Consider the following 144,179-nt stretch of genomic DNA (forward strand, 5'->3'; position numbering starts at 1 on the left):
AGATATAAATACATCATGTTTTTAACTATCGTTTTCAAGGGAGTCCTTTTGTTAAAGAGGACCTTTTATGCTTTTTCCGTCTTTTCTGATCTATGAATGTAGTTATAATGTTTTATAGTCATGTTTAATTATACCAAAGTTTCTAATAATGAAGTACTTGCATTTAGGCGTGAGTCCTGCTGACCGTCTGGGTTTGATATGCTAGGGTAACGCTCGCTATTAGAGATTTCTCTGAAATCTGAAGTATATAGTATATTATAGTAAGTATATCCTGACTTTCCTATTGGCCATGCTGCTACACACAGGCTAAAAGTCGGTCTGAGGGAGGTTTTGGCCTGCCTCAATTTAAATCCTATTATTTGGCTGCACATTTAAATATCTTCTCGTATTGGTTGGAGTGTTTACCAGGCAATAATCTGGAGGAGATGCCTGCATGGTTACAAATTGAACACCTCTCCTGTCAGCACACCTCTTTACCAGCACTCATTAATAGCCTAATAGAGATTAAGAAGTACTTGTATAATGATAAACAAATAATTTATAATTCTTTAAACATATGGAAACAGGTAATAACAACTCTGAAAACACCCAAAGTTTATTTTGATACTCCTATTTGCTGTAACTATGCATTTAAACCTGCACTGGATGATGTGGGTTTTCTCAAATTGGAGAGAGAAAGGTATTATCACATTGAGAAATGTTTATATTGAGGGCCATTTGGCTTCCTTTCAACTGTTACAGCGGGCATTCCAGCTTCCAATTTTTTCCGTTACCTACAGTTGAGACATTTCGTGAGAACTCAAGTTCCACAATAGGAACAACCTCAGCACGTACCATTAGACAGTTTTTTTCAAATCAAACCACATACTAGAGGTGCAACATCTAAACTCTTTGGAATAATACAGAATGTGAATAACACATTGTCACAGTGTGGGAGAGAATTGGATAGGGAATTTTCAGATGAGAAATGGGAGAATTGTATCAAGAATATCCATGGTAGCTCAATCAATGCAAGACATAATTTGATACAAATCAAGGTAGTATATAGACTACACTATTCTCCCTCCAGGTTGCAGAAAATATTTCTGGATGCGTCATCCCAATGTATTAAGTGTTGAAGTGAAGAATGGACACTATCTCACTTATTCCTGTCATTTCATAAGCTCCAATCACTCTGGGGCGACTTTTTTGAGTTCTTCACTAAGGCCTTTAATCATCCAGGTAATCCAGACCCATTCACTGTGTTGTCCGGGTTGTCCAATCCAGACTATTTCCCCCCCAAATTGTTAGCCAGAAAGCTAATTTTACAGTCCAGAAAATCTGAAAGGGCTCCTACATTTGATATGTGGTGGAGAGAACTTGTCCTATTTGTCTCGTGTCGAGAAAACTCTGTCGGAGAAAACCCCCCAGAAGGGGAAGGCTCTAGAGAACCCCTTTCAAAACACATCCGTGTGTGTAGTAATCCGGCTTTGCTAGAAGGTGACAGAAGGCAAAGGTTTCCGTGCTTGCATCCTATTGGTTTGTGCAACATCCCACGTGCTCCTGCACATGGCTGCTGACAGTCTGGTTGCAGGGAGATGAACTCAGGTCGTGTGGTGTCAGGCATTTCTGAAAAAGCACACAACTCCTCATTTTGGTCTCAAGTACAGGGTCATAGCTGACCATGTTTCGATCAGGACGGTGGGCCAGGGGGCAAGGTTCATGATGATTCCTGACGACACAGGATTGGTGAAAGTTACCTTTGTTCCATGGTCTCAGAGGCGTCCAGCAGCCACAGCACCACAGGCAGTGCTGTCCTTTTCATGGGGGAGCTGGGAACACACCTACCACTTGTTTGTCACGGCTCTGCACCCGTCAGTCCTGTCCCATCCGCGCCTCTCACTCCACTCACTTATGGGAAAAATCTGTGGTTTTATTCTGAAAGCATTTTCTGCAGAAAAGGACTGCGCTCTAACGCACACAAACACAGGGTGCTAGAAGGACAGACCAAGAGCTAAGGGCAGTTCTTATTTTATAGAAAACATGAATACATAATCAGCCTTTAGATGGGTGACGGACAAGGTAAGGCGCATGTGATTTCTCAGTGGCATACGAACAGGCAAAAGCCTTTGTCATACTTGTATTACTAGATAGGAAGTTATCCCCAAAGCAATTTCAGTCAAAAGCAACTGGACTTGGTAATTTGTCTAGGAAGTTATTTGTCACCTCTCATCCAAGAGGCTTCATCAGTTCATGTACGCATCTGACCAGGTTGGGACTGGTCCAACTATCTGGTGTGGAGATCCAGGTATTTAACCTTACTCAAGGTCGATGACGTCACTTGAACCCTTTGTGCTCCAAGTGCCAACAACTGCCGTTAGAGTGACAGTCGTTGGTGGGAAGTAGGTTTCGATTTTGGTAGTGCCCTTGTGGGTCATAACGACAAGTCAAGAAAGTGTCTCACAACATACACAGAGCTAAACATTGTATGCTCAGATGAACTTGTCCTGTGTTTTACATGTAAACTGTAATTTCGGTCACACCACAACGTTTTTTAAAACACTCAGTGTCTTCCTCATCTCCTTTAAAACGGCGGTGGTGAAGCTCCTTCTGAAGAAGAGGGATTTTTACCCCAATGGTTTAAATAACTAGCGGCCTGTATCCAACTCACCATTTTTAAGTACAATTTTAGAAAAACTTAATTTCTTAAACTCAAATCATATTTTAGAGACCATTCAGTCTGGTTTTAGGAGGAACCACAGTACAGAGGCTGCACTTTTAAACATTTTAAATGACATCAGGTGTCATTTAGATAATCATAAACTCACAGTCTTGGTACTACTGGATCTAACCGGCGCCTTTGATACAGTAGACATCAAATTTTATTAAATAGGCTGAGGAACCTAGTCAGCCCCTCTGGTACTGTTTTTAACTGGTTCATTACTGATCAAAGTTTATTTATAAGTTAAAAATCTACTCTTCGTTTCTTTCCAAGAAAATGGAAGACTTCCCCTCAGAGACTTGAGACTGGTCCCAATCTAAATCCATAGGAACCGTTAGCGCAGCAGAAAAGATTTTGTAACCTCGGCCTGATCTATGCCTCCAAGCAAACGGTCTTATTTCTTATGGCCATGTGATATTTCAGTTTTTGTTCTTTAATAGATTTGCAAACACCTCTACAATTCTGTGTTTTCCTGTCAAAATGGGCTGCTGTGTTTACATTTAACCAGGGGAAAAAAGTCAACTGAAGTGATTTTAGCAAATGGCTGCAAATTAACAAGGAGTGAAAAAGGGGGTCTGAATACGTTCTGTACTCACTGTATATATAAATATTTATCATGAATGATGCCATCACTGACAAATTACATTTCCCTGAACAAAGGCGTTCTATTGCGCAAAACCATCTGCAATTTATGCAGGCTAAAAAATGGTAGTTATTTTCATCCACATCATACAGTCCTAATACCTTTTAAATTTTATTCATTTACTTTTTTTATTTGTGTTTGTTGATTCATATTTGTGGGAGGAAACTGGAGCACCCGGAGTAAACCACAAAGTTCACACAGAAAAGTTCTGGCCAACCAGAACGTGCCTGTGAGGCATTAGTGCTCATCACTAATGATGTCCAGAAAAAAGACAAAAGAGAAGAAGAAGAAGAAGAAGAAGAAGAAGACATTCACATGCGGAGAGAGAGGAAAAGAGGGAAAAAGAGAAAGAATGTAGAGGAGTGACGTGTCTACATTGTAGGTCGGCCATCAAGGCCTCCTGGGCAGCAGCTTGACGCGCTCCTGGCGATGTTTGATCTGCCTGGTGTGTGCGGTGCCATATTTGGGCGATGATTCACCTGTCTCAACCTTACTGGTCTCTTTGTAAGGGAGCTGCAGCTTGTTGCGGTCCAAGCACTGCTTGGTTGCCCAGGTTTGAGCAGTGCTGTGTCTTGGCAATGATTCACCTGTACCTTTAACATTGCATCGTCCTGTGAGTCCTTCCGTCGTGGAAATGGGTGGGAGTCGAACCCGCTGCAGATCAACCTTACTGGTCTCTTTGTAAGGGAGCTGCAGCTTGTTGCGGTCCAAGTACTGCTTGGTTGCCCGGGTTTGAGCAGTGCTGTATCTTGGCAATGATTCCCCTGTAACTTTAGCATGGTAGTGGGATTCCCTTGCCCCCTCTCCAACAGGGATACAGCATCGTCCTGGAGGTGCTATCGGTGGGAGGCTGGTCAGCTGCAGATCACCCTTACTGTTCTCCTCATAAGTTAGCTGCAGCTTGTTGCGTTCCAAGTACTGCTTGGTTGCCCGGGTTTGAGCAGTACTGTATCTCGGCAATGATTCCCCTGTACCTTTAGCATGGTAGTGGGATTCCCTTGCACCCTCTCCAACAGGGATACAGCATCGTCCTGGAGGTGCTAAAGGTGGGAGGCGGGTCTGCTTCAGATCGACCTTACTGTTGTCCTTGTAAGTTAGCTGCAGCTTGTTGCGTTCCAAGTGCTTCTTGATGGCCCTTGTTTGAGCTGTGCTGTATTTGGATGGGACAATGGGTGGAAGGTAGGTTGACTCCAGATCAATCTTACTGGTTTCCTTGTGGCTCAGCTGCACCTCGTTGAAATTCTTGGCTCTTCTGGAAAGGGATGGCAGATGGGCAGGCTTCATATCAGCCATGCTTAGCTGCAGGCTGTTGCGTTCCAGATATCGTTTCATGAAACGGGTCTGGTCAGTGGCAAATCTGGGCATTGCTTCATCAGTGTTTTTACAATAGACACCAGGCTCCTCCATGTCCAAAATGACACCACGCCTTCCTGCTAAAAGAGGCTTAACATTTCTTTGACTGTCTGCAGCCTTGTGAAGTTCATGCTGAACATACTCCTTGAGTTGGTTGTCCCTCTCAACGATCAGTTCTGCATTTTTCTCCAAAAAATCCTGTTCCTCCCTCTTCAGCTGTTCAAGATGCGCCTGTCTTTCAGCAATCCGGTTGACATTGACATTCCTGCACTTGTTTTGATTGTCTCTACTCTTCTTAGCTTTTCGTTGTTTCTCTTCTAGATACAACCTGTCAGACTCTTTTTGGGTGTGCAACCAGTCCTGAGTGCTCTGTTGCTCTGCTTTCTCCTTCTGCTCTTTCTCTTGTAACTTTTTTTCTCTGTGAGCAGAAATAGACTTGAGCACAGCAGCCCTCTTCTCCTCCTTGTTCTTCTTGTGCTTTGCCACTTCAGCATCTTGCTCGGCCACTTCCTTGGATATTTTCGCTTCTTCTCTCAGACTCATTGTGGCAGCCTGCTTCTTCTTACTGACTGCCAATCTGTCCGTCACAATTTCTTTTGGTATCTGTGACTTAATGAACTTTTCTTTTTGATCATTTTTTCTTGCTTGCTCCTTTCTGTCTATTTCAAACTGAACAAGTTTTCTTTCTTTCTCCTGCTTATCCAGTTTCTGTGCCTCCTTTTCTCTGTGGAGGTTTCTACTGGAGATTTCACATTTTCGATTTTTGAAATTGCTTTTCTTTGACTTCAGGTGTTGTTCTTCCTGATGTCTTATCTCCTGGACATGCAATACAGCAAGACCCCGCAGTCCATCTCTCTCTTCTTTCTCCTGACGTCTCTCTTCCTCTCTCAGCTTTTTCTTTTCTTTAATTTGCTCAATCTGATAGTCTGCCAGAGACTGGTTGTGCAGCTGTCTCTGGTAAGCTTTCTCCCGCTCTTGTCTCTGAGCTTCTTTCAGTCTACACCTCACCTCCCCTTCATTCTGTCTTTTTTGTTCAGCAGCAGTCCTCTGTTTTTCTAATTTAAATGCTATCCGTGCCTCATTCTCCTTCTGCACATGTGACTTAAGGACTGCACTGTTAAATTTTCTGACAGAGTCGGTCTGGTGAAATCTCTGAGCATTTGATTTGTTAATTGCTTGCTGTCGGTCCTGTTCCTTCAATTCTACCTCCTCTGCAGCAGAACTATTCAAAGAGTCCTCCCTTGCTTGGTCTCTACATTTTTTTGCTGCCAGCATCTTTTTCAGTCGGGCAGTCTGGAGTTTATCCTCTCGTCTCCTCACCTGATTCTCAACATTGGCCTCTATCACTTCCTGCCTGCGGTATGTTTTGACCTTGGGCTGGTTTAGTCCTGACTTGATTCTTTCCCATTCAGCCCTTGACAAAAATACTTCTTCTTTTGAAGCCATTCCACTTTGCTGTTTGTTATAAAGCGGTTTGGATTGTGGCATGTCGAGTGATTAGTCTATCCTCTTGGTTGAAACACACTCAGTCTTATTAATAACACCTCAGAAAAGTCAGATGTTGCTGCACCAGTTGCCTTATCAGACACAAATGTGAACTCTGTGGAATGGGGAAGTCCAATGAGTAGCACAAGATCAAAGCCAGCTGATGACATCATGACATGTGACACTGAACCCCAACATTCCACAGCCCCCCTTCTCCCCCGCCCCCCATGGTTACTGTTGCTAAGCCACTCAAATGATTTGTACCCTGTGATTAATACTTTTAAACGTAAACATTCAGATGTGTCCCACTTGTATACTGTATCATGTAAACAAACTGAACTGTAATCCCATTTTACAGTCTGTTTAAGATTCAAACTCAGGAGGACGGTAAAAGGTTGTATTTATTTCAATGTTAAATCCCAAATAAATTGTTGAAATTTCGATGGTGTTAAAGTTTGGTTTTGTTAACAATGGTTGTGTGTCCTGTTTGCGAGCTGTAATAGCCCAAGGTTAATCTGAAATCTAAAATGTGGCGTTATTTTTCAGCCAATAACTAAAAATGCTATGTGGACATCCTGCAAGATCTAGTCACCTCCTACAACATGAGTTATCACCGTAGTATTAAAATGATGAGATCCAGGTATTTAACCTTTCACAAGGCTGATGACGTCACTGGAACCCTTCGTGCTCCCAGTGCCAACGACCACCGTTGGAGTGACAGTCGTTGGTGGGAAGTAGGTTTCGACTTCGTTAGTGCTGTACTGGCGGTGGTGAAGCCCCTTCTGCAGAAGAGGGATTTTTACCCCAATCTTTTAAAAAACTAGCGGCCTGTATCAAGCTCACCATTTTTAAGTACATCTTTAGAAAAACTTGATTTCTTAAACTCAAATCATATTTTAGAGACCCATTAGTTTGGTTTTAGGAGGAACCACAAAACAGAGGCCCCACTTTTAAACATTTTAAATGACATCAGGTGTGCCATATTTGGGCGATGATTCACCTGTCTCAACCTTACTGGTCTCTTTGTAAGGGAGCTGCAGCTTGTTGCGGTCCAAGCACTGCTTGGTAGCCCAGGTTTGAGCAGTGCTGTATCTTGGCAATGATTCACCTGTAACTTTAACATTGCATCGTCCTGTGAGTCCTTCCTTTGTGGAAATGGGTGGGAGTCGAACCCGCTGCAGATCAACCTTACTGGTCTCTTTGTAAGGGAGCTGCAGCTTGTTGCGCTCCAAGCACTGCTTGGTAGCCCAGGTTTGAGCAGTGCTGTATCTTGGCAATGATTCCCCTGTAACTTTAGCATGGTAGTGGGATTCCCTTGCACCCTCTCCAACAGGAATACAGCATCGTCCTGGAGGTGCTAACGGTGGGAGGCGTGTCTGCTTCAGATTGACCTTACTGTTGTCCTTGTAAGTTAGCTGCAGCTTGTTGCGTTCCAAGTGCTGCTTGATGGCCCTTGTTTGAGCTGTGCTGTATTTGGAGAATGATTTGGATGGGACAATGGTTGGAAGGTAGGTTGGCTCCAGATCAATCTTACTGGTTTCCTTGTGGCTCAGCTGCACCTCGTTGAAATTCTTGGCTCTTCTGGAAAGGGATGGCAGATGGGCAGCCTTCATATCAGCCAAGCTTAGCTGCAAGCTGTTGCGTTCCAGATATCGTTTCATGAAACGGGTCTGGTCAGTGGCAAATCTTGGCATTGGTTCATCAGTGTTTTTACAATAGACACCAGTCTCCTCCATGTCCAAATTGACACCACGGCTTCCTGTGCTTGCAGCTAAAAGAGGCTTTACATTTCTTTGACTGTCTGCAGCCTGGTGTAGTTCATGCTGAACATACTCCTTGAGTTGGTTGTCCCTCTCAACGTTCAGTTCAGCATTTGTTTTTATAAAAAAGGGGTTCAAGACTCACCCCTATTTTTTTTAAACGTTTTTTTAGTATTCTATATATATTTTTTTTTAAGTTTATCCTGTTTTATTTTTCGTTGTTTTATTTATCGTGGTCTATTTTATACATTTTACTGTTTTTATTCCCTCAGGTGTGCCATATTTGGGCGATGATTCACCTGTCTCAACCTAACTGGTCTCTTTGTAAGGGAGCTGCGGCTTGTTGCGGTCCAAGCACTGCTTGGTAGCCCAGGTTTGAGCAGTGCTGTATCTTGGCAATGATTCACCTGTAACTTTAACATTGCATCGTCCTGTGAGTCCTTCCTTTGTGGAAATGGGTGGGAGTCGAACCCGCTGCAGATCAACCTTACTGGTCTCTTAGTAAGGGAGCTGCAGCTTGTTGCACTCCAAGCACTGCTTGGTAGCCCGGGTTTGAGCAGTGCTGTATCTTGGCAATGATTCCCTTGTAACTTTAGCATGGTAGTGAGATTCCCTTGCACCCTCTCCAACAGGGAGACAGCATCGTCCTGGAGGTGCTAACGGTGGGAGGCGGGTCTGCTTCAGATCGACCTTACTGTTGTCCTTGTAAGTTAGCTGCAGCTTGTTGCGTTCCAAGTGCTGCTTGATGGCCCTTGTTTGAGCTGTGCTGTATTTGGAGAATGATTTGGATGGGACAATGGGTGGAAGGTAGGTTGGCTTCAGATCAATCTTACTGGTTTCCTTGTGGCTCAGCTGCAGATCGTTGAAATTCTTGGCTCTTCTGGAAAGGGGTGGCAGACGGGCAGGCTTCATATCAGCCATGCTTAGCTGCAGGCTGTTGCGTTCCAGATATCGTTTCATGAAACGGGTCTGGTCAGTGGCAAATCTGGGTCTCGGTTCATCAGTGTTTTTACAATAGACACCAGGCTCCTCCATGTCCAAAATGACACCATGCCTTCCTGTGCTTGCAGCTAAAAGAGGCTTTACATTTCTTTGACTGTCTGCAGCCTTGTGTAGTTCATGCTGAACATACTCCTTGAGTTGGTTGTCCCACTCAACAATCAGTTCAGCATTTGTTTTTATAAAAAAGGGGTTCAAGACTCACCCCTATTTTTTTAAACGTTTTTTTAGTATTCTTTATATATCTTTTTTTAAGTTTATCCTGTTTTATTTTTCGTTGTTTTATTAATCGTGGTCTATTTTATACATTTTACTGTTTTTATTCCCTCAGTTTTTAGCTTCTATACCTTTAATATTATTTTACTGTTTTAGCCCCTTCAGTTTTCCAGCGTTTCCTCCTGGGGGCCTACCACACCGGGAGGTTTTCTGGTCCACCGATGGGGGTGCAGTCCTGTGGACGGCCCTGGCCCGGCTGGCTAGAGAGCTCTACACCTTAGTGTGGAGCCTCCTGTCTGCCCTGGACTGGTTTGGTCCCTGTGGCTCCGCCCCCTGCAGTCATGGCCCATGATTCCTCTTGGTGTGCACAGCCTACAAAGGTAGCTTCTTCCTCACCTCATATCTTGGTGCACAGCCATGTCTCCTCAGGAACAACTAGTTTACCTGGATGCGTATTTGTGTGTGCGTGTGTCTGTGTATGGGTGTGTTTGTGCGTATAGCTATTTATGTGCGTGAGCGTGTATGTCTTTGTGTATCTCTGTGTGTATTTGTGGGGGTGGGGGGTGTAGATAGTGTGTTGGTATACTGAGGTTTTAAGGTACAAGTAATAGTAGTAGTAAATACCGTGCACTATTCTGCCGTGTGCGAGTGGGGCCGTTTTTTTTTCTATCGTCAAAAGGAACATCCTTTTTTATTATTATTATCACTGTTATTTTCATCCACATCATACAGTCCTAATACCTTTTAAATTGTATTTATTTGCTTTTTTTATTTGTGTTTGTTGATTCATATTTGTGGGAGGAAACCGGAGCGCCCGGAATAAACCACAAAGTTCATACAGAAAAGTTCTGGCCAACCAGAACGTGCCTGTGAGGCATTAGTGCTCAGCACTAATGATGTCCAGAAAAACGACACAAAAGAAGAAGAAGAAGAAGAAGAAGAAGACATTCACATGCGCAGAGAGAGGAAAAGAGGGAAAAAGAGAAAGAATGTAGAGGAGTGACATGTCTACATTGTAGGTCGGCCATCAAGGCCTCCTGGGCAGCAGCTTGACGCGCTCCTGGCGATGTTTGATCTGCCTGGTGTGTGCGGTGCCATATTTGGGCGATGATTCACCTGTCTCAACCTTACTGGTCTCTTTGTAAGGGAGCTGCAGCTTGTTGCGGTCCAAGCACTGCTTGGTTGCCCAGGTTTGAGCAGTGCTGTGTCTTGGCAATGATTCACCTGTACCTTTAACATTGCATCGTCCTGTGAGTCCTTCCGTCGTGGAAATGGGTGGGAGTCGAACCCGCTGCAGATCAACCTTACTGGTCTCTTTGTAAGGGAGCTGCAGCTTGTTGCGGTCCAAGTACTGCTTGGTTGCCCGGGTTTGAGCAGTGCTGTATCTTGGCAATGATTCCCCTGTAACTTTAGCATGGTAGTGGGATTCCCTTGCCCCCTCTCCAACAGGGATACAGCATCGTCCTGGAGGTGCTATCGGTGGGAGGCTGGTCAGCTGCAGATCGCCCTTACTGTTCTCCTCATAAGTTAGCTGCAGCTTGTTGCGTTCCAAGTACTGCTTGGTTGCCCGGGTTTGAGCAGTACTGTATCTCGGCAATGACTCCCCTGTACCTTTAGCATGGTAGTGGGATTCCTTTGCCCCCTCTCCAACAGGGATACAGCATCGTCCTGGAGGTGCTAACGGTGGGAGGCGGGTCTGCTTCAGATTGACCTTACTGTTGTCCTTGTAAGTTAGCTGCAGCTTGTTGCGTTCCAAGTGCTGCTTGATGGCCCTTGTTTGAGCTGTGCTGTATTTGGAGAATGATTTGGATGGGACAATGGGTGGAAGGTAGGTTGGCTCCAGATCAATCTTACTGGTTTCCTTGTGGCTCAGCTGCACCTCGTTGAAATTCTTGGCTCTTCTGGAAAGGGGTGGCAGACGGGCAGGCTTCATATCAGCCATGCTTAGCTGCAGGCTGTTGCGTTCCAGATATCGTTTCATGAAACGGGTCTGGTCAGTGGCAAATCTGGGCATCGGTTCATCAGTGTTTTTACAATAGACACCAGGCTCCTCCATGTCCAAAATGACACCACGCCTTCCTGCTAAAAGAGGCTTAACATTTCTTTGACTGTCTGCAGCCTTGTGAAGTTCATGCTGAACATAGTCCTTGAGTTGGTTGTCCCTCTCAACGATCAGTTCTGCATTTTTCTCCAAAAAATCCTGTTCCTCCCTCTTCAGCTGTTCAAGATGCGCCTGTCTTTCAGCAATCCGGTTGACATTGACATTCCTGCACTTGTTTTGATTGTCTCTACTCTTCTTAGCTTTTCGTTGTTTCTCTTCTAGATACAACCTGTCAGACTCTTTTTGGGTCTGCAACCAGTCCTGAGTGCTCTGTTGCTCTGCTTTCTCCTTCTGCTCTTTCTCTTGTAACTTTTTTTCTCTGTGAGCAGAAATAGACTTGATCACAGCAGCCCTCTTCTCCTCCTTGTTCTTCTTGTGCTTTGCCACTTCAGCATCTTGCTCGGCCACTTCCTTAGATATTTTCGCTTCTTCTCTCAGACTCATTGTGGCAGCCTGCTTCTTCTTACTGACTGCCAATCTGTCCGTCACAATTTCTTTTGGTATCTGTGATTTAATGAACTTTTCTTTTTGATCATTTTTTCTTTCTTGCTCCTTTCTGTCTATTTCAAACTGAACAAGTTTTCTTTCTTTCTCCTGCTTATCCAGTTTCTGTGCCTCCTTTTCTCTGTGGAGGTTTCTACTGGAGATTTCACATTGTCGATTTTTGAAATTGCTTTTCTTTGACTTCAGGTGTTGTTCTTCCTGATGTCTTATCTCCTGGACATGCAATACAGCAAGACCCCGCAGTCCATCTCTCTCTTCTTTCTCCTGACGTCTCTCTTCCTCTCTCAGCTTTTTCTTCTCTTTAATTTGCTCAATCTGATAGTCGGCCAGAGCCTGGTTGTGCAGCTGTCTCTGGTAAGCTTTCTCCCGCTCTTGTCTCTTAGCTTCTTTCAGTCTACACCTCACCTCCCCTTCATTCTGTCTTTTTTGTTCAGCAGCAGTCCTCTGTTTTTCTAATTTAAATGCTATCCGTGCCTCATTCTCCTTCTGCACATGTGACTTAAGGACTGCACTGTTAAATTTTCTGACAGAGTCGGTCTGGTGAAATCTCTGAGCAATTGATTTGTTAATTGCTTGCTGTCGGTCCTGTTCCTTCAATTCTACCTCCTCTGCAGCAGAACTATTCAAATAGTCCTCCCTTGCTTGGTCTCTACATTTTTTTGCTGCCAGCATCTTTTTCAGTCGGGCAGTCTGGAGTTTATCCTCTCGTCTCCTCACCTGATTCTCAACATTGGCCTCTATCACTTCCTGCCTGCTGTATGTTTTGACCTTGGGTTGGTTTAGTCCTGACTTGATTCTTTCCCAGTCAGCCCTTGACAAAAATACTTCTTCTTTTGAAGCCATTCCACTTTGCTGTTTGTTATAAAGCGGTTTGGATTGTGCCATGTCGAGTGATTAGTCTATCCTCTTGGTTGAAACACACTCAGTCTTATTAATAACACCTCAGAAAAGTCAGATGTTGCTGCACCAGTTGCCTTATCAAACACAAATGTGAACTCTGTGGAATGGGGAAGTCCAATGAGTAGCACAAGATCAAAGCCAGCTGATGACATCATGACATGTGACACTGAACCCCAACATTCCACAGCCCCCCTTCTCCCCCGCCCCCATGGTTACTGTTGCTAAGCCACTCAAATGATTTGTACCCTGTGATTAATACTTTTAAACGTAAACATTCGAATGTGTCCCACTTGTATACTGTATCTTGTAAACAAACAGAACTGTAATCCCATTTTACAGTCTGTTTAAGATACAAACTCAGGAGGACGGTAAAAGGTTGTATTTATTTCAATGTTAAATCCCGAATAAATTGTTGAAATTTCGATGGTGTTAAAGTTTGGTTTTGTTAACAATGGTTGTGTGTCCTGTTTGCGAGCTGTAATAGCCCAAGGTTAATCTGAAATCTAAAATGTGGCGTTATTTTTCAGCCAATAACTAAAAATGCTATGTGGACATCCTGCAAGATCTAGTCAGCTCCTACAACATGAGTTATCACCGTAGTATTAAAATGATGAGATCCAGGTATTTAACCTTTCACAAGGCTGATGATGTCACTGGAACCCTTTGTGCTCCCAGTGCCAACGACCACCGTTGGAGTGACAGTCGTTGGTGGGAAGTAGGTTTCGCCTTCGTTAGTGCTGTACTGACGGTGGTGAAGCCCCTTCTGCAGAAGAGGGATTTTTACCCCAATCTTTTAAAAAACTAGCGGCCTGTATCCAACTCACCATTTTTAAGTACATCTTTAGAAAAACTTGATTTCTTAAACTCAAATCATATCTTAGAGACCCATTAGTTTGGTTTTAGGAGGAACCACAAAACAGAGGCCCCACTTTTAAACATTTTAAATGACATCAGGTGTGCCATATTTGGGCAATGATTCACCTGTCTCAACCTTACTGGTCTCTTTGTAAGGGAGCTGCAGCTTGTTGCGGTCCAAGCACTGCTTGGTAGCCCAGGTTTGAGCAGTGCTGTATCTTGGCAATGATTCACCTGTAACTTTAACATTGCATCGTCCTGTGAGTCCTTCCTTTGCGGAAATGGGTGGGAGTCGAACCCGCTGCAGATTAACCTTACTGGTCTCTTTGTAAGGGAGCTGCAGCTTGTTGCGCTCCAAGCACTGCTTGGTAGCCCAGGTTTGATCAGTGCTGTATCTTGGCAAAGATTCCCTTGTAACTTTAGCATGGTAGTGGGATTCCCTTGCACCCTCTCCAACAGGGATACAGCATCGTCCTGGAGGTGCTATCGGTGGGAGGCTGGTCAGCTGCAGATCACCCTTACTGTTCTCATAAGGTAGCTGCAGCATGTTGCGCTCCAAGTACTGCTTGGTTGCCCAGGTTTGAGCAGTACTGTATCTCGGCAATGATTCCCCTGTACCTTTAGCATGGTAGTGGGATTCCCTTGCACCCTCTCCAACAGGGAGATAGCATCATCCTGGAGGTGCTATCGGTAGGAGGCTGGTCAGCTGCAGATCACCCTTACTGTTCTCCTCATAAGGTAGCTGCAGCTTGTTGCGCTCCAAGTACTGCTTGGTTGCCCAAGTTTCAGCAGTACTGTATCTCGGCAATGATTCCCCTGTACCTTTAGCATGGTAGTGGGATTCCCTTGCACCCTCTCCAACAGGGATACAGCATCGTCCTGGAGGTGCTAACGGTAGGAGGCGTGTCTGCTTCAGATCGACCTTACTGTTGTCCTTGTAAGTTAGCTGCAGCTTCTTGCGTTCCAAGTGCTGCTTGATGGCCCTTGTTTGAGCTGTGCTGTATTTGGATGGGACAATGGGTGGAAGGTAGGTTGGCTCCAGATCAATCTTACTGGTTTCCTTGTGGCTCAGCTGCACCTCGTTGAAATTCTTGGCTCTTCTGAAAAGGGGTGGCAGACGGGCAGGCTTCATATCAGCCATGCTTAGCTGCAGGCTGTTGCGTTCCAGATATCGTTTCATGAAACGGGTCTGGTCAGTGGCAAATCTGGGTCTCGGTTCATCAGTGTTTTTACAATAGACACCAGGCTCCTCCATGTCCAAAATGACACCATGCCTTCCTGTGCTTGCAGCTAAAAGAGGCTTTACATTTCTTTGACTGTCTGCAGCCTTGTGTAGTTCATGCTGAACATACTCCTTGAGTTGGTTGTCCCTCTCAACGATCAGTTCAGCATTTGTTTTTATAAAAAAGGGTTTCAAGACTCACCCCTATTTTTTTAACGTTTTTTTTAGTATTTTATATATAAATGTATTTTTAAGCTTATCCTGTTTTATTTTTTATTGTTTTATTTATCGAGTCTATTTTATACATTTTACTGTTTTTATTCCCTCAGTTTTTAGCTTCTATACCTTTAATATTATTTTACTGTTTTAGCCTGAAGAATTAATAATCAATGAGTGAAGTATCATAATCATGTGTAAGCGTGTGTATTAGTAATGATTAACGAGAGTGTGATAGTGTGATTATTAGTCCAGGCTCAAGCTTTTCTGCTTTCTGCAAAGCACACGGACTTTTGGCAGTCAGTCAAGGTCACAAAGACAATGAAATACCCAGCTTGCACAAACGCACCTGGCAACTAGTTGAGATTAGAGAATTGCCTTTCGCAAACAACAACCATATAAGGAGACAGGAACAACCATATAAGGAGGCAGAGGACAGGGAGGATGAGAGTATGTGCTTCCTTCACAGATAAAGAAGACGAGTCATGCGGAACAGATGATGCCCCGAAGGGCGGGGCCGGAAGATGGAGGAATCAGGACGGCTACTTTTGAAATACACATATGCATGCACAAGCGGTCACATAACCACGCCTTTGTAACAAGCATAAATACTGGAGTAGTTATAATAGATATCAGAACTTCTTGCCTCTGATCACGGGTACTGTGTTGCACACAGTTACTCTAAATAGAGAATAGAACATTTCTCCAGACGTCTATATCATCCGATGTCCTTCTGCTAGTAAATGCCTGCTGGCGCACTAAACTGCCAAAGACTCTGCTGACTCCAGGAAGCCTCCTGTAGAATTTGAATTACGCAATATATACTCTGTGAGGTCCTTCTGTATTGACTAACGTATTGTGTGTAAAATTCCTACAGGGCCTACCCCAAGGGGAGTATTTTCTGGTCCACTGATGGGGGTGCAGTCCTGTGGACGGCCCTGGCCCGACTGGCTAGAGAGCTCTACACCTTAGAGTGGAGCCTCCTGTCTGCCCTGGGCTGGGGTGGTCCCTGTGGCTCCGCCCCCTGCAGTCATGGACCATGAATCCTCTTGGTGTGCGCGGCCCGCAAAGGTAGCTTCTTCCTCAGCTCATATCTCGGTGCACAGCCATGTCTCCTCAGCAAAAACTGGTGTACCTGTATGTGTATTTGTGTGTGCGTGTGTCTGTGTATGGGTGTGTGTGTGTCTGTGCGTATGGCTATTTATGTGCGTGAGTGTGTATGTCTTTGTGTATCTCTGTGTGTATTTGTGGGGGTGGGAAGTGTACATTGCGTGTTGGTATCCTGAGGTTATAATAATACACTGGAGACCAACTCTTTGGCATTGGCTTTTATTTTTAATTCATTTCTTTTTTTCAAATTTGTTCTTTCACTTTATATTAAAATAAAACGTGTTGAACTTGGCAAAGATGGGGGTTGTTTTAAATATGCTATATAAATCCACTTTGACTTGACTGTATATGTTGAGTTTTAACGAATAAAAGTCAGCTGAAATCATTAAATTCAGAGTTTTTACAATAATAACTTGTAGTAGGCCTATACAAAAACTCAATATAGGCTAGTAAATATATGAATAAAAATATATAAATATAAAAATTCCAGTTATATTCAAGATAGTGCTTAGGACAGGGAAGTAAAACTAATATTTTTATTTTCTTTAGTTTGTATTTTGGCACATCAGGGGATTGAAATTTAAAGAAGCTAACTAAAGAATACCAACATCACTTTAAATTAAAACTGTTAGTACAGTATATACTATTGTTATTTTGGCTAATTTAAATAAATATATAACATATGCTAACTACATACATGGACAACATTTACTCAGTTTACTAACTCCCGAGCCAAAGATACCATGGCCAGAAAAAAACAAACGAAAATATCGTGCTCTTAAAGAATAAGAGTACGATACTCATGAGCATACTGCTTCGTTCGAGACCAGAGACTGTATGAAAAAGACATACTTGCTCGTGCTTGGTGTTTGGGCATGGTCAGGAACCTGAAGATTTTTACATCCGTAAGTCCTCTCGCGTTCATGCGTAGCAAGAATGGCTGCACCCTCAGGGGAGCCTTTCTTTCCTTAGGAATGAATGGGGCGCCATTTTTGGTCCGCTCTCCGTTCTTTTTTCTAAGTCCATGTGTTGACACCATGAATGTCCGGAAAAGCTGTCGCCGTTATATGACGTTATATATCCGCGTCCGAATCCAGGCAGCTGGTCTCCGGTATAGCAGACCGGGTTTCGCTCTTTAGTGACAGCTTTCTTCTTCTTCTTCTGGATTTCTGGCAGACTAGACGCCTGAAGGCACGTTGCTGCCGTCCACAGGTCACAGTTAAATCCATTATTTTATTATATCCATAGGAACAATCAATCTCAACACTGATTGGCTGACGTGCCATATTGTCGCACGTCTTGCAGTTGCGTCTATACCAGCGATGCACTCGTCCATCTTGTTGCGTAAAATGCGCCTAACTTGTTGCATATCTTGCAGACGCGTCTGTAGCATTGACTTTGTATATAATCCTGTTGCATTTGACGCGTTTCGCTCCCGGTGTGAACACACCTTAACAACTCCTCTGCAGTATTCACCGGAGGACCTCAGGGTCCATGAGGGTTGATAGGATAAAAGTATTGCAGATAAATAACGAGGCCTGAGACTATTAAAAGTAGTAAGTAGTAAAACCACATGGGGGGGCCAATGCAGCGATTTTAAAGCTGGTGTAATTTACTCCCGCCCTCTGGTCCTCATCAGCGAGTTTGCGGCTGAGTTCTGTAGTCATTGTAAATTGTACATTTTCTTTTTTTAAAGATTTTTTTTGCCAGTTTTTCAAGCCTTTATTATATACGACAGACAGGAAAGGGGGTGAGAGAGCGAGGGGGAGACATGCAGCGAAGGGCTACAGGTCGGAGTTCAAACCACGGCCGCTGCCTCGAGGACCTTCATCCTCTTTGCACAGGGCGACTGCTCTAACCTCTCATTACAATAACCTAAACGACAAGAGATAAAAGCATGCATCAGCACCTCCGTGCTGGCCTTAGAGAGAACTGGCGACTCTATTCATTATTAATTATTATTTTTTATTATTATAACCTATATTATTAAGATGGTAAAAACCTATCTTTTTAATGTTTTTCATGTGTGGAATAAAAGTGAGCTCGGAGTCAAAAATCACACCCAGGTTGTTGTTTGTTTTTTTTTTTTTTTTACAGATTTTGGGGGTTCCTGTAACTTTGGTAAATGTCTCTCTCTCTGGCCTATGGGACCAATGACTAAAACTTCTGTTTTATCCTGTGTCGTCTGGAGACACCGCAATGTACAGTTGCGTATCGTCAGCGTAACTATGAAAGCTGTTGTCCTGGCTGATGATGTCACCAAGGGGTAGCATGTAAAGATTTAAAGAGTTGGACCTAAAATTGACCATTAGGGAACCCCACACTTTATCTTATGGGTTCCTGACGAACTTTTATCCATACTTACAAATAAACTTTGATCAGTGAGGTAGGATGTGAACCAGTTAAAAACAGTACTTCCGTCTACTTAAAGAAATGTGATGGTCTACTTTATTGAAGGCAGCGTTTAGATCCAGTAGTACCAAGCTGTTGAGTTTATGATTATCTAAATTACACCTGATGTCATTTAAAATTTTGTGTGGTCTCTGTACTGTAGTTCCTCCTAAAACCAGACGAAGGGGTCTCCAAGGGCGCACTCACACTGTCCATCCGTACTGTGCCTAACGACGTTACCCGTTTGGGAGAGGTGGGCTTTTGTAAAGCATGTTTGCACATGTACAAGCACAAGCGTGCGCACGTGTAAGAGCACGAGGCCTATGGCAGTTCTGACGTCATTTTATGTGCGCCTATTGGCGGCGAAAGGTTCAAGTTGGTGTGATGCGGAGGTGGAGTGTTTACTGCAGACTTGGTCAGATGAAAATATTAATATAATATATAAACTCCAAGTTCTATGGAAAGATTTGTAAACAAGCGACGCATCGCGAGGACGTCGATCAATGTGTGTGACGTTTTAAGGCGCGATGATGTAAAGGCAGGCATAAGCATTTGCGCGAGGCCCAGGCAGTGTGAGTACAAGCGGGCCTGGCCCGCGGGGGGTGAGGGAGGGGGGGACAAGTACCGTAAAGCACGGTACGGACGGACAGTGTGAGTGCACCCTAAAATATCTTATAATAATTTATTTTGTCCTCTGTGCACTTTTATACAATGATATGTAATTTATGGTTATGTTCTACATTTATTTGTTTTGTTTGTATTGTATTTGTGTGTGTATTTTGATTTTCGCTATGTCAAACACTTTGTTAACTGCTGTTTTTACAGGTAATATACAAATAAAGTTATTATTATTATTACTGCTACTACTTTTAATCAACAAATACACTTCAATATACTCTGCTAGACTTTGAAAACACATGGAGGAATCACAGACTATGAGAAATAAGATTCTCTGGTCTGATGGGACCAAGAGGCCTCTGTCGGGCCACTCTGCCATAAAGACCCGATAGGTGAATGGCTGCAGTGATGGTTGGCTTTCTCGAACTTTCTCCCATCTCTTCACTGCATCTCTGGAGCTCAACCCCAGTAATCTTTGGGTTCTTCCTTTCCTCTCTCCCCCGATTACTCAGTTTGGCCTGACAGCCAGCCCTTGGAAAAGTTCTGGACGTCCCAACCTTATTCCATTTAAGGAATATCAAGGCCACTGTGCTCTTAGGAACCATATGCGCAGGAGAAAATATTTTGTAACCTCGGCCTGATCTATGCCTCACAGCAAAAGGTCTTCATACCTATGGCCATGTGATATTTCAGTTTCTGTTTTTTAATAGATTTGCAAACACCTCTACAATTCTCTGTTTTCCTGTCAAAATGGGCTGCTGTGTTTACATTTATGAGGTAAAAAAATCAACTGAAGTGATTTTAGCAAATGGCTGCAAATTAACGAAGAGTGAAAGATTTAAGGGGGTCTGAATACGTTCTGTACTCACTGTATATATAAATATTTATCATGAATGATGCCATCACTGAAAAATGACATTTCCCTTAACAAAGGCGTTCTATTGCGCAAAACATTGTACTTTACATATTTGTGTAATTTAATACAGCTGTTTATGCAGGCTAAAAAATGGTAGTTATTTTCATCCACATCATACAGATCAAATAGTTTTTCACTTTTATTTATTTACTTTTTTTATTTGTGTTTGTTGATTCATATTTGTGGGAGGAAACCGGAGCGCCCGGAATAAACCACAAAGTTCACACAGAAAAGTTCTGGCCAACCAGAACGTGCCTGTGAGGCATTAGTGCTCATCACTAATGATGTCCAGAAAAAAGACAGAAGCAGAAGAAGAAGGAGAAGAAGAAGAAGACATTCACATGCAGAGAGAGAGGAAAAGAGGGAAAAAAGAAAAAGAATGTAGAGGAGTGATGTGTCTACATTGTAGGTCGGCCATCAAGGCCTCCTGGGCAGCAGCTTGACGCGCTCCTGGCGATGTTTGATCTTCCTGGTGTTCGCAGTGCCCTATTTGGGCGATGATTCACCTGTCTCAACCTTACTGGTCTCTTTGCACTGCTTGGTTGCCCCGGTTTAAGCAGTGCAGTGTCTTGGCAATGTTTCACCTGTACCTTTAACATTGCATCGTCCTGTGAGTCCTTCCTTTGTGGAAATGGGTGGGAGTCGAACCCGCTGCAGATCAACCTTACTGGTCTCTTTGTAAGGGAGCTGCAGCTTGTTACGGTCCAAGCACTGCTTGTTTTCCAGGGTTTGAGCAGTGCTGTATCTTGGCAATGTTTCATCTGTACCTTTAACATCGCATTGTCCTGTGAGTCCTTCCTTTGTGGAAATGGGTGGGAGTCGAACCCGCTGCAGATCAACCTTACTGGTCTCTTTGTAAGGGAGCTGCAGCTTGTTACGGTCCAAGCACTGCGTGGTTGCCCGGGTTTGAGCAGTGCTGTATCTTGGCAATGTTTCATCTGTACCTTTAACATCGCATTGTCCTGTGAGTCCTTCCTTTGTGGAAATGGGTGGGAGTCGAACCCGCTGCAGATCAACCTTACTGGTCTCTTTGTAAGGGAGCTGCAGCTTGTTGCGCTCCAAGCACCGCTTGGTTGCCCAGGTTTGAGCAGTGCTGTAGCTTGGCAATGATTCCCCTGTAACTTTAGCATGGTAGTGGGATTCCCTTGCACCCTCTCCTACAGGGAGACAGCATCGTCCTTGAGATGCTAATGGTGGGAGGCGGGTCTGCTGCAGATCTACATTACTGTTGTCCTTGTAAGTTAGCTGCAGCTTGTTGCGTTCCAAGTGCTGCTTGATGGCCCTTGTTTGAGCTGTGCTGTATTTGGATGGGACAATGGGTGGGAAGCGGGTCGGCTGCAGATCACCCTTACTGTTCTCATAAGTCAGCTGCAGCTCATTGCGCTCCAAGTACTGTTTGGTTGCCTGGGTTTGAGCAGTACTGTATCTCGGCAATGATTCCTCTGTACCTTTAGCATGGTAGTGGGATTCTCGTGTCTCTTCTCCAACAGGGAGACAGTATCGTCCTCTAGGTGCTAATGGTGGGAGGCGGGTCTGCTGCAGATCTACATTACTGTTGTCCTTGTAAGTTAGCTGCAGCTTGTTGCGTTCCAAGTGCTTCTTGATGGCCCTTATTTGAGCTGTGCTGTATTTGGATGGGACAATGGGTGGAAGGTAGGTTGGCTCCAGATCAATCTTACTGGTTTCCTTGTGGCTCAGCTGCACCTCGTTGAAATTCTTGGCTCTTCTGGAAAGGGATGGCAGATGGGCAGGGTTCATATCAGCCATGCTTAGCTGCAGGCTGTTGCGTTCCAGATATCGTTTCATGAAACGGGTCTGGTCAGTGGCAAATCTGGGCATTGGTTCATCAGTGTTTTTACAATAGACACCAGGCTCCTCCATGTCCAAAATGACACCACGCCTTCCTGCTAAAAGAGGCTTAACATTTCTTTGACTGTCTGCAGCCTTGTGAAGTTCATGCTTGAGTTGGTTGTCCCTCTCAACGATCCGTTCAGCATTTTTCTCCACAAAATCCTGTTCCTCCCTTTTCCGCTGTTCAAGATGCGCCTGTTTTTCAGCAATCCGGTTGACATTGACGTTCCTGCACTTGTTTTGATTGTCTCTACTCTTCTTAGCTTTTCGTTGTTTCTCTTCTAGATACAACCTGTCAGACTCTTTTTGGGTGTGCAACCAGTCCTGAGTGCTCTGTTGCTCTGCTTTCTCCTTCTGCTCTTTCTCTTGTAACTTTTTTTCTCTGTGAGCAGAAATAGACTTGATCACAGCAGCCCTCTTCTCCTCCTTGTTCTTCTTGTGCTTTGCCACTTCAGCATCTTGCTCGGCCACTTCCTTGGATATTTTCGCCTCTTCTCTCAGACTCATTGTGGCAGCCTGCTTCTTCTTACTGACTGCCAATCTGTCCGTCACAATTTCTTTTGGTATCTGTGACTTAATGAACTTTTCTTTTTGATCATTTTTTCTTGCTTGCTCCTTTCTGTCTATGTCAAACCGAAAAAGTTTTATTTCTCTCTCCGGCTTATCCAGTTTCTGTGCCTCCTTTTCTCCGTGGAGGTTTCTACTGGAGATTTCACATTGTCGATTCTTCTTAGCTTTTCGTTGTTGCTCTTCTAGATACAACCTGTCAGACTCTTTTTGGGTCTGCAACCAGTCCTGAGTGCTCTGTTTCTCTGCTTTCTTCTTCTGCTCTTTCTCTTGTAACTTTTTTTCTCTGTGAGCAGAAATAGACTTGATCACAGCAGCCCTCTTCTCCTCCTTGTTCTTCTTGTGCTTTGCCACTTCAGCATCTTGCTCGGCCACTTCCTTGGATATTTTCGCTTCTTCTCTCAGACTCATTGTGGCAGCCTGCTTCTTCTTACTGACTGCCAATCTGTCCGTCACAATTTCTTTTGGTATCTGTGACTTAATGAACTTTTCTTTTTGATCATTTTTTCTTTCTTGCTCCTTTCTGTCTATTTCAAACTGAACAAGTTTTCTTTCTTTCTCCGGCTTATCCAGTTTCTGTGCCTCCTTTTCTCTGCGGAGGTTTCTACTGGAGATTTCACATTGTCGATTCTTCTTAGCTTTTCGTTCTTTCTTTTCTAGATACAACCTGTCAGACTCTTTTTGGGTCTGCAACCAGTCCTGAGTGCGCTGTTGCTCTGCTTTCTTCTTCTGCTCTTTCTCTTGTAACTTTTTTTCTCTGTGAGCAGAAATAGACTTGAGCACAGCAGCCCTCTTCTCCTCCTTGTTCTTCTTGTGCTTTGCCACTTCAGCATCTTGCTCAGCCACTTCCTTGGATATTTTCGCCTCTTCTCTCAGACTCATTGTGGCAGCCTGCTTCTTCTTACTGACTGCCAATCTGTCTGTCACAATTTCTTTTGGTATCTGTGACTTAATGAACTTTTCTTTTTGATCATCTTTTCTTGCTTGCTCCTTTCTGTCTATGTCAAACCGAAAAAGTTTTATTTCTTTCTCCGGCTTATCCAGTTTCTGTGCCTCCTTTTCTCTGCGGAGGTTTCTACTGGAGATTTCACATTGTCGATGCTTCAAATTGCTCTTCTTTGACTTCCGGTGTTGTTCTTCCGGATGTCTTATCTCCTTGACATGCAATACAGCAAGACCCCGCAGTCCATCTCTCTCTTCTTTCTCCCGACGTCTCTCTTCGTCTCTCAGCTTTTTCTTCTCTTTAATTTGCTCAATCTGATAGTCTGCCAGAGACTGGTTGTGCAGCTGTCTCTGGTAACTTTTCTCCCGCTCTTGTCTCTGAGCTTCTTTCAGTCTACACCTCACCTCCTCTTCATTCTGTCTTTTTTGTTCAGCAGCAGTCCTCTGTTTTTCTAGTTTAAATGCTCTCCGTTGCTCATTCTCCTTCTGCATATGTGACCAAAGGACTGCACTCTTTCTGGTGGAGTCGGTCTGGTGAAATCCCTGAGCATTTGATTTTTCAATTAATTTCTTCCAGTCCTGTTCCTCCAATTCTACCTCCTCTGCAGCAGAACTATTCAAATAGTCCTCCCTTGCTTGGTCTCTACATTGTTTTGCTGCCAGCCCCTTTTTCAGTCGGGCAGTCTGGAGTTTATCCTCTCGTCTCCTCACCTGATTCTCAACATTGGCCTCTATCACTTCCTGCCCGCTGTATGTTTTGACCTTGGACTGGATTATTTTTGACTTGATTCTTTCCCAGTCAGCCCTTGAGAAAACTTCAACTTCTTCTTTTGAAGCCATTCCACTTTGCTGTTTGTTATAAAGCGGTTTGGATTGTGGCATGTCGAGTGATTAGTCTATCCTCTTGGTTGAAACACACTCAGTCTTATTAATAACACCTCAGAAAAGTCAGATGTTGCTGCACCAGTTGCCTTATCAAACACAAATGTGAACTCTGTGGAATGGGGAAGTCCAATGAGTAGCACAAGATCAAAGCCAGCTGATGACATCATGACATGTGACACTGAACCCCAACATTCCACAGCCCCCCTTCTCCCCCGCCCCCATGGTTACTGTTGCTAAGCCACTCAAATGATTTGTACCCTGTGATTAATACTTTTAAACGTAAACATTCGAATGTTTCCCACTTGTATACTGTATCATGTAAACAAACAGAACTTTAATCCCGTTTTACAGTCTGTTTAAGATACAAACTCAGGAAGACGGTAAAAGGTTGTATTTATTTCAATGTTAAATCCCAAATAAATTGTTGAAATTTCGATGGTGTTAGAGTTTGGTTTTGTTAACAATAGTTGTGTTTCCTGTTTGTGAGCTGTAAAAGCCCATTGTTAATTTATTTCATGAGCGAGTAACGTAGTAAGTAACTAGTCAATTCATGGTTGATTGTATCTGCAGTTAGCTTTCTGGGTACCGTTCTCCTTTTCGGTAAAAGGGTAAAATATGACCGCAGTGCATTGTGGTATGCAGGAGTACAGGGTAGTATACATTGTATGTACGCTCAAATTAGCTGTGCATTGTGAGTATTTTATAGTGGACTATATAGTGAATGAAATTAACCACAGAGTATTCAAACACCACTACAAAATGGCGTACACACTATATTGTGTACTTCTTCTGTGAAAGGGAACAATTTCGAACACAACTAGTGTGTTGATTTTTTTTTTTTGCTCTTTTGTTATCAAGCTCCACTTGGCAGACCAACCGCTGTCAGCAGCGTCACTAACATGGCTGCCTATTTACAGCTAGTGAGGAAATGTCACCATGGACACAGCTTGAAATACCTGGCAAAGAGGCAACAAGTGCTTTCATTAGTGGGTCACATGATAAATCACCATTGCTTTAACCCACTCTCATAGTAAAAGACAGTAAAGTTGATGAAAATCTTATGGATTAAAACTTTAATTGTGTGAATAAAGTGATCCAATAAGATATGTGTTTACATGCCCCAGTGCATTTAATCACAAAATAACTTGTTTGGCTTGGCATGGCGGCCAAATCCGCTCTGAGTATCTTATCTGCTGGAAATATAACAGAAACATTCAAATTCAAGAAAAAAATCTTTCAACAACTTAATTAAAAATTCAGTGAAATCAAGAAGACCTGGCACTGTCTTTTAATAGCCTATGTCAGGGATGGTCAACTTTTTTAAAAGAGGGGCACAACATTTTTTATCCTCACTACATGAGTGCCAGATTAGCCAAATATAGCTACTACATTCATAAAAAAACATATACTGTATATACCATATACAGTAATCAAAGTTTATTTTACCAGCATCACTTTTTCATATTCAAATGCATTTTGTGATGCTTCTTTATTTGTTTAATGAATTTAACAAAGAAACAAAACAACCACGTTATTGAGTGACACAGTTTGGCCTCTTCCCTGCAACTGCATTCAGGGCGCACTCACACTGTCCTTCCGCACCGTGCCCCGGGCTTTAGGGTACTTGTCCTCTCCCCCCGCGCCCCAGGCCCATTTGTACTCACACTACCTGGGCCTCACGCAAATTCTTCTTGCCTGTCCATACGTCATCACGTCGTAACACGTCACACGCATTGATTGACGTCATTGCGATGCTTCTCTTTGTTTACAAATCTTTCCATAGACCTCTGAGCGGGTATAAAGTGTAGAAACGTGATCTATGTATGTATATATATATATATATATATACTGTATATATGGGTCCATCTTCCACTTCTAAACAATACTTTGAACGGTACTCAGAGGGATAGTTAAATCCATTGAAATCGTTTAATATCCTTCTCCTAACTTGTGCCTATCCACAACTTTATCCCGGAGCTCTTTTGAAAGCATCTTTCCAACCAGGGTGATGTCTTTGTGTTGCCGTGCACTTGTAGGAGAATGATCCTACACGTGTTATGGCTAGAATAGATTTGTCGCCGAATTAAATGTGAATTAACTCGACTTGTTCCAATTTAGGATTTAATTTACCTCGAAGTAGGGCACTACACCAAAATAAGACAGGATGTTTATTAAACTTTGGTGAAGGTTTAATACCTGTTAGCAACTTAAAGTAATTGATTATTTAAATTTTATCAGTCTTGTCTCGAACACGTAATTTTGTACCACAGCCTTATCAGTGACCATCAATTTCTGCACAGAAGGGAAGACTCTCACAACGACGTGAAGTTATAAACATTTATTTGGTTAACTAGCAAGGATAATACAGAATAGTGCAATACTGAATAGATGCTGCATTCCCTCTCCTGCAGCTGTATTTTTCCTGTGGTAAATAGCGATTTTAAATAGCGACAACTTTAATCCCAGAATCAGAATCAGAAGATCAGACTCTCTTTATTGTCCTTGCACGTAGTCCAACGAAATTTAAGTGTCATTCAGACAGTGCAATTTACAACAACACATTTTAAATATATCAGAAGGGTGAAATTATTGCACAGTAGTCTTGTCATGGCTGATGCTCATTGTCTTGGCATAGAGGGCTTCCTGTAAGACCAAGAGTAAAACAGAACTGAACACCCACATTAGTAACAAATGTTATTTTACTTTTAAGTTAAGTTCCACAATCTACTGCCACTACTGTTAATTTAGATTAAAAATGGGAGTTCAGAGGAAGAAGCGGGTCGAAAAAATTGACATAGAAGTTGTTGAGTGAAGACACACACACACACACACACACACACACACACACACACAATACAGGGATAACTTCTGCTGTTTTGTCTCAGTGATATTTCTTTGTGCCACAAAAAAAACGTAACCGACAATGAAACTGTGAAAATACCTGAAACTAATCTACATGTTCACCTCTACCAAACCTGCAGTTTAAAGAACTGGATAAAACTGCCCAGACTCCCCTCATTATATCTTCTTGGTGATAAAACAATTTTACCACATGGTGTCACCAAAGCACCGCTTGGATTATTGCAGGTTTCATTATTGCAGCAATTCTTGTCTTGCAAACCACGTGAGCTCACTGAATGGGTTACATTTAGACTCAATCTCAGGCGTCTGACATCATTCCAGTGCAAGTATCTTGGAATAATAATTGATGACTCACTCCAATTCAAACCTCACCTTCAGCAACTGGTAAAAACTCCTTTGAGGCCAAAAAGAGACAAGTTGCGGCCACCTTTATATCTGAACTGGACTGTGGTGATGTTGTATACCTGTATGTATCCGCACAATGCCTACATATGCTTGATACTGTGTACCATGGAGCACTGAGATTTCTTACGAATCTCAAAGCTCTCACTCATAATTGTTCTTTGTATCCTTGGGTTGGACGGTCGGCCTCGTCCATCCGTAGACTCAACCAATGGCATATTCTTGCACTGCTTCCTTCTTACCTACTGATCTACATTCTTTAAAAAAGTATGGGAGGTAATTGTCTTCGCTCCCAGGACGTCTTCCTTCTAACTATCTATGGTCCATACTAAACTGGGAAAATGACCGTTTAAGTTTGCTGCTCTTTCCGATTGGAACCAGTTACAAAACCACCTGAATCTTCGGGAGCTGGTTTTATTGGACACATTTAAAGAGACAGTAAAAGACTTGGAAGCCGTCACATCTAGCTGTGGATGTTTTGAATGTTGAATTATGTTTTGATATCTTAGAAGATGTTATTTCTTACTTGATTCTATTTATTGTTATATGTTTGCATGTCTGAAACTGTGTTACTGCCTGTGATGCTGCCTGTCTTTGCTGGGACACTCTTGAAAATTGATTTTTAAACTCAATTAATTTACAAAAGGGCCAACGAGTGTGGCTCAGGAAGTCTTCCAGATGAACTTCCAGATGATGAAGTACAGAAGGTCCAGGACCCCTGCCCACTGGCAATAACTGGGGCAGACGTGTGCAAATCCTTCAAAATGATTAACCCACACAAGGACCCCGGGCCTGATGGCATCCCTGGCAGAGCTCTCAGTGTGTGTGCAGATTAGATGGCAGGTGTGTTTGCAGACATTTACAACATGCCGCTGCTGCAGTCAGTTATCTCAAAAAGTCCCCCATTGTTCCCATCCCAAAGGAGTCAAAAACATCTTGCCTTAATGACTACCGCCCGGTATCACTCACCTCCATCATCATGAAGTGCTTTGAGCGGTTAGTCAAATCATTCATTACCTCCTCCCTCCCTGAATCACTGGGCCCCCTACAGTTCGCATACAGGGCAAACAGGTCCACAGATGACGCTCTCATCCTCACCACCCACCAGTGACGTGCAGTGAGGGTTGGGGTTGGCGAGGCACTGACGCACAAATCAGATTTACAAACATACAGTAGGATGCCAATAGGATAGTATGAGAGAATAGGAGAGAATAAGATCGAATAGGATGCTGAAAACCATTTTAAAACACCAGTGCCACTGTATATTGCAGTATATCTTACCTTTACTTGTAAATGAAGTCCATTGGCCTTTCCTTCTGGACGAAGATCTCCGTGACTTTGTTGTAAAAGTCCTCTTGTTGTCCTCTGGCTCCTTTGAGTTTTAAAAGTCTCTCTGCCTCAATTGAGATAACTGCCAGTGAAGAAAGCCGTACTTGGTCTGTCCGATTCCGACTGTTTGTTTTGATCCTTTTCAATGCAGAAAACGACCTTTCCACAGACACCGTTGTTGCAGGTATAGTGAGCACAAGCTGGAGTAACTTTGTTGCCTCAGGAACAGTCTGAATTAAATTATTCTGGGCTAAAACGTTTAGAAGCTGTGCAGGAGATTTGCACTCACTCCTCACTTGTTGTGAACTATACAGTCCAATAAGATCTGACTTTAGCCTGACAAAGCCAAAATACCTGGCATACTTTGACAAGCTCTGCCGTTTGGTGTCATCAAAGTGTTTTGACATTTCATTAAATTTTGCACAATCGACCAATCCAAGGAAAGCTAGCTCACCAAAATGATCAAACCTAGCTTTCATTTGAGTACTGACATTGTCCAGAATGTCGAAAAACTTCCGTTTCCTCTCATCTTTGGCTGGCGTTTTACTTTGGCTCCTCTCATTATCTGTCAGGCCAAGTGCAGAGCATCTCTGCTCAAACCGCTCATAGAAATTGTCAAACTCTTGTCTCATATGCTCAACAACTGCAATCGTATCACGTATCCCTGCACAACAAAACCCAATGTCCATTGCTTTGGCCTGCAGCACTCTAAAGAGAGAGTCAGTATGACAGAAAATTCCTTGATATGCCATAATGTAAAAGCATGTTGATGCTTTTGATAATCATATCTACTGGCCATCATCAGGGTGTCATTATCCCACCTCGCTCATGATACAGAATACATCACGCAGATCACTTTGGTGCATACTTATTGATTGCACCAGCCTTGACTTTGAGCTCCATCTAGTGGGCGCTGCTCTAGGTAAACACCGCTTTACAACTTCATCCATTAAGTGAGTGCGTTTTGTTGACTTGCTGAAAAATGACCCTAGTCCTTCCACTGTTTTAAAAAATGTCTTACACTCAGGCATGCATTTTGCAGAATGTGAGAGCACAAGGTTTAATTTATGTGCATAACAGTGGGGTAAGCATGGCCTCTGGGACCCTTTCTTTGATTTTAGCCTGCACCCCATTGTCTGGGCAACCAGCCTTCTGACACAATCGTACTTTTCCAAAACTCCAAAAACATACTCAGCTATAGCAGCAGCAGCACGTCTATCATCACTCACATCATCAAATCCCAAAAATGCCTCCTTAACCTGACAGGCTACTTCACCTGAATCACTTGTAGTTGTAGCCACGTAACGTAAAATGACAGATATCTGAGCTTTATTTGTGACATCAGTTGTCTCATCCACTTCTACTGCGACAAACGGGGCTGCATTAATCTCTTTTTTAATGTCATTTCTGATCACATCACCGACTGCTTCGATTAAATCATTCTGTATTCTGTTTGATAAGCCAGAAAACACAGTGGCTGTCTCCAAGTGTCTCGCTAACCTTTCATCTTTCTCTGCAAACGCGTGCACAAATTCCACATAGTTTCCACGATTGGAAGAGGTTGCACTCACTCATCGTTACCACGAAAGGCCAGCTCCTGTTTAGCTAAAGAGCAGGTTGCATGCATGAGATCTTTTAAAATCTCACGATTCCATGTTGGGACTTGTGGGCTTAGAAGTTTAGACTTGGCACGTTCAACTCGGGAGTCCACACTCCTTAGGATGGGAGGACACAGTACGCACGTTAATATGAAATGCATTCTGGGGAACAAGTCACCTCTGATGCCTCCTCGACAAAATTGGCGAAGCAAGTCACATCTGGGCATTTGGACCGTACTTGGCGAGATGAGGACTATAGAATTGGAAAAGTACTTGGGCTGCAACTGATGATGTTTCACAAGTCCATCAGAGCACAAGTAGAGACAAGAACGCAGATTGAGAAATGGCTACAGTGACCATGAATGTGACAAGATGGAGGCTCTGAAAGAACAGGCTTGTCTGCATTTACATCTCACTGCCAGAGAGGCTGCTAGAAACAGGAAATGTCAATTATCGCAAAGTACATCTTTAAATGCTGCTATAGGCCTAGTCTGCCGGGGGATTATACTTTTCCTGATCCTCTGAGCTTCTCTCCTCTCTGTTTGTATCATTCATGTCTCATCAGTGCATGTTACTAATTCAACTTCTTCCCCGGAGTTGTTTGTGCTTTGTCGTCTCTCAGGTCTCTGCTGATCGTGGTGGCGACTGCTGCCGTGGTCCTGCATGACGCTTCTTGCTGCTATTATTACTATTACTCATATACTATCATTAGTCTTATACATTATAACATTTGTAGCCATAAAAACACCATCAGTAATATATCTCATTGTATCACAGCTGTACCACTAATCGTCATTGATCATATTTACTACTATAATTATTATTATCATTGTCATGTTATATCACCTTAGCTGTGCTTGTTTCTACTATTCTGCTGTATTAACTGCCATAACATATAAGTCATATTCACATTACTATAGATATTATTATAGTTGCTGTTACTTTTTTGTTGCTTGCATCTCTGGAAGTCTGTCTGTCTGTCTGTCTTTGTCTCTCTCTGTCCATCTGTCTGTCTTTTCTCTTTCTCTCTCCTTTTCTTCCTCCCTCCGGTGCAGACAGATGTCCGTCCTCCACAGAGCTGGGTCTGTCTGACGTTCCTGCCTGTTATAAGGAAGGTTTCTCGTCTCCACCGTGCTCTACGGGGGAATTGTTGTGTCTATGTTTATCATAAATAAGTCATGGAGTGTGGTCTTTACCTACTCTGTAAAGTGTCCTGAGATAACATTTGTTGTGATTTGGCACTATAAATAAAATTGAATTGAATTGAATTAAAAATAGGCCTACAAATTAATTCAAAATATGTTAATATTTAGACTTTTAAAATACATTGCACATGGAAAATGCCACCTGTAATGGTTTCTAATCGTTATTTTGAGTAGACCCACTCAACTGGAGAAAAATTATCAAATTTAGGAACATCATGACAATTACATGCTTTCCTTTAACCTGTAAAATACTATCATCAATGGGCATGAAATGTCCCTCATAATATAGAATGACTCGGGAAATAAAGGTCATGTGAGCTGCTTTTCTTTATTTAGTATCTAGTCTTTATTTCTCTCACCCTCCCCTTCTCGTTGAACGGTCAAAGGGGGGTGGGGGGGGGGGGTGGTACACACACACACACACACACACACACACACACACACACACTGCTGATGTCAGACTCGAGTCATGTCGACCCTCCTCAGCAGCATCAGCACCATCATCTCCATGGCTTTTCTACGGAAACGTGAGTAAAAAGGCTCCACCGTCGTATGCGTCGATTGCCCGACTTCCCTTCCCGTGTGTCCGTCGCTCATGTCTGCCTGGTTCTCCCCGCTGAAATCCTCGTTGCCCGGTGAAAACACGGTCCCGATGGCTGGATGTTTTGGTTGCGCAGCGGTGGATGGTGTCGGGAGGGGGGGGAGGCTCGGCAGTGACGCTGTAGTGAATGGGTAGAATGATGGCACCGGGGCTACGGGACGCAACAGAGACAAGAGGCCAGCACATGATGCTCATAGACAGTCTTCACAGATGCACCGAGGGTATATTCAGGAGGATTAGGAGGTGCAGTGCACTGTCGCTACAGGGTCTTTCTCACGCGATGCGTTCATGTGTTGTTGGTTTTCCGGGACACATCTACGCAATGTGGAAATGATGGGATTATTACATCCTCATCTCATCTCATCTCATCTTCATCCGCTTATCCGGGGTCGGGTCGCGGGGGCAGCAGCTTTAGCAGGGGACCCCAAACTTTCCTTTCCCGGGCCACATTAACCAGCTCTAACTGGGGGATCCTGAGGCGTTCCCAGGCCAGCGTGGAGATTTCTACATCCTGAAGTTTGAAATGAGAGGAGAGGTTACTCAAATGTAGCCTCCCTTTCATGCACTCATATAGGATCAGATGGTGCATTCACGTGCTCCTCGGATGGTTACATTCATCGAGTTGGGAAGTTGTTCCTCCGATTTAGGTGTGTACATGAGATTTAAGTCGTAATGTGGAAACAACATAGAGGCTACAAGAGAGGATGTGTAGTACTTTGTTGCCCGGAGCCTTTGAACAACACGTTACTAACTCTCCTTCTCTGGAGAGTTGTTGCATCAGTATCCTACATTCCCTAAAACCACTAAAATATTGCTTTTCCCTGGCCTGTTATCAGGGGTGATGTTTAATAACGTCCAGGTCAGTGTGCGTCAGCAGCAACAAGGGCAGCCCAATACTATGTTGTAAATTGCAAAAAAAGATTTGCAAAAAATCAATCTTACCATACGGCGGCACGGTGGTGTGGTGGTTAGCACTTTCGCCTCACAGCTGGGGCGCTTCTGTGTGGAGTTTGCATGTTTTCCCCGTGTCTGCGTGGGTTTTCTCCGGGTTCTCTGGTTTCCCCCCACAGTCCAAAGACACGTGCACGTGTTAAGGTTGATTGATGACTCTAAATTGCCCGTAAGTGTGAATGGTTGTCCCTCTTGTCTCTGCGATGTGCCCTGCGATAGACTAGTGTCCTGTCCAGGGTGTACCCCACCTCACACCCAATGTCAGCTGGGATCGGCTCCAGCCCCCCTGCGACCCGGAAGATGAATGAATGAAAAAAAGCAGTTATGCTACTTTTATCCGCCATTTTTCAACATAATATGACGTAAACTACAAGCACGTCATGTACCAATTCCTACCAACAATACCAATCTTTAACTCTATCTGCCGCCGTCCCCCCTATTGGTATTTTATCCCACTAATGTCCCGATTTCATATTGATATACTAATCAAATGGTTTCATTATAGGACATTATCAGTTCCTTTTAGTTTTGTGGAACCTGGCAACCCAGTCCGACTGCTTTCGCTCAGCATGCCTTCACACTAGAGTCTCTAAAAGATAATTAGCCGGAAATGTTTGAAAGACACGGAAAATATCATTTAACAACACTTACTGCTTTTCTGACATATTTGGATATTCCTTTGTCTGACCATCTGAAGTGGAGGATAATCGTTTTTCCCAAGTTGTGACTCGTTCCAGGTGGAAAAAGGTGGAAACCTCCCGGTCAGAGAAATGAAGCCAGTTTAGAAGTGCCAGAAACTGCACTACAATGAGTGACCACTTGAGGCTTGCTGAGTAGAACCGCAGAGAACACATGCCCAGCTTTAAAGCAAAAAAAATAAGATTTGCTCCCGGCCTCCCCCCTTAGTTGGGAAACAGTATTTTCTTTGACTACTGTTGTAAAAGCACTAGTAGTACAAAAGCGTGAGAGCCAAGTTGCCACCTGTGGTGAATCCCTCTTCCGCCTTCAGCTCACAGTGAGTGAGCGGCGGGTCAATATTTATCCTTGTCCGCCCTCGGATTCTGTCACTATCCCTTTTTCTTTTCTTGGTCTCCTTTCGACAAAACCGTTGCTTTCTTTTGTTTCATTTTCAGCTATTACATCAACACAGTATACACAGTTGAGACACGCTGTACCAGCCAACAGACAGGCATACACACGCTACGCTAAACAGCGGGGCTCTAGCGTCCGAATTTGAAGGAAATGTGGTGACACGTGCCGTAAAGCAGTTGATTTTTTGTGGTTTCTTGTGCACAGATGTCGACCCGAAATCCGAAGTTGCATTGTGCCATTCATTCATTCATCTTCAACCGCTTATCCCGGGGTCGGGGTCGCGGGGGGGGCTGGGGCCGATCCCAGCTGACATCGGGCGTGAGGCGGTGTACACCCTGGACAGGACGCCAGTCTATCACAGGGCACATAGATACGAACAACCACTCACACCTACGGGCAATTCTTAGAGTCATCAATAGTAAAAGTGAACGACAGACTCCGTCATGATACGACAGTTGTGTCATTAAACTTTTTGCAAGTTGCCGTACCATCACAGGGATCTTGGAAATATATTATAAAGGTTGAAAAACTACACGGTGTTGTTTTAAAGCCCAAATAAATGTATTTACAGCCTGGTCCAAACAACAACTTCCGTAGTTCTTTTCACTATTCCTGACGATCAGGATTTAAAAAACAAAATTAAAATCATATAACTCACCTGTTTAAATCGGTCCATATGTCATACTATGTCTACAGTCCTCGTATGGGAACTCAGTCCAGGGCAACGACATAGACGGTGTAGTATTTAGAAATAAATATACATTGAAACGACTTGCACGGTGTCAGACTGAATCAGAATTAAACATTAGTTTAATTAAACAAGCAGGCAGCAGATCCCCCATGCACTTACTTTATCTATCCCCTGCTGGTTTGTCCCTCCTGCCCCCTCTCTGTCCGTGATCAGTGTTTAGTGGGATTAGTTAGGAGTCAGATGGATGACTTTGTGCAGTGACCTCCTAACCATACTGCTCATGCATTTGTGAACAGGACGCATTCACTCACACACACACACACACACACACACACACACACACACACACACACACACACACACACAGCTCGATTAATGGGGCTGTCTGTTAGTCACTGGCTTTCCAGACATTCAATAACAGCTGCAAAAGATGCGATCGATTCAGAGTCTCAAATTGTGTGTGTGTGTGTGTGTGTGTGTGTGTGCTGTGTCTCGGGTAAGGTTAAACTGTTAAATTCAGCTGGCTTTATCTCGCCCGTGTCCCCTATTGCAGCCATGTAAGAGGTCCAAAGCTCATTTGAGCAGCTGTTTTTTGGGAAGAACTGGGAACTGTTTCTGATTTACAACCGAACATTTCATCCCGGATCCATCTAGTCTCACACTGCCAGGTTTATCTCCACACACACAGAATGGCCCGGCTGTACGAGTTAACATTCTGGGGTAGGGGGAAAAAAGGGTCTGGGTTGTTTGTATTATTTTAAACCGATCACGATCAACTTTGGCGGCAACGGTGCCCTTAGATCGTTAAGAGAGCGGAAGGGGGGGATGATGAGAACAACCTGTTCTTTTGAGTTATCCGTCCCATTATCTTGTGAACTCTTGGGAATTTCTTTTTCAAATTTGTAAACCTTTGTTTACATTTGGTTTTGTGCTGCGTTACATGACAACATAAAGTTTTTCAGAATAAAATCAACTTAAATAAAATGGTCAATTCCATTTTTTTGGAGGAAAATGTATGATTAATCAATACGGCCGATAGATTGTCGATAGAAAAAGGTTGTTAGTGGCAGCCCTACGTCGGACATCTGGATCTCAAGTTATCAGAGACACAAGTTAAGCAGCGGAGCATCCAATAAGCCAGACAACGACGGAAAAACACATTTTTTTTAACGTGAACGTGTAACATTATGTCCGTTTGTTTTGGAGAGGGGGAGTCGTAACGACGGCATTGCTCAGTCGTGTGTTACTGTTGATTGAGAAACCCCTTGTAGCAGAAAATGTAATGGGCTGTGTTCACAAAAACGCTGTCCATCAGACCCATTGCTGGCCTTATTGTGCTATCAGTAAACCATGCTGTTCTGTTTTTACAGACGAAAGCATGCCTTCATTAGTCCCGCAAGGGGAAATTCACTTTTCACTCTTTTGTTGTTAACACACACACACACACACACACACACACACACACACACAGGCCTCAAATATGCACACATGCGCAAACAGGTCCTACACATGCATTAATGGAGAGTTATCAGAGCGAGAGGGGTTCAGTGCCTTGCTCAAGGGCACTTCGGCAGTGCCCAGGGGGTTGAAATGGCACCTCTACCGCCACCAATTCGTCCCTATGGACTGAGCCACTGCCGCCTCGTTTTCTAATCTTAATAGAGAAAAAAACATCTAGTCTCTCTCAGCTGAAACAATCAATCATCTCTTCCTCTGACTCTATGACTTTACTCTGTTGATCATCAATTGTGTTGAAATTGGGCAAAACATACATAGTAGCTCTGAGTCTTGGGTTGATGTCTGGGCTCAAATTTGGCAGTATCTGTCATGTAGTCACGTTGAGTTAGAGCCTTAGAGCAGAAGTCTAGTGGCAAGATTAACTGTTGGCATGGCTAGTACTTACATGTTATAGTTGATTTGATTAATTTACCTGAAGTAGCCTAGTAGATGGTTGATGAACTACATGTCCCAGGTGACTGGCCCTCAATTCAAGGGATCTGAATAAGTGACATTGATTTTAAATACCTCAGCGCTCACCTTTTCTGCAAAACGCCATCAGATGTCTAAAAGAATCTTTATAGCACAACTGATCTGAAGACTCTTTGGCTTTTCTTGTATCCCCCAAATCCATCTGCATTACTCTTGGTTTTAAAGGGGCTGACTGAAACTCATCTCTCCGTACCTGCCTGTTCTCCTCACTGCACTTTCCCTCTCCATCTGAAAAACTAAAACAAGCTGGAGGTGGGTGGTCTGCTTGATCATTCTCCGGTACAGCAGCTGGATGAAGTCCAATAGGATCAAGAGTAGCAGAGAGCTTTACATTTTTGCCGGCTGAAACAGAAAAACTGTTTGTTGAAGTAGGTAGAGGGAGATAAAGAGGGAGCGAGAGCCTGTTTTAAGTTGCTATGTGTGGGGGGAGAGGGCAGAAAATCACCTACTACAAAGTGATACCTAAGACCTGACTGTAATACTTAAAGTAAAAAAGGAAAATAATCTCAATTGACCTAAAGTTCTCACACTGTTATAGTTTTGCTTCCTGTTTTTGGAGGAATTAAAGCATTAAATGTACTTTCTAACCATCATAAATTGTAGAGTTCCATGAAAAATTGTGACCAGAATGTGTGCCGAGTGCATTTTTCGTACATACAACACCGAAAAGTAACGCACAGTATTTGTGTGTATTCCATGTATTGAAAGCATAGGACATACACTCACCGGCCACTTTATTAGGCACACCAGCTGCTTCATATAGTGTCAGTGTGGTCGTCTGCTGCTGTTCTCTATCTGCTAGAAAGTAGGTGGTGTTGTGTGTTCACAGATGCTCTCCTGCATACCTCCGTTGTAACCAGTGGATATTTGAGTTACTGTTGCCTTTCTATCAGCTCTAACCAGTCTGACCATTCTCCTCTGACCTCGGGCTAAAACGAGGCATTTGCGCCCACAGAACTGTCGCTCACTGGATCTTTTCTCTTATTGGGAGCATTCTTTAGACTTTCAAGTGGCCTTTCACTCGCGAGATTTACAAGACTCCGGAGGTGACGCCTCGCTGGTGATCAGCTGATCGGTGATACAGCGGCACGTTCTTCCTCAAGAGACATACAGAATAGTTATAGTTTGATTTAAGGTGGTCACGTAACATGAAAGAAAACACTCCACCTTAAAGATTCAATGTGCTGCATTCTTCACCGTGTTGTCGTGGCGTCCGTGCTACCAAACACAAACTTAAGATATTTTAACATTTTGTTATAATACATATAGATACAATATGTCAGTCAATAGGGCACTTTTGAAAATTTGAAGTTTGTACGTGTCTTTAAAGAGGCGGTTGCTAACAAATGGCTAAATAAGACTACAAACCTTATCCGTACGAGCGTTTTCAGTTGTGAGCTAGTGAGCGGTGTAGTTCTTTTGGTCCTTGTGATCATGTGTCTGTTACATGTTGAAAAGGTTACATGGCATGACCTAATTTTTATGATCTCCCTCATCCTATCCCCCCGTCATATTCTATACTCCTCAGTTAGTTTAATTCCCTCTGTCATCTCAGCTCATTTTAAGTCCTACTCTCCCTTTGTCTCTCTCTGTAGCTGACTGCCCCCCCATTCCCTACCCCCACCCACCCCCAGCATTCAGCTGTGCTCAGATATGGCGCCATGTCCTCAAGGACTCTCTCAAGCTCCCTCCATTTTTTACCATCTTTGTCATGATTAAGCTTCTTTCTTTCTTTCTTTCTTGATGCTAAGCAAAATGTTGCTTCTCACAAAGGTCCAAAGCTTTGTCTTTCTAACCATTAAAGTTGGTGATGGTGTTGGATTAGAAACTTAGATACTGTGTCAGTGTTCACACGCAGCTTGCATGCTACAGCAGCCAAACTAGAGTTCAAAGCTTATGGCAATGAAAGCTCTCCACTGGAGGTACATACTGTGCTAGAATCCACCTGCCATGGTCTGGAGAATATTAGAGCTTTGTATAAGGATTGATTGTACAAAATGTAAGGTGACTGACTGCAGGTATTACCTGATTCTGTCAAATCACTCAGGCCTAGTCCACACGCACACTGTGTTTTGGTAAATGTAGCTGCTAACATTTTACATGTTTACACATAAATGCACAGTTACTTTTCCACTGTATGGAGGAACAGCACGCGTGAACGCTACAAAGTGAGCAACACACCATTGCAGCCAGGTCCGGTAATAGCTTTTATTCAGGCTTCTGATTGGCCATAATCTTCTTCTTCTTTGTGGTCAACATGGAGGCCATCCCTACACACACTATGATGATGAGGCAGTCCACTGGGTTTTCTGTTTGACCGCAGGGGGTTGTGGCTAAAGCGGATCGTTAGGCCATTAATAGATGAAACAGCCATGTGATGACACATATGGCCCAGCTCTAGGTTGCCCATGGCTGCGACTGTGTGTGCGCTCCTGCCGTACACAGTCAATAGAGCTGAGAGGGAGCTATAGAGGAAGAAGTGGTTAGATGATAGACACAAGCATTGTGTGGGCTGAATGCATGTGTGTGAGAGAGTCTGTGGGCTGTGAGAGTGGGAGTTATCTGCTTTGACCTCTCTCTCTCTCTCTCTCTCTCTCTCTCTCTCTCTCTCTCTCTCTCTCTCTCTCTCTCTCTCTCTCTCTCTCTCTCTCAGCTGCCTTCTACACACACACACACACACACACTGAACAAGGAAGTGATAGAGTATTAGTGAAAGAGAGAGTTAGATGTGTGTTGCTTCAGTTGCAATGATCACAGAAGCCAGAAGTGTCCTTCATACATGTCACTGAGGCAGTTGCTGCTCCTATACCATTAAACATTGGATGTCAGATAGACGTGCAGATCCTGTCTATATTGGGTCCGTCGGTCCATGACCAACTCTGGAAATCTATTCGACGTCCAAACTAGGTCCAATATTTGAACGTCCAATCATGACAAATTGACATCCATCATTTGACTTTTGAACTGGGTACATTTTTTTGACGTCATTTGGACGTTTATGACAGCTGCATGAATTGCACATGATGTGGGTTTTTTTAACAGTTTTTTTTAATAATCAAATTATTTATTTATGCATTTATGTATTTTTGCAATTATCTGTATTTTTGCATTTGGAAATGCAATTTGTGGGAAATAATTTCATGATAGCCTATCCACCTTATTATGACAGAACTCTCCGACAGTCAAGTACTACTGAGCCAGAAAGTGCAGGTCAGAAGCAACAAGCTAACGTTAGCTCCTCTGCTAGCAGCAAACAACATAGTTGCTATAGTTGCTGTTGCTGAGCTCTGGCTAAGGTGGTAGAGCAGGTTTTGCCAATGTTCGGAGGGTCGGATCTTTGATCCACGCCCTGCCTTGTGTCCTTGGGAAAGACACTTCACCCACCTTGCCTCGTCTGAAGCGACCTAGAGATGTATCATGTTATTATTATTATAATTATAGAATTAGTCTAAATTTGATGTTAAAAAGACGTCCACCAACGACCACATTTGGATTATAAATAGCCCTTACACGGTGGTCCCACGGACGTCAACATTGGACGTTTGGTAATCATGAACATAGCCCCATATTCAGTCTCCTCCTCATCACATCACCCACAGCTCTCTCACATAAAACTGTTTGCTGGTCTGAAGTCTGCTAGGGCTGCACACATTCCCACCACACATTCGTCCTTTATAAATACCAGTATATGTGTGGGAAAAGGCGCATGTTTTTTCCCGTCTATACATCTGGCACAGAACCTCCCTCATTCTCGATAATGTCAGCACCCTCAGTCATCTTGGTTTGCTTTCTATCCTTCTATCGTACGCATCCATCTCACTGATGACATTGCCTGGGAGCGATGGATGCTTTTTCTATGGCGAACGCATGACTCGCCCTATCCTGCCTCTGATTGGCTCTCCTTGATATTCTTGCTCTAACCTTAACCACTTTCACTCCCTCATGCATCAATTTAACCAACCCAACCAACAAAGGAGTTAAGGACATCAGAGGCAGAGCAGGGCAGGTCATGCCTTTGCAGGAGTAGGATTTGTAATTTAGCTTTGCAGAAATCATAAAAAAAAATGTTCATACTGTAATGCAACAAAGGTCGTCATCCAGAATCATAACAGGGATGTTGCTTGTTAGCCTACACAGCCCGCCAGCATGTCACCAGAATGCCCCATTTGAGCATTTTCAAGCATTTTATCTTGCTGCCCGTTAACTAGGGAGGGGCGTGAGTGACCCATTCCTCGAGTAGTCATGGTTTCAAATTAACTGGATTGGTAAACAACAGCCCTCAAGTTTTTTTGTGTGTGCATGTGTGTTTGTTTCTGGGCTTGACTCGAGACACAAACACCCCAGTTTTTGGAACCGGCTCTTCGCCTCACCATTCGGAAGATGTGTGAGCTGCAAGAGGAGGTTACTGTGCAAGGCCCAAACGAAGCGTCTCAAGCAAAGAGACACTGGATACCGTCTCTGGACCGGACTAGTTTGAAAATAGGGATGTCAACGAGCCAGAAGCTGTTTCAGTGAGTCAAACAGTCGTCCTCAGAAAAACCCACTGGAGTGGTGGAAGTCCAACAGGCTATAAAACTGAGCGTTGTGTCAAAGCAGCACCTGCTGATATCTGCCACCTCTGGGCCATCGCCTGTTCGCCACAGCAGGACTGATCATCGACAGAATGCAAATGCTGATTTAATTACATTTTTGTAAGGAAACAATGCTTTGAAGTGGTTGTGAAAGTGTAACTGTGACTGTTTTGATTGAGAATAAGCATTAGGTTTGGGGTAGGCTGTATTGCTGTGCATCATTAATCCTGCAGGAAGATTCGTAGCGTTCTAAAAATAGATTTAGAAAAACAAGTACTCGATTGGCCCTTGAAGAATTGATATGATCCTCCGATCTTGGAATTAACTACCTGTGCCCGTCCCTAATGTTAACTGTAGCTTGCTAGCAACATACGCACCAACCATGTGTGGCTATGCTGTGTTTGTGTGACAGCTCAGCTCTTGTTATCCCCTTCCAGGGATGCCACTTCTCTGTGTATTGTTTCCCCTGACCCCTCTTCCATTCCTCTTGTCTCTATATGTAAATTCAGTGAAGTCAGAACGCCTCAGGTCGCTCAAGTGGAAACATTTTTAACTCTGGTGGACCTGTTTTCACATCTGTTTGCACCCACCAGGGCAAATTTGCTAAACGCCTTTGCATTATATACACTGCCTCTAAAATTCACTTCACATTCAGTCTGAGCATATTTAAGAGGTTTTGTGGTGCAAAACAACGTCACACAACACACTCACGTTATTCTGTTATATGAAGAAATATGCATGACTAATAAGCTCTGCTTACTGTTGTATGGGGATTTGTGTATGCATATGTGTGTGGCTGTTAAAGGAAGAGGTATGGCTGTTGTGAACCCATGCTCGTGTATGAAATATTAATGTACTGCAGAGCTTTACGTTCCATCCCGCTCTTATCAAACTGCTGTTTAGCTCAGCATCTGAAGACTCTTCTAAATGACTTGCAGATAGGCTGAATACATTTTTAACCTTACATTGTTCGACCTCTGTCTCATCCATTTCAATCATTAAAAAACAAAGAGACATCTGTAACTTCGGTCCCTGTCCCTAGTTTAAAGCGTCATCACACAAACATTAGATATTAGAACCATCATTGCTTGTGGAGAAATCTTCGTTATTTTCTCAATGCAGTTCCTGCAATGGCCACTATAGGAGGCAGCTCCAAGAAAACTGCAGTAATGCGTTTTATTAGCGATGGACAAAGGAAGCTTCATGAAGCATTTATTTCCTGATCCCTCTAGATGGCGCTCTCGGTTTAAAGAAAGGCTCAAGGAATGGCAATTCAGTGTGCCTTCGACCCTTTGTTGAACAGAGTGTCATTTCTGAACCAACTAGATGACACTCTGATCAGCCTTCAGACATGGTGTCATCTACTTAGGGCGCACTCACACTGTCCTTCCACACCGGGCCAAAACCGTTTTTTCGGCTAAAGCCTAGTGCGTTTGACCAGTGTGAGCGCAACCGCTCCGCGCATGACAGCGGGCCGTCCACGGCCCACCTGAGAGAGGTGGGCTTTTGTAGAGCGCTTTTGCACATGTACGAGCACGAGCGTGCGCACGTGTACGAGCACGAGGCCTACGACGGTTCTGATGTCCTTTTTGTGCGCCTGTTCGGACATAGAAAATAGAAGGACGGACCATGCACGGACATTTAACAACAACAACAATGGCGGTGAAAGGTTCACGTTGGTGTGATGCGGAGGTGGAGTGTTTACTGCAGATTTGGTCGATGAAAATATTCAAAAACAGTCGACAAGACGCACAAAAACTCTGAGGTCTACGGAAAGATTTGTAAACAAAGCGACGCATCGCGATGACCTCAATCAATGCGTGTGACGTGTTACGGCGTGATGACGTATGGACAGCAAGAAGCATTTGCGCGAGGCCCAGGTAGTGTGAGTACAAACGGGCCTGGGGTGCGGGGGAGAGGGAGGGGGGGAGAAGTACCCTAAAGCCCGGGGCGCGGTGCGGAAGGACAGTGTGAGTGCGCCCTTAGAGTCTAAATACATACTAAGATGAAATCTAACCACAGCCCACTGTGTTGTCAACATATGGCTCACCCTTTATTATGGTTTACATGTTTTACATAGTTTAACTAACTATAGTGTAATAGTATGCCTGACTGAACCAATTTAGATAACGGAATTAAAAGGTAGTCCAAAAAAAATCCCTCAAAGATATCACTTGTTGAAATAAAACCTGCTGTCTCCGCATTATTTGTAGGGCCGCAGACATGAAGTTTAGTTAATCGTGATTACAACAGAATACATGTGTAGGTCAGTTTGTTTGGCATTCATTCGTCCGCCCTTAACATGAAGTGTTATCATTGAATTTCACCTCAGGGATTAATGAAGTATTTGTTATTCTATGATTCTTTCAGTTCTACAGTACACGGGTAAGGCTGGCGTTTATCTGTTGTAACCCCCACGTCCGTACACCTGCCGTCTGCTGACCATAATGAAGATCCAGAGATCCTTTTTTTTCAAGCAGTGGATGGGAAAAGCTGTTATTCCTGAATACACACTGGCTGACCATGTCTCTCGGCAAGGGAATGCACAGAGATTCTCCAAAAAACATAGCACCATTATTCCTGATTGATCCCATCTTTTGCAGGTGAAGCTTTGAAATGTAATTCTTCCTTGTTTTTGCCGTGGGGGGATCACTTTTTCTGCTGTAACCATGGAAACCGCCAGTGAGAGACAGGGGGGGCAGGGAAAAGAGGATGCATTTTATGGCAGCAGATGGGAAATAGCAAATCTGTGGTTTGCTGGCTCAGTGGGCCCCTGGCTGCATTTTGCGACTGTCACCTCTGCCAGCACATGGGGCTTGGCAGACCGATTGCCATTTGTGCCCCTGCTGTGTGAGGTGGAGAGTGCAAAGTGACTTACTGAGCCTTTCTGTCTGCCAAAAGCCCAGTCTGTGTTTCTTTTGCACTCCGTTTCCCAGAGATCAACTGCAACTCTTTCTTTTTTTGTTTTCTCCCCTACAGCAAACTGATGATGGATCTATTCCGCAGAGGAGAGCTGGGGCTGCTGGGAGGAGGAGAGGGGCTGAGAGATGATGTGGGCGTTTCCGGAATCAGCTGGTCGTCCAATCGGCTGCCAGAGGACATCTACCCGGCGTCGGGATTGGCACTGGCCGCTGCCTATCATGACATCAAAACACGGCTGGCAAGTCTGGAGAGGGAGAACAGCAGCATCAAGAGGAAGCTCAAACACTACGAGGTCAAGGTGGAAAGCAACACACACACACACGCACACACATGCACACGCACATATACACACAGAGTACACGTTTAGACAAACAAAAAAAGAATATTGTTTGATAGAATAAGACTTTTGTAATGCACAAACGCATTATTTTCTTGAAAGTTAATCTCTCCTCCAGTTTCCTATGATCAGTGAATTTGGAGAGGAGAGGATACTGTGCTGTTCCTGTGAGCCCATCGTCAAGGCTACCAGTGAAATCCAATCAGAGACCACCAACCTACAACAGAGGATCAACTCTCTCACTCAGGAGGTACTCATTAAGTTAAAGAGGACTGTGCTTTCAAACGTACAAATGATGGACAGAACAAAGCAAATGTAAGACCCAATTTGTAGTAAACCAGAACTTCTGAGATGTTTCTCCTCCCTCTCTCTGTCTCAGCTCCAGAAGAGTAAGGAAAGAGAGGAGAGGTTGGAGGAAGTCATCCAGGCTTATGAGAAGATTCACTCGGAGAAAAGCAACGTCCAGAGAGACCTGGACAAGATGGTAAACATGCACAAACACCCACACACACACACACACACACACACATTTTCTTGTAAGAATATTCTGTGCTTAAGCGTTTTTGTGTGTGTTTGTCAGACGACTCTAGCAGAACAGCACGTGGAGCAGATCTGCAGTCTGGAGTCGGCTCTCAGACAGAGAGAAAGCTCCCTTCAGAAACTCAGCGCTCAACTCCGCAGCAAAGACGCACATCAGCCTCGAATCCACGCCGGCCTGAACGTACCCAGAGGTAGAGCCGGTTAGATTGTGGTGATATTAGCAGCATCAGAAGGAGCAAAATAGTAATACCAAGCAAAACTAATACTGTTTGATAATAATAATAATAGTTATTAAACAGTATTAGTAGCAGTGTTGCCATTGATCAGCAGTTAATACCACCCTCTAATATCTCCCTAGCACTAGACTCAGTGTCAGACATGCGTTAAAAATGAAATGATGAAACAGACTGAAGCTTTTCGCATGTCTGGTTGTGTCAGAGGGCCGCGGGCCAACGCTGCAGAGCTCCCGCAGTCTGGACGCCCTGTCCGACCTGAAGCTGCAGCGCCTGGAGGCCGAGCTGGAGGGGGCGCGCCACCAGGCCGAGGGAGCCTGCCAGAGGGAAAAGGAGCTGAGAGCCGAGTTTCAGAGGCTGCAGCAGGAGGTCGCCCAGCTACAGGAAGCACAGAGACAGGTAGGCCTAATGCTTAAAAGACTGGATGTTTACACCAGAGGGGACCATTTTGTCACATTGGATGGACATTGTCTAGAGAGAGTGAAACTAAAATTCAAAACTAAGGGCTATTTGCAGATGCTTTGTTTATTTATTATAGAAGGTCATCCATATAATGGGGTTAGGACAATAAATACAGTGAAATACATAGATTTCTAATTCATGAAGTGGTCAGACATTTGGATCTAACTACACACACCTTGTTTGTTGATGCACGGTGTCGCTCATGGTTATGCTTGACTGTTGCTGTTATTTTTTGCATTTTTAAATCAAAGTGTAATGGTACCAATTCTCTTTAATTCTCTTAATATGAGCAACACCCAGTGTGCAGATAAACCAACAGTAAACGTATCTACTGACAAATGTATCATATGTCATATCTCTTTTTCCTTCCTGCTAAAAAAAGCCACAGAGACAGTGCATGGAGTAATGATCATCTCTGTACAATCATTCATCCCTTTGTATGATGCAGTCACAGGAGCTGTCCACACACTGTGAGCACTGTGACGTGGAGTGGATAAAGAAAGCCGGGGACGAGCAGTGAGTCTTGTTTTGAAACCAGTCTATAGCATTTGTCAGTTTGTCATTTAAATGCATGTTTTTATTCAGTCATGCTCTCTGTGTCGCAGGGTGAACCTAGCGTTAGCCTACACTGAGCTAACAGAGGAGTTGGGTCGTGTTCGCAATCTGGCCGTGAAACAGAGCGACCTTCTGCGACACGTCTCACAGGAGTCTGGTAGGAGTGTTTTTTTGGGTTCTAAGATTTCATGGTATCATTCCATATTTTGTCATTTCATTTATTCGCTTAGTACACTGAGGGGAAAATTAACAAAGAGTGGACTGCACTGCATATTGCACATCGCTTGCACCTGCTACCTGCCCCGTCTCAATGGCCCATTCATTCTCAATTGCAGCTGAGTGCAGTGTGCGCCCTTTATTCCATCTGTTAGCAATTAATTATAAGGCAACGTGTAAATGTCGCAACAGTAAGCAGACCAACGATAGAGAGAAAAAGACGAGTTACAGGTCCTGGCCCAAGAGGTGCACGGACATAACTCAAAACCCTGTGATGGAGAGATTCAATATCCACTTGGGGCTGATGGTGTCTTTAGACCATAAAGGAAGATGGTGGAGGACACTCCCTATAAATGTGCCAAGCACTCTCAGTGTAACTGTAACAATTCCACTGTAACTGCGTGTGACTGTCAGCACTGATCTCCGTCAACTGGACTGTTTTTGCAACAAGGCTCATTTACATAGGAAGGGGACAAATTTATGCCGAACGTCTGCATATGACCTCATTTGAATACGGGCAAATAGCACAGGTGCATCTTGGCAGCAGTTCGAGGTGCATTTCACCCTTTGCCGGTGCTTTGAGAATCCCATGGTTTCATTTTGTCTGATTTGTGCAGGTGTAGCGGCCGCAATAGCCACACAATCCTTCTGTGATTTCACCCCTGTGCGGATGACGGTTCTCACGACGTTGTCAACGTGTCAGAACAGAAGCATGTTACATTTCTTTGGAGGTGTTGTTTATGGGGCCAGGTTCCTGCAGGGGAAAGCATTAGTGCACCAAACTGAAACAGGTTTTCATTCTTTCATGTTGTTTAAGTGACAACTGCTCACATACGTGCTGTGAAATGATAAAGAAATGGAAGGTATCTTTGTTGCTTAAGATTATTTGTTGCTGTGTTCAGCTTCTCTACAACGCTCTGCCATCACAACTATGTCTGTTTTTCACTGTAGAATGGAGTCTTTTTACGATTCTCTCTCTTTTTCTTTCGTCCTTCTCCAGTCTCTCGTCCTACCCCTGCTCCCCAACGTCTCTCCCCCACCTCCCCCCAACGCTCCTCACTCTCCCCTGACAGGCTCCTCCCCACTCCCTCGCCACCTCTGTCTCCTAACAACGGCCCTGCCTCCTACTCCCATCAGCCAACCTGCAGCCGTCTACGAGCAAAGTTCCAGGGTCGCCGCAGTTACTCTGAGGTGAGGCCGGAAAGTACTTTTTAGACGTGTTAACCATATTTGTGTGCCATTTTGCAGCAAAACTACAGATTGCCTGCATAGCCAAGTCCTTTGACCTCTTGACCCCTTCCCCTTTTCCCAGGTATCTGACCCGTCAGGCATCCACAGGCACCCGGCTCGGCTGATGAGAGATCCAGTGTCCACCCTCCCCAAGCCCAGGCCCCTCCTGGGGGAGATGCAGGGTTACGGGCAAAAAAACAAATCTCAGCTCCGTACTTCCTTGGTGGGCCTGGTCCGACCGGCATCGGCTCACGGAGCTGGAGGGGAGAGGGGTGGAGGTGGGGGAGGGGAGAGAGGTGGTGGCAGCAGTCTGAGCAGCAGTCCGCATCGCTGTCCTCTGGACCTGGGCTTCCCTCTGGCTGCCGAGGTGAGACTGGGAGCTTGAAAATGCTCATACTAGCACTGTCTCACAGGTAAAGCAGATACCAAATACATAAGTTTTGAGGCACACGGTTGTCTAAATTATCATTGTATGCTGTAGCATTGAGAGTTCCCTTCTTTGTTACTAAGGGACACCAAACCATGAAAAACACTGTCAGTTAGTACAGTGCATTCAGGCCGGCAGCATTCTCCTGGCATCAGCCAAACACAAATTCATCTACCAATCTGCCAGATAGTGAGACATGAAGAGTATCACGCCAGACAGCATGTTTACACTGCCAATGACGGCGTGCTTCACACCGCTACAGCCAGTGCTTGTCATCGCATGCAGTGATCTCAGGCTCATGTGCTGCTGCTCAGCCATTGAAAACGCATGTAAGAAGCTCTTTACTTGAGTCCGAGCACTCAGCCGTCTGTGAGCTTGTGCAGCTGGTCACTTGGCTACTGACCTGTTGTTGCTCCCAAACATTTAACTTTAAAGGTCCCGTATTGTAAAAAGGGAGATATCCATGTCTTTTTTTTTTTTTATTATAACTCAGGCGAAGGTGCTATATAAATACTGTGAAAGTATCAAAGCTGTCAATCCACAGAGAAATGCACACAGTCCATATTCAGAAACGGTGTCTTTAAACGAGCCGTCGGGACTTTTGTACATTTGTGATGTCACAACTGTACTCGAGGTAGAAAGTGCTGCTACAGTGCCAGTACAGTCACTGTCCGGCTGCAATGACGGTGCAGAGATGCAGAGATTGCAGATGCAGAAAACCCAGAAACGCTAAGCAATCAGAGCAGACTGGACTTTTTCAGGCGGGGGTCTTGAAGAGACAGGCAGTAAAACAAAGCGTCACAGACAGCATGAGAAAAACAATGTGTCTATTGAACATTAAGACATGTAAACATGTTCTATCTGAAACACAAAATACAAGTTTGAACCTGAAAATAAGCATGATATGGGACTTTTATGGTGGCATTAACTGCAGATACAGTTAGCCAAATATAGCAGGTCAGACATTATACTATAGTATGACTCATTCTACCACAAATCAGTGGAGATTATACGGCTGTATTAGTGATTTTGAGTAACTTAACTATTTTCTCCAATCCATTTTCAGCAGTGGTCGTGTTACCAAACCACCTTGCAATACAGTTTCCTCAACTGTTGTATCATACTGAACCAAAGCATCCTTTTTGGGTTCCCTTAAAAAAATGCGTACAACTCTTGCTGAGACCACTAATTTCAAGGGTCGACCACTTACATTTGGCCACAGCGTTACATGTAACTTGACCCTACCTGTGCAAAAAGATACCGCACACACACTGCGTTCAACATGTCATACACACACTATCCTATAGCTCTTTAATGCAGCAGTAATCATCATGTTCTCCTCACCCTCTCGTCTCATTCAGGTGCATCACTTCTGTCGCCTCGATGACCCGCCTGAGCCTACCCCGCTGGTGACACCGCCGCAGTCCTCTGATGATGAAGAGGTGATGACGACGATACTGATGCGCTTGGCTCTTCTGGTGTATTTAAAGCTGTGTTATTAATTAGGAACATGTGTGTGTGTGTGTGTGTGTGTGTTGTGTAAATTTACAGGACGTATGTACATATCTATCGCCGGCTGCCAGCCCGCCTCGGACGCTCGGCGCAATTGGGATTGGCTCGTCGCCTAGGGAACAGCCCCTACACCCCCCATTCCCGTCTCCTAGGAAACAGCCCCGCCATCCCTCCTTCTCGTCCCCCGAGGGCCCTGCCACCCTCTCCTGCCATCTGCCTCCCTACATGAACACTGAGCATGCTCAGTCATGGCCCTCCATTAACGTGAGTAGAGAACAATGATGAGAATTACATAATGCGACTAATGGATTCCCCGCAGTTCTTGTGCGGAAACTGGCCAGAAGACAATAGATGTGAAAAAAGAAATGTGGTTAAAAAAACACAAAACAAACACACGGCCGAACAACATTGCTCTGAAGGCAAAACGTTTCAATAAAAGTCAGAAAAGAATCAGATAAAGAGGGTGTATGGCATACTGCAAGCGACACCTTTGATATTACGCAAAAAAAAGGATACAATCCTGATTGTCCCAGCTTTAAAAAACAAATTGACATCCTCATATGAACTACAAAGCTTCTGTGTACGTCCAGCTGGGAGGAGGCCTCGGGGTAGACCCAGCACCAGGTGGAGAGATTATATCTCCACACTGGCCTGGGAACGCCTCGGGATCCCCCAGTTAGAGCTGGTTAATGTGGCCCTGGAAAGGGAAGTTTGGGGTCCCCTGCTAAAGCTGCTGCCCCCGCGACCCGACCCCGGATAAGCGGATGAAGATGAGATGAGATGAGAGATGAGCTTCTGTGTAAATGTAGCAGGAAACTGTGATTTTGCCATAATTTGAAGTTCAGTAGTTTGACACCTGCGTCTTCCTCTGTCGGCAGTTATGGATGGAGTCAGAAGAAAGCGCTGTTCGGAGCTGTCCTCTGTGTCAGCTGACCTTCCCGACTGGTTACCCTGATGACGCCCTCATCAAACACATCGACTCCCACTTGGAGAACAGCAAAATCTGACTTTTTTTCATCGCCTGAGACGGACACCGGACCCATCTTCATTGTTTTCTATTTAGGTTTTATCCAGGAACGGTTCGATGAACCTGCATGCTTCTTTCTATGGAACTTGCACCGTATAACCGCGGTCTACTGGTACAGGGGTTCCACGTCTTGCTCAAGGGGCACTTCCCTCTGCCCTTCCATCCAAAATTGTGGAATCTAACCAGTGACCTTCCAGTATTCTACCCTCCGGGCTCAAGAGTTCATCATTTCATTTCCAGGTTGTAAATCTCTTAATTTGTATTCACCAAGGACGTACGTACACTTTCCAAACGTCTCTCACAAAGCTCAATATCAACAATACTGTACCAAATGTTTTTTTGTTTTTTTTAATTTCTCAGCCAAACTCTTGTAAATAGAGCTGAGTGCTAAAGAAACAGTAGATGTAGAAAACATAGTGCTGTATCTTTTGGATACACTGACACAGAGACAGTAGCTGTTAAAGCTCCAGTGTTAACGACATGTGTGCTGGTCTAAGAGCAGCCCCGGAGGTCAGAAGACGTGCTGGAAACATCTGATCTGTTGTTTTCATGTCCAAACATGTGTCAAATCCAAATGACTAATAACAAAATAAACACTATCTAGAAGTCTAAGCCAGTTTCAAAATATATGACACGGGCTATAGGACAAAAGTCAGGACAACGATGAGAGTGAAAGAGGCTAATCTACAGGCTAGTGGACTTCCAAAACAAACTATATGTAAACTTTAGTATGAAATGCTCCGACAGTAAAAAGTAATTTAAAGAACGTTTAAAAACTACAGCAAAAAAGCACCTACTGCCATCTCTTGGTGTGGTAATGAAAGTGCCTTGGTTAAACCACGACCTTTATTTTGAAAAGGCAGAGGTCTATAAAAGCTCATTTCCAATAGTTCAAAATAAAACACTCTTTGTTGTTGTTGTATCTTGTCATCTTATGATTATGACTTTGTATTTCATGATTATGAGAACATTTCAAATAAGGAGATATCATATTTATTACCGTAGTATCCAGATTCTTTCATTTGTGATTGGTTTTTCCTCTCTCATAACTATCAGGGGTGTTTCTAGGGGGTGGGCTGGGGAGGCCCGGGCCATCCCTGAAATCTGATCGGCCACCCCAGGTTCCACCCGAGTCAGAGACCCATGGGGAGTGCACATACTAGTATCATACAAAACTAAATGATCCAACCACCTCATGCTCAATGCTTCAAATATGGCTAAATGTTGGCAAGGGAAAAAACTGTCATGGTCATTTTCAAAGGGGTCCCTTGACCTCCGACATCAAGGTATCAGAAAGGAAAATTGTTTCTTTGGGTACCCACCAGTCTTTACTTATATTTGGCCTCATGAAACTGTACAACCACAAACTAGACACCTAGGGCATTTAAAGAAACATCTCTACTCTAGATTTACAACTGAGCTCACTACAGCCTCTGAGAGACAAAAAGGTTGGTGGGCCTACCGGTGCCCAGTTGGAGCATTAAGAGTTTAATGTTATTCTGAAATGTGTGCACCCAAACTACATGCCAGACCTGGACTTGAGCCACCCCAGTCAAAAAGGTCTTGACTCGCCCCTGATAACTATGAGGAAATGATCTCATAATCATGACAGTTCTCATTACTAATTGTGAGGAAAAGTTAAGACCTCTAATATCCATCCATTATCTGTAAGCGATTATCCCAGTCGGGGTTGTGCGGGGCTGAATGCTCAATGTCGGCCTGGACAGGACACCAGACTATCACAGGGCTGACATATAGAGACGGACAACTATTCACGCTCTCATTCACACCCACAGGCAAGTTAGAGTCATCAATTATTCTAATGTCTTTGGAGTGTGTGGGAGAAAACCCAGAGAAAACCCACGCTGACATGGGACGAACATGCAAACTCCACACAGAAGGGCCCCAGTTCTAACCCCTGTGGTTAATAACTTTATTATACATGAAAACTTCTGTCAGCTTCACTCTCATTATAAAGGGCTAGTAGCTTTAATGTAATTGTAATTGTAATTTATGACTTATCCAGTAAATATGACTGAATATCTATAATTATGTGATAATATCTAATTGTGATGTAGACTTATAGTTATCACTTTGTATTTCATAGTTATGGGGGAAATTATAACCTACGAAGAAAGATGATATTGTATCACATAATTAGAGAACTTACATTTAATTAATCTCATAATTCGGACTTAATATTTCACAAGTATGGGAACGTTTCTAATTTGTGTGGATCTGTAAATAAATTTAGTAGAAATGACAACATAAGGCGTAACATGTTTTACAATCCGGTACATTACATTCCACACTTTTATTGTATTTTGTTTTTGGAGAAATGCAGTTGCCATGGTACTACTCATCACTTCTGTTGCATCTGGCATCTGACTTTACCTAAAAATACCTTGACTCATGTTAAGAAAGTATGGGCAGACTGACTCAAGGTTAAAGCCAAACATATAAAGCTAAAAAAAACAAGAGGATATACAGTATTTCCTCACTTTAATGCATACATTTGACTCATTAAGTACGATGGTCAATAAGCAGGACGTGTGTCCACGTGGCTGGACACACACTGGCCAGAGGCACTTCTCCCATGAAGCCAATAGGAAGCTGTGGGAGAACAGCACCAGATGCAGAAAAAAAATCAAACTAAAGATTTTCTAGCTTTTTCTGGAGCTTTCAACCATATCGCATGGTATTCATGATTCTGTGATACGATGGATGCTGATGAAGACCATGCAATATGGGAAAAAGCTCCAGAAAAAAACTAAGTGGTCCTTTTGTTGATTCATCGATTCGTTATTTTTATCTATTTGTCTTTGAGTTTGTTGCCTCCACTACAATAAAATGGCCGTAAATAGAATTTCATTTGTGGTCCTCACAACATTCAAAGGCAACATGTAAACCAGTCAGGCTGCCTAAAGCTAAAGGCTAACATCAGCACGCTAACATGGAACAAAAAAGGACAGTAGGTGTTTTGACTGGAGAAACTTTTCCATTGTACTAGGAACCCTTCTTTTAATGTGTACACGACGCACGACGCAAGAACGAGAAACAATCATAGTTCTTAGATTACCATTTTGAGGGACTTTTTTACACTCCCGGCACAAGAGGAATCTTGAGTGACCTAAGTGTTGGTCCATTAATGGTCAAACACATGAGCCAATGCAGCACCAGCAACCGCCATTTTTAACCGCTAGCTAACTAGACAGCTGCTCGATGAGTACAGTTCAACAACTTAATGCTTCGCCTGCACACACACACACACACACACACACACACACACACACACACGCACACGAACACGCACACGTCTTGGTGAAGAAACCACATCGCTATCGCCCGAAGAGTGACAACTTTAATTGAGTGTAGCTTGAAAGCACGACATAATCAGCAAGCTTGCATTAACTAACTAGCCAGCTGTTCACTTGCTAGCCTGCTAATTCCACCATACTTTTGTGCTATACTGGCTGAGACCCAAAGCTGGGTCTAATGGGTCTCACTCCCCAATAGGAGGACAGCGGGCAGCACCTAGCAATGTAACATGGTTGGCTTATGTCTCTTTGGTGTTCATATTGCTGGTGTGAACACAAACAGACTAAAAGCCCTTGAAAGTATGTAGTTCTCAAGTGAGCTTCCCCAGTGGGCTGTCCCCCTTGGAGTTCCCGGGTCTGTTTGGTCTGAAAAAGCCACAGAAGCCTCGTGTTTTCTGTGGATTATTCAGCATAACAAGGGCATAGATACTGGGGGGAAATGTTGCTGATGATTTTTATTCCTATCACTGGCATTGTATTGGGGTGGAGGCAATGTACTTGTGCCAGCAATCAGAAAACCATCCCAGTTATTTGCTGTTCAAGGTATTTTATGGAGGGGCAATTTGGTGCACAGCCAATAGAAACAGAAAACACGATAAAACATCAGAAAGATAAAAACAAATCACAATTTCATGTGGTTATTGACCAGACTGATTGCAGAGGGCACGATGGATATTTTTTTTAGTCTAACTCAACTTATTTTAGGTTGTGAACTTAACATCAAACTAAACTGACTTTTTCAAAAACAAAACCTTTTTAGTGAAAATCAGATGCCTCATGCGTGTTTAAACCTACTTCATTAGCTGCACTGTGGTGATCTGTCTCCACCTGGTGAAGGGCCAGAGGACTACAACATCTGCAAAGACAAATACGGCTGAATGTGAGGCTGTTCCCTTGGCATGCACGATAAGTCCGCCCTGGAAGCACTGGGTTTTCTCTAGATGTGTCACTTTGTGTCACTTGTATGGTACAGATCACATCTGTGGTTTTCTCAACACTGCATACTGTATATTGATAAAAATGCAGACTCTTTTCATCAAAGGTGAATCTGTAACACAGTGGATTGACTCTACTGGTATGTGTTGTCTTTACCTGAAAATGTGGACTTGACACATTGATTTTGAGTGCAGGTGCACTGGTGTACGTGTAATACACTGTGCATACAGTACAAATACTAGGTTAGGGCTATAACAAGAAATTTCAGGATACCCTTTATTGGTGTTTTTCTCAGAAATGTTTTAATCTTGGTCACTTTAAGCTCTTTGTAAAACCTCTTGGAACGTGAAGACTCTTTCTGTGTTGTTATTTTATTCTGCTAATGTTGGAGGGTTAGTAGTTGGCTTTGTTACATTGGGTGCGATGTAGCTGCCTATCTCCTAAACTAAGGCTCCATTAACACTGCAGCTGTCTAAGCTCTTTTTCTCTGCCAAAACATAACTAAACAATTTTTCAACTTGGGTTTTATCTTCCGTAGCTTCAGCCAGTGGTTTTATTGGTTTTGATAAGATTGTACTCACCGAACTATTTTCCCTGTTGGTCTTTTTGTTTGTAATGTTGCCTTGTTCCCAAATCTCAGCAATGACTTACTTCTTATTATTAACTACAAAAACAATACTTACTTGTAACCAACTTCAAACACAAGACCCTGAGTCCTTATCGGTTGATTATGCAAGCAGCTTATAAAGACTCATCTATGTTTGTTGTTAGGTGGTGACTTCTAGGGGCCGCAGTAAAGAAGGATGTAAGGTTGTTGTAAGAGCCCAAAAGTCTGCGTTAGGAGCAAGTTGGGGTGATGGATTTGTCAAACAAACACAGGACTAGGAGACCGTAGTCAACAGTGATCGTTTTTTGAAATTTTACGCTCATTTTTAGCTAATCCGTAATATTTTTCGTACCTTAAAATAGTTGTTATTTTTCCGAAACAGATGTAGTTCCGTTTCACAACAGTCACACGCAAAGGTCACACGTAAGGATCACACGTAAAGGTCACGCGTAAAGGTCACACTTAAAGGTCACACGTAAGGATCACACATAAAGGTCAAACGCAAAGGTCACACATAACGGTCACACGTTATGGTCACACTTAACGCTGTAACGTCACGCTTAACGGCCACACCTAATGGTCAGACGATCGCCTCCATTACATGTTTCTAATAGAACGGTCTTATATGTTGTCTTATATCAAGTCATTGGCAATCTCGCTATTCAGTGCAGGTATGAGGACGTGTTGTCAGGAAAGATAACATACAGACGCAAATATTTTACATGGAATCAAACTTAATTGTATGGACTCTGTAACGATACAAGTCTTGTAATTAAACAAAATGTTTGTTCAATGACCAATTGACATTGCCAATGACTTTACATGTCAGTGACAATGACATATTGAGGCCTTTTTTACGGTTGCTAAGCAATTCTAAAATGACAAAATAAACAGATGATATCTTCTCATAGTCCAATACATCAATGCTAGTGGAAACATACTGAAACCTTGGAAAACTTAAAGTTAAAGGTGTGGAGTTTCAACCACTAGTAGTGCTATGGAGCAATGTTTTTATGAACTCCTGCTGACGGTTTCAAAGTATCCCACTGATTCTATTTGTAGTTGATGGCGGAAATGCACCAAGAAACGTGGCCAACAACGGCAGCAAAAGCAGTGCCAGCAAGACAACACAGACATTAATAATGTAAAATAAAATCTGCTTTGCAAATGTTTAATGAGGAGGGACATGTATTCAACATGTATATGCCTCCAGGATTAACACCATGCATTATGGTGGAAACAGTGCATAAAAAGTCACAGGCCGATTCTCCGGGGTCCAGGGTCCAGTGCAGGTGAACTGGTGGAACCCGTGGTCACTGGTGGTAACAGGGAGTGTTGTTTAATACTACAGCAAACACTCATTGAGTAGTAACTGTGTCAGAAGAGCAGCTGGTGTATCCGTTTACAGTTCAGACTTATGCTGTTTTAGTAAAGAAGTCGGTCAATGATAATCTGATTTCATGCTGCAAACAGTGAGAGTAGTTCTCCTCACAGCAGCAGGACCAACACATTCTCCTTTTAGCATAATTTTTTAATATGCAGGGTAGGTTTAGGTCAAGGGATCAAATCTCATTGGTAAGGTTCAGGCAAAAATGGTGGTGTGGGTTGAAATAAGTGAATTTGCTACATAACTTACGTATGTGATGTTAGTTAAGTGCATTATGTGCATAACCCTCCGACCTCCATCTCCTGATCTCACTGCGCTACTAAGAAAGCTATTCTACTTAATTGGAAAAATAGACACAACCTCTCAGTACCACAGTGGCTCCATCTACCACCCAGGTTCAGTATATTACAATGGAAAGACTGAAGGCAATAACAAACAACCAGGTTGAGCTGTTTTATCAAGGCTCCATTCATCAGTTCTGCACCCCTACAGTATAATCCATTAATGTATAAATGTCTGTAACAGCCCCACAGACTTAGACCTAGACTTCTTTTAGACTTAGACCTAGACTTCTCTTAGACCTAGACTTCTCTTAGACCTAGACTTCTCTTAGACTTATACTTAGACTTCTCTTAGACTCAGACTTCTCTTAGACTTAGACTTCTCTTAGACTTACACTTAGACTTCTCTTAGACTTAGACTTCTCTTAGACCTAGACTTCTCTTAGACATAGACTTCTCTTAGACCTAGACTTCTCTTATACTTAGACTTCTCTTAGACCTAGACTTCTCTTAGACCTAGACTTCTCTTATACTTAGACTTCTCTTAGACTCAGACTTCTCTTAGACCTAGACTTCTCTTAGACATAGACTTCTCTTAGACTCAGACTTCTCTTAGACTTAGACTTCTCTTAGACTTAGACTTCTCTTAGACCTAGACTTCTCTTAGACTTAGACTTCTCTTAGACCTAGACTTCTCTTATACTTAGACTTCTCTTAGACTCAGACTTCTCTTAGACTTAGACTTCTCTTAGACTTAGACTTCTCTTAGACCTAGACTTCTCTTAGACTTAGACTTCTCTTAGACCTAGACTTCTCTTAGACTTAGACTTCTCTTAGACCTAGACTTCTCTTAGACTTAGACTCCTCTTAGACTTAGACTTCTCTTAGACCTAGACTTCTCTTAGACTTAGACTTCTCTGTATTGATCCCTTTGGGATGACTCCCGCAAGGAAATTGAATCTAATTCAATGTATTATTATTTTTCATCTAAATTGATCTAACTCTACCCAGCCGTAAGCTGCCATACCACACCTTTCTATATTTTTGTGCTGTACTTTTGTTGTTCTTATTATTAATATTATGAGTGATGTGATGACAACAGTAATAATAATCATATTTAACATTATTTATTTTCATCTTCTGCCCTTACAACTCAGCACTAACACAAATGTATGCATGCACCAGGTATCAACCAAGATTGACCCGTCTCCTCACTCATGTCCTCATTATTATATATTCATGCATTCACTGTTTATTCTTTTCTCATTCTTCCTTCGTTGGTTATTTTATTTATTTCGGAATAATTTGTTTTTCTCACTTCCTCCCTTTTTCGATTCCGATCAAAGTTTTAGTTCAAATGTGATCAAATGTGTCCAGAGGGGCCGACTTTGTATTTCATTTATTTATTATTTAATTGTTACTATATTTATTATTATAATTGTAATCATGTATTTGCTTCATTTGCCGTCTCTTGTTTATCAGTTACAAATATACACACTCTCATACAAATACACTTGTGTGCTTTACATACCCATCCCTGGTAAACTGGTTTGCATATTTATAATAACAATAATATTGTCATATGGATATTTAATCTTTGCGTGTTATGTTTTGTTCCCTCTTGTTTCGTCTATATTCCCTGTTTTGTCTACTTCTATGTCTGTATTGTAAGTCACTGCCTCTGTTTTGTGTACTGCCCTTTGCCCCAATAAAAAAAAAAAAGTAGGGCAGCGTTAACGAACTGAATGAACGAGTTCACTTACTCCAGATCTGATACGGCTGCAGGGGAGCAAACTGTGTCACAGTACATTACGAACAGCAACACTGGGTTACGTGCTGTGGCATCTCCTGTCAATCCCAAGTGTGTGTGACACCGATCTGAATGCAGCATCAGCATGATAATGGTGGACCCCCCCCCCCCACACACACACACACACACACACACTAACAATTAGAACTAATACAGAGATAAAATATGTAATGTAAATACATTGAATGGCTATTAATAACTGCCAGCCATGAATCAAAAACCACATCAAAAATATAAACAAATATAAAAGATTGTAAGTTAAACCATTATATTATACTGCTTGATTATGCTGCTATAGGCCTAGTCTGCCGGGGGATAATACTTCTCCTGATACTCTGAGCTTCTCTCCTCTCTGTCTGTATCATTCATGTCTCATCGATGCATGTTACTGATTCAGCTTCTTCCCCGGAGTTGTTTGTGTTTTGTCGTCTCGCAGGTCTGATCGTGATGGTGCCTGCTGCCGTGGTCCTGCATGACGCTTCCTGCTGCTGTTATAATCTATCACCTTAGCTGTGCTTGTTTCTACTTTTTCTGCTGTATTAACTGCCATAACATATGAGTCATATTCACATTACTATAGATATTATTTTTATTGTTACTGTTAGTGTGTCTGTCTCTGTCTTTGTGTCTCTCTGTCCATCTGTCCGTCTTTTCTCTCTCTCTCTCTCCTTTTCTTCGTCCCCAACCGGTGCAGACAGATGTCCGTCCTCCACAGAGCTGGGTCTGTCTGACGTTCCTGTCTGTTATAGGAAGGTTTTCGTTGCCACCGTACTCTACGGGGGAATTGTTGGGTCTATTTTTATCATAGAGTGTGGTCTTTACCTAGTCTGTAAAGTGTCCTGAGATAACTTCTGTTATGATTTGGCACTATAAATGAAATTGAATTAAATTGAATTGAATAAACTTCATACTGTAGGGGTACCTAGTGTGTCAAATAGATGAGGCAGTCGTATTTGAGAGGCAACCAGGAAAGCCTGCAGTGTCTGGAACGTGCTTTTGTATCTGCAGCTTTGTGGCGTCGCACACATACAGCGTGAAGATAACATACACACACATTTATATTTATAAAGAAGTACTCCAGAGACGGAAACCTGTAACATCCAAAGGAACTCTCTGTTCTTTCGTGGTTGAACATCGGTGTCTGGTACCCGAGCACCGCGGTTCATAGATGCCATCTTACTTGTAGATGTAATTTAAAGTTTTTAAGTTGTTAGGAGTGGAAACTGCCACGTCGTCCTGTGCTGGTGCATTCGAGGCTCCAGAGGGGGATACCTTCATTGTACTACTTTACTTTTTAAACATTGTGAGACAAAACTGACTTTTTACAGTCTTTCTTTGCAGTTAACTTTAATGTAGAATTATTTACTAGACAAACTGATTATGCACTTGATTTTAGCTGTTGAATGAGGATTCGAACGCAGGCCAAAGGGGGGGACGCTCTTTGTCCGCTCCACTCACTGCTTTCAGGAATACCTCACTGTTGTTACATTAGCAAGAGAGCAAATAATAAATCCTGTTGGAACTGTGTACAGGGTTATGAGCTGTAACTGATCTGGGATAAGAAACAGTCAATAAAAGGCTAATATTATACCAACGTGTGTCACGTGTCACTGGTTCATGTGGTCCAACAGTGCATCGAACACCCCGAGAGACAAAAGGTCCCGTCAAGGACTGTACAGAATAATCTGGATGGGAATAGTGCACGGATCATTTATGATGAAGTGTCACAGTTTCATTGCCAGTTCAAGCTTGATATGTACAAGGATCATTTTAACATGGCCACCAAATTGCTAATTAAAAGTAGAATTAGCAATTGCCAAAATGTCCTTTCATTTTCACAACTTTACAGTAATAGAAGAATTACTTTATTTGTCCCACAATGGGGAAATTCAATTTTCACTCTATTTTTTCATTTTACACACACAGGCCCAAAATACACACACATGCACAAACAGGACCTATACATGCAATTAAGGAGAGATGTTAGAGTGAGGGGGGCACCTTGCTCAACAGCACCTCGGCAGTGCCCATGAGATGAACTGGCACCTCTCCAGCCACCAGTCCACACTCCATTCATGGTCCACACATGGACTCGAACCAGCGACCCTCCAGTTCCCAGCCAAGTCACCTATGGACTGAGCTACTGCCACCCTCAAAATAAAAATGTATATGCAGGATTCCTACACATCTTCCATTTCAAAATTCCAGACTTCAAAGCGGATGTGTTGGTCAATATTGTATCTGAATACCAATTGTTAGATGCTTGTGTCAAAAATGGTTTTAAAATCCAACTTTTAAGGTGTGTTAAATTCTGACTATGTACGCCGTTATGTTTCCAAGTCATTGCAAGACATTTTTACTTGCGTATTGTAGCTCATAAGTGAATGAACTCCAAACTGAGACAAAGTTGGTTCAAAGTAAATCAAATGTAGAATAGTCTGGAAACAATACAAACATTTTTCCATGCTCTTTTCCCCTTTTCCAGACGTGGAAATTCCTCAAATTATAAACCATACTTTCCCATACTGCGTAGCACCCATGTATATGGCATTTCTGAAAGGGACTCCAGTGAGTGTCAACAAACCTCCGATAGAGAAATGAGAGTTAAAAATTGGATTACTAGTGCTACAGCATCCTTTAATGTACCTTTCCTTGTATAGTAACGCACACTGAAACCACCAGATTGTTTGAAATGTGGTTGTATAAAAAGGCACCACAGTCGTTTGGCTGCACTTAGTGATAGATTTTTTTTTAGTTTTAGCTGCTGCTGCTAACCCGCAGCAAGACATGACTTTGCTTACGTGCCTTTCCTCCTAAACGCTTCTTCTGATCCAAGACAGACTATAGAAATGTACCTCACAGAACCACAGTTCAAAATATCAGAAGTATCCCTCTAAATCAAGGGTGTCGAACTGATCCAGTAAAGGGTCGTGTGGCTGCAGGTTTTCATTCCAACCAATCAAAAACACAACTGGTCCAACAAATCAACTGTGTGAAGACAGTTCAGGTGATTGAGTAAGTCGAGTCAGGTGTGTTCTCGCTTGGTTGGAGTGAAAACCTGCAGCCACACGGCCCTTTACTGGATCAGTTTGACACCCCTGCTCTAAATGCAGGAACTTTTAGACCAGGGCTGCCCAACCCTGCTCCTGGAGGGCCACTGTCCTGCATGTTCTCTCTGCTCCAACACACCTGAGTCTAATGATGTGCTCGTTATCAAGCAGCTTAAGCTCGTCACAGGTTTGAAAATCGTTAGACTCAAGTGTGTTAGAGTAGGGAGAAGCCTAAAACATGCAGGACAGTGGACCTCCAGGAGCAGGCTTGGGCAGCCCTGGTTTAGACCAAATATTCAATTGTGCTTCTCCTCTCAGTCGACCCATTAAGGAAACGGTTAATAAGGAGGCGAGACAGCATTGATTATGGAACCTTTTATTTGAAACAAAACCATTAAGAAAAAATATTTCACTGGGTTTTAACAGTAGTCTCTTTTCCTTTTTAAAAATCCATTGTTGAAACATCAATAAAAATATTTCATCGCAACGACCAAGAGGCAGTAATCCTCGTCCGTCCGCTCGTTTTTGGACATGGACGAATCACACAGGCGAGAGAGGAAGGCGGCTAACAGGTCTGCTAGATTTAAAACTATGCATCACCAGAGTGTCGAGATTAACCATCAGAAAATATAATACACACCGACTTTACGAATGGTCATGTTCATACATAAGACCCACTGAGAAACGAAGCAGGACAGCACCAGTTCACCAGTAATACACCCCTCTGTGTTCTGGATCCCACTGCAGGAAGCAAGCAACTCATCAAAATTAGACTTCATAAAAACATTAATATTGACATGTTCAAACTAACAGCAGTAAAACATCGTCTAACATTTGTCCCACCAATATCATACAACACTTTAGATACAAAGAGAGCCCTCAGTCTTGACAGGAACTATTTTCTGGGCCGCGATGAAGACTTGAGAAACTTTGAATCATGATTATATGTAAGAGCTCCGTCACTGGAGGAGGTAGACCAAAGGCTGGAGAGACATCCGGCTTCATCTCAATCAGTCTTCATTTGTTCCAGAGTGGCACCTCACCTCTACATGGCACAAAAGACCCAATGAGAGGCTCATTTGTGCCTCCTCCTCTACATCCTGCAGTAATGGTAGCAGCAGACCTCTGAATCTGTGTATAGGAGTCCCTACAGTTTATTCATGCTTCTGTTAATGGGTACAATTAATCATTTTTTACTGATTGAGGGGTGTGCTAGTCCTCTTCATCATATTACCACGTGCTCAGGACCGTCTTCTACCACAGGTCCAGGTTTTCAGTCTTGGCAAAGCCCGGGTCTTTGCGGAGCTTCCAGTAGGTGTCATTGGTCAGCCACACCTCTCTGCCAGCCTCGTCCAGAGATTTCCTGATAATGATCAAAAGAAAAGTTGTTGTCGAGCAGTCATCTCTGAAAAATTATGTTTCCGTTAATATTTTAAACATTTAAAAACGTTTTGGAAAGTATGCTTATTTACGTTCTTGCTGAGAGTTGGATGAGAAGATTGATATCACTTATGTCTGTATGCTATGTATTCTAACAAATACTTTTAATAAGATGCCCCTATCAGAATCCCTCTCAGTAACCCTCTGCCTGACACGCGGGACTGCGCAGCGCTGGACTCATGTGCACCCGCCGCTGTCTGCGTCATGTCTATTGCTCGCCACCCCGGCTCAGAGGGTGCAAGGACAAGACGTGACGATTAGACTGCCTTTTTAGTCCCCGACTAAAAATGTTAGTCCTAGTGGGGAGTCTGATGAAATATGCACTTTTATTATATAAACATATCAGATTCAAAACTAAACATAATGTTGGCTAATTGTCCTACATTGAGGCAGAGACGCAATGTCCAGAGAAAATAAAGACACAAATGTTGGAAGGTCTTTATAAATCACATCCCTTTTTTCCCCCAGGCTATTTCTTAAGGCACAGCCACCGTGAAGTGGAGACTCCAGTAACTCTTAGTTTTACATTATATTTTAGCAGTGAGTATGAACAACTAACCGCAACTTTGGAGTATCACTAACAAACTTTAGACATGTGTTTATTTTTTAATCTGTTTTTTATCGGTCTCTTGTGAGTTCCCCATCAACGGCTCTGTGAAATATTATCGAGATTTGGGGTGAGGCAACATTTAGCTGTGTGTAAATGTGTAAATGAGAGCTCACCTGAAGAACCTGGGGGTGTGCTCCTGCCCCCTCTTGGCCATCTCCTTCCTCCTCTCCCTCTGCTTCTCTTCCACCTCATCCTTCTTTTTATCTGCCTCTGCCTCCTTTCCCTCCTCCAGGAGCCTGATGGAAATTACAAGGACAGGGATTAATCGAAGATCAATTAGTGGGAAATGGTGCGACAACAAAACATATATAAGAAATGTTTCAGTTGAAATAAACAAACATGAAGTGTATATACCTCTGGTCTGGTCTGAAGCGTGTGTCTGTCGGAGGGAGGACTAGCTTCATGTCAGGAGTCAGTTCGTTCAGTTCTCTAGCGTAACGTGAGAAGCCGTAGAACTGAGAGTAGTCATCAGGCTGTACATCTAAACAGGACATTAAACATGGTGGAGAAATGGAAGACATGCATTTGTGGTCATGTGGGGTTAAAATTCACATTCATATTTCTAAATCACTGAGTTTTTAGAATCGTAAAAAAGTAATTGTATATTGATTCGCAATATGACACAGATGATGCAAACAACTGGATTTTCCGATGCTACTCACTGGGCTTCCAGATGCACTGTGGTGTAGACAGGGTATCACAGAAAATGCCTTCATGCCAGAGGCCTCCAAAGCGATGAACCACCTCTCCAGCCCGGTCCAAAACAACACCCTGCACCTCATTCTTACTGTTGTCGGAGCTCCAGTAACGAGACTGGAATAAGAGGAGTAAAGGGTGGTTAAATGGGGACAAGAAAAGTCTGCGTGCATTATTGTGACATCTAACTGATCTAGTGCTAACAGATGGGGATATTAGTGTGCGTGTGTGCTGACCTTGACAAAGGTGATCTTGCAGGTACAGGCGTCACTCTTTGTGTTTTTGATGATCACCTCACCATAGTGCTCCAACCAGCGATCCTGACTCAGCACATTGTGGATACACGTCACTACCTTGTTCCATTCATAGTGATCACCGTACCTACAAACAATTGATTTTGTTATTTATGACATTTAACTTGACACAAGCATTTTGTGCGTTTTGGTTTTCATTTAGGGTAGCAGAGTTGAGCGCTCCGAACCCCTCTAGAGCTGGGCTCAGACCTCCCACAAAGTCTACAATGTAATTTTGATGAACGCAGTCCTGAGCATCTCCAGCAGATGGCCATGGTGCTTTACAGAACCTGCCCAAAACAGCCTGTAAATGTTATGCTGACTATGGAACCCCATTACAATACTTAAAGCTCAAGTTGGTAACTTTCTATGAATCATAACAAACTGATCGTCTGTCTTGTTGTGCTGCAGATATAGTAGCAAAGCATCTCTCCATTGTCAAGTTAAAAACAGGCAGATTGTTTTAAGTGCTGTGTTTTAAGTGCTGCGTTTGCAGTTACACTACTGTGTGGTTGTAGTGAATGTATCTAGTTCATAATACTGGTGTACGTCTAGGTGTTGGTGTTGTTAAATGAAGAAGTGGCTCACTCGGGTAGGGTTGCATTGACCAGTCCAGAAGAGAGGATCTCCACTGACTTTCCCCAAAACTTGTACTTCCATCTCTGATCTGAGACAGACGGACAAACAGCGGCTTAGGTTTGACTCCACTCATACAGCACAGGTGAATCTAGCTCTCATCTAAAAGCACTCAGCTCCTACCTTGCCAGACCGTGAAGTTTTCTGACTCTGCGTGGCAGGCAGAGACGGGTGGGTGATGGCTGACCTGAGAGCACAACATAAAAAGCAGCGCTACAGTATGTGTGAAACATATTGATCAGCATTGTTTCTAAATCCTTCTCAGTTGGGTACCTGCTCACTGACGTAGTGGAAGCCTCGGTCTTCTCTGTGATTCTCGTATGTTTCTCCAAGGACAGGGTTGAAAGGTTTGTAGCGATTCCTCCAGGTTGCCCAGGCATATCCAGAGATAGAGAAAGCTGCCATGTAAACCTGGGAACACACACACAGTACATATTTCAATAATGATCTTGCCACTGAACTCAACTGTAGGAATCTAAGTAAACAAAACTCACCATTCTCTCGTATGGATCATCAGTGCGGTTGGCGATGTCCAGCAGCTCAGTGTACTCCAGCTCTTCGCTGAGTCTCTGCAGCAGAGACAGCGGCTCATTGAGAGCGACTGGCATGGTGACTCTGGAAAGGTCCTTGCCAATGTTGTTGTACAGGATGGTCATGATGCCAATGTGACTGTTGTCTGTTCCTGAGGCAGGTAGGACAGTGCGACGACCTGGATCACAGCAACACAAATCAATACAACCAATGTTAGGCCTTTTCAACTGTGATATAAATGTCGATATGTAGCCTGAATGTCACACCAAACACTTTTTAATGCCACCTTAAATGAAATTTAAGACTGAAAACACTATAAATATAGGCGATGGTTAGAGGACTCCGCTTTCCAAAGGTGCTCGCGATTTGTGAGTCAAGAAACATCAAACGGAAGAGATCTCCTATCCCCTCATTGTAGTTGTGCTTGACCACAGTGTTTACAATCCACAAACCTCTGCTTTCAGTGTCTCTTAACCCCCCATGGTGCCGAGCTTTAAGGTCGTTTTGCACAGAATGCATCTGGCCTCATCTCGGTTGGTAACAGACGTGAGACAACTTCGAAAACGGACATCGCCCAGCCAACTCTAAATACATTTGCACTTAGCCATAGTCGCAGACTAGCTAGCAAGCTTTTATATCGGCAGCGAGTAAGAAAGGAGCCTCTACATCTCCTCGAAAAGTCAAGCAAGAAAAATAAAACAAAACATCAAATAGTCCTGCACCGACAAATTTAAGACCTTTGACTAATGTGTTAAAGACCAGCATATAACATTTTTAATGCATTTAAGACATTTTAAGGCCTCATTTTTAGATACATGAATTTAAGACTTTAAGGATGCGCGGACACCCTGGGTCTAAATTATTTTATTGTACATCTCAACATTTGACTGCTTTTTGAATTCACTCATAATCAAACACAAAACAATAGTGCCGTTACCAGTATTGGTGGGCACTGGGCTGGGTCTGTCAGGAGCGTTGTTCAGACTGGCCCGGTAGTTGAGGGTGGCAGTGGCTGAGGAGAAGAGAGGTGATAGTCGGTGAAAGACGGATCGGTGGGTGGGCAGTGTGCTCCTACTGGATATTAGGTATACACTCACCATGGCCCTCCTCAGGCTCAGAGTTGGTGGTGGTGGTGATGTCACTCATGCCTGACTCATCAGAAACTTCAGCCTCTGACGAGCTCTCGCACACGATCACCTCACTGGCATCAAAATACTCTGCCATGGATTCTGCCACTGAGGGAGCGCGTTGACAGTGACGGCCCATAGACGGTGTCCTCTGTGAGGGAGCGCACAGAAGAATGTGTGGCTCAAATCATATTTTCTTCTCTCAAATTAAACAGAACAGAGTGAGAGTTGGAAGGAACATGCAACTCTTGCCACTCACACAAAATGTCTTCACACATTGTTCTACTCTTTCAACTGTCTGACCAACCTGTGCCACACCAACCACAACATACGGCCATTCATTTGGATTTCCTCACAGACTGGGTCATGACTTTTGATGAGAATTGATGCAAATGAGTGACAGCCTTAACCTTAACATGCACAAAAACATCCTTCACACGAACGCACAACACAGTACACACCTGGTCGGGACGGACTGTGCAGAAGGATTCCTCAGAAGAGTCAGAGGACAGGGAAAGCGAGTGGACTTTGGTCAGATGGGACTGTATGTCAAGCTTCACACACAAGAACGGACATGCACACAAACATAGACCAGCCATGCAAGACACGAGAAGAGGAAACACAGACGATCAAAAATGAATGGTCAGAATGTTAGACGGACTCCAGAGCAATCACACAACACGAGGTGTTGTTAACAGGGCCAGATAAACTATGATGTCTACAGCTGTATTTCCTGTATCCAATGGATCAAGTGGGTCTTTTTTCTGCAGTAGAACTGCCTTTTAAAATGTTCGTCACAAAGTCTTAATTTGGCACAATAGATGTTTTAGGGGGAACTTTATTCCATGAAGTAGGGTGTGCAAGACTTAAAAAGTAACTGATGACAGATATGACTTTTAAGTCCCTTGTATGGGTTGTGATCAGAAAATAAAGGCTCCATACACTTCCTATAATGCATCTAATGTGGAATAGTTCACCCTCAAAATTAGTATTTCTATATTAATTATTGAATGAGTGTTGCCTTGAATTCATCAAGAAAACATTGTTTTTCTTGTTAACGTTTGAGTGCTTTAAACACTAATGTTTTTCGTTAAAACACATTTGGGAAGTGCTGAGCAGATAAATGAGACTTGTACTGCACGAATTGTGAGTTTTTAAACGGATGTTTTGAATTAGTTCTGCTGGTGTTAAACTTGGCTGCTGTTGACTTCAAGAATTTTCTTCCTTTTTTGATTCTCTGTTCACCGTGGAGGCATGAAAACCAAGCGTTTACATCATGAATTCAAGTCGACAATCGGTGAGAAATGAATATAAAAACACAAGTTTGCTGCTGTTTGTGGTTTCCAAGCCCAAGGCGGAGATAACCATGACGACATCTTCAGGGTTATTTCCTCAGACTTGACAAAACCAGAGCCACATTATACACATTTCATAGACTGAAGTAGTACTAATCAAACTGATCTCAATATATAAAATTGGTGGAGTGCCCCTTAAATTAAATGATTTATTCCTACTTTCTTCTCAATATAGGAATCATTGTCAGGAAATAACAGATTTGATAAGTTGACTGTTGCGTGTGTTGCTCACAGTGAGAATGTAGAGTGACAGCCAGCTGCCAGGCAACCAACAACAAAATAAAGCCCAAAGTCACAGCAACTGATGTCCCATTGGTTGAAAAAGACGGTCACATGCATCATGGACAGAAAAACAGGCCGACAGCCAGGAAGTAACATCATGCAACACCAAACAAGAAGGGTTACTGAGCACTCGACCGACAAGACCGCTTGGTTTCAGTGTGTTGACAACAATCATGTTATGTGTGTCTTTGTGCGTGCGGAAATGGGGAGAGAAAGTCTTGAGGTGTGTTCCTTCAGGAGGCACCTGTGATAACTTGTGCTTGTCCTGCCTACAAACAGCCCAAACCTGCTAAACAGTTTCACACAGAACCTCACCAACAGACAGCAAGGGCTTGGCCTCCATTGTCTCTTTGCAGGCCGATACTAATATTTTGTGCCAATAATCACGGTTTCAACTCTTGACACTCTGGGAGAAAAGGTTTGGGGGGGATGGCAGAGAGGGAAAGAGGGATGGATGCAACTAGATTCATGACGGTCACAGCCTTTGTCGTCATCTGATTTTCAGTTTGAGGAAGTTTGTTTCTATGTAGCCCAGCCCCAAGTGTGTGTGTGTGTGTGTGTGTGTGTTTGTTACCTCAGACAGTGTGCTGCACAGTGTTGCGAGCTGCTGGGAAGTGTTGTGCCTCAGGTCGGGGCTGGTCCAGGCTTGCCTCAGTCTCTCTCTCTCCAAGGTCAAAACATCATAAACGGACTTGAGAGATGCATGAACTGTAACACAACATACAAAAACTGAATGAATTACAAAGACAAAGTACAGATCATAAACATTTGATGCTGCCCGTCATAAAGACACAAGTTGCGCGTTGTAGCGGGTGTTAGGTTTGGCGTTTTTCACTTTTAAAAAAAACCCTTCTTGTTGATGAAATGTCAAAAAACAATGACAATTAGAAGCAATCTTAAAGTGACATGAATAATTATGAAATGGTTAATTCTGACTAAGCTACATTTGTTTACACTAAGAACCTTTGTAACTGACAAATAAATTATCTCAGAACAATGAACTGACAAAGCTGTCAGCTGTTATTTAACCTCTTAATAATCCACTGGTCTGCTGGTGGTGGGCCCGGGCAACTCTTTGAGGCTGTATTTCTGCATACTGGGGTCCCTAAACAGTCTTGGAATTGCCTAAACTTGGTCTGCCTCGAAAGCTGAGACTCTTGAGGAATCAATAAACCCAACTGTATTCAATCCGAACTGTGAGATGATGTTAGTCCCAATAGTAGACCTTTAATTGTAGTGGGAGCATTCAAAAGAAGGGAAAAACTTGAGCTCTGTGTATAAAATGAGCTGTTGTGTCAAACTTTACAACAACAAAATACAGACATGTGGCATTCAGAGGTTGGATGGCTTTCCTATTCCTAATGGGAATGTAGAAGATTCTGAATAGTTTCACAAATGTCAAAAATCGATTACCTCAATGTTAATATATAAAGTATTGTTCACGAAAGGTGGAGGCGGAAGTCGGAAAAATGCGGAAGTGGAGTGCCCGTTCAGTCTTTGGCGTTGCACATAACAGAGGCACGGCACATACATCCGACCGTGTGACGGATTAACTGTTTTTGTTTATTTAAATTAACAGGTGATGGGTGACTAGCAGTGCAACATTGTCTCGTAGCTCAGCATGGATTACTGTTACTTCAGAGGGCGTCGGTATAGACACTCTTCAAACAATGGATGATATTTTCATAATAAAGACGGCTAATATTCTCATGCGTTTCTGCTGAGAGCACAATGAATGTCCAAGCAAACTGCTTCAATCTCAAAGTTTCAGATGACACCGACAAATGTGTCTCACTGACTGATTTGTACTTATTTTGCAAACTGGTGACAGTGTAAAAAAATGTATTCTGTATAGAAAAACTGTCGCAGCCTGAATCGTAATCGAGTGTCTAGCGAGTCTCACCCCTAGTGTCTCTGTGTCCTGATGCGCTATTCAAGAGATATTCATCCATTTTTACAAATCCTCAAGTGGTAAAAAAATGGTTACATTTTGCACCAAATCTGTGTGACAAATAGAATTAAACCAAAAACCGCTGCATCAACTTAAGACATAACAGAGCATGAGAAAGTTCAGTACAGATTTATGGCTAGGACATCACAATGCTGAGCTGCATCTCAACTTATTCTTTAAGTTCCTGGCTTTCAGATGATGTACATGTGGCATCTAGGGTTTACCTTTTATCTCCCCCTGAACGTCCCCTCCCCCACCCCTCTCAAAAACAGGGGTTTAAACTCGGTTGATTAGACCTGTTGACACAACACAGCTGTTAACTGGGAGGGGGCATACCCTTCTGAGAAGATATGCAGATGTCCTGGTGCAGTTTCTTGGCCTCAGGCGAGGTGACCTGAGGGTTGGACAGCTGAGAGTAGACATAGTCAGGGATGGACTGAACAGACCCCGCCAAACCACCGCTGCCATTGGTGCTCAGGTGGCTGGAAGTGAACTGGAGAAGACCAGAGAGACGAGGGAGGGTATAATAACAAACTAAGAGACTCAACTACTCAAAAAATATTATTGTAATTATCAAAACTCGTCACTGCATACCATTCCCCCCATGGCTTCAACGCGGGACAAAGTCCTGGAGTGACCGAACCCTTTCCCCACCTTCTTCTTGGGTTTCTCCAGAGAGAGATTCTAAAAAAACAATTAAAGTTAGGAATAGCCCCTCCGTCCTGGATGCATTTATTATTATTAATTATCTCATTCGCATCAACATTATGGCAGTTGATTCATAAAAGCCTTCAAACTTAATGGCTGACATTAAACAAGAGACACATACAAAAAACACAAGACAAATTGGGTTCACGGTTGTTACCAAGGTACTGACCTGCATGCTGATTCGCATCTCCAGGTCTGTGTTTGTGATTGGAAGGCCACCTTCTAGCCAATGGAGTCGCTGGATAAGCTGGGCCAGTTCTGTCAGCTCCGTCTGACAGCGAACGAGATCTGACAAACACAGGGTCAAAGGTCACGGTTTAGTGATTAGAAGAACACTCAAAAAGGATTTTGCATCTGTTCCTATTTCAATCTATGTACCGAGTCTGTCACTGTTGATGAAATATGACTGTATAAAATATGGCTGTAGTCTCCGTGATCACCCATAGCTTTCTGAAGAGCCGAAATGAAGGTGAAATGGGCGATGACAGGGAGCGGGGATGGAGCTGAGGCGGGCCGGACCAAGCCTACAGTCTCCTGTGACGGCATCCACCTGTCACTCAAAGCTACCCGCCCTCAATTATGCAGAATTTTAAGCCTCTATAGGATTTAATTGTTTAAGCCATATAAAAATCCCCCCTCTGTACAGTTGTCAAGAATAGTAAAATTAGTAAAAGAGACCAAAACCGTTTCCGGGAACTGCAGATTTGGCACTTGGCTTAGGTTGCCACTTGCCGTCAACCACACTGCACTCTGCAGCTCAAGATTACAGATGGTCCTCACCGTTGGAGGTTGCATCAATGTCGTGGGTCTGCTGCAGCCAGGCCGACACCTTTCTGGTCACCCCTGGGTGAGAGGCGACAGCAGGGGCGGGGCTTCCCATCTCTTGATGGTACACTGATGCTGAGCTGGCATAGTGAGGAGGCTGGACAATCAAACGTATCACAGTCAAAGTTATGATTTTATTCTCATGTTCTTTCATTTTATCAGATAACTTTCATTGTGCTGGAATGGTTTATCAATCCTTGAGCAACAGACGATAATTCTGACTATCGATTAAAAATATCACTTAATAAAACAACATTTTCTGGTCACAGATTCTCAAATGTGAGATTTTACCTCTTTTGTTCATTTTGCACATAGCAGCCATTCCCAACTTCTTCATACATACTGGTGGAGTTTTGTACGTAGAAGGTTAATGTGCTAATTTTAGTTGTATTAGTGAGCATTCAATATTCTGACAGTAAATAGAAACAACCCAGCCAGAGGGTGTTCGCTAAAGAATGATACAAACCCAGTCAGTGGAGGAGTGGCAGAATTTCATTAAAGTGTGTGTTTTTTAACAAGTTTATGAGAAAATGTTAATGCAATAACTTAAGCAGGAATCTCTACTGACCGTTGCTCTGTTTGCTTTGGAGAGAGTGGCCATGGCTGGCAGGGTGCTTGGGCCCAAGGAGAGAGCGTGGAGGACACCATGATGGACACTCATAGCCTCGTTTTTCCTATATACACGATGGGCGCACAGCTTCGTCAGCCAGATGTAGAAAATGTCATGACTCTTTGCCTGAATGGGAAAAGAGGAGAGGGAGATCAACAAAAACACACAAAACAAAGAGGACACAGGGTTCAAGGAAGAGAGGAGCAAGGAGAACGCAATAAACGTAAAGTTCACTGCAGGTCAAAGGATATCCAGATGTTTGATTGTAAACTTCATTTGGACTTTCTAGATTTCTCTCTGTACCGTGCTGTGAAGGTTACCTTAAGGTGGTAGAGGTTGTCTCCAGCATCCAGGTCTATGCCTTTGGATTTTTTGTTGACAGACATGACAGCCAGGCTGACGTCCAGAGAGCCATGGAGCTTGCCTCTTTGAATCTAAATGATGAAATTCAAACACCGCGTTGGAAACACACACACCATCGGTGACAGTGTAATGTTGGCGTCTGCATTATTGTTCATGACTTACATCTTGTTGGGTCTTTGAGTACTTGAGAATGCCTTTCTCCAACAAGAAGTATCTCTGAAAAGGACCAATCACAGTGTTCGAAAGAAAACAAAGATGAGTCGATGCTACAGATGTTACTGCAGTTGTAGCTACATGTAGCTGCATGCTAACATCAGGGAAACCTTGAATCATAGTTGCTGATGCTGATCACCCAATTTCGGATCACATTCCTGAACAGGTTGCCTTTTGTAGTTTTTGGTCTCGGAGCCTTTACTGGTGATTTTCCCAGATAGAAAGTGCTGTTATACCCCATTAGTCAGTCCCTGACTTCAAGGGACAGTACAAGCGTTGTGTGTTAGCAGGGGTTAATAACCATCTGCTGAATCGTGGTGAAGCCCAAATTTTGAAGCTTGCGTAGTATGTCGGTGTTGAAACATCTGTTGGGTAGGATCTAATATCTACCAAGACAATCCATACTCTAATCAGAAAAGTGATTCCAGTGTGTTTTAGTGCCATTTTAAGAGTTATTTTGCGGTAAAGATCAGATGCTGTCCAACCTGTGCTGTGCTCACCTTGTGCCAGCCTTTGAGTGGGTACTTCCTCCTCTTCATTAGGTAGCCCTCGCAGATCCCTGGGATACTGAGGTCCATAGAGGAGGCAGGAACTGAATACATATCCACATTCTGCAGGTCGTCCATCACCTCCCAGTGACGAGCCTGACAAAAGGAAACACTAATCATTACAAAATAAACTTGAATACAACATTTTGGCCTTTAGTGTAAAGTAGTTGTAGATTTTATGTCATGTGACAATTTGGTATCAATATAAAAATAATCAAATATGGATGAAAAACGTAATGTTCAATAGAATTCAATTACAGACAATAAAACATAAAAAGGATGAATTCATACTAAAGACATCAGATTCTATACCTGTGGCTCTTGTTACCTGTTTTGAATGTTTGGAGGAGCCGGTGCTGCTGCTCCGGGAGTGGCTAGGTTTGAATGTGCTGGCTGGGGATTTTTCAAGGACGCTGATCAATGATTGACTGCTGCTCAGTGGCGGCGGAACCACCTGAGGGTCCATTGGTATATTGTGATGAGGGTAGCGTTGCATTGAGTGGAAGGTCTTTCAGGACAGGTTGAGTCTCATGGCAAAGTACACAGCACTGAGGAGACAAATGTACAGTGGAAAGAGATGAGACGTGCGACACCCTCAAACGTGAAGGTGTTAATTAGGGATCCCATTTGCCTCTAGTTCCAAACCTTGGTCATCCGGTAAGATTCAAACGAGGCCCGTTAAACAGAAAGGCCAGCTATGTTATAACTGTTCCATCAGTGCTGATGTAGGAAGTCTAATAGTCACAAGGTCATTAGGTCCAACAGACAATGAATGCATAATTAGGATGAAACCACAGTCAACAGACGATCCATTGAACATTCAGTGGCTCTTCCTGTTGCTTTGCCTAAATAAAACCCTCCCCTACTGGTTTTCCTCTTCTCATTCAGCAAGGGAGAATACCTGGTAAAAGGAAGTGTTGTTGAGAAGCCTGATCCGATTCTGGTTACTGATGCTGGCAGCTATTGCCTCATGTTGCTGTGTTCAAAGAAAAGACAAAGTGGAAGGAGGCACACCCATGCCTTCTTAAACTAATGAGGTCTGTGTTGAAGGTAATACTCATGGTAATTTACCATGAATAAGTTTACCATTGAAACAATTCAATGGTGGTAGTAACGCATAAATTTGTGTGACACACGTGTTTACTCAAACAGGTTTAAAAGACAAATAGATTTATTTAGAAAATCAATTAGAAATGGATATCAGAGTCGCTCTTTTCCTGTTTACTGTAACAAGCAAAACACGACTGACACATTCACTCAGACAAAACTATAAAAACTGATCAGGTAGGTAACGTTATGTTTAACGTTTATGAAAAACTAAATAGAGACATTCACAAGGACAGCTAACGTTACCCATTATCTTCCTGTTTCTCCGCCACTACAGCAGCTACCCTCCTTAAACCGGAACAGCGGTGCTCAGTGAAGTGATGTTAACAACAGGCTGCTTTCGGCTCAGGCGCTGAATCATCAATAACATGTTGTTGTGGTATAACAATTCTATTTTCTGGACCTTTTTGGCTTCTTTTTAAGTGTGAAATGATCCCAAACTTGTTCTCAATGATCCCTGCGCTGAACAGGCCGCATAATGCGCGAGATAGGAATTAAACAAATCATCGAGTCAGATATTTTGCCTCCAATTGTTTTAATCCAGTAACTCGAGTTAATCAATTGCTTCAAGCCCTACTTGAACGTATCAGATTTAATGCAAACGCTTCTTGAACTCCAGATTAATTCTATTCAGTAAAGTGGAGTAAAGGCAACAGCAATCCTTCCTCCAGTGCAAGATCATGTTTCCGGAAATCTGGCATGCCATCTAAAAATCACACAGCGGGGCAGCATTATGCCAGAGCCGTTTGGTTCAGTGTAAATAAGCAAAGCCGGCGTAACAGCGGACCTTCTTTAAATCAGTATTGTGAAGTCTCTGTATGAAATGGGCTTGTGTGTGTGTGTGTGTGTGTGTGTGTGTGTGTGTGTGTGTGTGTGTGTGTGTGTGTGTGTGTGTGTGTGTGTGTGTGTGTGTGTGTGTGTGTGTGTGTGTGTGTGTGTGTGTGTGTGTGTGTGTGTGTGTGTGTGTGTGTGTGTGTGTGTGTGTGTGTGTGTGTGTGTGTGTGTGTGTGTGTGTGTGTGTGTGTGTCCCATTTTAAATAGTAACATACATCAATTTCAATGTGGCACACAAATAAATGTAAAATTTCATATACAATAAAAGCTTTTATCCATATCGCCCACTCCTATATGAATCCAAAAAGTGCACAACTGCAACAAATGATAAAACTGATGAAAACTCCATCAAATCTGATAACAACGTAGCAAATGAAAGAACATAAAACCATAATGAGGCAACAGTTAAAAATCAGGAAAGCCTGCGTGACACCACAACAAACAAAACACACCTGTGTTTACCAAGATGCTCCCCCAACGCTCCACAGGAAATTTCTCTCCGGTTCCTGGGCAATAACCGTAGAACTCCTCTCAAAGTTGCAGCTTAAAAAGAAAACCACACCACAAAAAGAAAAGGTTGCTTTCGCATCAAATCCTCTGAGAACTGTGTCACGCTGAGAGCAATGTCACAGCTGACTGATGACGGCCTGTCAGACTGGTGCATATCAGAGGCAGCAGGTATCTGGGCGGGGCTGAGAGTGCATCAAGTCTCTCTCTACCTGACCCAACAGGCCTACCAGCTCTGTCATCACAACGACGATGACAAGATACAGAACAGAGCTTTTGTCTGCAGATGTACATCAGCGACGTGAGAGCTCTGAACTGCAGGTCAATAAGTAATATCTGCCGTACAAAGACAAACAGTAGCAACTACTTTTACTGAATTTATGAAGTCAAACTGAATAAAGAGGGGTTGTATATTTCAAAGAAGGCTAAAAATCACACTTTACAATGGCATCAATAATCCACATTTTAATTTACAGCAGAACTACTTAAGTCATGTTAAAGTGGGTCAAAGGAATAAAAGGTTCATGGATCAATCTGATTTTTTAAAATTGTAAACACATCACATGTGCAGCAAAGCAACAATGAATGTTAACAAGTATATACAAAGCTGGACAGAGGCATTACCATGAACACACAGGTTATCTGGTGTAACATTTGTTGAAAAGTACAGTTTTTAAGTTTCATTGCTAAAATGGATTTGTTTATAAAGATGTATGTCTATAGGAACCAACAGACGGGTGGGGAAGTCAAAGTATTCGGAGAAAATTGAATAAGATAGTAGAGAAAAGGAGGCCATTTTAAGTGCACTGGCGAGTCTTTAACAGGAAACATGGAAAATTCTAATAATGCCAGGTATTCCCGTTGTAAAGGTGCAGGTAGAGGGGAAAGTGTGCTCTGCATGCTGCCTAAAGAGCTTTGTATCCAAATACCATGCATTCATTAGTAAAAAAAACAAAAAACAACAACCTAAATTACATTTCACCTGTCCCACCTGTGACCTGACCCCTTTGTTGCGTGTAATCTTGCTGACATTTTGGACAGCAGGACTTTCAGTATGTGTTATGTACAACCCATGTCTCTTCTCTATCAGTATGTTCTGAATACTGCCTACATTCTTCTGAACAACCAGTATGCAATTACCGGCAGTCAAGCAATACGTCTTCTCTGTATCATGACTGACACTCAAAAGGTCACAGGTCTGAGCTGCCGTGAAACTGTTTAACAAATCAAACAACACATAGTTCCAGTAATATTTTAAGCAAATTAAAGTGATCACGTAACAACAGACAACAGACTGATACACCCTAAGTGTGCGAAGGAGAGGTACCGCAGGTCCTTCCTTCCTGCTGCTGTCAGACTTTACAATCAGCACTGCTCCCAATAGACTATTGACCTCATCCTGTACCCTGTACCCTGCACCCTGCACTGTGCAATATGCCTGTACTATGGGCACTTCTGCTTTTTGCACTATTTGGACTTATTTAATCATATTTATTCACTCCATATCACATTATTTAAAACAAACAAAACAAGAACTGCACTATATCATGTCAATATGTACATATGTCTATTTTCCATTTCTTCCTTTTTTAAATTTAACTTTATTGTTTATTGCTATTTTTTATCTTATTTTGTCATACTCTGTTGCTGCTGTAACAAAAGAATTTCCCCCTCTGCGGGACATTAAAGGTTTTCTGATTCTGAACTATGTGTGCCTGCCTCACAGCCAGTAATTGGACAATCTGAAGAGTTGCAATACATCCACGCATTTTTCCTGCACACAAAATCCATATAATATGCATATGGACCAAACTACATACTATGTGACATCTTTGTTGGTGTAAATTGTATGTTGGTATGCAATTTCAAATAGAGCGATCGTTGTGAAACTTTTGGAATTACTTCCTAGTCGCCTGGCATCGCGTAAACTGGCTGGTTCTTGGGAGTTTTACTGCCTGTTGGAGCCGAAGAAGAGAGGCGGAGCAAAAAGGCGGCCAAAACATTCCCTCCATGCTTCGCAGTAGACATCATTGTGTGATTACATCTTGTATAAAACATTCCTGACAAGAAATGATGTTGAAAGTGTTGTACACCCGAATGAGGGCCAGTGACGTGCCCCTTTTTTTCTAGAACACCGTCTGTTTTTTGTTTTTTTTATATAATGAAGACGTGCTCTTGTCAATACTGAAGTGAAGATCCTACATAGGCCAAGTTTTCTATCCTGATATCTCGACAGTGACGAATCACAATACAGCATGTTTTCTGGTAATTCAATAAATATCTATCTCTTTCATGTAAGATTTTCTGAAAAGTTTGAGTCGGCATGTGCTTGTTATCAATTTAGATGTTTTAATGTGTATCCCGACAGGATTTCCTTGAAGGCGATACATTATATTGAATTATTGCCCAGTCATAGTCAACATCGCATGGTTGGAAGCTTCTTGATGGCACCTAAGGCACAGCAGCATCTATATGAGCTCCAGAGGTAACGTGACTCAGTAGCTACCATACATAGCTGGACGCATAAGGGTAATTTATCATAGTGAGGTATTCTAGCTGTAGGCAAAGTGTATATAGGACATGACTGCGACACCTATATTAACATTTAAAGTCATTAGGGCTATCATCACTATCATTAAGGACTCTTTCGCTTGTAATCAGTTAGTGCTTGTTTTGTAATCTACTATTTAGCAGCAGATCCAGAAACAGCTTCTACTCCCAGGCTGTCATGTGTACAATTCGCCCCATCTGTCCCGCTTCTGGTGGCATAGCTACCATATGACACACATGTTGAGACTTTAACTATGTCTAACGAAGAAGAGCAACCATGAGAGGCATGCGGTCTGACAGGTAAACCAGAGATACAGCCTGGAGAACAGTATTTAAGCACCACTTATACAACTGTTACCTTGCCTCGAGCAGTAAACAAGGTTTACTGCGGATCTCAATGTGCTGCTGTCGCAAACAAGATCCTCGGCTTTAGAGCCATCCCTTTGAAACACTGCCACACAATGGCTATTGGCTACAATGTTGGGACGCTCCTGCCTTAAGTTAAGTGTGTTTTGCCCACATGGCAGCTACCAAGGCTCGATGCTAAACAGGTAGTCAGTTTGAGAAAAAGATCTGTGCGTTTCAATTCACAGTTTTCCAGCATAAAAGCTGAACCAGGTTCAGATCATTTCTTATGATAAGAGAACGCTGTTACAATGCATCCACTGAAGTTAATGCAAAACCTGCACTGATTCACATTGTGAAAAATCATTTTGAACAAGGCCCACCAGCTGCTACCTCAAAGTCATTGAAGACCACACCAGTGGTTTATCACATCAGCCCTAGGGATTTTGACTATTGGTATTGTTTTGCTCATTGATGGAGCAGACAGCGTGTTGAGATGCTTCATTCACATGATGGCTATCAAATGAAGTAGGGAAAAAAGGTACGAAATGATGTCAATTTCAGCTGCATGCAGGCTGAAATTGACAGTGCTGTTCTGTCAGGATTAAGCTAAGAGCAAAGAAAAAGTTCTGCTGGTTGCTCGGATAATTTAGGCAGTGTAACACCGAAGCATTTGCAGACCGCCTATCTCAGCTGAGAACAGGGAAAAGTCGAGTTATAATTAAGCAGTCTGATGGGTCTGTATGGTTATACTGTAGCAGCCAGGTGACGCTTTCACAGGTAGGTAAAAACAGCAAACAGCCGTGCGTGATAACATTGCGTTCTGGCGCGTCAGAGGCTGATAAGTCCCGACCAAACCAAATTGATTAATACACAGATGTAGATTGTATCAATGCTTCTTCAGGGAAGTTTTGTCCTGAACAATCTGTTCTTTCACGTTTATGTCAAAGTGATGTCACCTGTGACCTGAACAGACCGGTTCTCTTCTATCATCTTTCACTCCCTCCTTCCAGGAATGTGCCTGAGCAACATGCACAGGCCGTTTGGCGACACGTGACTGGTGGAAGTTCTCTTCGATGTTTACAACGCCGTGTTTACAACCCAATGCTACAGTTTTGGGTGCAGTTTATGTAGAACAGAAGGGAAAGTCAAGTGCTTCATGGCGTCTAAACCTGCAGGCTCTCGTAGCAAAGACTAGCAACAACTGGAGATATGAATTCCCATAGGAGCTGATGATATGCACGTCAACGCAGTATGAAAGAGAGAGACCGGAGCACTCTGTTATCCGCTTGTTTCCGTGTTTTTGTGAAAGTATCTCATCTGTCTTTATGTACCACTTACACCACACTATGGCTTTGCTAAAAAACAATTTATTTTTAAATTGATTCATAGTTTTACTTTCCATCAGTGGTTGCCATAAGAGCTGGTTTTCAACCGTGAGGTCTGTTTCGGTACAGACTGAAATGTGTCTTATGAAAACTGTTGAGTTCTATTTCCATTTTTTGAAAGTGAAAACGCTCGTGACGCTAAAAGCCCGCGGTGATGTGTCGAAAAGTCTTGTCAACTCATTAAAGCCTCTGAACAGCCACCCAGGTGTTGGCAGTTTTTCTGCTCTAGTTGAAGCTGGGTGGGGCTCTAATCACAAATCTCCATCTACCACTATGAATGAGGAAGGTTTCATTTGTCCTGCCTTAACCGGGTGCAACAAAGCTAACAGGGGACATGTCAACCACAGTACACACGCCAACAAGGTCCTGAGAAGAGCTCTAATTAACCAAGTTCATTGAAAACACCTGTGTGGGTGTTCAGAGCTTTTAATATCCAACATACGATGTTATCAAAACAAAGGAGAAAAATCCTCACATTTGAGAAGCTGGAACCAGCAAATGTTAGATATTTTTGCTTCTGAACTGTCAATTAAATATGAAGTCAATTACCGTAAATATGACGCGGTGTGACGTGGGTTTGTGTATTGAAAAAGGACACGAGGATGAACAAGCTGAGAAATAAGAAAAGGGGCTTGTTTCATCCAGTGGCAGAAGGGACTTTCTAGACATACCTTCAGATTAGTGGTAGGCTATATGTTGTTGAAGCACCATGTGGATTTTTGAAAGATCACCAAGTTTAATGACAGTGAAATAAGATACTTAGCTCTGTGCTTCTAAAATAATGGAAATACAGTTCTCTCACACACACACACCTTTCCAGTTCAAAATCAGTACAGTGAAGACATCTACCGAACAAGACAACACACCCAACTGGCTCCAGGTGGAAAGAAGAGCAGCCACTCACACGGGAGGGTGTGTGTGTGTGTGTGTGTGTGTGTGTGTGTGTGTGTGTGTGTGTGTGTGTGTGTGTGTGTGTGTGTGTGTGTGTGTGTGTGTGTGTGTTGGGGACAGGAGGGAGGCTTATTAAACAGGTGTGGGACAACGTGAACAACACCCCAAACACCGCGATAAGAGCCGCGCAGTTATCTCTCAAACATTTGCCATTGTTTCACACACACAAAAAAAACTAACATTAGGTCACACACACGCCAACATGCCGTCAAAGGTGGTTTCTGTGACACTCTTTATGTTGTTGTTTTTAGACAGAAAGGTAAAAACATTCGCCATCTTTTTCACCCCCTCGCAAACAACACGAAGCGTTAAGACACGCGCGAGCTCAAGAGCCCCCGTCCAGACCACAGAATGAGTTTTAAAAACTGTTTTTTTCCCGCTCTTATGATTAAAACAGTAAAAAACATTTCGCTTTTTATCATTTTTTGGTCCATAACTCACGTGTTTTTGATTGTGAGGTCGCGTCCCGTGGACTGAAACCGCCGCTCGAGCTGATGAAACACAAACGGCGCGTGCAGCAGCCTCCCTCGTTCTGCTATCAGTGCGTGCGCGTGGCACAGATTGCACTTTTGCAGGTGCATCGGAAGGACAGGTGCATCATGGGAACGCCCTTTTTTTTGTTGTTGCAACTAACCGGACGGGAACCGGCGGAGGTGCGGCGCAGCAGGAGCGACACCTCCCCGTTTAACCCTCCTGTTGCCCTCAAATTTGACTAACACCATTTATTCTAGGGGTCAATTTGACCGCAGCAATTTAAACATCTCGAAAATGATCAGAATCAATGTGTGACTCAAGTTTAGTCGGGTACAAAATGAAATATATTACTGATGTTAAATTGCATGGAGGGATTTCTGTGTGTGTGTTTTAAAGTGAGTCTGTTATTTTAAGTGCTATTCTGTGTTATTTGTAATATCTGGAATGAAAGTAACGTCCATTATCAAGGACAGTTGCATGAATTTGACCTTTTATAATATTTGAATTGTAAAATAGAAAATAATAATAATGATTAAATCATCCAGATTATCAAATTGACCCAAAGGAACACCGATGCGACAAGTATATGTACAATGTGAACAATAAAAAGATATATATAATCATGACAATTTTAGTTTTTTTATGAGTTGTCCCCGTAAATTAGGAAAAGTCATAAATATAAAGCAAAAAAACAAAAAAAGATGTCATTATTTAGAGATGTTAAACATTAAATGGGGAGAACAGGAGGGTTAAAGTAAGCAGCCTACAGTAAAAGCATGGATGGATTACACTACGGACATACCGAGCACAGGCCCACGGGGCCCATAAGGTCCCACAAAATGTGACTGATACTGAGAAGAAAAATGCAAAATGATCACAAAGAGATGCCAAATGACACAAGTCTTTTTTTCCCCTTCATCTGTAAATTTGAACAAATATAGGCAAGGCAAGGCAAGGCAGCTTTATTTGTATAGCACTTTTCATACACAGGGCAGACTCAAAGGGCTTCACAGAACAACATGTAATGGATTAAAATGCATCACAGGAAGACAAAGAGAATAAAAACACAGACAATAATAAAAACAGCGCGGACGTTAAAAGTGCAAAGATTTAGCAGAAAGCTAAGGTGAACATAAAAGTGTTCAGTCTAGTTTTAAAAGTGGTCAGAGTGGGTGAAAGTCTCACATCTTCAGGAAGTTTATTCCAGCTGTTTGTTGCATAATGACTGAAAGATGCTTTCCCTTGATTTGAGTTTAACAGATTGGTCTCAGAGGATCTTAGTGATGTAGAAGACTTATGTAGTGGGAGCATATCAGTGATATACTTCGGCCCTAGACCATGAAGTGATTTATATGTGAGCAGGAGGATTTTGAAATCAATTCTCTGACGTACAGGAAGCCGGTGTAATGATTTAAGAATTGGTGTAATGTGCTCATATATATATATATATATAGTACAAACATGGAACAGTATGGCGTCGTACTTGACAGTCAATTCTCCTTTTAACAGACAATACACTTTAAATTATAATGACATGACATAAGAGTACTTTGATACTTAATAAGATACAAAGGCATAGAAAAAAAAATAAACAAGGCAAAAATAAATACATACAAGGAACTTAAATTAAGACCTGGGCTATGTTGTTACAATTCTTTAAAAAAAAAAAGAATCATGTTCCTTATCCGTGGTATAATTACATTTATTATTATTAATAATTTGGACAGACTCGAAATTGTTACTGAATTCATTTTAGAAGGGATGAGCCTGTGAATGTTCTCATTCGTCCAGGTCGTCGTTATCCTCAAAGCAATTTCAGTCAAAAACAACTGGACTTGGTTGTTTGTCTAGGAAGACGTTTCACCTCACATCCAAGAGGCTTCATCAGTTCATGTACGCATCTCACCAGGCTGGGACTGGACCAGGACCAGGACCTCACAAGGCCGATGATGTCACTGACACCCTTTGTGCTCCAAGTGCCCACGCCCGTCGTTAGAGTGACAGTCGTTGGTGGGAAGTTGGTTTGGACTTGGTTAGTGCTCTATTGAGTCTAAACGACCGTTGTTGGGGTCACACGGGCCATGTGTGAACAGTTGTCCTTTGAGGTTAGATTGTTGAATCTCCTGGGAAGGGATGAAAGGGCGGCATTGTAAATTGGAGATAAGTGGTGTCTCAGACCCCCTCCTCTGTTTAGCGATGGTTTCTTCACTTTTACATAGATGGCTTCTTTTACTCCTCTTTCAAACCATCTGTCCTCTCTGTCCAAGATTTGGACATTGCTGTCCAGAAGGGATGAAACGTTTGGCCGAAATTTGGAGAATTTACCTTCATGGATATGATGCGTCCCTTGAAGAACTAGTAAATTGACATTAATCCGCTGTATTGTTTTGTTTTCGTTTTCATAGCAGGTGATGTCTTTTGCTTCCAATTGAATTAAGTGTTTGAACTGAACGCTAAAAAAGCTTTCAACCTTTTTCCAGAACTCCAAAGTTACACCGACACTCCCAGAATAAATGCCGAATAGTTTCATCTTCAATCTTAAAAAAAAATTCACATTTGTTGTCCACATCTGCAAACCTTGAAACAAGTGTATTGGTGGGGGTAAATATTGTGCAAGATTATAAAATGTAATTATTTCAATGTATTGGGGATAAAAAATGTATACGGTAGAAGCATGGAGTGATTTTCCCTTTGCTGTAGAAGCAATTCCTTATATGTTTATTAGAACATTTATGACTTTTAATATTTATTTCATTAACAAAAAGGGACGGGTCTAAATCCTGCAATTCTTGTCTCCCAGAGTGACACTCCATCAGCTGAAGGATTTCACTATAGCATTTATTACTAATATATATTCTTTATGGGTGACAGGAAGAGTTTTATCATTCATTCATCTTCAACCGCTTGTCCCTGTCGGGGTCTCGGGGGACTGGAGCCGATCCCACCTGACATCGGGCGTGAGGCGGGGTCCACCCTGGACGCCAGTCTATCACAGGGCACATAGTGATGGGCACAAACCAGGAAGGTTTTCGTTGCCACCGTACTCTACGGGGGAATTGTTGGGTCTTTGTTTATCATAGAGTGTGGTCTTTACCTACTCTGTAAAGTGTCCTGAGATAACTTCTGTTATGAATTGGCACTATAAATAAAATTGAATTGAATTGAATTGAATTGAAATGGAAGCTACAAATGAAGTAAACACTCTGCAAGTCTGCAAGAACATTTAGACCGAGCCATCCATCTAGTGGACAAAGATTAAAAGTGAACTTACACATTTGTGTTGTTCCCTGAGCTTTGTCTCTCAGGCATCACTTCCTTCCTTCTGCTAGAACGATAACAAATAATGATACATATTATTAAATATATTAGCTGGTTAAGTTCAGGTTTAGACCATGACAGTGTTAGGGTACCTGCCGTTCAGTGTGACCGGCAGGTTCACAAGGGAGAACCTGTAAACAGCATGCAGGGAGATGCTGCACCGGAGGCGTCACACGGGGAATTAACACCTTTTTCGGTTTTGACGACGTGACAGCACAATCATATCAAATGGATACAGACACAGAGGACTGAGGCACAACCTGAGGCTTTCCTCCACAGATGAAGATGAAAAGCTCTTCGTTTTGATGTGAGTAATCCATGTTCAGTTCATAAATCATTGCCATTTCTTATTTATAGTTATATATATAAGGATGATTACAAGACCAGGTGTATATCTGAATATTCATTCGACTTGTAATGTGATTTTAGAGGCCAGAACTGTCAATGAATGAATTTTGCAGTGTGAGTGAGACGTGATAAAATAGCAGAACGAGTCTGTCACTTTAGATCCTTTTGTCTGCAGCGTATTTTGAACTTTGAGCGCACACGGACAATAAATGGGTCCAAAGACGACATTAAAAAAGTCGCTCGACTTCTTAGACGAAGAGGTTTTGTACGTGGACAGAAACATTAACTTTAAGGTGTTGGGAAATATGTCAATGGTTGTGGACAACATGCTTGAATGCACATCAATTGCACTGTGCAAAGAAAAAAACAGACCAGTAATCATTAGTTGTATATACTGTATAGAACACCGGGGCTCAAATATTGAACTGTTCAAGGAATGGATGGAGTCATAAAACAATTTTTTTATCTGTGGAGACTTCAATATTAAATATAAATAAACATCAAATGACTGATGATTTTATTAACACAGTATATAGTATGAGCCTGGACCCAAAAATCCCCAGACCCAGCAGGTTAACTTCCCACTGTCCAGCTCTTATCCGGCTGTTAAGTCTGACGTAACACCCTTTCAAAATAAGATTTCTGGGTCCAAATGCTCCGTTGAAACAAAACAGACACAAAGGTCAAACATGTGAACCATTACATCACCTCTTTCGTCTGTTAAACACCTTTTTAAATGATGAGAAAGAGGTAAAATGACAATTACGTTGTTTTTTAAAAACTCAGATCTGTTCAAACAACGGGGAACATGGCAATGCGGCGTTGTAGAAATAAAAGGCTTGGACCCGGGAATCATATTAGTGGAAGAGTGGGTCGTCCTCCATTCGAGAGATTGGTAGTTCGATCCCTTGCCACCCCCCGAGTGTCCTTGGGCAAGACACTGAACCCCGAATTGCTCCCTGTGCTGCGCAAGGGTGTGTAAGTGTGGTGTGAATGGTTAGAGTAGATGGTCTGTAGAGTCATCAGTGTGAATGGGTGAATGTGGCAAGTAGTGTGAAAGCGCCTTGAGTAGTCAGAAGACTAGAAAGGCTCTCTCATAAAAGTATTTGGTTTGGTTTATTCATGGATATAGAAAGACAAAGAAGGATCCAAGGGATAACGTGAAAGTGAGGAACACTTGGTCCCTGTGCACACAAATAACATCAGTATATGGTCCATATGTTAACGTATCATCAATAATAAGTTATCCAATGCTCTAATACAATCTTGTTGGAGTAAAAACAATCCCTGATTTACCAGGAACCAATGAAGAAGACAGTAACGGAGCTGCTTTTGGAAACACTGGATGATCTGGGACATGAAGAGCTTAAGACCTTCAAGTGGTTCCTACAGCAGTCTGAAATTCTCGAAGGCTTCCCAGCCATTCCAAGGAGCCGTCTGGAGAAGGCCGACACGCTGGATACACTGGACCTGATACTGCAGAACTACAATGAAAAGTCTTTGGAGGTGACCAGGAAGGTATTGACAAAGATCAACAGGAATGATCTGGTGCAGAGTTTGTCCAACATCAGCTCGGGGCCCGAACGTAAGCCACAACACCGACAATGTGACACAGCCCTGGTTTGTATAAAATGAAGATATTTGGACATTCTTGTTTCTTTCTTTGTCTCGCAGAAAATGTGCATGATGTCGGAGGAATTTCAGAGAGCAGTGAAGCATCTTCTGCTTCTCTTGCTCCAAGCAACAGCAGTCTTACTGAAGGTAAGACTCAAGGCGCACTCACACTGTCCTTCCGCACCGGGCCAAAACCGGTTTTTCAGCTAAAGCCTAGTGCGTTTGACCAGTGTGAGTGCAGCCGCTCCGCGCATAACTGCGGAGAGGTGGGCTTTTGTAGAGCGTGTTTGCACATGTGCGAGCACGAGCCCGCGCACGTGTACGGGCACGAGCACGAGCACGATGCCTACGCCGGTTCTGACTTCATTTATGTGCGCCTGTTCGGACATAGAAATTAGAAGGACGGACCATGCGCGGACATTTAACAACAACAACAATGGTGGTGAAAGGTTCACGTTGGTGTGATGCGGAGGTGGAGTGTTTACTGCAGATTTGGTCGGATGAAAATATTCAAAAACAGTCGACAAGACGCACAAAAACTCTGAGGTCTATGGAAAGATTTGTAAACAAAGAGACGCATCGCGATGACGTCAATCAATGCGTGTGACGTGTTACAGCGTGATGACGTATGGACAGCGAGAAGCATTTGCGCGAAGCCCAGGCAGTGTGAGTACAAACGGGCCTGGGGCGCGGGGGGAGAGAGAGGGGGGACAAGTACCCTAAAGCCCGGGGCGCGGTGCGGAAGGACAGTGTGAGTGCGACCTAAGGGTAAGGCAGAGGCGGAGAGTACAGGCAAAAATCCAGTAACCAGAAAAAAAACACAAAGAATTAACGCTGGAACGCTAGACAAACTAAACAAACTGGCACAGAAGGTAAAAGAAAGCCAAGTTCTCATTAAAGTAAAAAAAAAATGTTTTATAAACACCTCTAAATCCCACTAATTACGATGTATCATTCACAAAAGAAATGTAAAATATCAATTTGTGGTTTTAGCTGAAGTTGCTATAACTATTCAGGCTGTCCTAAGTCACTGTAAAAATTACATCTGGGGCAAAGAAGAATATCAGCTGACATAGATAAGTATATAGTGTATAAGAGTGCCAAAATCTGTGCAGGGAGGAGAATTGCGGTGGTGAATAGGTCCCCAAAACACAGGACAGTGATCCGGAAGCACTAAGCCGAACCACAACCTGTTTTCTAATCTTAATCTTAAGGTCAACCAATAGGGGGTGGCACCCACATCCGCCATCTTGGAAGCTAAAAAAAGCTAAGATGAAGGTACTCAGTATGATATGGAAGAAGGGGATTTTGAAGAGCTGATGGTTGAATCAAATGTTCGGGGCTACCTTTACAAGCCGCAATTTAGCGACAAGCTGATGGGGGAATGGGAGGCGACTACTGAGGCTGCTACAGCTGAGGCAGAAGACATGCCGTTGCTGAAGAGGAAGAGGTGTATTATGGGAATTGTTGTTTTCAATCCACAAGCGCCATAAGGTCACTTCCTCCCTTTTCTCAGCCAAGAAGGCAACAAATTAGAAATTTACGTTACATTTTGACTACATATATGACCCACTTTCAATACAGATCAATATTTCCTCCGGTGAAGTTTTCCTTTAACTATGCATTTCATGTCCCTTATTACCACTCTCCCTCACCCAAATGACATAATCTGTTTGTGGACATACAGATTGATACTGTTTTACTGCATGTTCATTTGTTCTGCATAGATCTACTGGTGCCAGAACCTGACCCTCCAGAACTCCTTGCACTAAACCGGCACACACTCCAATCACACCTCCAGAACAGGTTTATGTGTGCACAAGAAGGTTGGACAGAAAGGATGGATAAAAAACACCTAGATGACATCTACATAGAGCTCTACATCACATATGGGAGCAGTGTACACATCAACAGGCAGCATGAGGTCAGGCAGGTTGAGATGGCATCGAGGAAACCAGTAGGATCAGAGCAACCAATCCACCACAGTGATATCTTCACACACCCCTCTGGAAAAAGCACACCTGTAAGAACTGTGCTGACCAGTGGGATTGCAGGAATTGGCAAAACGTTCCTTGTACACAAATTCATCTTGGACTGGGCTGAAGGGAGAGCCAATAAGAATGTGCATCTTACATTCCCATTCACCTTCCGCCAGCTGAATTTACTGAAGGGCAGAAGGTTTAGTTTGGCAGAGCTCATTCACAAATGTATCAGGGAAACCAAAGACATCAGGGGGGAGGATCTTAATGACATCTTCACAAAACTAGAGGCTTCAGGAAACACCAACTATGACAAGAGTGAATTCAAACTTCTGTTTGTGCTTGATGGGCTGGACGAAAGCCGCCTTCAGCTTGACTTTACAACCAACAAAAACCCTGATATTGATGTGACACAGGCAATTAGTATAGAAGTCCTTCTGACTAGCCTCATCAAGGGAGAAGTGCTGCCTTCTGCTCGTCTCTGGATAACCACAAGACCAGCAGCGGCCAATCAGATCCCTCTTGACTTTGTTGACATCACGACAGAGGTGAGAGGGTTCACTGACCCCCAGAAGGAGGAGTACTTCAGGAAGAGATTTAGAGGTGAGGAGCTGGGTGGCAGGATCTTCTCCCACGTCAAGACATCACGAAGCCTCCACATCATGTGCCACATCCCAGTCTTCTGCTGGATCACCGCCACAGTTCTGGAGGACTTGTTGAAATCCAATGAGAAAGGTGAGCTGCCGAAGACCCTCACTGAGTTGTACACAGAATTCTTGATGTTTCAAATCAGGCAGACGACAGAGAAGTATGGCACAGAGAAGAGCATTCAGTACATTCAGTCACTTGCAAAACTTGCTTTTCACCAACTGGAAAAGGGGAACCTGATCTTCTATGAAAAGGATCTCAAAGAGATTGGCATTGATGTCAACAAAGCCTCAGTGTACTCAGGAGTGTTCACACAGATCTTTAAAAAGGAGCGCCGCTGGAGGAAGGACCAGGATGAGGATAAGATGTTCAGCTTTGTCCATCTGAGTATTCAGGAGTTCTTGGCTGCTGTTTATGTGGTGCAGTCACTCATTAACAAAAACAAAAATGTAATGGTGCAACATCAACTGAAGCAGATGCTTTTCAGTAAACCGTCTATAGGTGAGGTGCAAAGAATGGCTATTGCCAAGGCCCTAATGAGTCCAGACGGACACCTGGACTTGTTCCTCCGCTTCCTTCTGGGTCTCTCCCTAGAGACCAGTCAGGATAGCCTACAAGGCCTGCTGAAACAGACAATAAGTACTTCAGAGGCCAATCAGAAAACGGTGCAGTACATCAAGGAAAAGATCCGGGAGAATCCATCTCCAGAGAGGTGCATCAACCTGTTCCACTGTCTCAATGAACTGAATGACCGTTCCCTAGTGGAGGAGATCCAGCAGTACCTGAGTTCAGGAAGTCTCTCCACACACCAGCTGTCTCCTGCTCAGTGGTCAGCTCTGATCTTCATCTTGCTGTCATCAGGAAAAGACCTGGATGTGTTTGACCTCAGGGAATACTCTGCCTCAGAGGAAGGTCTCCTGAAGCTGCTGCCAGTGGTCAAGAACACTAATGTATTCTTGTAGGTGTATAGACAACTGTGTATATATATATACATTTATAAAATAATGACTATTTAGGCCTGTAAAGTCTAAATTAATTCATATTTGGGCTTTTTTTGACATTTTGACTTGGAGAAACTCTTACCTTTCTTGCATGTGTCAGAGGACTCAGCTCTTCCCTTCAAAGTCTCACCCTCTTCCCCTTGCTTGACCTCTGACTCTCCCTCCTACCCTGACACATGCGTTGAGAGATAAATATTGCGTTCAAGTGCCAAGGGAAGTCCGAAGTTTCGGTTCTCCTAGACAAAGTGCACTGAATGCCTGCCAAAGGCGAACGTTCTACTATCGAATTGGGGGAAATCAACCTACCCCGAATTCACTAGTAGGAGGTTCACTTTGACAGGCATTCCAGTGCGGTCCAAACTTTTAAATTCCAATTCCCATCACATTTGAACACAGCATGAGCAGTGCAAGTGAAACTGAGTGACGGATGACAGGCTGGAAGCTCGGCAAATAATTTTATTCGGACTGAATAAAATGATTGCGTCAGACTTTTATTAGAAGTATATGATAATTGAATGTTGACTGGTTTTAAGACCTGGTGGATTTCTTCTACATTTTAGTGAGCCATATGCTCATTAGGAGCATTTTAAGATTACAAAAGAAAAGTGTAAAAATGCAAGAAAGGTAAGAATTGCTTTAAGGGATAATGTAGAACGTACCCTGACAGGGTGATGCAGAGGGTCTATTCGAAGAGGGATCTTAAATCAACCTGTTAATAAGCAGTTATTGCAGACCAATATCCACATTATTGTTTTTATCTAAGGTGCTAGAAAAAGTAATTCTACACCATGTAATCTCTTTTTTTTTTAACAGTTTTCAGTCAGGTTAAAGAGCTCACCACATGCCAAAACGTCTGTAGTGAAACAGGTTTGTTGTGGTCTGTTGCTAACATATTTATCACTAATTCTCCTTTAGCCTGAGTGGCTGTAACTTGTCAGAGAGAAGCTGCGAAGCTCTGGCTTCAGTTCTCAGTTCCCAGTCCTCCAGTCTGAGAGAGCTGGACCTGAGAAACAACGACCTGCAGGATTCAGGAGTGAATCTGCTTTCTGTTGGACTGGAGAGTCCACACTGTAGACTGGAAACTCTCGGGTCAGCGCACCTCAATTTCATAACCATTTGTAATTCTCTTTTACATGTTTTATGAGTGTGCTCTGCTTTAGTCTCTTTTCAGACCATAAGCCCTTACTATGGCAAAAGATATAATATGTGTGCTTACCCAAAGGAGGTTCGAAGGTAAGCTTATTGTGACCCGTTTTGTTTCTGATTCCTATTCAGGCTGAGTGGCTGTAAACTGTCCTGGAGGAGCTGTGAAACTCTGGCCTCAGCTCTCTGTTCCCAGTCCATCAGACTGAGAGAACTGGACCTGAGTAACAACAACTTGCAGGATTCAGGCGTGAATCTGCTCTCCAGTGGACTGATGATGAGTCCATGCTGTAAACTGGAAACACTCAGGTTAACGTCCATCCATCCAGTTCATTTGCAGTTTGCAATTGTTAAAATATGTTATAAGGCAAGAGGACAGAGGAAGGATGTAGAAGAGCTGGTTAAAATGTGATGAAGTGAGAATTCATGAACAAACACACAAACACACACGTTGATGTGTGACTTACATGAACAGGCTTGTTCATGTTTTCAGTGAGACAGCAGTTTTGTAACTAGATTTTGTCAGACGCATTTATATCAATGAGGGTAGGCTCAATAGCAGAAACATCTCTGTGTATAATGCAATACAGTTCAACAATTGTTTAAATGTAATTTAAATGCTGGCTGTCTAGAAACGGCACATAGCCAGTACTATGTTGGCTGTTGAAAAAGGGGGCAAGGCGTCTTGTATCAATGGGCTATGTCGTTCTCCAGTCTACAGGGCACCAGTGTGTGTCCTCACAACACCAGCCCTCAGACATCACTCATCCACGGCCAAGGCATATATTCTTGCTTTGGCAATGTACTAAAAAATGCGAAACTAACATTTTAGTTTGTATTTCTTACACAAAAAGTGTAGTGACAGTTTGGCTCAAAGCCAATTTGTTGAGTAACACTAGCATGCAAAACTGGAATCTGCCAAACTCATGTTTCATTTGTTCTGGCAGGTAATACACTCTGCGACTAGTCTGGTGTTGCCAGGCTAGCAGAATGCCACATACAACCCACATGCATTATTTGAACAAAAGCTGGCTTGCTCTGCATCACGCATATAAGACCCACATGGGCGCCAGTAGCTCAGTCCATAGGTGACTTGGCTGGGAACCGGAGGGTCGCTGGTTAGAGTCCCTGTGTGGACCATGAATGGAGCGTGAACTGGTGGATGGAGAGGTGCCAGTTCATCTCCTGGGCACTGCCGAGGTGCTGTTGAGCAAGGCACCGAACACCCAACTGCTCGGGGCGCCGGTCACTGGCAGCCCCCTCGCTCTAACATCTCTCCTTAATTGCATGTATATAGGTGTGTGTGTGTGTGTGTGTGTGTATTTCGGGCCTGTGTGTGTGTAAAATGAAAAAAATAGAGTGAAAGTTGAATTTCCCCATTGCGGGACGAATAAAGGAATTCTTCTTCTTCTTCTTCTTCTTCTTCTTCTTCATACATGCATAGGAGTCACCAACATATGCAACACTTACTATAAAACCTGCATGCTGTGTATTGGCCATATCTGGCCCAGATGCTGTTAACAGAACACTCTGCTGTAACTGAACCATGACTAGAGGTGCCTCGGATTTGGACCACATGGGTATGCTTTCTGGCATAGAACTGAGTGTCCAGGACATGACAATACCAGTGAAACTGAATCATTTCGATTAATAATTAGTTTCAAATTTGTCTTTTTTTTCCATTTCATTCATTCTGCAGGTTGAATGTGTGTAACCTGTCAGAGAGAAGCTGTGAAGCTTTGTCATCAGTTCTCAGTTCCCAGTCCTCAAGTGTGAAAGAGCTGGACCTGAGTAACAACGACCTGCAGGATTCAGGGGTGAAGCTCCTCTCTGAGGGACTGGAGAGTCCACACTGTAGACTGAAAACCCTCAGGTCAGTTATCCTCACTTTGATTATGGAGCAGCAGTTAGAGTTTGTTTTTCTTTAAAGCTATACGACGATGTAAGACTGTGGCCCTCTCTCGTCTGTATGTGTGTGTGCAGGTTGTCAGGCTGCCAGGTCACAGAGGAAGGATGTGCTTCTCTGGCCTCAGCTCTGAGATCCAACCCTACCCATCTGAGAGAGCTGGACCTGAGCTACAATCATCCAGGAGACACAGGGGTTAAGCTTCTGACGGCTGGACTTCAGAATCCACAGTGGAGACTGAACACTCTCAGGTATACTGTAGCTTTGAGCACTTTAACAGTCACACTGTGAGCTCTGAAGTATTGTATAGTACTGATACTACTTGTGAAAAAGAAACTGCAACAGTCTGCTTGTTTATTTCTCCAGTGTGGACCATATTGGAAGGTGCTGGTTGAAATCGGGTCTGAAGAAGTGTAAGTGTGTATTCCGTTTGACTCAAAAGTAAAAGAAATGACAGAATCTTTTCATAATAAGTCTATTCTGTAACGGACAGGAGAACCTACCTGCCTACCTACCCGATACTTTGGTTGAAAAGAAAATAAGAATTGAACTAATGAAACCAGAGCAGTAAACTGAGCTGAACACTGTTATCCTGCTCACTAAACCCGGAGTATCTCATTATCCCTGTTTTCTCGTGCCCACCACGTCAGCTGCAGAGCTTCACTGGTGTGGTGGAAAAAAAAATCAGGCTCTGTTTCTTGTTCTCTCCCTCAGATGCCTGCGAAGTCACCCTGGACCCAAACACAGCCAACAGACATCTCTCTTTGTCCGAGGGCAACCGAACGGTGACACTGGTGAGAGAGAAGCAGTTGCATCCTTATCACCCGGAGAGGTTCCACCACTGGAAGCAGCTGCTGTGTACAAACGGCCTGACTGGCCGCTGTTACTGGGAGGTGGAGAGGAAAGGGTGGGTGACTGCAGGAGTGACTTACAGAGGAATCGGGAGGAGAGGACAAGGTTCCGAGTGCTGCATCGGGCTCAGTCGCACGTCTTGGAGCGTGTGCTGCTCTCGGGATCGTTACTCTGCCTTCAACAATAACAGAATGACGGCCATACGCACGCCCACCTCTGTGTCAGACAGACTGGCAGTGTATCTGGACTGGCCTGCGGGCACTCTGTCCTTCTACAGAGTCTCCTCTGACTCACTGATCCACCTCCACACCTTCCACACCACATTCACAGAACCCCTGTATCCTGCGTTTGGGTTTGAGTATCTGATTAGGTTTGACTCCACAGTGTCTCTGTGTCAGGCGAAGGAGTGACAGTTGCCTCCTGGAGACAAACACCACTGCTAAAACAAGATCACACACGCAGAGAACTTCTATCTGTGTATTTTCATGGCCCAATACAAACCTCAGTGTCAGTGTCTTAAAGTGTAATTCTTGCGCAAAATCATCCCATGGTCTTTTTCGGCACTTACATACATCAAATAAGCCATCGAGACAGTTTTTTCGTGTATAAACTATTATCGGAGATATCCCGGAGAGTCGCTAACAGTCGCTAACGCGGCTAACACTGATTAGCCCGGGGCAGTACGGTGAAGGCATTAAAACGTCTTTTCTAACCACTAATACTGCTCAAAATAACACCAAACCTCTGCAGCAGCATGAGAAGAGTCCCTACACAGAAAACAAAGCACCAATGGGCTCCTACCTTTGGGATTGACTTTGGTAATCCACTTGAATGGACTTTACTATGAGAGGAGCTGGTACTGGGGCCAGTTGGTAAGTCTTTCAAAAACACTCTTTTATTAAACTCCGGGTTCAATAGCTACGTTGTTGGTGCTTTGTTTTATGTGTAGGGACTCTTCTCATGCTGCTGCAGAGGTTTGGTGTTATTTGGAGCAGTATTAGTGGTTAAAAAAGACGTTTTAATGCCTTCACCGTGCTGCCCCGAGCTAATCAGTGTTAGCCACATCCGGCTGTTAGCGACTATCTGGGATCTCTCCGTTAATAGTTTATATACAGTCTCCATGGCTTATTTGATGTACGTAAATGCCAAAAAAGACCATGGGATGATTTTACGCCGGTATTACACTTGTACTCGACCTCTATTTCACTCACTTCCTTCTACAGTTCTGTAGTGGAAAGAATACTCACTGCCTGTATTACCCTGTGGTGTGGTAACTTCCCCGCTGCGGTGTGGTAATTTCCCTGCTGCAGACACTAACTTCTGCATTCAGTTTTTATGCACCACATATCTGGAAACAAACGTCCAGAAAACTGCAGGTCTGCTGCAACTCTCAGTCCTTTTAAGACTGAAGACTTTTCTGTTTGCCGCTGCCTTTCAGTAAATCATTGATTTAATAATTCTTACTGCTCGTACTGCACTTTAACTTCTATTACATGTAATTGACAGGTGAAATTCACTTATCTTTTATTTGAAGTCGTTATACATGTGATTTGAATCTAATTTTATACGCCTTTCTTTCCAATGCTTTCAAATGTTCTGTTAAGCACCTTGTTGGAGAATTGTTGAACCATGCCGTGTGTCATTTCTCAGAACTCAAGGGCACATCTTCAAATGGTATTTTTTTATTTTTGAGTACAAAAATCCAAATCTTATTTGTTATAATGTATGACAAAGGAGAGCATAAAGCATTAAACCAGCAAATGTTTGGCTGTTTCCCTTTAAAATGTACTAAATTTAGTTGCCAATTCATGTTATTCATCTTCTTTTGATTTGGAAACATGGAACAATCTCCGCTCAGTGGACAGTCTGCAACTGGTTGTTCCAAAAGTAGGAACAGAGTTGGGAAAGAAGAGCATTTAGGTTTCTTGGAACAATCTCCAAACTGAACTTCATCTTTAAAACCTTGACTGATTTGAAAGATCTGGTGAAAACTCTGGAGTCCGGGCTCTCTGTATGCAAGTTTGTTTTTATTTGGCTTATTATTTGTTGTCTGATTTTTATACTCTGACTGTATTGCAGCTGTCTTGACCTGGTCTCCTTTGTAAACGAGATCTGTGATCTCAATTGAACTCACCTGGTTAAAGAAAGGCTAAATACATTTAAAAAAAGGTTGTCAATCGACTAATGGTTGCAGTTCTAGTCTAATCAAGTGTTAGTGAAATCACTCATTGTGCATTTAGACGACAACTCCTTTAGCAAAAGTAAACTCATCATTTCATCTTGTTTCCTGCTTCAGCTTTTAAAAGCTAATACGACTACAATAAACCCACTGTGGAAAAAACAGTCGGTCACGTGTTTCAGGACTGAACAACATTTTATTCTGTACTTTTCGAGAACGTCTGTACAATACCAACATTTCGTAGACCTGGAAACGATCACTTGTCTCAGTGATCCAGGCTTTATAGAGCCACAGAAGAACCCTGCTTTAAGCACAACACGACACGACCAAACAGGGACAGGATCTCTTCACTTCCACATCAGGAAGTGGGTTGCAATCGACATTTTGGCATCACATATATTCTGCGAGGAGCTGCGTCTCATAACCATTCTATAACATAATAAAAAGGAATGCCCCATGTTAGTAATCCCAGTTGAATCTTTGCTAGAGGACCAGGGTTTGACAGCGGAAGCAAACTGCGCTTCTCGCCACCAACATGTCTGTACAGGGCTACAGGCAGACGCTGAAGGATAATGGGAAGGGTTTACAACAAGCAAAAAAAAAGTCACGCGTATGACTGACTTGACAAAGTCCATCAACCAACGCCTCTACGGCAATGCTCACTCGTTGAAATGTTCCAACTTGTTCGATTAATCCCTACAAAAACAAAGGTTTATGGTTGGTTATAGACGGGACTATTTCTCAGCACGTAATCCCCCTGTAAAATGTCAAATTATTATTTTTAAACTGGTTTTGTACAGATTATACAAAGGGCCTAACGTGTCGCAGAGACAGTCGATCATTATCCCCATCTCCAGCCTTTATGCTAAGCTAACTGGCTGCACTTTTATATTTAGTTTACAGACATTAGTGGCATCAATCTTATCCAACTCTTTGCAATGCAATACTCACGTCCTGTATAATCATTCCCCCCTCTTCATACTGGCTGCTGAAGAGGTCCCTATCTAATGTACAGTGCAAAGATAACCCGGAGCTCATATTAGGCTTCAGAAGTTTCTACAGATGTTAGTCTTTTTTTTATTGACAATGCACTTATGCATAGCTATAATATGTAGGTATGAAAGTCTCTTAGCTGACAGAAAAATAGCAGAAACTTTCACCTGACTGCCAGGCTGGATCTATACACACACACACACACACACACACAGGACTGTGGATTTAGTCCCATGTCTGACAGTTGATTCAAGCTAGAAAGGGATCTTTTCACAGCCAGAATGATCATGTGGAATTAGTAAAGGTACCAACAACACAGCCAACATACATAAGGAGGATGACTACTTGTATGTCAGTTATTCACTAAGTGTTGCCTTGAAACTCCCACAGCTCGCGCAGTGCGATCCACATCTCTCTTATACAGTCGTACGCTCAGTACTTCACAAACACATCAAACCTTTTGAAATATGACAATTCTGCATCAATAGTCTCCACCTTGCGCAGGTGAACTACATGTCCGAACTCGCACGGACAAGTAGTGCACCTGCGCAAGCTTCTCAGACATTAATGGCAGTGCTGTAAATGCTAACGTTTGTGAAGTACTGAGTATACGACATGAATGGAGACATAGATTAAACTGCACGAGTTGTGAGAGAGTCCCTATTTCGATCAATTACTTTTCTCTCCTTTTTGATTCCGTCACCATGGAGACATGAGACATAGGCAAAGTCTTCTTCGCGGATTCAAAGCAATGCTTGGTGACTAACTGCCATACAAGTGGTCATCTTGAGGGTGAAGTTTTTCTTTAAGAGGGACATGGAGGGAGATGTAGCTGTACCTATCCTTCTTAAAGCCCTACAAACTCTGCTCCTTTCTCTCCTTTTCCCTCACTGTGATCACACTGCGAGTAATGCTGCCAACACATCCACTAACTTCCTGTCTGTGACAAGTGAAACTCGACAGCTGCCCGCAGACAAAACAAATTGTTGAAAAAGGGTTGGCTAATCACATTTCTTCACTGCCTCACTTCCCCTATCAATGGCATCCTATTACGTCAAATCAAAATCTGTCAAGCCTGCCATCTAGTGGTGAAAGGCGTGCACTTGAAATGACAAATGAATATTGGTTGAGTACAGAGGTTACCAGTTTCTTTTCAACAAAAGTCAACTTCATCAGTAAAATCTCAAAGTGTTAAATCAAACTGTAGAAACTGACGGCAAAGGCTTGATTTGCCTTCTGTGTGTACCTCTGCACAAATGCAACCGTACAGACACAACAGGGTGGATCTAGCTAAAGCGCGGGATGGTTTGGTTTATATCGTGACGGGTTGAATCAGAAGAGCCAGCGAAGCCAAAGAACAGTCGGGTTTCCAAATAAACAACGCACCTTACACACTGCAAACTAGCATTAGTTTCAGCACAACAGTGAGAAAACAGCATAACAAAAAAAAGGGCATAAAGGTGCATGTCAATGAAAGTGACATCTCTAACTGCTTCTTAATTTACTGTCCTTTCAACAGCGCTATTAGAACTGAAAGCGTAGCAGATGTTTTTTTGTATAATACACAGGAATCGTTGTCTTCAGACTGGAGAGCTGCTAATGTTTTACGTTGACTGGTTGTAGAGGCAGCTGGAGGTCAGTCTGAAAGAGCGGTGGCGGGGCTTCACCCTGACTCGCAAAGCCTCTGCACTTTCCCAAACTACCTTCTGTTTTGTTAAGGTCTGGTTTTTTTGCTGCCTCCCTCTTGAATTCAAAGGAGACGGGGCTACTTCGAAGGAGAGCCTGCATCACCTCCCACTGCTCGAGGTAAGTCAGGCTAATCACGCGGAATTTTCCAGAATAATGTCCCTGCGTCTGGCCCAAACCTGCCTCGACCTCAGACCTTCTCCTTGTCGCCACCCCAATCAGACGAGCTTTTAAGTTAAAGAGTATAAAAAACTGACTGGGCGCCTGGGCTTGTGGGTCAAAGTGGAACTGCTGCCTTGTATGCATTCAAAGGTTTCAGCCATCAAACAAACCTGTTAAATCCACAAGCAGCAATGGGGGTTAATCTCAACATCTATCAGGCATTTGGGCAGCCAACAAGTTTAAGAATCTGAACAGAACACCAAAATGACAGCTGGTTAGCTACAAGAGTAGCACAAATACACCGCTCCAGGACAGATTAACCAGCATTTGACTAGCGGATTAATTTTTCTCTCTCTCAGAAACATCCATACAACAGAAGCTTGATTCCAACCCTGAACCCTGGACTCACTAAACTTTGACGTGGCCCTCTCTTCTGTGATTTTGTTCCTCCACTGCAAACAAAAGAAAAAAAAAAGAAGGTCCCTTTGTCTTTAGTGCCGGCTTCGAGTCCAGCACTGTCCGCGGAGTCATGGCTGGGAGCTGCCCTGGCTGTCGGGGTCCGTCCCTGAGGAGCTGGTGTCGGAGTCTGAGACATCGTCATTGTGGTCGTCCTCCGCCAAGTTTTTGTCACGTATTCGCCCGTGGGTGGCGGTGAGGCGACTCAGCAGGCCCATATAGTCGAAACGACCACGCTTTTCGCCAAATGGGTCCTGGGCAGAGCGACGGATAAATATACAGAGGAGGTGAATATTCGTTTCCTTACGTTGTCAGTCACCAAACATATACTGATATTAATCTACAAATGAGAAGTTAAAAACATAGGTGTAAATGGATGAAAATGAATAATAAGAACTATAGTCACCTGCATGTTCTGCCCCTGTAGGTGCAGTCTTTCTTTGCAGACTCCCTCATAGAAATCATAGTATTCTAGGAAGGACTTTTCCATGACACTCCTAAAGACACATGTGCAATTTAAGAGGAGTGAGAAGGAAGGAGCGGAGTGCAGAGAGGAAAAATACCTGTATGTTGGTCATTAATTACAAATCATTTTCTTAGAATTATGTTGTTCTCACCACAAAGCTTCGGGACAGGGGACTTTGCCCTCCAACATGTCGCACACAGCCACCCTCACGGTTTCATGGCGGATACACTCATTGTAGTTCTTACTGTCCCCTGGGTGGCGCTCCTGAAAAACACACACACACACACACACGATGGGTATTTCAAGTAGCTCAGTCTGTGGCGACTTGGCTTTGGAACCCCTGTACCAAGTATGGAGTATGGACTAAAAGCTGGAGAGGTGCCAGTTCACCTCCTGGGCACTGATAAGCAAGGCACCAAACTGCAGGGGCAGCCACCTCACTCTGACGTCTCTCCATTTGCATGATCAGGTTCTATTGGACGAGGAGACTCCGGTACAGGGGGCACTCCTGAGGACCTTTTTGCACTCTGTGGTGGCATCAGCCATCTTTAATGGTGTGGTCTACTGGGGCAGCAGCATCTTGACTGCGGACAGGAAGAGACTCAACAGACTGGTTAAGAAGACCAGTTCTGTCCTGGGATGCACCCTCTGGCGGGAGAAAGGAGAATGAGGGCTAAGCTATCATCCCTGACGGACAACGTGTCCCAACCCACAAAGGACAGGAGAGATCCTGCAGGTCCTTTCTTCCTGCTAGAGTCACACTTTACAATCAATACAGCTCCAAGTACTCTGTTCATTAACTGACAATTCACTCACGTGCAGTATCAATGTACACCAAACTGTGTAATATCAATATGTGCTCTGTGCAATGCCGTGAATACTGTTTATTCAATCTTTCAGTCATTTAACATTTTATATTTTGCCGTTTATGTATCTGTTATTTTTGTACTCGTGTCGCTTATTGAACGTTCCCATTTGCTGCTGTTTTTCCCCGCTGTGGGACCAATAATGGATTTTGTAGGTCATCCCATTTCAGAAAAATAGATTTGATGATTAATGAAGTAGGTCTTCTTCAATTATGGATATGATGCTGCTGTTTATTAAGAGTGATAAACTTACTAAAAGCAACTGTTAAAACCAAGCGGAGGCATACAGTAAGTATTTAAGTGTTCACATTTAGAGAAGAGTGTGTTACACGCATGCACACGCACACACTACCTGTTCAAAGCCAGGTTCATTGTGATAGGGGTTCTCCGTCATCAGAGACTGGATGGAGATGAGGACAGATGAGATACTCTGGGCTGGGCTCCATGCTGGGCCGGTCCATGTCCTACACACACCCACACACACACACACAGAGGTTATAGTAGTTTACAGTGTATGACCTCGAGGTTGTCAGACAGAAACACATTAATTGTTTCTCACCGAGACCAACCATCCCTAATGGAGACAAATACAAACTATTAAAGGAATGATCCCCGACTCACCCCAGGATGCTGAGGCAGACCTTGCCATTGCGGTAAAAGTTCGGGTTGAAGCGAACAGTGTTGTGTCCGGTTGTGATGAGCTTGACCCGCGGTGGGTGGATGGGGTAGTCAGGGGGGCAGCGGAACAGAAAGAGGAAGAAGCCGCCCTCGTATGGCGTGTCGAATGGCCCTGTGATCAGGGCATGGATCTGCAGGAGATCAAAGAAAAGAACGTGCGGGAAAAGGAGATGCTTTAGTAATGATGAGGTGCTCAAAGGGATGCTGTGTATGACCATGACCATGACCATGGAGCAGAAAATCCGACCCAGAAACATCCACATCAGCCCCTACTGTGAGGAAGAAAATGTACAAATGAGAAACACATCAAGTTCCAGTGATTCCATGACCTAGAAACTTCAGTCCTTCCCCGTTTGTTAATGGTGGTTTGCAGTCTGGTTTCAATTCCAGCTGAAATGGAAACCTTGTGTCAAAGTGTGACACATGCTGGAAAATCCTGATACTGCCACAACACGCACAAACAAATATTTTCATTTAAGATGTCGGAAGGTGACAGCTGTTACATTAGCCATCTTAGGTCCCTACTTGATAGTTAGTGTAGTGTCTATGTGAATCCAGGGATCACAGTGAATTTAGCAGCTGAATATATGAGAGAGACAAATTGAGAGAAAAAAGAAGACTGCACACTGATTTGTGCACTCAGTTTGTTGATGAGGCAACGAGAGGTGAAGCCACGACTGATGGAACAGTGTGTGGACTTATTCAGTCTGTCCCAGCCATGTGGCCGGGTCGCAGATATCAGGCTGGTGTCAAAACACAAACAGCATGAGCAGATGAATTATTATGTGCACTCTTCTCCTCTTTCCGTGCTGACACCGATTACCAAACTGTGCCTTACTTAGCTGAAGCATCTAGCACTGAAAGTACATAGGGCCTTTACCTTGGTCATGTCTTGAGGATCAGGGACGACAAACATCCCCGGTGGAGGTTCCTTGTAGATGGACATGATATCCCTGCAGAGACAGGTAGAGATAGATGAGTTTTCTGGTTATCGTAGAGATGGAGAAAATCTTACATAGACATGTGCCTGGTCACAACCTTGCTACACACACTTTTGATGGGGACTCTTGTGCAGTATCACAGGTACAGAAGATAATCCTCAGACACTGTCAGGTTTTCAGTTGGGACTTGTAAACGCTTTGAGCACAGGGGAAATTACACTGATGTCCATTGTATGAGCAGGGGGGTAAATCCAAAACCATCTACTCAGCTAGATACCACGAGTTATGGGGGGAATATAATCCTGATGATCCTGGAATATCTGTGGTCTGTTTATTACTGTATCATTTACAGTAAATGCTGAAGTTTCCAGTGAAGGGAGGACTTTCTGGAAAAACTTTCACTTTCGATTTTTACTCACCTCTTTAAGATTTAAGGTCTCAACTTAAAAACATATCACTTTGAGAAAAAAATAAATGTGTTCATTACCTCTTTATCCTCAGGATGCACTGCTGGGAAGCCTTCTCGTTGTCCCAGTCTGTACTGAGGGTCGGATCCCAGGAAGTGGCATGGATTTGGGACAGAAGGCCCGCTCCTGCCACCCCACCGACTCCTAAGCCGACACCGGGGAGAACATTTGAGGAGGCGTGTACGGTCGGAGACACGGCCACCACCGGCGGCGAGGAGCCGGGGGTGAATGTGTTGCCAAACCCGGCTGTGGTGGCAGTGACAGCGGACATAGGGGCCACCAGAGCGGTTAGGCCACTGTGCGCGGCCGCGGCTGCAGGAGGCGGGTGAGAGCTGGACTGAGCGCCGCTGGCTGCCGAGTGTCCCACCGGCAGAGAATTGGCCAAAGTCGACAGCAGCGAAGCTCCGTTGCCCTGTCCGGTAATGCCTAAGCCAAGGGCACCGCCGCTGGACTCCTCTCCAAAGCTGTCCGCCATGGCTCGCAAGCTAACAAGCTCGGGTAAAAGCGTCCGTGTTGACTAATTGATAATGCTAAGTGTTAGCTGCATTGACAGCTGAGCGCCAAGTTACGTCTGCGTGTGTTGTTGTCCAGTGGGATCAGAGAGCAGGGGAACGGGGAGGAGGAGAGCACCGAGGCGAGGCCACAAAACAAGGCATTTCTTCCCACGACATGGTGGCTACGTATCGTTAGCTTAAACGTTGTGTGTTTTCCCTCAGGCCTCCAAAAAAGTATTCAGTCGTCAACGCAATCACCTCGTCCACCTCCGTACGGGTGACGAAGCCGCCCACTGCCCGGTTGTTATCACTTTATGGGACTATGGTGTCAAAATATTGGGTTTTGAACCGACCACATCCCCGTAACGCAACTTCAGGGTCTGATTTCTCACCAGTTAAAGCTGCGCCGAGGTGATCAGACACAGGATATCCGGTGGGAACTTCAAAGTAAAGTTCCTCTATCCCTTTGGGTGTTGCGATAAGTAAGCATACTGAAAGTGGCAGTATAGGAACAAAGGGTTTAATCATTTAATCAAAGTTTATATGTAAAAATATCAAAAATGTGAATCAATTTAAAAATAGCTTTGTCCGAACCACAGACCTGCTGATACCAGACAGCATCATGGATGTTAAGAAGAAGAAGAATTCCTTTATTAGTCCCGCGAATGGGGAAATTCAATTTTCACTCTATAATTTTTTCCATTTTACACACACAGGCCCGAAATACACACACAAGCTCAGACAGGACCTATATACATGCAACGAATGGAGAGATGTTAGAGCGAGGCGGCTCCCAGTGGCCCGGCACCCCGAGCAGCTGTGATGGTTCACAGGAGATGCCCAGGAGATGAACTGGCACCTCTCCAGCCACCAGTCCGGGCTCCATTCATGGTCCACACAGAGACTCAAACCGGTGACCCTCCGGTTCCCAGCCAAGTCACCTATGGACTGAGCTACTACCGCTCAGGGGATCATTCAGATTTTAGTCTGAAGTTGGGTTGTGTGTATCCATGACCTGCTGAAGTTGGCAGTCAGCATCCCCCCCAGTTTGGAGAATATTTCCACAGCTTTACCTTGCCATTAGACAGCCATGTTAAAATTTACACAGGGGGGATAGCAGCTGTTCTTTGCTCTCGTCAAAGCCACCAGACACACCGATGACACAAGCGTTCGTTTTACCTCGCAGAACACAGGAGTTGCTCGTCTACGGCTTCCTCCATCAGTTAGTTGTTTTGTGTCGTTGTGTGACTTCTGTGTTTTAAAGGGTTAGGGACCAACAAAACAAACAAATCGAGGCAGAAGACCAGTAACACTTCTGAGGGAAAATTACTGTTTTTGTCAATGGAGTCTGGTGGCTCTGACGAGAGCATAGAACGGCTTCAATTCTCCCCACATAAACCTAAACAGGACCGTCTTGACAACCTAAAGCTGTGCGAATATTCTAAATATAGTGTAGGCCTACTAAAAAGAAAAGTGTCTCAAATACATTTAGCTGCCCAGGTCCACAGCAGTACATTGCTTAGCTTCCATATCAGTGCTTCTCCAAACTGGGGACGTGCAGACTGCCATCTACTGTAGAGAATACACTGACTGTGGACAAGGATCTCATACAAAAAGGTAGAAAGCATTAACATCAGGTGTCCCATGAACTGTTTAATTTTTATGGAGGCCTAGATGGGTTAAAACCAGCGATCTCCGATGACAAAATTATTCTTGTATAACACCAATACTGTAATTAGCTTTTGAATGACAATAGTTAACGCCCTTATTAAGTTTTAATGACTCCACAAATAGTTTTTCATGACATACTGAAGGAAAGCCCTGTTGTATTCCCTGTACACACAACCGTGTAGCCACTTTCGACTCATACACCATCATCAAGTTTGCCGACGCAGCTGTGGTGGGCCTGATCACAGATAATGAAAAGGCCGACCTGAAAGAAGAAGGGACTTGACCCGCTGGTGTCAGGACAACAACCTACTTATGAACATCAGCGAGACTGAGGACATGATAGTGGACTTTGGGAAGAAGCAAGGGAGGAACTACACCCTGCTTAATACCAACGGGTCCTCAGTGTGTGGACAGCTTCAAGTACCTTGGTGTCCACATCACTTAGGCCGTGATCCGTGTGGTGCATACTGACTCAGTGGTGAGAAAAGCAAGGTCTTAGGCCTTAGGACACCTGAGGAAATTCTGGGTATCCCCTCAAATACTGAGGGAATTTAACTCCTGTATCAGGGAACATCACTGCCTGGTACTGAAACGGCACCAAACATGGCTGCGCAGCCCTGTAAAGACTAGTTTATTTGGCTGAACATAGATTAGGAGGTGACCCCATCTGCCTACAGGACATTTAAACCAAACCACCCAAGTAACAGCCTTTCCTCCCTGTTGATATAAAGAAATCTTCATAAAGTACAGACATTTAGAAGAGCCTCCGTAACATGGACAAATGCAGACTGTAGTTTTGTAAATAATAATAGTTAATAGTTATGTTTATATAGAATTGTAGTTATTCATACTTGGATACATTTGATAGCACTGTGTAATTATAGTTATCATAGCTTTTTAATTATTATATATACACTGACACTAGTAAGGATGAACCCTGGGCGCCTCCCTAGGGAGGTGTTCCAGGCACGTCCAGCTGGGAGGAGGCCTCGGGGAAGACCCAGGACCAGGTGGAGAGATTAGATCTCCACACTGGCCTGGGAACGCCTCGGGATCCCCCAGTTAGAGCTGGTTAATGTGGCCCGGGAAAGGGAAGTTTGGGGTCCCCTGCTAAAGCTGCTGCCCCCGCGACCCGACCCCGGATAAGAGGCTGAAGATGAGTGAGTGAGTGACATGTTTCTATAACAACTATCCAGGCTAAATTGATCTGTTAAGGGCTAGGACTAGGTACGTTTTTACTTCCTCCTACCCCCTTTCGAGCATGTAAAACGTGTCTGATTTCTTCCTTCGTTTTGTTTATTTATCCACTTTGTTTTCATTGCTTAGATGTTCGAAATAAGGACAATCAATGTGGAGGTCGGGGAGAAGGCACCGGATACCAGGCCAGCACTGAGGGTGTCAGCAGGAGCTTCTACCCTCAGGACACTGGGATCCCAAATGAGGACACTACCTGTGACTGATTGAAACCAGATAACTTTCCAAGTGCTCATGTTCAACACCAACCATTTCAGTCGAGTTAACAGTACATCTAGTTCAGCATGGCAGCTTACAAAATGAGTTCCCAGATGTGAATAGAACCAAAATGTTTATTGCAGGACCTTATCTTGGCCCTTCTTATGCATGTGTCATCATTTGGGCAACAAACAATGTTATTTTACAGTTCAGATGCAAATTTTCTCGGCGATGAAAAAGACTAAAAACACTGTAAAAAGTTTAGTTATCCCAACCATTTATTTTGGACAGATTTTTTTTCAACCGTAGTGAGGTCTTACATAAAACTTTTGAAAAACAAAAATAAGCGTAGGAACATAAAAATGTAGGATTGGAGGCCTGTTAACCTCAGATGTAAATATTTTTCCGTTTGGAATGGCCTATCAGCTCATTCAGAGTTCCCGTTCTGAAAAATCCCCCTCCGGAAGGAAGGAAGGAAGGTAGGTAGAAGGGAGCAAGGAAGGAAAGGAGACAGGGCAGAAGTGGTAAGTGGGTGGTGGTAAGGGTGTGGAGCTGTGGGTGCATTTCCAGGTTTACATGGCGAAGAGGATGAGGAACGCCACCATCAGACAGAAGAGACCCATAGCCTCAGACAGAGCGAAACCCAGGATGGCGTAGGAGAAGAGCTGCTGCTTCAGGGAGGGGTTCCTGTGGAGGAGGGCACAGAGGTGAACGGTCAATATACAGCCAATTGAATGAGACTTTCACAAACAAGATGGGCGTCTGTAAAACAGTCTTGCAGGTGGACACGACGCTTCTGTTCTTCCACATGACTTGTTTTCAAAACGTTGCCGTCCCAAAAGATGTCAGAGTGAAAGGTTAGCATGCTAACATTGACAGCTCAAGTGAAAACACTGCATTTCCAAGACCAAGTTGCTGTTGAACCCGTTTGACTGTTGCTGATCACCAATGGTGGCTAAATCCGTGGTGGTTTTGGTAAAGATAAGGGTCAGTTTAGAGCATGGGTGTCAAAGTGATCCAGTAAAGGGCCGTGTGGCTGCAGGTTTTCATTCCAACCAATCAAAAACACACCTGGTCCAACAAATCAACTGTATGAAGACAGTTCAGGTGATTGAGTAAGAAGAGTCAGGTGTGTTCTTGCTTGGTTGGAATGAAAACCTGCAGCCACACGGCCCTTTACTGGATCACTTTGACACCCATGGTTTAGAGCATCATTGGGTCCCTTTCCTAGCATCTTTATTCATACGTGCAGGTTTTCCCATGGGTCTGCTTTTGGATCAGTACTACAAAGTAGGATTTGTGGTAAGTGAGGTAACTTTAGGTTTAACTCTGCAGGGGTTTTAATGTGATGGTTCACTTTTTCCAGTGGTAAATCACCATGGTAACTTCTGTTGCACTACTTTCCCCTGAGCAGGTTTTGTTTGAGATAACAGAACGCAAATCAAAGCGCCATCTGCTGAGTAATCAATTCTCTTGAGATGGTCTCAGGAGACCGGCAAAGCACTTTGGCTTTCCCTGATTTTTTTTTTCCTTAAACATGAGCCAGGCACTAGATTCTCAGGAGGGACTGACTTTTGTCAAACTGTATGTTACAGGTGCGACACACTGGGTCCAACAGACCAAATGGATGTCAAAACCAATTCGTGGTGCTTTTCAGCAGTTTCATCCTACAACAGAGTCTAAAGAACTCAAGCCTTGTAATTAGAAGATATGAAAGAAGTCCATTTACAGCTTTGAATGATTTTTATAGTAATTTATTCTAAGCTCCCGAATCTATTTCACACAGCTGGACTTGCCCCTGACAGAGTGCTAAAATTGTCACACGGCAGAAAAATACCTTAAAAAAATGAAATAAATAAAGTGTATTTTGCGTGTAAAAAAAAGTGGCATGAAACTCCCCAAAAATACAACTTTAAAATACTTTAAATAAGGCATTGTTTGACATTTTGTGAAAACATGCCATCTTTGAAAGTTTTATTAGATCTGTACTGCGAATAGAGCCAACCGCCAGTTGGTTTATATCAGCGCAACACTGGAAAGAAAGAGCTAGCTAGGCTCTGTTTAAAGGCAAACTCTGAACTCAATCTGAAGACAATTTAGACAGACTTCATCTTCTGAGTGGTGGCCATGGTTAACGGTCTGATTATCAATGGAGTTGTCTCTTAAAGTCGTCGGACGATAGCGAATGGGTTTCGGGATTGCACGATGACCAATGTGCTCTGCCCCGTTTGCTCCCTCTCCCCACTGACTGTTTACCTGCAGGCAACCAAAGCCTGCTCACATGATTGTAGTCCCATTAGTATTGGCCAAATAGAATACCAGATCGCTTCTGTAACCAAAAATCCACTTCTGCAACCCGTCCTGTAGCCTACAGATTCGATATCCATGTGCAGAATAGATTAGTCCAAAAAGTAACAGAACCCTGATTGAGCAGCTTCCTGTCATGACCAAGAAATAGTCCTGTGCATAACCGCCACCATGAAGCACAAGTGTCATTTCTGACACCATGCCATTCAAACTACACCAGCTGGCGTGGTCATTTTCCTGCTAGAACACTTCACATGGAATGATAACTATCATAAAAATGCCTATTCCTGTAATCTGTGGTCACAAAAGGCCAAGGACATGCAACAAGAACTGAATTTACCAGTTGTTGTTCCTCCAGTCAGTTAGGGAGGAGCACTGAGCGTTAAGTGCAGGTTAGTAGTACTCAGTCTGGCTCACCGGATGTACAGTGCTGGAATAAACCCAGATATCGACTATTTTGCGCCTTCGCTGCATGGCGTCGCCCAAGATGATTGTGATAAGTAACAAAACACAAACAAGCCAGAAACCCCCATCCTAGAATGATTGGTTGGTGTAGCTGGATCATACAGCATTTATGCTAAGTGTTGCATGTAAAACAACTAGCATGTAGGGTTAAGATTTGGAAAGATTTTTATGTTGACGTTTAGATAAACATTTTTTTAATCTGTCAGACTGCCTCTCAGATAATCCATCAGGGACTGTCAATGACGGGTTATAGTGGGCCGAGCGATCCGGAACTGTGTGCCGACACCTTCAATTAATTAATGTGATTGGCAGTTTCATACATTGGTGTTTCATTCAGCAGCGGCTCACCTCTACGCCGCAGCAGCGCCCCTCCCTACATTGCCGGTGCTTCTGGTTTCTACCCTACACAGTTCCTCCACCTGTCAAATCCCACTTTAACCTCCAGACACAGCTGGTTAGAGTAAAACAGTACCTGGCGTAGCCAATGATGAGACTGCCGAACACTGTTCCGATTCCAGCTCCTGAGCCGGCCACACCCACTGTGGCAGCACCAGCACCAATGAACTTGGCGGCAGTGTCGATGTCCCGGGAGACGGCGCTTGTCTGGAAGGCGCGGGTCAGGACTGCGGACTGGCTGACTGGCAACAGGGCCTGAGAGGAGGCAAAGGAAAAAAATGGGACTTTCATGCATTAAAATAATTCTAATGTATCCACTGTAAATATTATATATTGGATTTACAGGGGAATTTCTTCTACTGAAATGTTAAACCACAGGAAGCAAGGGGTGCCAGCACACCAAAAATGTGTATACCAGTATCACTAAAGAAATGTAATGAAATGGATTCTGTTTTGTTCTCAGTCTTCTCATATAGATGTGGTGAAATTATACTCTATACAGTCAGATTGTTTCTCCATATAGTTATACTGAGGTAGCCATCTTTACCACGTATACACTGCAGTAGATGTGTATAATACTGGCAATCCTCATACATATCCCAGTATTTGTTGTCAGGTGTGCTGGCATTAAGGCAAAGCCATTTAAGGACAATTGAATGCTTGATCAATGACGGTCAAACAGGGTTTCACTCATTTTTAGACGTCACTTCCCAAGATTTTCAGAGACTATTGCGCTGGCATTACCGACAGGGATGCTCTAATGCTCCTCTCTGTGGAAGTCTGATTTAAAAAACAGTCTATTGCTATAAGTTATCTATGAAATCATAGTACAGGTATAAAAATGTACACATTTCACTTTATTATTGTTATAATAATCAAGTTACAATGATGGTTTGGGCAACTCTCCCCTAAGCTATTCTCTGTCTCCCACTTTTCATTCAAAAATAAAAAATAAAACAAATTAGGCTTAGTTAAAAAAAACTAAATAAAACACAGGCTGTGTTGATGCAGATAATCAGAAATCCATCCAATGAGGATCGGGTGTCTCGACGTTGCAAGTCTACGCACTCATCTGATATCTAATTCTTCTTTGCTTCCAAGACTTAATGTTCAACACAACATTCAAATAAAATAATGTTTTACATTAGAATGGAAATGTGATCCTTAACAGAACTTAGCCCCTTGAGATGACAATGATAGAAGTTTTGGGGAGGTCTGATGGATAGCCTAGTAGTTAGTCCTCAGGACAGCACAAGATTTTTCAGATCATTTTACTTTTTATCTCATTTCGCATGACTGTTTTCCAGGTTTTCCAGGACACTTGAGAACCCTGTCAAAGGACTGACCTGCTGCTCCACTGTGGCTTCAGGTCTGTTGAAGAGGGAGACTGACACTGGCCGGGCGAGGACTCTGGACCCCCCGCGCAGCTACAGAGACAAAACTTTATTAGCACACTTCCACATTGCATCACCCCCTAAACACATTTTCTATTGCAAACACCATAACTAACTCAAGTTAATAGAATTTCATTCAATTATGCATTCAAGGATCAGCTGCTATGTAAGGTATAAGGGGCTTAAAATTGCAATTCTGATGGCATGCTTCAATAGTTACAAAACTGTAGCCTTCTTTCAGTCTGTAATATTTAATTATATCAAATATTGAAATGTTTGAGCATTTCCTGTGGTTGTAAATCATAAGCTGTCAACATATGTAGAGATTTTGTTGCACCGTTTCTACCATGGCATCCATCTATAATCTCCCGCTCTAATTGGTCCAATGCACGTTCCAAAACAGTGAGCAAGACTAATTGACAGCAAACTTTTAATACAATTTGTGCATCAGTATCCAGCTCATTCAGAACTACATTACTACCCAACTTGCACTCCGGTGATGTTCTGCTGAACTGAGTGTCCGGTGTTTGGAATTTTGTCCTCCACAACACCTCAATGACAGAGATCCCCCCCCCCCCCCCCTCATGCTGCAGGGTCACCTGACAGAAATGTCACTAACTCTGTCACTGTCATAAAGAGCATGGTCGCGATATATATGAATGATTCAATTACTGTGTCCTCGAACACAAATGCGGATGCGAAAAAGCACATGCCATCTATTTATTTCTATTCTATTTAGTCATGACACCGAAATGTGACATTCTGGGGTCCACAGGTTGGTTTAGCGTATAATTTTCTTCTCTAAAGTACACAAGATGACCACATGCATTACAGTTTAAATCGTCATATACACATCTTAAGAATATTATTCCGCACAAAGTATTAGAGCTGACTTACCACAGCAGGGGAAGTGACGAACTTGGCGCAGGCATACATGGCTGGAACCTGGAGAAAAGAAGCACAGTTCATGTCTACAGTGTGTGTTCTCATTCACTCCTAGTCGATCAAGTGAAAGACTCAGATTCACCGGGTGAAGGCTGTTTCAGGCATCAAACCTGGAACCATTTAGTTCTGCAACTACTAAGCAACCAACGGGTGTCAGGTGCTTAATGCTTAATAAATCTATCCACTTCCCAAGGACACTGGGGTTTGGTTTTAGAACTCAGTTTGCTTTTCAGGGAATTTAAAAAGATAATTGTGCAGCCTAGACAAGTCTGATGCAGGGAGGGAGCAGCTCTGTGCCATAGTTTGTTCTTTACTGATCTGCAGCTTTGACAGGTATAACAAAATATACCTTACCACTCAGGGTCAAAGTACACACATGCATCTGAGTAAGCTCCCAGTGGATACATGTCTTCCATGTGAAATGAGTTAGTTTAAAGGACAAATGCCCCCAATCACAGGAGATTATGCAAAGATCAAGTCCAGCAACATGTTGATCAAGTAGAGCAACCCTGGTCTGTTTCCTTTGGCCAGGTCTGCCGAAGGCTAATCCAATTCTGTCGACTACTGCGAGGATCAACTCTGAATAAACCGCTAAACATCCACACATGCTGCAGAATGAATGGCTTTAACACTCCCACTTTCAGACGCCATTAGCTGAAACCTCGAGGACATTTAAGCTTGGAAGTCGCTTTGCAAGATGCGGGGTTCGTCCGCAATCTGTGGAAACACCCAATACAATTTTAATCCCCGCAAGGCCAGAAGGAAGGTTAACCCGCATGAAGGTGTCTCCTGTCTAGACCCGGACTTGGTTCGCTGTCCTCTTAAGAAGCGCCGGAGCTAAGCTAAGTTGCTAAGCTAACTAGTCTGCAGACCTGAAGGTCATAAATGAGCCACAGCCGGTCACATTGGGCCTGGAGAGCAAACACGGTGCAATCCCAGCAACAATAAAGCAGAAGCGTGCATTAGTGCAATGACAAGGCGACATGACAGCACAGGTGTCCGACAGGGATGCCCTTGTAGCGGCGGCCTGATTCAGAGCACGGTAGGCCCAGAGTGTCAGACATTTTACATCCGAGCGTCTGTGTTAACGCAGCTCGGCCCGCTGTGCTCCGTGCATTACGAGCCCGGCAGTAGGATAACCACATCGGCAGGGGATGAAACGCACTCCCCGTGTTACTACTGCTCCATTACGTGTCACTAAGGTAAACCAAAGGCGCACTAACAATCGGCTCAGGAGTCATTCGTAGGACCCAAGTCATTGAATGGCCGACCTAGCTCGCTAGCTACCGACTGTTAGCAATGACAGCTAGCTTCACAGGCGTTTCCTGGCGACTCGCGCTGTAAGGTTAAAATGTGAGCATTTATAACACGTAGCATAGTGAGTAACACAAAGTGTAGGCGCTGTGAAAAGGCAAAGATTACCGGTTTGTTACGGTTTTCGGAGGGTCCGGGATTAGCTGCTCTCGCGCACAGCGGCAGTGAATGAATGTAGGACGAGACAACCTGTCACCTTGTATTTTATAAGCTCGGCGTATACGTCCTAAACGCCCATTGGTCAGAGAGAAGCCTTCGGCATTCATGATTGGCTCATCACCAAGCGACATCCGCCCCTCCAGCCAATCAGAAAGAGCTTTATTGAATTACACTGTTTTTGATTGGTCGGGGTGTTGGTAAGGGCGGGACTAAAGTCAGTTTCATTAATTGTATTGGTCAGTGTTGCCGGGAATGACGAGTTTACTAGGAGCGACCTTTCAAAGCACATCGAGTGTCCTATGTACTTATTGGTTTGTCTAGGGCAGGGGTGTCAAACTCAGGCCCGTGGGCCAAATCTGGCCCGCGGTGTAATTATATTTGGCCCCTAAGATCATATCCAGGTTCTGTGAGAGCTGGCCCGCGATATAAAGCACATACACGTCTACTTTTCTGTTAACAAACATGAGCATCCATGCTACCAGTGTCTGCAGACACACTTAATCCACCCCTCCCCAAAAACGACCAAAAGAAAGATGGAGAACAGGAGCTTTCAGCAGCGGTGATGAAACAACTAAAAACAGACGCAAAACAACACAAAAAGTGAAAAAACGACTAAAAACAGACGCAAAACACCACAAAAAAGTGACAAAATTACTAAAAACAGATGCAAAACACCACAAAAACGTGACAAAATGACTAAAAACGGATGAAAACACCACAAAAACATGATAAAACGACTAAAAACAGACGCAAAACACCACAAAAACGTGACAAAACGACTAAAAACTGACACAAAACACCACAAAAACGTGACAAAACGAATGAAAACAGATGAAAACACCACAAAAACGTGACAAGAACAAGGACCTGCACTGAGAAGGTTCAACATTACACATCTGGAGAGAAGGGAAACATTTGCTGTCTTTTTCTTTTTTTTTTAAGTAAATATTGAGTTTGGCCCTCAACTCTGTCCCAGTTTTCAAATTTGGCCCTCTATGAATTGGAGTTTGACACTCCTGGTCTAAGGCAAGTCCCGCCTTTCTTTAGAAATTCAGTCAAATAAGTTTGCTTCATTAATACAGAAGGGAATTATTGACCAGAGATTGCGCAAAAATACCAAGAATATAGGCTACATAAAGAACATGCATACATAGGCTATAAGAAAAACAATAACACCAGAGTAATGCATTTAAACCGTGCCTCATCGAATAACAATAAAAGTAAGATACAATCGTCTGACTAATATACAAATATTATGTTATTGAAAATATTTGCAGTGATACTGAAATAACACTAAAAGGGATATTGCATCCGACATTGATATTGTGATATTGGGTCTGATGCTGGACCGCCCTCAGTCCCACTCCTCGTCGTTACACAGGTCAGGACTCAAACGAAGGCCTCAGAGTCGGGAGCACACAAAATATCCCATCCTTTGGAGTGTCCCGGAAAGACTGCAGCAGGCTGTTATTGACTTATTATTATTTTTAAGAAGAACTCAATTTTCAAGTTATGCAACAACCTGTTCGCCCATTAGCAATAAAAAAAACAACTATTAATACATATAAAATGTTACATACAGGAACAATTCTATTTAATTATTGGCAGACATAGACTTCCATACTCCTTTCTGTGACCTCTGACCCTTGCACCCTCTACAGTAGTCTAATGTTGTCCAATAGTTACAGCAGCTTACTCCACCACTGCACCCATTCTATCTTCCTCCAGATGAAAACGTCAGCTCAATGTTGAAAATGTAAATGTAAATAATTCAGTGCCATTTACTGCCACCACTGAACAGAGGTGGCAAGCTGTCAGCCGATTTATACTTACCCTGCTGTCAGCTGATTGGCGGATCTCAGGCAAAAGCCCTGCTCATAAATATTCATCATATCCTGTAAAAGAATTATAGATTCCTCTATAGAGACACGTAGACAGAGGGTGAGACATGGAGCTCATTTATTTGCCCTCCATAGCTGCAGAGAGCGCCAGAACACAAGACGTAAAAAAGTTAACTTCATCCTATTTTATGCTATTCTTATAATTTTGTTTCATGTCAAACTAAAATACAGGAGCAAATCCCCGGGATAGGATTGCTGCAACCTCAAAAGTACAAAAGGTAGAAGCTGTGTCATAAAACCTGAGAACATACAGTGAAGAAACTCTTACCTACTGTAAAAAGTGGGCTTATCCTTTTGTTTGATTCTGACTTATTGCACCGGTAGTGTCCAGTGTCCTGCTCTATGTGGGGGCATCGAGAAGATGGCTGGCTCCTTCCTTAGAGTGAAATTTGATCCTCTTGTAGGTGTCAGACAAGAGGACACTTCGGGTTACAGAGCATCGAGGACTACACCTGTCACCCCTTTCATGCTTTCCGCGAACAAGAGGAACCTTTAATAACACAGTAATAGCACCAAGGTGCACACATGAACACTGGGCGTGAGTGTGTGTGTGTGTGTGCGTGTGTGCGTGTGTGTGTGTGTGTGTGTGTGTGTGTGTGTGAATGGTAAATGGACTTATACAGCGCCTTTCTAGTCTTCTGACTACTCAAGGCGCTTTCACAGTGTTTGTCACATTCACACAGACATTCACACTGATGGCAGTGGACATCTACATACCATCTAATCTAATGTAACCATTCACACCACATTTACACACCCATCCACAGCACGGGGAGCAATTCGGGGTTCAGTGTCTTGCCCAAGGCCACTTCGACATGTGGACCGGGGGAGCTGGGGGATCGAACCGCCGATCTCTCGAAAGGAGGACGACCCACCCTTCCAACGAGCCACAGCCGCCCAGCTGGGCGTGCGAGTGTGTGTGTGTGTGTGTGAGGTGTATGTGTGTGTGTGTGTGTGTGTGTGTGTGTGTGTGTGTGTGTGTGTTTGTGCATGTGTGAGTGAGAGAGAGGTGTTGGCATTATTATAACTTCATATCCCTCCTTCAGTGGCCATCAGTCAAACTCTATCTACTGTTAATTTCTGTCCCTATGTGTTCTGTGTGTCTCTGTCTGTGTGTATGCATTTTATAATGTACACTCAGCATCTTTGGCCCTAAACATTTCTCTCAGGATATATCAAGTTCTATAAAAGTCAAGCGTATTGACAACCACCACACATATCCAATAAGTGCACGCTATACTACACTTTACATTTTTTTACCCATGTGCGACTCCGACAGGGACAAGTGGTTGAAGATGAATGAATGTATGAATGAATGAAACAAACAGTAGGCTACTTCCTGACATTGCTAACCGTGTGTCTGCAGTTTTTGGTCATTTAAATAAACACGTTTTCATGGGTGCCCTGAAAGCTTAAGGTGCTGTTTGATTCCAAATGATCTGGTCGTGTAGTTATTGATCTTTGAAGAGTGCTCCTGTAGATAAGATGCGCTGGTAAACGCAGGAGCTCAGCACACTCGTCCAGTTTGCCGAAGAGAAAGGTGTGTCCTTGATGTCCTGACTTTGGCCCCCGTGCTGCCTTAATTGCTTATTTTTGCCATTTTTTTTATCTTATTTTGTCATATTCTGTTGCTGCTGTGACAAAAGAATTCCCCCGTCTGCGGGACATTAAAGGTTTTCTGATTCTGATTCTTCAAACTCTCCTCCAGTTGTCCACCAGATGTCCTCCTAAACATGAGCAGGAGCAGATTCTTGCCACAGTCACTAGAGCAGGGGTAGGCAATTCCACCTCCTGGAGAGCCACTGTCCTGCATGTTTTAGGTTTCTCCCTAACACACCTGAGTCTAACAATAATCAAACTGTGACGAGCTTCAGCTGCAAATCATTAGAATCAGGTGTGTTAGAGCAGAGAGAAACCTAAAACATGCAGGACGGTGGCTCTCCAGGACCGGGATTGCCCACCCCTGCACTAGAGCCATGCAGATATCAGCTCAATGCCTTTTTTAATAACATTTACACAATAATATTCAGAATGGATCTAGATTGGGACATTTTGTTTGGAGAAAGACTGAGTGGAGGATCCAGCCACTGGGTAAATACACAGTGTTTTGTTCTTGAAGGCAACAATAGGGACAGATATTTTATATTCTGTATACACTCGTTTTAAGACAAAAGATAAGATAGTCCTTGTCGTGTGTGATGACGGAGAACACACGGAGATGGGGACCCAAATGCAGACACGGAATTTAGGAGACGGTATTAACAAATTTAATAAAACTTATTTACAAAAGGTGCTTTAAACACAAAGAGAACTGATACAAACTGACACGATGAATGGACACAAGAGGACAGGTACGCAGGGAGACATCAGGGTATGTAGAGGGTATGATCCGGCACCGAGTGAGGCTCAGTACCGGGTTGATATACAGAGTGGCAGATGATTAGTGCCAACAAGAATCACCTGCCAGGAAACCAAACTCAAACCAGAAAACAGAAAGAAAGCACATACAGAAAAACACCGACAGAGGGAGACAACGATTAAAAAGGAGAGAGAAAGTGTCTAATGAACTAATCACGACAGTCCTTAAGAAATGTACATCGTTGCAGTAAAGTGAATGGTATAATATTCATTCATTCATTCATCTTCAACCGCTTATCCCGGGGTCGGGGTCGTGGGGGGCTGGAGCTGATCCCAGCTGACATCGGGCGTGGGGCGGGGTACACCCTGGACAGGACGCCAGTCTATCACAGGGCACATAGAGATGAACAGAGACAGACAACCATTCACACCTACGGGCAATTTTAGAGTCATCAATTAACCGAACACATGCATGTCTTTGGACTGTGGGAGGAAACCGGAGAAAACCCACGCAGACACGGGGAGAACATGCAAACTCCACACAGAAAGGCCCCAGCCGGGATGCGAACCTGGAACCTTCTCGCTGTGAGGCAACAGTATGACACCAATATATACCTATTACAAAACAACAAAGCATCTATATGCAGTATATACATACAGTATAGTACAGTATTGTTTAACTGTAAAAAAAAAAAAATCAATCCTCGAGGAGAGAATTCTTTAAGAAATGGAGTGACTTTAGCGTGACTCTATAATTAGAGAACTACATTAAAACTTGAGCAACAACTTTGATTATGATGATATGATTATGTAATATTATGATCATTTTTCTGGATGGTTAAATTGCTGGGGTCAAATGGACCCCGAGGATAAACGTTGTAAGTAACTTTAAGGGTAACAGGAGGGTTAAAAGAAAGAATACAAATATAAATACAAATTGAAATACTTAAATAAATACATTGGCTCTCAGATTTTTCCGCAGCTCCATGTGGAATTAAATCTCTGATGTATTTACCCAGTTTAAAATTAATTGACCTCACAAAACACTGGAGTTGTTGGGCTACCGTGGCTTTAATTGGTTAGTTTGTCTTTGTTTGTGTGTCACTTTGGTATTTTAAAAGGTTAGGAACTAACGAACAAATCACAGATGGAGGCAGCGGTAGACCAACGACTCCAGTGGCCTGTGAGGTAAAACTGTTGTTGTCATTGGACTATGGCAGAACGGCTTCTACTCCCCTCGTGTGAACCTAAACGGGGCTGTCTGACAGCAAGGTAAAGCTGTGCAAATATTATAAATATAGTGTGCACTTAAACTGATAGGTGTCTAAAATCAGTTAGCTGTTGTCCATCCACAGTGGTATATTTCTTAGCTCCTGTGCCTCTCCTCCTGTCTGCTTCTCCGAATTGGGGGCGTGCCGACCGTCATCTACTGTCGGTAATACAGTACAGTGGAGGTACTTATTCATAGTGAGTGGATAAGTACCTCACACCACACTTCAAAAAATCTGCGCTATGGCTTTAATACATCCAGGTGTCTGTGTCCAGCTGGTAAACTGTCTGTTTGATTGTTGGATTTAAAATGATGGCTATTTTTAGTACCAGTACCGACATGTTGTACACACTAATGTAGAGCGCTGTCACTGCACAAAATAAATCAGAAATCAATGTTCGTCTGCAAGCAAGAAAACACACACACACACACACACACGCATACGCACACACACACACACACACACACACACACACACACACACACACACACACACACACACACACACACACACACACACACACACACACACACACACACACACACACACACACACACACACACACTTGAGAGAGACTGCCATCTTCATTAGTGCTGAGTGCAAATGTGGCCTCTGGATTTATTGGCAGGCAGAGGGGAAGCAGACATACACACACACACACACACACACACACACACACACACACACACACACACACACACACACACACACACACACACACACACACACACACACACACACACACACACACACACACACACACACACCCACACACCTCCTCAGCACTCCACTCCACAGTAGCCTAGTAGTGGGATCAATAGACTGGATACAGATGAGCCACACACACACACACACACACACACACACACACACACACACACACACACACACACACACACACACACACACACACACACACACACACACACACATACACACACACACACACACACACACACACACACACACACACACACACACACACACACACACACACACACACACACACACACACACACACACCTTAACGTCTTCACCATGCTGGTCTGGTCTAAGCTCAGGGAGATGGATAGCTGCATCCACACTGCAATTAATATTGTTTACAAGAGTGATAGCAGAGTGTGTGTGTGTGTGTGTGTGTGTGTGTGTGTGTGTGTGTGTGTGTGTGTGTGTGTGTGTGTGTGTGTGTGTGTGTGTGTGTGTGTGTGTGTGTGTGTGTGTGTGTGTGTGTGTGTGTGGGTGTGCGGGTGTGTGTGTGTGTGTGTGTGTGTGTTTGAGTGTGTTTAAGAGAGATCTATAGAGCACTTCTTCTCCTGTGACAGGGTTCTGGAGCGTAACCCAGCATGCAATGGGTAAGGCAGGTTGTACTCTGGGCAGATTGCCAGTCTGTCATGGGCACTTCAGAGTACCCTCAACGTCTTCAGAATCAAAATCAGAAATACTTTATTGATCCCTGGAGTAAAATGTGCAAGAAAACGAGCAGGCGAAACTGCAACAGGCCGGTCGGCACATGAGCTCTTGTGAAAGACAAGACAGAAAACTGTTTAAGAGTCTCTGTCATTGAAAAGCCCTATGATGCATAAGCCACAGTCAGAGACGTCTATTATCTGTATAAACCAACCCAGTGTCCTACTCATTTGTTTAGCTGGTTGGGCTTTAAGGGGACTTTAAATAGCTAGCAGGTTTATGTTCGATGGGAACGTTTTAGTTGTGAAAATGTCCCTCCTGAGCCACTAGATGACCCGAAGCACCTCCTGTATTCTCAATTAGTTTGCTGTAATGTGTGAGCAGCTAAGCTGAACATGCCTTACGCTGCTTTTCCTGCCATTTCCCCTGGTACTGCCAACACTGACATCTCTTTCTCTCTATTTTGACCTGACTAAGTCTTTTCCTGACCAACCAGCAGGGACTCCGGTAAAAGGCCGTGCCCTCTGTCCGCACATACCTCCCTGTCAAACCACAACATGCTGTTTTTTCACTTATAGATCCAAATTTGAAACTATTCCTTTAAATTTCCTCTTTCGTTTCAGCTGGCAATCAACACAATTATTAACCTACGGGTTCACCACCACCATTCATCACAACGTTATAACGCCATTTACATTGCATTACATTGTACTGTATTCCTTTGCCTAAACATGTCTGTTTATTATTATATGAACTATGAGTAGCTCGTGAGCCTCGTGTGTCTGCTCTCTAAACTCTGTGTGTGTGTGTGTGTGTGTGTGTGTGTGTGTGTGTGTGTGTGTAGGGGACAGTGTGATGTGTTCTAATAAAGTCTTTGTTGGATGGATGTCACCAGAGGCTAAGACACAGAATATCACTGTCTATTAAACTGTGATAATAAGACACACCCAAATAGTTTAATTATCAGGCCAGAAACTCAGACTCGGAATATTCCTGTTAATCCAATATAAAGGATTAATTCACGGTAAAACTGCAAATGAGACATTTCCATGTAAATATAATTTGCTGATCTCCCCGTAACCTGAACAAAGTCATTGTCGAAAGATGTGTAATTGAATCAAGCCGTGGAGTAGAGAGACTGCTGTTAGTGCAGTTCAGACACACATCATGACCAGCAGTCCAACTGCTCTGACACGCTGTTGTGATGTAATGTGTAGGGGCGTACTTAGTGATTGATCAGGCTCTGCTCTGTGGTACAAACAGGGATTTCAAATTACACTGATGGAATAACTTTTTGTATAGAAATGAGACAGTCCCAGTGAGACAATCTACTGCTGCGGTGCGTGCCGGCTCATTGCATGGCTTAGTGAATGTCTAAATGGAACACAGCCAACATTAATGTTATTAGTCTCACATGTGCCCGAGGCTGGGTTGAACATTTTCAATACTGGTGCCAGTATTCACTTTTCATAGCAAAGCCGCACTTTAATTGATACCTACTCAATGTATCAAACAGGCCTAATTTTATATTCAACCAACATGACATCTTAAACAACATCGGATGAGTTCCCATTCACGTATAGCTCAGTTTTTAAGTGAATTTCCAGAAGTTCTGCAGAAACAATGTGATGGAGATAAACATCTGGTGGAGCTAATTCTCCAGTCGGAGCCATTAAACCATTGCAGAAGAAGAGGACACAACCTGGAGACCCAACTCCATGTGGGAACCATGATGGAAATATGTGAGATTTCTGTTAGTTTTATGTGTCCATTTGATGAAGGTCACAGTCTTCTCATCACTCCACACAAATCTGGAGTTTTCAGCTCTTCAGTGGGAGCTAGTGGTATTTTTTAGTCAACGTGGCGTCATACAACGGTTCGTATGATATCCTACTAAATATGACTTTTCTATAAAAAACGTGATGGTTACGTGACCGTTACGTTAAGGCACTAAAACTACTCGGTTAAGGTTAGAAAAAAAGATCACGGTGTGGGTTAAAAGAAGTACTTCAGGAAGAGAAGTTGAACGTCACTTAAAATAATGTTGACTGTTGGTTTCACAGTACAAAAAGAGTGAAAGTCTAGTGTTTTGCAACCCATCCATCCACCTCCACTCTGTCCTTACATGGACTTACACAGTATGTACTAAGACAGCTGACTTCCTCCATTACTCCTTTCATAACTACTATGACCTCTCAAGGTTGCTGCCTAACAACAAACATTAATACATAATAAATACATGGGTTATAAATGAATTACAGTACATTACTTTTCTTAACTATATGTACGTTCAGTACAAGTCCTTGGTGCTAGGAGCTGTATATTGGCAGTATATAGGCAAGTAGTACCAGGGCTATGTGGGGTGCATAACAGCCGGAGCAGGAAGGTAGAAAGACAACAGTACAAGGCAACCGCGGAGGCAGAAGTGCCCTGTGATAGTGTCAGGAAGTTCTTCAGATCAAGAAGAGTCATAATAATTTCAGAATGGAAGTCTATGTACTCGTCAACGTCTCCAGACTTACCCTTTAAAACAAGGGTCACACGTTAACTCAAATAAACTAAAACTGACTGAGGCGGCAGTAGCTCAGTCCATAGGTGACTTGGCTGGTGACTTGGCTGGGAACCGTAGGGTTACTGGTTCAAGTCCCTGTGTGGACCATGTTTGGAGCGTGGACTGTGCCTGTGTGTGTAACATGATTAATAATGAGAGTGAAAAAATTCAATTTCCCCGTTGCGGGATAAATAAAGTAATTCTTCTTCTTCTTCTAGATCAGCAAATCTTATATCATGTGAGGTAAAATTCCAATGTTCATGTTGACCCATGACTACTGTCTTAAGACAGAAGAGATATTGTAAGCTGATGTACAGTATAAATAAAACAAAAACATTAAAAGATGGTAGAAGGGGATCGGGATCTTGTCCAACGGGGTTTCTGTATCAATGTATTAGAATTGCCAAGCCCTGTATCTCTGCGAGTGTGTGTGTGTGTGTGTGTGTGTGTGTGTGTGTGTGTGTGTGTGTGTACATGAATGTTTGTGTTCATGTGGGGCTTATTACACAGCCTCTGTATGTGTGTGTGGTGGCTGTGAGGGAGTTTTACAAGCAATCTCTTTACTGCTTTGTGTGGTGCACACCTACTTTTACTACCCTACCACAGTGAAGAAGAAGCAGAACACACACACACACACACACACACACACACACACACACACACACACACACACACACACATACACACACACACACACAGGCCGGGTGGTTTGGTATTGAGTTCTCTCCGGCTCAGTTTATGAGGAAGCTGCAGTGAGGAGGGGGGTACAGGGCGGGGGGACGCAGACATTAGTTTAATTGTTGTTGGGGTCTGAGACGAAAGGGAGATCTCAGCGTCACACAGCCAATCTCCTCCAAACATACCGTGAATGAGAATAACTTTCGTGTATCACCAACTGTATTAACAGGTCAGCGGTACAGGAGTTGATCAGACGTGTTAAGATGTCATTAAAGGGCCAGTTCACTTCATAAATCATAGTTTCTCACTGACCTCCTGCGATGCCATGCAGATAGTTTGGGTTTTATGTGAGATGTCCATCTCAGAGATTATACGTTACACTTACTTCACTCTGGAGGTCAAAAACAAAGTTAAAAGATGTATTTAAGAAAAACAATTCAACAGCATGCCTTTTAAAATATGGTCTCTGTGACTCTGGTTAACTCTGGACTATAAAAGGATTATAAGGACATATGGATGAAAAGAAGCATATTCATCAACAGTCTAGAAAATGAATTAACGGTCTAAATCTGGAATACTTAGCTTGCTTTGCCTGGGGGACACTTTTGCAAAATGACAGGAAGCCAGGGGCCAGTTAATAAAGAGAAATCAACTCTATTCATCAGATAAAATGAAAATGAAAACATAAAGGCCCATAACTCACCTTTCTATGAAATTCAGGGGTATGCACGGCTTTATAGAACTTGAGGACATTTAGGCTTCGCTCTGTCCGGGGGATCCTCCCCTGCCACTTTAAAAATGAATAATAACAAACAAGCTTTGTTTTCATGCTTCTTAATGCACTCTGGCAACTTATTTACCGTCAAAGTACAAAATATATCCCAGTGTGAATCCGTTTATTTTCCATGTGAAGTAGAAAATGGTTCAGTAAATGTAGTGTCACTGGTCATTTCCTGCAAAATGTTAACATTTGGTGCTTCTTTTCTTTTTCTGTGACTTTAAACTGAATGTCGTTTGGTTTCGGACAAATCTCTGAAGACGTCCTTTTCGTGGGCTCCGCTCCAAGTAATTGTGAGAGGCATTTTTTAAAAAGTATTTTTCAATAGGAAGAATAATCAATAGATTCATTGATTAAAATAATTGTTACAGACTAAAAATCACATAGTGTAGGGTCAGTATAGCACCAATGCAACACTGGTGCCGGGTACCGAACAGTGTTGGTGTTCATTTTATATTACTGTTGAGTCACTTGATCAAAACAACCCCTTGTCTTGGGTGGTTTTCTACCCAGATATATCGACCCCATGCTGGGTCCATTTTAACTAACTGGTTGGTTGCAGCCTTACACTGGACCTCAATGTCAACGGTTACCCAAGAGTCAGTCCTCTGTGGATTATTTAGAGCAGGGGTGTCAAAGTGATCCAGTAAAGGGCAAGAACACCCCTGACTCTTCTTACTCCATCACCTGAACTGTCTTCACACAGTTGATTTGTTGGACCAGGTGTGTTTTTGATTGGTTGGAATGAATGAAAATTCAAGTATACTGTAGTTACACGGTGGTGTAGTGGTTAGCATGTTTGCAGTTAGTTTGCATGTTCACCCCGTGTCTGCGTGGGGTTTTTCCAGGTTTCCTCCCACAGTCCACAGTAACCCGCCTCACGCCCGATACCAGCTGGTATCGGCTCCAGCCCCCCGCGACCCTGACAGGGATAAGCGGTTGAAGATGAATGAATGAATGAATGTAGTCTAAGTTATCACAGTGAATCCATATTTATACTTATATAAGACGGTATCTCATTGCATCAGTTTACTTGTTTTTCGTTCTGTAATTTGCGTTCTTATTCATGACATGAAACATTACATATTTTAAAATGACTTAAGAAGACGGACCGCTCATAAATACAGTGATGCTGTAAAGAAGGGAATCAGGGGCTGTCACTGTGAATAACAATGAACAGAAACTCACAGCAGCACGTCGCCATTTTGTGTTTAAAGATACAAAGGCAAGGAAGTCAATTTAGCTTCTTTCCCGTTGAATCTATAATATAAGTACTGGTCAGTAATATTGTGTGTTGTATGTTAATTTCTGCCACCACAAATTAAATTTAGTGTTTAGAAACCTTAAAAAATACAGACTCTTCGCCCTGAACACTGCAGCTGTATTAAACTGGATTTCCATTTAGCACAAGTCCTGTTGCGTATTAATCCTTCTAATCTTCTCATTAAGCAGTCGACTCATTCACTGGTGCGGCTTTATTAGTTACAAAAAACATGTACTATGTGTTGGTTGTGTGTGAGGTTTATATGAGATGTGTGTGTGTGGGTGTTTACAGATCCTTCACGTGGCTTTGTGGTTTGCAGCCTTCTCTAGCACGAGCTACAGTTCCTGTAAGAAAATTATCTTCCTTGCTTTATTCGACCTGGATTGCCGCAGCAAATTAGCAGCAACGTGCCATTGTGTTTCTGTTGATTTGAAATAAAGCCGTGCTGCACTGTGACTGTGACTGTGGCTGTGATCAAACCTGTGACCTTGTGTCCTACAGCTAATTCACAGCCTGACCCGCCGGGACAACCTGAACATGATATTAACATTTCCTCTGTGCAGAATAATGAAGTGACTGAATGTCAGCCTGTCTTAACCCTCACCCTACCAACAATATACAAGGAGGGGGACCCTGAGAATTAACTAAAATTAACAACCATCAAAGTAACGTGTTACTCTTTTAGCTACGTAAATCATTTTAACAACATATATTATTATTTTAGGGAAGTTAGGTCATTTGCATATTGCTTAAATGAAAATGTTTACTCACCTTTGTTAAAATACATATTGCAGATTTTAAGTACAAGCCACGTTTAAAGCTAATTTACCTTCCTTTGAGTCTTGTTTTTTCCAGTTTTTGTTGACGTTTTTATTTTCTTTAAACACATTTTATCAGCATTGTTGAAGGCAGACTTAAGATTGTCATGAAAAATAAAAACCTTGAACCGTAAATACGACTAAAACACAACAGACAGGAAAAACGATCATCAAACACAGAAGGGACTAAATACAGCAGTGGCATTTTCTCAGTAACATGTACTCACGTGTATAAGTTAGATAAGCTTTTATTATTATGTATTAGATCATTTGCATTATTTTGTACAGTACAGTAAAGTCATTTAGTGTTTAAATGTAATGTTTTGGTGGGTTCAAAACAGTTTATGTGTTTTGAAAGATGTGGTCGTTGAATGCATTTTGTGTCAAAGCATGAGAAGTGATCCGCAGCGGTGACTGTGTGCAGTACAGCCTAGTAAACATCAGGTGGCAGTCCAGATATGTTGGAAGCCACAGTGTGAGGTGGTGGTGAGAGAACTGTGACAGGTTTGTCACCAGGGGAGCGAGGGGCCTTTTGCTGAGGGAAGGTGTTCATTGGGTGGAAGAGGAAAAACCAAGAGAACCAGAGTTCTGCCTGCTTTTGTTTCACTGTCCATATATTACGAGTGCATATAGTGGGACAGTTTGTGTATTGAGACAGCATTGCTAACATTTTGTACAATTGAAATAGTTAAAGGCATCTGTGCATTCAAAGTTGCTGACAGGTCACACACAGTGACATGCACAAAGTCTTTATTCACCTCATCTCATCTTCAACCGCTTATCCGGGGGGGCAGCAGCTTTAGCAGGGGACCCCAAACTTCCCTTTCCCGGGCCACATTAACCAGCTCTAACTGGGGGATCCCGAGGCGTTCCCAGGCCAGTGTGGAGATATAATCTCTCCACCTGGTCCTGGGTCTTCCCCGAGGCCTCCTCCCAGCTGGACGTGCCTGGAACACCTCCCTAGGGAGGCGCCCAGGGTTCATCCTTACTAGATGATCCTGAACCACCTCAACTGGCTCCTTTATACGCAAAGGAGCAGCGGCTCTACTCCGAGTTCCTCACGGATGCTGAACTTCTCCCCCTCTCTCTAAGGGAGACTCCAGCCCCCCTCCTGAGGAAACCCATTTCGGCCGCTTGTACCCGCGACCTCGTTCTTTGGGTCCTGACCCAGCTTTCATGACCAAAGGTGAGGGTAGGAACGAAGATTGACCGGTAGATGGAGAGCTTTGCCTTCCGGCTCAGCTCTCTTTTCATCACAACGGTGCGGTAGAGCGACTGCAACACCGCCCCCACTGCTCCGATTCTCCGGCCAAACTCACGCTCCATCGTCCCCTCACTCGTGAACATGACCCCGAGGTACTTGAAGTCCTTCACTTGAGGTAAGGACTCATTCCCTACCCGGAGTAAGCATCTATTCAGTGATCCTTATTTATAAGTTTCATCTTGACTAAAGTTCTTCTTCCTGCTGCTCTTAGCAGCTGTAGAGCTTTCAAAGGAAAAATACCACTGCGTTACATTATCCTCCTCCTGGTGGGGCGGCAGTAGCTCAGTCCTTAGGTGATTTGGCTGGGAACCGGAGGGTCGCTGGTTAGAGTCCCTGTGTGGACCACGGATGTAGTGTTGACTGGCACCCCAGGAGAGTTGCCAGTTCATCTCCTGGGCACTGCCGAGGTGCTGTTGAGCAAGGCACTGAACCCCCAACTGCTCGGGGCGCCGGTCACTGGCGTGGTTTGATCTTGGTCAACTCTTCTTCAGTCTCTCCCACAGTTCAGTAACTGGAGTGGGTTTCTTAGACATTACTTTGTCACTAAGGATTTCCCAGAGATTCTCTACGGGGTTCTCTCAGGTATTTATAATTTGGTCTCTAATTTTGATCCCCAGCGTATATGGAATTTAGACTTGCATACTGGTGGCGATCGCCAATACATGAAAATAACTGCAAAAAGATTGGAAACTCAGTCAGACTGGATGTGTCCGCATAGGGCCATTAACTGTGAATGGTGTCTGATTGGTGTCACAAAGACTAAAGATGAAAGATGAGTTTTAGTAGGTAGTATTAGGTGCTGATTTCATTTTTGCTTCTAATGTCACTACAGTGACGCAGGGGACATGAATGTAACATGAACTGTGGTCTCCTGGGTATAAGTCCTGTATTTGTTTGACCCATCCACTCCCCAGACCTCCTTCCTCAACAGACTTTGTGCCTCTTACTTCTGGAGCACGTGCTCTGAGCCTTGTTAAGGATTGATTTACAGTTGAAAGCCTGGTGCATTTCATAGTGATGCTCACGAGTTCCTTGTGTATCTGTATTAAATGCGGGGGGCTCTGACAAAATAGCAATATTTGACACCGTGGAAGTGAGAAGGGGCTGTGCAGACATGAAAGCGGTATTCATCTTCTCATCTTGGCACAAAACTGAATCAGTGCATTTCCTAAATGGTGAAACTATTGCTTTTACAAAAAAATACATAGATATTTAGCAGCGAAAAGACAGAAGACAGAACCGTGTCTGGTCAACTCTGTTGAGAGGGACACAAACAGAACCAGCTGTTGGCAGAGCCGAGGACCTCAGATATGGCCACCAGACAGTATATTATGTCACATGAAAGCTCTTTATTCACTACTTACCCCTCTACATCCCACCCGAGCCAGTTCAGACAGGCCAGTCTGTCTACCCCCTCTACTTATGGCCTTACATGATTATACCACATTATTATCCTTGCGGTACCCTCTGTGTGTCCCGCCATGCTAATCTCTGTTCAGACGTACTCACCTGTAATTAACCCATCTGTTTATTGACCTACATTATTACGCATAGCCTGTGTAGGGCTGCTTCTGGTTTCAGCCTGCACAGGTATTGCTGTCGTGGTGAACACCTGTCCAGGTGAGTTGGAAATCAGTGCAGCGTGTCTAAGTGCATACTTGCGGGCCTGGAATCAGACGAGAGCACAGGGCTGTGCCGTCATAACACTCTGGGTTTCATTGCCACATCGTCTGAAGAGTATTTATTACAGCTACCAACTGGATGTGAAATTCATTCTGCGAGAGGAAATGGATTACCTCACAAAACCCCAGAGGAGATCATATGCTTCATTTACAGCTTTGTTTTGATTCTGTAAACCTCATATTGATTTGTCAATTAAGCCTAACTGATGCACTGTGAAAGCCCTCACAATGAACACACATTCATATTCTTATTTGTGCATACTCCAACTTTTACTACCATAAAACTTCTAGGCCCATCTTTGAAATGTGCATCAGCGTTCTCATGCAGGTTTTGTGGGCTGAGTCGTTAGGACTATAAAGTAAGGCAAAGGCCTGCTATAGCCGATCCACGGCTGTTGAGGAGCGCAGTAAAGCTTTTGATTTGTTAGAAAATTGTAGTGTTGTTTTATTTGGTTTGGTTATATCTTACGACAAGCCAGGGTAGACCACGACGGAAGAGAAGTTGTTGTTGCGGACGTTTAATCTGCACGCTTGTGAGAAACAAAATCTTTTAATGAATCATTTAATACGGTGGGGCGGCTGTGCCTCAGAGGTAGATCGTCTTTCATTTGGAAGCTGCGCTTGGGTTGAAGGATTAGATTAGATTAGATGATGAGCAGGTAGCCGTGTAGCAGGTAGTCTGTCATCAGTGTGTGAATGTCTGTGTGAATGGGGGAATGTGACAATGGTGTAAAAGTGCCTTGAGTGGTCAAAAGCCTAGAAAGGTGCTGTATTGTAATATAGTGTTTTATCTGCGATACTGTACTTTTATTTTATTCTATTTTATTGTTGTTCATATTTTGTATTTTATATTTTATCTTATTTTTAGTACTTCTGATTGCTCTGTACCGCTGCTACACTGACCTAATTTCCCCTCGGGGATAAATAAAGTTATCTATCTATCTATCTATCTATCTATCTATCTATCTATCTATCTATCTATCTATCTATCTATCTATCTATCTATCTATCTATCTATCTATTAGTACAAGTTGATTTACCATTTATCATTTACAATAATTTCCCATTAGGAAAATAAAATAAACAGTAAATTAGGAACTACTAATCACTAAAGCTGTTTTAACACGTGAACTCTGGACAATATCAGGAGAGTCAGGTACAAAGAGAGTCTTAAGTTGCCCTTTCACACATGTAGCACACTTTAGGAGACTGTCCGTGTCAGTAAACATTTCTCAGTTGTCATTGGATTCCGCTTTCATAGCAAAAATTATAGGGGGATACAACTTCTTTCAGACTGTATTTTCTGCACTTTTCGGTCTGCCACAACATGTGTCCCCTCTCTTTGTTGCACAGATGTTCTCCTACCATCAACCGTTCACTTTTGCACATATTTCAAATCATAACTACAGTAGTTAAGCTGGTGTATATGGAGACGTTTCTGCTTTTATAGCGAAAGTTACAGAGGGACAGAAATGATGTCAGACTGTATTGTCTGCAGTTTTCAGTCTGCCTCAAAATGCACAGATGATGTCTAACCATCAAGTGTTTAACTTTGCACATATTTCAGATCATCATTAGTAACGTTGGTAAAATTTGAAGAAGTTTCTCTTCCCTAGCAAAAATTATAGGGGGATACAATTTATTTCAGACTGTATTTTCTGTGATCTTCAGTCTGACACAAAATGCGTCCCCCGTCTAAAATGAACAGATGATGTCCAACCATCAAGTGTTTAACTTTGTACTGATTTCAGATCAAACGTAGTAAGATTGGTTAATATGGGGCGACTGTGGCTCAGTGTCAGAGTGGATCGTCCTCCATTCGAGAGAGTGGTGGCTCGATCCCCACCTCCCCCTGTCCACATGTCGAAGTGTCCTTGGGCAAGACACTGAAACCTGAATTGCTCCCCGTGCTGCGCATGGTTGTGTAAGTGTGGTGTGAATGGTTACATTAGATTAGATGGTCTGTAGATGTCCACTGCCATCAGTGTGAATGTCTGTGTGAATGGGTGAATGTGACAAACACTGTGAAAGCGCCTTGAGTAGTCAGAAGACAAGAAAGGCGCTATATAAGTACAAGTCCATTTACCAATATGGAGAAGTTTCTTCTTCCCTAGTAAAGATTAAAGGGGGGATTCAACTTCTTTCAGGCTGTATTTTCTGTAAGTTTCACTTAGCCACAAAATGTGTCCCATCTCCCATCCCAACCATAAGTAGATGAAAATTTAGTACAACTTTACAAAAAATAAAATAATTTTGATGTGTTGAAAAGTCAGAGGATCACCAAAGTAGTTATGATTCAGTTTGAGGGGAACATGAATGAATATTTCAGTCCAAAGTGACGAACCAACACATTGCCATCCCTTGATACTGATAGTACGACTAAAACATTTATTTAATTTCAGTTCAAGGATGTCGTTCACTGCAGGCCTTTGTGCGTGCCATTTATTTTACTATGAGTTTTTATTGAAGACATTTTTAAGTTGATTATATATAACCGGGCTGTGTTCTGACCCACTTCGGTTCCAGTCACTTCACTGTGTCTCCAAGCAGTGCCAGCTGTAGTGTGCTCCGAAAACTCAGTGTTACAGCAACAGCAGTGTGCACGCCGCTTGTGTCTTTTACAGGAATCACTTGCCAACGGATTGATTGACTTTTCTGTCCAAAACCTTTTACAGCCTCTGCGGCATTAACAAGACGAAGGCTGCTACACTCTGCGAGGGCTGTTAGACCAATAACAACTACAAGCACTGAACAAAACATGGAGGCACATGCGTTCGAAACACAAACTCATGCATGCACACAGTTTAACGCACGAGACATCTATTTGTACTCCATCTCTCTCGATCTAGGTCTATTTCTTTTTTTGTCCTTCTTTCACACACACACACACACACACACACACACACACACACACACACACACACACACACACACACACACACACACACACACACACACACACACACACACACACACACACACACACACACACACACACTGATATATTTTTTAAATCAGTTTATTGTTTCAGTGTGGGGGTTGTGTTTTGATTGTAAAACTCAGACCACAGAGAACTACTACAATGATTCAGTGGTATCACACTAATTAAATCAGGTCAGGGAGGTTATTTTATTCTACTGAGTGAACTTTTATATAAAAGTGATGTTTAAAGGTACGTTTCTTTCTGTATCTAACTAGATTTCAATTGAAGTGCATTGTTACAGTATGTTACCATACATTTAAGTGAATGGTTTTATTTTCTGTGGAGACCAATATTGAATTCAAATATATAAACGCCAACTGAGAAATCATGGTATTAAAAAACCTTAAATTTTGTTAAGCATATTATAGAAATATGTTTAGTTGGTTTCACTTTTGCGATTTTCCAGTTCAGCGACCATATCACTAACTGCTGCGACAAGAAATTTGAAATACTGTTGGAACAATATTCAGTTTGTCTTCTTATTCATAGTGTAATTGCAACTTTGCACAAGTCTCTAGCTTTTACATAATAATTAAAATTCAAATACTTATCTCTGAGCCATTATGGATGACTGCCTGGAGGTATACATCTGGGGCACCTCAGTTTGTTTTTATGTTTGAGGCCGATCGGTTTTCATTAAGACTGTGTTTGTTCTAGAGAAGTAGTAGCAAACGGGTGCCTGCAAGTTTCCAATTTGGGAGAATAAAACTGTTGCTGCAACTGCGCTGTTGCTGGTGTATAGAGACAGAACGTGGCTCATTCAAAGATTTCCCTCCTCAGTCGCAGGAACACCGGAAAGTTCCTGTTGTTTTTTTGTCCCTGCATGTCTCCTCTTCCCTCTGACTTAGCCCCTCGTCTGTGTACTGTGGGTTGAATAAAAATGGTTGACCATCAAAGTGAAATGACTCGCAATAGTCCAAAGGCAACCCAGTCACCAGAATAAAATGTTTGCATTGTATGTTTCTTCAAACCACAGCTATGTTGAATATCAGTATTTCTGAATTAGTAAGTACAATTAAAGTTATTGAGGTTTAGGTAACAAAACTACTTGGTTAAGTTTGGGAAAATACTGTAATTTGGCTTAAAATAAGCACGTCTATTATGTAATAAGTTTCACTTTGACATGGGACGGGACACGAATGAGACACAAGCTGTGGTCTCAGGGGTGAAAGTCTGGTGTCTACCCCGGCCTCCTCCCTAAGAAGAGTTTGAGGCTTGTTATGTCACCTGACTTCCAGAGCACTTGCTCTGTTGAAAGCGTTGCATGTAGATGTAAAAGAGTGCCACAAACGTTAAATATATATGTTTTTGTGGTTTGCAGAAACGTACAATGCCAGCATTTAGCCCACAGTGGCCTCCATCCTTTCTTTCCTGGAAAAACATCTCAAATATGATAACTGTTGATTGCAGCATTGTCTCCGTTGTGGAACCTAACAAACATAGACATAGTGTGTTTGTATCTGTGGCTCTGGGTGTGGCCCAAGTCAAAACCTACCTCTGTTCTGTAGAGTTTTATGGCTGCGTAACTTCAAAGAGGATGAGCAAAGGTCATCGAATTGAAAAACAAACAAAAAAACCCAGACACACATACCTTTGGGTAATTCTTCTTTAAAATGGTCAGTCACATATCAGGGTTATTTTACAGTAAGCAATAACATCAGAGGCAAGAGATATCACAGGGATCTTCCTGTAATACAGAATATTTTCCATTCCCTTATCTCTTAGAAGAATCAGAGACTCAGAGAAACATTTAGGGAAATGTGCCCATCCACTCTCATTCCCAGAGTGAGATGAGAAGACCAATCTCATGTCTGTCTGTGTGTGAAGTTCAGAGGTGCAGTCAGGATGTGGTTAGCCTAGCTTAGCATACAGACTGGAAACAGGGGGCGGGGGAAAGCTACCCTGGCTCTCTCCAAAGTTTGAATCAATAACGGCAACTCAACTTATTAATTATGTCGCATCTTGTTTGTTCAATCCGTACATGAACTGTAATGCAATGTAATTTTGTGGTTTTAGTGCAAGGGACAGTTTCTTGATAAACAGCTCGTAGAGTGACTGTGTGCAGCTTCCCAGGGTGTTGGTACTGTGCGGTTGCCAGGTTTGCTACTATCGCACCTCCAAAGAGACAAAAAACAAAACCTGTGCACAATGATAAAGCTGGTGACACAGAAGTTCATCATTACATAGTTCCAAAATGTATTTTACTCTTAGTTTTCCCATTTCTTATAGTGTAGGCTATGTATTAAACAAACAAGAACTGTAGGATTAAATAAAGCACTTTTCAGCAGTCTGTAGCAGCTTTTCATAGTAGCTTTCACTGAGACTGAAGCATTTCGCTCGCTGCCATTAAACACCTCATTAACTACAACTCAGAGTGGAAAAGCACCTGAAGTAATTTAGCTTTACAGCGAAAATTATGGTTGGATGAGAATGGGTGATTCTGTGGTTGCCTAGTAACAAAAAAAAAAGATGCAATTGCAAAGGGGTTCCATCTGAGGCATTTTTAACAAAAAAGACAATACGGTGCACCTCGCATTTGCAACCTGCAAAGCGCGGTCTGTCTGACTCTGACTGAGCCTTTGAGAGCCAGACTAGCTGCTTCCCTTTGCTGCCAGTTTTTATGCTAGGCTAAGCTAACCAGCTCTGTAACTAGCCCCACGCAAATCTCATTAATATCAATCTTCTCATGTCACTCTCAGAGACGGATCGTATCTCCAGGAGGCTACAGTAACACATTTCTAAAGTTTTGTATGATAATGTATAGAAAGTCATGTCATTAAATGCATCACGAGCATACAGTGACTTAAACTCCGATGTCGGCCTCCAGTTTCCCAGGAACTGAGTGTGTCCTCTCTCCTCTCCTCTTGTTGCCATAAAGTAGCCAAATGTGTCAGTGAATGCTACTTAAAGGTTTACAGTTGTACAAATAAATAAAAGCAGTAGTAATTAGTGTTACAGCCGAGAGAACAATGAGAACCAACTCCAACAGCATAACACGCACATGGAAGTCTTCACTTGGTGCAATTGTGCTTTTACGGACTTCAAAATGTTTCTTTTTTTCTTCATCTTCTCTCCTCTTCCCCGAATCTGAATCACATCAGACAAACACACCACCATAGATTTATCGTGGCTCTGCGTGGTTTGTGTCTTTGCACTCCACGCCAAATGAGTGACACATCTGATGATTTACAAGGTGTTGGGTTTACATTAAAGTGCAGAAATGCTCTAACAGCCAATCATTGTGAAAGAGCTGACCACCAGATGTTAGCATGGAAAGGAAACAGACTCAAAAGCAGTGAGTCAGAAGATGAAACAAAGACAGTTCTCCCTCAAGGCAACACGACTAAACGGTGACATTTGCAGACAGTTGAAAGATCGCGGTACAGCATTTACCGGCGTTTCTCGCTAACATTGACTCCCTTTGCGACACTATTAAATTTACTGAAACAAAGCTAACTTTAACATAAGTTCTGACAACAACAAAAAAAGAATATCAAATGATTTGGTAAGACTGTGATTTTTTTTTTAAACAATAGCAACAAAAGTGAGTTTTCCATAGTCTGCGTTTTAAAATCGGTGAAGATTCCAGTTTCTAGAGAAATGATTCCTAGTATAAGTAACATTTTTTAAATTGTGGGAAAAACCTTTTACCCAAGTTTACGCTGAATGCTTTCTCCAGAAAGTATACTGTGGGCTTAAAGAGTAACTTTACAAGGGAAGAAGTTAACAGATTTTTAGTGTTAAATTACTCTTTAAGGATTGTTAAGGAGTGGGAAGAGTGTGTGCAAAGATTGTCTGAGCTGCAAAGTAATGGAAACAAAAGGAATAGGGTCCATGTGAGTTGAAGATATATTTTAAATGTAATGAAAACTTTTCTCTCTTCTCCAGGAGGCGGTATTGCTCCTTTTTAGGAATGCACAAAACGGTCTGAGCTGCTGACCTTGTGTACAGTTGGTAGACTGGTTGTTTCGGGGGAATAAACACAGACTGTACCTCCAGACTAGTGGTCAAAGCCATGACAATAAAGCCAGACAAACATCTGCTCAGTGTACATGCATCTTTATGCTGCCAGTGAAAATGGGCTCAAAACTAAATTGAATATGGCACATTGGCCACGCTACTGTTTTCAGGCCGACCAACTGAATTTGTTGAAATAATCGCACAGCAATTATCTGTCACCTAATAAACATTTAACCTGAATTGACCTAAATTCTGAATTTCCATTTCCTATTTAGTTCACTCGCTCCACCATGTACATAGTATTATTTGGAGTCAGAGTGGGTTTTCGGCCATTTCCTTGCAGCAGCTTGTGTGGAAGCGGTTTGACAGCCCTGGACAGTGTGTTTCATCTGATTTTACACCATCTCTTCTCTGCGCTCCAGACCTGCAGGCTGCAAGTTGACTTTAGGACTCCGGGGCTGACTCAGTCCCAGTGCCTCGCCTCTGGCTTTAAGCAGTTGCTCTGGTCTCCAGTGCAGGCAGAGGGGGCAGGGGCATGAGGCGGGATGGTGCACGATGCTGGTGGAGGGGTAGAAGGCAGCTGAGGTTGGAGGCAGCCCCCCTGGTCTGTTGGGGTACTGGGAGAGGCGGAGTGCATCCAGGGTCCTGATGGGTGCGCTGTAGTGACTGTGAGCTGATGATGCTGGTGAGGAGAGAGCCAGGGGGAAGTGGTGGTGGAGGGGGAGGTGTGGGAGGTGGGGCGGGATGAAGGGGTACGGCAAGGTGGAGGAAGGAGATGCACGGCCCATCAGGAGCGCCCCCAGGGGGTCGACAAGAGGGTGAGGCCACGGCAAGGAGTGTCTCTGCCGTTTGTCCTTCATCCTCCTGTTCTGGAACCACACCTGGAGAGAAGGAGGGAAGGAAGGAAGGAAGGAAGGAAGGGTACATGGTGGAAGGAAGGAAGGGAACATGGCGGAAGGAGGAAAAGATTTAGACAAGAGTAGGAAAGGAAGATCAGGATAAGGTGAAACAAGACAAGATTTGATGAAAACTAGGAAATGCAGTTGTATTTATCAAAAGATGACAACATGTCCAAACTGTTTAAAGCAAACTATTTATATACAGTATCTATGTTTACATGATATATATCTCAATCTCAATCTCAATCTAGTCTAATCGCAGAGTACAGCTGAGGCGGATGAAAATGGCATTAATGTTGCAGGTATTTGGTCATAAACCAAATAATTGGGAAAAAAATGTAGATGTGACGAAGGTGCTGGATGAAAAATATGGGCATCGCCGTTGTTATAATGTTTCATTTTTTGGCAGCAGATGTCACAACAATCTATGCAATAGTTGACATTTTGCACTCAAAACAAAAAATGTCAAACCGTTGATGGTGGCAGAGGAAAAGTCCAGGAATCACCAACGTCATTAGAATGAGGGGGTAAAGTAGATTTAAGATCGGTACTATACGCCTATATCGCATAGGAAGAGATTAGAAACACTTGACATCATCATTGTTTTCCCCCCTCCTTTCTTTCCAGGAACGAGGGATGGAAACAGGTCACAAGTATGCTGGTAACTTGCCAGCCGACCGCAAAAAAAGGTTGGGAGTTATGGTGAAATCATTTATAATTCGCCCTGGATATCAGACGGACCGCTGCAGCAGAGGCTAACATTAGCCGAGAAATAACGCAACAGTTGTGGAAAGGCGGCGGGATTCCATCCGGCACAGATTAAAAACCCACAGGACTGTGCTGCACTCAAACACACTGACAATTAAAAAGCTGTTCACTAGAAAACTAACTGTTGTATATGTTGAGCTAACGTTAGAAGAAGAATTCCTTTATTCGTCCCGCAATGGGGAAATTCAATTTTCACACACACACCTGAAATACACACACATGCACAGACAGGACCTATATACATGCAACCAATGGAGAGATGTTAGAGCGAGGGGGCTGCCAGTGACCGGCGCCCCGAGCAGTTGGGGTCTCGGTGCCTTGCTCAACAGCACCTCGGCAGTGCCCAGGAGATGAACTGGCACCTCTCCAGCCACCAGTCCACGCTCCATTCATGGTCCACACGGGGACTCGAACCAACAACCCTCCAGTTCCCAGCCAAGTCACCTATGGACTGAGCTACTGCCGCCCCCAAGTTAGGATCATGACAGGTTGTCGTATGTGGGTTTCCGTAAGTTCTCTCTGAATCTCTAATTGGTACGTAGCACCGGACCGTACCAGCCTTCGTTTGTTGATTGGAGTACAGCGCGGTGTGTGGGAACCATAAATATAATATATTGTAAGGGGTGTAACTGCAGATGTGCATATGGTTCTGATTACTGTACTTTATGTAGGGCTGCAACTAACGATTATTTTCCTTATGTTCTAGATTAATCCATTAATCCTTTGGTCTATGAGATGTCAGAAAATAGTGAAAAATGCTCATCCCAGTATTTCCAATTGCAAGGTGGTGTCTTTAAATGTCTTCTGTTGTCCGTACAGAACCAAAGATATTCACTTTAATACGATAACAAAGATAGAAAAGCAGGAATTTACCATGTTTCAGAGGCTGAAAAAAGCATTTCCTGCCATTTTTGCATGAAAAAATAGATAATCATTATAGCTGGCGACTAAATGATAAGTTAACTAATCTTTGCAGCTATAAATATTGAAATTGCAATTCTCTCCACCGGATTGCATGTGTGACTTCATTTTCTCTAACATCTCCTTCTTAAAGCTTTAAAGCTGAGACGGACAAGTTGTCTGTGTGTTTGTCTGTCGAGTCCTCAACTATTTTACCAGCCCAGAGAATCTCCTCAGAAGGCTGTGTTCTAAAACGTCAGGTGGCAGCGTTTACGAGGCCTCGCCTCACATTCCTGCTCCTTCATAAAAGACCCTCCAGTAGTTGGCAGAGAGGTGGGTGCATTTACTGAGTATTAAAGCTGCTGCACTGGGCCAGTGGGCCCCTGCGTCTAATGTTAGACACTGTTAAATCTGTCAGTGCTCAGTCTAACATGCTGATTGAAATGACAAGTAAGAGGACATACCTCGCACTCATGGGGAATATCAAAGGGGTGGTTCATTTAGGTGAGTAGCTATCACAGATTTTTTTGGACCTGCTTGGTTTCATTTCTTGACTGTGTCTATCCGACTGTTAAGTCGTGACGTAACCCCCTTTTGAAAATGTTATTTACGGATCCAAGCCTTGTACCTTTAAATGCCACAGTGCTGTCTTCCCCATTGTTTAAACAGATCTGAGTAAAAAACAACAACAACGTAATTATGATTTCCTATTGAAGAAACAAAAGATGTGATCGTAATTGTTCACAAGTTCAGTCGTGGTTGTTTGTTTGGTTCGACTGAGCGTTTGGACCCGGAAATCGTATTTTGAAAGGGTGTTACGTCAAGACTTAACAGGCCCATAGAGCAGGGCTGAGGAGAAACGAGGTAAGACAGCAACTTTTCATAAAGCCTGAACATCAGTGACGAAGGGGTGCATTAATATTAATATTAGAGGGGCACTGGCCACCCCGTGTGCCCCCTTAGATTTGCCATTTGAATGTGGAAAATCATATTAAAAGTGTGTCTCCGTCCTTACAAAGGTGGATGTGTTGAGACTTAAAGTGTCTTTTTCAGCACTCACATATATCAAATTAGCCATGGAGACATTTTTTTGGTGTAACAACTATTAACGAAGAAATCTGATAGAGACGCTAAAAATCGGACGTGGCTAACACTGATTAGCTCGGGGCATCACGGTGAAGGCATTAAAACAGCTTTTTTAACCACTAACGCTGCTCAAAATAACACCAAACCTTCCTTTTGGATTGCATTTGATCGACATCAATTGACTTTACTATAAGAGGAGCTGGTACCTGGGCCAGTTGGTAAGTCTTTCAAAATACTCTTTTAATAAACTCCGGGTTAATTAACTACGTTGTCTGGGCTTCGTTTTACGTGTGGGGACTCTTATTGTGCTGCTGCAGAGGTTTGGTGTTATTTTGAGCAGCATTAGTGGTTGAAAAAGACGTTTTAATGCCATCACCGCACTGCCCCGAGCTAATCACTGTTAGCCACATCCGGCTGTTGGCAGCTTTATTGGATTCCTCCGTAAATAGCTCTTACACGAAGAAAACTGTCTCGACCGCTTTTTTGATGTATGAAAGTGCCAAAAAGACCATGATTGTGCCCCAGAATTAAACTTTAAGCCATAAAGTCTGACTTGAATAATTCCCAGTACATTTCAGAGAAGTTGCAGTATTCCTCAATCAAGGCTTAATTAACCCGAACAGGAGCCTTTGGGACCCCCCCCCCCCCCCCCCCCACACACACACACACACACACACTACCCCCAGTTCCTCCCACCCTCTGTGCACATGTACTCTTTAACTCTGCTGGAATATTAAATGGAGCGGATTGTCCGTGTGAGATGCAAAACATCTCCGTGTTGCTGCACGATAAAAGAGCGGTTCCTGTGAGAACAGGTCCTGTTGTGCTTTCACAGAGGCCCATCGGGTCTGAAATGGATCTCACTCTATTTGGTGGCATGAACCTATGAAGTGACTGTGTCTCTCCGTCACAGCCTGCACGGTCGGTTAACAGCAGTACCTTTATCGTTGTCTCCGGTAGGTTGAGAGCTGTGGCCAGCTCGCAGCGTCGGGGTCTGGACACGTAGCTCTCCTTGCCGTACTCTTGCTCCAGCCGGGACAGCTGCTCGCGCGTGAACGCCGTCCGGTGCCGCCGACTGTGGTCGAGCAGGGCGCTGCGCGAGCACGGCTCCGTCTGCTCCTCTGCGCCGGGACCGTGCACGACTGCGGCAGCCGCCACCGGCGTCTGTCTGCCCTCCGACACTGAAACAAGACGCAGAGCAACGAGCTTTCAGTGAGCAAGTGATGCTGCTTAAATGTGTCAGAGCAGGAAAAGAGAGGTGGGTTTTTATTTAAGAAGTAGATCATATGCTATATTATAAACTCACGTGAGTATATTATGGTCACAAAGTTGATCACGTGAAGGCCTACAGATGGACCAGATGTTGTGTTTGGGGTCCTGGAGCCTCTGGACCCTCTTTAACATTGTTGTAGCTGCGTGTTATTCCATAATTTTATGAGAATTGCTTGTAAATTGATTTTGAACTGGCGACAACGTGTGTTTCAGTAAATGTCAGATTCGGTTTGGTGTGTTTGAGACTCCAGCTGTAAAACCTGGATTTCCAATAAGCTCTATCTGCGATTGGTTTGGACAGGGATTTTTACTGCTGCAAATAAGTTGATGAAGACTTTTATAACGTTTTTTTTCTTCTTCATAAGATCTCTAACAGGGAGTGCCACCTCCCTGTGGGACCCTGACATCTACCGGACTACATTCAGCGTCTGTGGATGACCTTTCGGTGAAAGAAAGGCACATATATTTGGTGTATTAATAGACCTTTATGATCATTTTCTAAACGTTGTCACGTCAAACAACTGTAGAAGGGAAAAGGGAAGTTACCACATCAATGCCTTTTACATATTGGATTTAATGAGGTCAAAAGAAAAGATTAAAAATGTATATTTAAAGGAATATTTTGCAGTTATTATATTTTTTTTACGCATACAGCCATGATGTCTGACCACCAAACAAGGAAGTCAATCCAACGTCAACAACACCGAGGTTTAATCATATGTATACTTTGTGTTTTAGACATTTTACTGACTTTATGTTTGGTAAAAAATAGAAAATGTGTCTGTAAAAAAACAGACAGTAGTCTCGAGTTAATCTCAGTTATTTCTGTTCTTGTTTATAACTTTTTGGAAGTAGTTAATGAAAGAAACAGGCAAATTATTGGGTCAGTGATAACAAAGTTTGCTCAAAAGCAACTTTTACATGTGGGCTACTTACGCATCGGGCTGTTTCTGTTAGTGTAAAGAGTACCAACAAAAAAAAGAAGAAGAAAAGAAAAGAAAATCCTCCTTTGTGTTTCTTTTTCCCCGGTAGTTCTTCAGGTAATGTCCCTCTGCAGGCTGCTGCTCCGCTTCACAAAGGCCGAGGAAGAGATGCTGCTGCAATCTGACAAAAACTTCTCTCCCGCACACCTCACCCAGGTCTGTTCAGACAGTCAGGGTGAAGATGAGGTGTTTTTGTCCCAACACCCCTCCTCCTCCTCCTCCTCCTTCTCCTCCTCCACCACCACTCCTGTCTGTGTTCCCTGAGGCTGCTCTCCTCTCCTCCTGCCCCTATCACAGGCGCTCCAGACGGGCCGCCGTGTGCGCGTCGGCCCGGCGC

General features: G+C 43.2%; 5 protein-coding genes across 6 annotated transcripts; 2 read left to right on the top strand and 3 right to left on the bottom strand.

The window, feature by feature from the left end:
• Nucleotides 1-32,084: 32,084 nt before the first annotated feature.
• LOC310959325 (TANK-binding kinase 1-binding protein 1-like) lies at nt 32,085-50,967 on the top strand (the record flags this gene model as incomplete). Its single annotated transcript, XM_083930629.1, has 13 exons — nt 32,085-32,158; nt 44,506-44,746; nt 44,904-45,035; nt 45,165-45,269; nt 45,366-45,516; nt 45,764-45,957; nt 46,469-46,536; nt 46,626-46,732; nt 47,792-47,982; nt 48,104-48,388; nt 49,810-49,890; nt 50,000-50,224; nt 50,839-50,967. The coding sequence occupies 13 exons, from the start codon at nt 32,085-32,087 to the stop codon at nt 50,965-50,967; spliced, it is 1,983 nt and encodes a 660-aa protein (XP_083786755.1).
• An 11,774-nt stretch (nt 50,968-62,741) lies between these two features.
• LOC310959698 (oxysterol-binding protein-related protein 7-like) lies at nt 62,742-82,819 on the bottom strand. Of its 2 annotated transcripts, XM_083931152.1 has the most exons (23): nt 82,687-82,819; nt 74,892-75,111; nt 74,516-74,659; nt 73,965-74,018; nt 73,760-73,873; nt 73,398-73,565; nt 72,785-72,926; nt 72,174-72,292; nt 71,891-71,980; nt 71,633-71,789; nt 69,920-70,053; nt 68,170-68,262; nt 67,679-67,859; nt 67,519-67,593; nt 66,545-66,759; nt 66,324-66,461; nt 66,174-66,237; nt 66,003-66,081; nt 65,358-65,502; nt 65,088-65,238; nt 64,780-64,906; nt 64,539-64,661; nt 62,742-63,738 (listed from the first exon to the last, which is right to left on the bottom strand). In XM_083931152.1, the coding sequence occupies exons 2-23, from the start codon at nt 75,057-75,059 to the stop codon at nt 63,630-63,632; spliced, it is 2,790 nt and encodes a 929-aa protein (XP_083787278.1). In that variant the 5' UTR covers nt 75,060-75,111; nt 82,687-82,819; the 3' UTR covers nt 62,742-63,629. The 2 variants fall into 2 exon arrangements, with proteins under 2 accessions (XP_083787278.1, XP_083787279.1); XM_083931153.1 differs by lacking the exon at nt 68,170-68,262.
• Nucleotides 82,820-86,266: 3,447 nt separating this feature from the next.
• Nucleotides 86,267-97,392, top strand: LOC310959683 (NACHT, LRR and PYD domains-containing protein 3-like). Its single transcript, XM_083931130.1, has 10 exons — nt 86,267-86,344; nt 87,685-87,970; nt 88,060-88,146; nt 89,727-91,584; nt 92,543-92,716; nt 92,903-93,079; nt 94,470-94,643; nt 94,754-94,927; nt 95,043-95,089; nt 95,391-97,392. Exons 2-10 carry the CDS (start codon nt 87,691-87,693, stop codon nt 95,936-95,938), a joined length of 3,519 nt encoding a protein of 1,172 aa, XP_083787256.1. The 5' UTR covers nt 86,267-86,344; nt 87,685-87,690; the 3' UTR covers nt 95,939-97,392.
• Nucleotides 97,393-97,889: 497 nt separating this feature from the next.
• ube2z (ubiquitin-conjugating enzyme E2Z) lies at nt 97,890-105,305 on the bottom strand. Its single transcript, XM_083931127.1, has 7 exons — nt 104,443-105,305; nt 103,895-103,967; nt 102,958-103,145; nt 102,689-102,800; nt 101,622-101,734; nt 101,411-101,501; nt 97,890-101,258 (listed from the first exon to the last, which is right to left on the bottom strand). The coding sequence occupies exons 1-7, from the start codon at nt 104,895-104,897 to the stop codon at nt 101,076-101,078; spliced, it is 1,215 nt and encodes a 404-aa protein (XP_083787253.1). The 5' UTR covers nt 104,898-105,305; the 3' UTR covers nt 97,890-101,075.
• A 2,989-nt stretch (nt 105,306-108,294) lies between these two features.
• Nucleotides 108,295-115,062, bottom strand: atp5mc1 (ATP synthase membrane subunit c locus 1). The gene is made up of 5 exons (XM_083931651.1): nt 114,969-115,062; nt 113,499-113,546; nt 112,554-112,634; nt 111,284-111,462; nt 108,295-108,726 (listed from the first exon to the last, which is right to left on the bottom strand). The coding sequence occupies exons 2-5, from the start codon at nt 113,535-113,537 to the stop codon at nt 108,612-108,614; spliced, it is 414 nt and encodes a 137-aa protein (XP_083787777.1). The 5' UTR covers nt 113,538-113,546; nt 114,969-115,062; the 3' UTR covers nt 108,295-108,611.
• Between the last annotated feature and the right edge of the window lie 29,117 nt (nt 115,063-144,179).

Source organism: Echiichthys vipera (assembly GCF_963691815.1).
Source record: "Echiichthys vipera genome assembly, chromosome: 17".
Taxonomy (NCBI): domain Eukaryota; kingdom Metazoa; phylum Chordata; class Actinopteri; order Perciformes; family Trachinidae; genus Echiichthys; species Echiichthys vipera.

What these genes read in the sequence shown, in the direction of transcription:
- LOC310959698 (XM_083931152.1), bottom strand. Translation starts at nt 75,059, where the DNA reads ATGCAACGCTACCCTCATCACAATATACCAATGGACCCTCAGGTGGTT. An exon ending in GCAAGATCACCTTTGTCAAG is followed by an intron (nt 65,239 to 65,357) that starts GTCAGCACACAC and finishes CTCTTATTCCAG; the next exon opens with TCTCGTTACTGGAGCTCCGA. An exon ending in ACAGTGCATCTGGAAGCCCA is followed by an intron (nt 64,907 to 65,087) that starts GTGAGTAGCATC and finishes TGTCCTGTTTAG; the next exon opens with ATGTACAGCCTGATGACTAC.
- LOC310959683 (XM_083931130.1), top strand. Translation starts at nt 87,691, where the DNA reads ATGAAGAAGACAGTAACGGAGCTGCTTTTGGAAACACTGGATGATCTG. An exon ending in CATCAGCTCGGGGCCCGAAC is followed by an intron (nt 87,971 to 88,059) that starts GTAAGCCACAAC and finishes TTTGTCTCGCAG; the next exon opens with AAAATGTGCATGATGTCGGA. An exon ending in CAACAGCAGTCTTACTGAAG is followed by an intron (nt 88,147 to 89,726) that starts GTAAGACTCAAG and finishes TGTTCTGCATAG; the next exon opens with ATCTACTGGTGCCAGAACCT.
- ube2z (XM_083931127.1), bottom strand. Translation starts at nt 104,897, where the DNA reads ATGGCGGACAGCTTTGGAGAGGAGTCCAGCGGCGGTGCCCTTGGCTTA. An exon ending in ATGAACCTGGCTTTGAACAG is followed by an intron (nt 101,735 to 102,688) that starts GTAGTGTGTGCG and finishes TGTGTTTTTCAG; the next exon opens with GAGCGCCACCCAGGGGACAG. An exon ending in TACAGGGGCAGAACATGCAG is followed by an intron (nt 101,259 to 101,410) that starts GTGACTATAGTT and finishes CGCTCTGCCCAG; the next exon opens with GACCCATTTGGCGAAAAGCG.
- atp5mc1 (XM_083931651.1), bottom strand. Translation starts at nt 113,537, where the DNA reads ATGTATGCCTGCGCCAAGTTCGTCACTTCCCCTGCTGTG. An exon ending in TCGTCACTTCCCCTGCTGTG is followed by an intron (nt 112,635 to 113,498) that starts GTAAGTCAGCTC and finishes TTGTCTCTGTAG; the next exon opens with CTGCGCGGGGGGTCCAGAGT. An exon ending in AAGCCACAGTGGAGCAGCAG is followed by an intron (nt 111,463 to 112,553) that starts GTCAGTCCTTTG and finishes GCCTCCTCTCAG; the next exon opens with GCCCTGTTGCCAGTCAGCCA.